The sequence below is a fragment of the Engystomops pustulosus genome, chromosome 1 (genome assembly GCF_040894005.1).
Source record: "Engystomops pustulosus chromosome 1, aEngPut4.maternal, whole genome shotgun sequence".
NCBI classification, from domain to species: Eukaryota; Metazoa; Chordata; class Amphibia; order Anura; family Leptodactylidae; genus Engystomops; species Engystomops pustulosus.
In genome coordinates, this window is record NC_092411.1 from 255698574 (window position 1) to 255835273 (window position 136700).

General features: G+C 41.3%; 1 protein-coding gene across 11 annotated transcripts; it reads left to right on the plus strand.

Annotated features, from left to right (window-relative positions):
• The first annotated feature begins 4811 nt into the window (after positions 1-4811).
• RBM47 (RNA binding motif protein 47) lies at positions 4812-115820 on the plus strand. 11 transcript variants are annotated; one of them, XM_072125293.1, is made up of 7 exons: positions 4812-4995; positions 33181-33372; positions 63932-64133; positions 101196-102361; positions 106108-106314; positions 108471-108667; positions 110180-115820. In XM_072125293.1, exons 4-7 carry the CDS (start codon positions 101227-101229, stop codon positions 110417-110419), a joined length of 1779 nt encoding a protein of 592 aa, XP_071981394.1. In that variant the 5' UTR covers positions 4812-4995; positions 33181-33372; positions 63932-64133; positions 101196-101226; the 3' UTR covers positions 110420-115820. The 11 variants fall into 11 exon arrangements, with proteins under 11 accessions (XP_071981394.1, XP_071981373.1, XP_071981383.1 ...); XM_072125272.1 differs by lacking the exon at positions 4812-4995 and adding an exon at positions 32676-32753; XM_072125282.1 differs by lacking the exon at positions 4812-4995 and adding an exon at positions 32765-32874.
• The last annotated feature ends 20880 nt before the right edge of the window (positions 115821-136700 follow it).

The window sequence follows — 136700 nt, forward strand, 5'->3', positions numbered from 1 at the left end:
AATAGTCAAGCGTTGAGAAGCTTTGCTTACACCTAGGGATGCTTCTCCCAAGAACCCGAGGTGCTGGCTTTTCCCGGACATTGGGGACGGACAGGGCACGTCCCAATTAAGTGCTCTGGGCTGGCGCAATACATACAGAGGTTCTCCAGACATCGTCTGGAACACTCCTGAAGGGAGAATTGGGTTCTGTCAACCTGCCTAGGTTCCTCAGCAGACGATTCAGGCAAAGGCTGGAGCGGCTTTTGGTAGGCAGGTGCCACTCCTTAAACCGTACGTCAATCCGAGTGGCCAGTGTGATGAGACAATTCAGAGTAGACGGCAGGTCCCAAGCAGCCATAGCTTCTTTGACCGAGCAGAGAGACCCTATTTAAAGGTTCAGAGGCTAGAATCCAGAACTGAACTGCATAATCTCCCACAGACAAGTCGCCTTGGCACAGGTTCAGCAACGCAGTCTACGTGGAGGAGGCCGTGCAGGACCAGAATTCCACCAGAAATGCCATGTGAGTAGCTGTGACCAGATCGGCTCTGTCCCACAGGGTGGTAGCCCCGGCCATGGCTTTACCGGTGAGGAGACTGATGATAAATGCCACCGTTGATCGCTCCGTGACATGTGTTAGCATGAGTTCAATGTGCAGGGAGCCTTGGGTTATGAAGCCCCTGCGCAACTTGGGGTCCCCATCATAATTATCAGGCATGGACAGTCGTAGCCTAGGTTCTGCGGTAGGAAGGCAGGCCAGGGTAGCAGGAGACACCACAGGCGCAGTCTCAGGAATCTGATGCTGTGTGGCTAGCAACTGTTGCAGCATGGCGATAATTTGTTCCAGCTGTTCACGTTGCGCGGCAATCCGCCAGGACTGCTGGATCACAATGGTGGCAAGATCAGGCCGAACGGGAAGCGGAACCTCTGCGGGATCCATGGCCGGATCTTACTGTCAGGCTCAGAGGTAGTGGATCCTCTGAACCACTGCGGACAATGACACAAGTCACTACCTGGGACCGGTTTTCACCAGAGCTCGCTGCAAAGCGGGTTGGACTTGCTGCGGCGTGGAGCCACCAGGTCGTTCCACAGGCGTGACTTGTCCGCAGTGGCAGTCAAGGTCGGGGTACAGAAATGGAAGGCAATCTCGTAGTTGGGGACAGGCAGAAGGTCAGGTCAGGCAGCATAGGATCAGAGACGTAGGGCAGGCGGCAAAGAAGCAAAGTCAGAAACAGAACCGGGGTCACAACGGGAAATCACAGAAATAGCTCAAGGCATCAAACACAGCTTTCTCTAAAGCACGAGGCACGAAGATCCGGCAGGGCTTGCAGGAAGAGGCAGACTTAAATAATTTTCCAGGAAATGGGCAGCGGCAATTAACGGTGCGCTGGCCCTTTAAATCTTCTGAAGCCGGCATGTGCCCTAGTAGTTTGGTACGCGCGTGCACGGCCGAGGAGGACGGGAGAGGAGTACGGGTGAGCCTGCGACCCCCTATATGGGTCGTGGGAGCATCCGTGACAGATGCAAATATAAAGTATCTTTTTAAAGTGTCGTGAATCATCACATTGCACAGTCCAGGTTCAGCTAAAATCTTGTTCTTATTTCATTTACATGAGTAAATCGCTGCGGCATGTCAATAACTGGACTAATCCTTTATATACACAATTGCTTACAGAAAAAAACATGTAATTGCAGTGCTATAAAATTACAACAAAGGAACTTACCCTGGCCACTTATTTACAAATCAGACACTAGATGGCGCTGTTGTTGTAACTTTCACCTTCAGGCATAACTTATAATGTGATAAACCAATAACAAGTGTCACTACATTTATAATAAATTGTAGGATTCAGGAAGTATCATGTGAAAATGTTAAAAATAAAACAGAGTCTACAGCAGTATGTTTTCATTTATTTAATATTAACCATTTTTTTTCTTTGTTGTAGAGCAGTCGTCAATGAAAAACACATGAAAGCTGCTACATTTTAATGGCTGCACCCAGGGCCGGATTAAAGGAGGGGCTCCTGGGGCTCTAGCCCCGGGGCCCCCACCACTTTCACTTTTTAAGGGGCCCCCACCAGTGTCCGACAGTCAGCGACTCAACTCAGCTGAGTCGCTGACTGTCTCCGTGTGCGACGCGCAGCGGCCAGTGGCCGCCCGCGTCGCACATAGGGGTCTAGGATGTCAGCTGTGTCAATGAGACACAGCTGACATCGCTGGGAGAGTTCACCGATGCACTGTTTTGGCGGCAGCAGGATGCAGGCGGCGAGTGATGACGTCACACTGTCGGCGTCCGATCACTACATGCTGCTGCTAAAACAGTGCATCGGCGATTTCCCCCTAGCGATGGCAGCTGTGTCTTCAGTGGCCGGCGGCTGTCTGAAGAGCGAGGAGGAGCCTGCAGCATTGTGGGATCACTGGAAGGGAAGGTGAGGTAAGTATGAAATTTATTATTTTGTGGCCATTTTCTACAGGGGGCTGGCAGGCTATATACTACAGGGGGCTGGCAGGCTATATACTACAGGGGGCTGGCAGGCTATATACTACAGGGGGCTGGCAGGCTATATACTACAGGGGGCTGGCAGGCTATATACTTCCAAAAACATTGTTGGAAGGGCCCCCACCAGTTTGCGCCCAGGGGCCCCCACCATCCTTAATCCGGCCCTGGCTGCACCCCATGGCCTGTGGCACCTTATTCTTCAAGTGGAGAGTAATGGAAATGTAAAGCAGAAGATGAACAGAAGGTGTTCAGTTCACCCTCAGTTCCCCATAGACTTCAATGGACTTTTCATTAAGCTTCTGTTAATTATTATGAAAATAGACGTGGTTTGCTGTGCTACTTTATCCGCCATTGATAAGATCTAACAGAACCATAAGGCTGCGTTCACACATTGGGGCACATTTACTAAGGGTCCGAATCGCGTTTTTCCGCCGGGTTTCCTGAATGTTTCTGTTTTGCGCCGAATTCCGCCCGGATTTTGGCACACACAAACAGATTTCGGCGCAATGGCGCAGGCTTTCACGCAACATAAATTGGGGGGTGTGGCCGTCGGAAAACCGGACGGATTCGGAAAAACCACGGAATTAAAAAAACGAATTGTGTCGCAAAATCAATCACTCACATACACCGGGAATAGGTTGGCGAACTCCAGCGGACCTCGGCGCAGCAGCGACACCTGGTGTACATCGGGCGCATGACCTTAGTGAATCGCCGGAAGACCCGAATCCTCGTTGGAGAACGCGCCGCTGGATCGCGACAGGACCGGGTAAGTAAATGACCTCCATTGTGTTTTGTTTGCGTTAAGGCATGCGTTTTCAAACGCATCACAACAGCTGAGAAGAGGAGATTTACATTTCTGTCAACATGGCTTTTTACAAAACACGTGTTTTCGCAATGTTAACAAATCAGTTAATATAGTGTTCACAAACGCATCCGTTAACCCCTTCCCGCACCCTGACGTCATAGGATGTGGTTAGTTCCTGAGCCGTGCGATCTCAGCAGTATGCGGTAGTAAGCAGTATGCGACTATCGCAATCCCGTCTGTTTAACCCTATTGAGGCCCTGGTCATAGTGCATCGCAACGATGATCAGTATGCTCCTTCACTAGCAGCCTGTTCCGATTGTGCTTACAGTAACATTAGTATTGCAGTATATTACAATGAACAAGTGATGAAATAATGACTCATGTCCCACCCTGGGACAAAATAAAACGGTGAAAAAAAGTGCAATTAAAAAAATAATGAAAAAAGAATAAAAGGCCCCTCCCAAGCAATAATCAAAAAAACATAAAAAAGTTAAAATCACCCCAAAAAATCACAACATCACAATGTCCGTAACAACCAGTAAAATAAAATAAAATAGTCGCTGAACCCGTATGGAGAATGCTGTAAAAAAATAAAACGCCAAGAACTGACCTAAAAAAAAACGCATAAAGTGATCAAAAAGTAAGAATTGCCCCGATATGATACCAAGAAAAAGTACAGCTTGTCTCGCAAAAAATAAGCTCCAAAACAGCTCTATAAACAAAAAAATAGAAATTTTCTGGCCACTGTCACATGGCGATGCAAAAACAAGCAAATTTCTCACAATACCAAGGGAAGAATTTTTTTTGTAAACATTTTTTTTTTTTTGCACCATGGAAAGTTTACTGACACCACAAAAAGTGATAGAGGTAACAAAATCGGAGTGAATTGCAGACATTTATTAACAGACTCAAAAGTGGGTGAACTATTTAACCTGAGAATTTTATAATAAATAACTTTTGCTGATTTGGACGTTGCGATGTACAGAGGTAAAGGTCAAAGGATTTAATCTTTTGTAACCGCGGGGGAAGCTTCTTCTTACTAAAAGGTTTAATCTCTCCAAAATGAAATAACGGTCTGAAGAAATGCAATGTAACTCCTTCATAACCAGCAGGATTTAAGCAGAAGAAATACTGGAGGGAGTAACATTTTTTTTATTGATGGTTAAATCTGTTGCCCCATCAAAGTAACTTCCACAGTATATGTGAGAATCATCTGATTGCTGGAGGACGACCTAATGCTATAAAATCCATGATCTAGACAATGGGGGTCCTATTATTTATAAATACAATTATGACAATAATACGATGACAGTATTATTAGGTTTATACTCTATGGGGGAGATTTATCAAAGGTGTCTGTGGTAAAACTGTTCTAGTTGCCCATGGAAACCAATCAGAGCTCAGCTATAGTTTTATAAACAAAGCTGTGGAGAAATGAAAGCTGAGCTCTGATTGGTTGCCATGGGCAACTAGAACTGCTTTGTTCCCATACACTTCTGATAAATCTCTCCCCATAACTCTTTTTTGTGGATCTGGACTACTATGAATTCCCAAGGAAGTTGTCAACTGAACAGACAACAGAGTGTACACAGCTGGGGTTAGTTCTGCGTTATTACAAAAGAGATGAAAAAGCTAAAGAAATCCAAAATCGGAGACTAAAAGAGCCAAAACTAATATCTTCCATCTTGATCAGGAGGTCAAACTTGCCGGCAGGTCAGCTGAAGCGATTTTATGATTTTGCCTGGTTACTCATCGCATGGGTACACAACCAGTGTCACTGCAATAGTATAGTGTAATATTATAGTGGGCAGCAGGTTGGCTCAGTGGTTAGCACTACTTCCTTGCAGTGCTGGGGACCTGGGTTTGAGTCCCAGAGTCAATATCTGCAAAGAGTTTGTATGTTCTCTCCGTGTTTGTGTGGGTTTCCTCCAGGTCCTCCAATTTCCTCCCACACTCCAAAAAATACTGGTAGGTTGATTAGATCGTGATCCTTATTGGGGACAGGGAATGATGTACTCCCCACTGCTCCAGCTTAGCACTCCCCTCTCCCTCTGCCTGATGAAATCTCACTGCAGATGTATTCATGTGTCAGTCTTTAGACCTGTGCCTGATGCTGGATGATGAATCTGGTGCAGTATAAGACTGGTGAGTCGTCCTCTGTACCTCCTATTAGTTGGTCTAGTTTGCTGCACCACAATATTGAATTTTCTCACTGGTCACTCCCATTGTTACCAAGGACACTCCCCTTTTTTGTACAAGTCAGAAAAAAGCCTAAAAAAATTATCTAAAATCCTCAACAAATGTCCAGTTTTCTGGCATAGAAAGATTGAAACATCTCCCCCAGTGGGAGGGTGGGAAGTGCTCCTGCACAGTGTGAGCTACAGCACGGAAGGGCTCTGGTAACTACCCTCCAAAAAGCCCTCTGGCTCTTTTTTAAAAGTTGATTTTAGCAGAAAGAAGGCCATAGATAACATATATAAGAAGATTACCACAGTCACAGTGCCTGGATCTAGGAGTAAGTGTCCCTGGTTTATCAGGATGGATTTTGATGGTTGATTTCCTTAAAATCAATGGGGCTCATTTACTAAGTGTTGCACTGTGCACTTTTGTCGGGCAGTGCACGTTCTTCTAGGCTAAAACAACTTGCACAGGTATTTAAGAAATTTGTGCGCTTGGATTGTGGCGCCCGTGGCCCTTTAATGAATCGCCGCACGCTGCATTATAACTTTAAATTCCTAAAATCCTGTTCATGTAAAATTAGCATCCACATTCACAGAGCCTTGGAAGAGATGGATCTTGACACGTCACATGGGTCTAGTTCCTGGTACTAGACAAACATCCTCTGTTTGCACACTTTAAGGTGCGATCATACGTAGCAGGAGAGAGCACACACCTTCTCATACAAAATGCTCTGCTCACAGACTGTACTGCTATGTAGTGTACAGCGCTCTGGATTGTGTTTGATATATATATTGATATATTATGTTAGTACTGGAGCTAATGCAAAGCATTTTACTACATGCTGTTATTAGAGCTCAGGGAAGGTGGTCGCCTCTATAATCATTGACAGAAAGTGGGAGAACAAAAATTACAATCAGAAAATTAAAACAAATTGGGGCACATTTACTTACCTGTCCGGAGGAGTTCCCCGAAAGTGCATTGTCTGATAATAATGCACTGTGCCGCGATTCACTAAGATTGTCCCCCCGGTATCCTGCATGTGTCGCTTCCCCGCTCCGTTCCGCCGAAGTTCACCTTCTTCTTCCCGGTGCTTGTAATTGCATTGTCTTGCGACACAATGCCCTGTTAAATACTTGTCACAGCTGTGCAATCCCTGAAAATGTTGGATAATCCGACGAAAGTGCGTCCGCAGACCATTAGTAAATAAGCCCCATTCTACCTTCATTCTACAGGAGCAAATCCTGGTTAGCTGATATTTGATGACTGGTGATGGGTCTCAATGCACTGGTCCTGCTGTCCTGAGTGATGGGACCAGAACTAACAGACGGCGGTGAACCAGCCACGAGGCAAGTTGAGCATTTTGCCTCCGGCAGCACAACCTGCAGCAACATGGGGGGGGGGGCAGCATCATTATCTGGTACAAAACAGGACCTGCAACTTAAAAATAGTGTCTCTTCATACCTGATGCCAGCTTTGATGTGAGACGCAGCATGGAGAAATAATAACCTGATACATTACAGCTGGATGCGCCATTTTATAGCTCGCCTCAGGCAGCAGAGAGTTTAGGTTCACCCCTGCTAACAAAAGTAAAAAAGGTATTAGCACTAGGCCCTGCACAGCACCCAGACCACGTAATTATTATCAAATATACAGAACCAGGAGAAACTTTGCGTACGATCATAAAACGGGACTATTAAGTTCTTAATCTATACCTGTGATTGGCCTGGGCTACGTGTACTATACTGCTCTTACCTTGTACTGTATGTACATTACTTCTCTCTACTTATGCTGTATGCACTGTCCTGCTCTCGGCCTGTGCTAAACTCTCTGTATCTGTGCTTTACTGCTATCTATCTCTGTTTCTACGAAAATATACCTGCCTTTGCCTGGGGCGAGGACTAGAGAGCACCACAGGGGGGCGCCAGACAGGGAAAGAAGACGCTGCTAGAGGCGTCTCTGTCCTCCCTCTTGAGCCTGTTCAGTGGGGGAAGGCAGATGTTCTGCTCCCATGTAATGTCTGTGAGGGGCAAACCTTTATAGCACAGGATGCTGCCTGCTTGCTGTGCTACAACCTCTCTCTCCTGCAGCAGTCGGGCGGGGAGGATGGGGAGGGGCTCCCAGTTCTCATCTCTGCCGGGATCCCAGGATAGAGCAAAAACTGTCTGCTTCCTGTGCCTCCTCCTCTCTGCATCTCAACTGCTCTGAAGTCCAGACACCCTTCATTGACCAGAGGAAGGGGGAGCTATACAGAAATCTTCTGCCTCCACTGCCTGGGGTAATTGTATGGAAGTAAATGTGTGCTGTATCAGTGTATGTGTGCACAATATAAGTTATATGTATTGCATTTGTGTGTGTCTGCAGAATTAGTCTATAATGTGTACTGAAAGTATGTGTGTATCTCTGCAGTATTTGTGTAACATGTATTGCATGGATATATTTGTGTATGTATGTAGTATTAGTGTAACATATGTATTGCATGTATGTATGTGTGACATCACTGCAGCTGTCAGACACAGCCTACCGCTTTTGCCTTCACTTTTTTTCACTCCATACTGCTGAAGTAGCGCTATACAGTGAATCCAGTGGCGTAACTAGGAGAGGCAGGGCCCCATAGCAGATTTTTGCATGGGGCCCCCCTTCCCCTTAAAAATATTCACACATACACACATGTTTATACAATCACACACATTTATACACTTAAATACACAACATAACATTCTACACTCACTTTTATATACTCGTCCACACATACATACGTATACACTCATATATACATCTATACACTAATACATACAGTATATACAAACTCACTGTATATACATACAGTATATATACATACATATAGCATACATACATCATATTCTTTTACATACGGTATACACCCAATGTGTATACATATACATGCAGTATAAAGACACCATATACACGCATACTTAATCTATATACAGTATATACACACAGCAAACATACAGTATATACAGCGTTTACACGCAAACATACAGTATATACAGCGTTTACACGCAAACATACAGTATATACAGCGTTTACACGCAAACATACAGTATATACAGCGTTTACACGCAAACATACAGTATATACAGCGTTTACACGCAAACATACAGTATATACAGCGTTTACACGCAAACATACAGTATATACAGCGTTTACACGCATACATACAGTATATACAGCGTTTACACGCATACATACAGTATATACAGCGTTTACACGCATACATACAGTATATGCAGCGTTTACACGCATACATACAGTATATACAGCGTTTACACGCATACATACAGTATATACAGCGTTTACACGCATACATACAGTATATACAGCGTTTACATGCATACATACAGTATATACAGCGTTTACACACACATATATACAGTATATACAGCGTTTACACACACATATATACAGTATATACAGCATATACACACACATATATACAGTATATACAGTATATACAGCATATACACACACATATATACAGTATATACAGTATATACAGCATATACACACACATATACAGTATATACAGCATATACACACATATACAGTATATACAGCATATACACACACATATATACAGTATATACAGCATATACACACACATATATACAGTATATACAGCATTTACACACAGCAAATACACACATATAGCATACATTAATTAACTATACATACATATATAGGGACTTACATTTCTTGCAGTGGGGTGGGTCAGTTAGGTCTCATCCTGCGAGCCCAAGAAGTGTGTCGGCCAGGCGGCCGCAGCAGCTACATGGCGGGTGGCCGTGGGAGCAGTGTGGAGGGCAGACGACCGCTGGACCGAGGTGCCAACCGGGCGGCCGTGGGACCGGGGACCGCGGGAGCAGCGTCGAGGGTGGGCAGCTCCGGGACTAGGGACCAAGGTAACGGCCGGACACCCGTGGGAGCAGTGCTCAGAACAGACGGGCAGCTGCGGGACCAGGATACCGGCCGGGCAGCCTCGGGACCAGTGTGCTGGCCGGGCGGCCTCGGGACCAGTGTGCTGGCCGGGCGGCCTCGGGACCAGTGTGCTGGCCGGGCGGCCTCGGGACCAGGGTGCTGGCCGGGCGGCCTCGGGACCAGGGTGCTGGCCGGGCGGCCTCGGGACCATGGTACCGGCCAAGCAGCCGTGGGGCCAGGAAGTTTGCTTGAAGGCCGTGGGAGTAGCATGCCTGCAGGGCACGCTCCCAAGCAGCGCTGAGTACAGGTGGGCAGTTGCGGGACCAGGATACCGGCCGGGCAGCCGCTGCAACAGAGTGGAGGGCGGGCAGGCAGTTGCGCTACCAGGGTACCTGCCGGGCAGTCACTGTAGCAAAATGGAGAGCCGGCGGGGCGGGCAGCTGTGGAACCAGTGTTCCGGCCGCGGGCACAACATGCTGGCCATGGGGCCGCGAGAGCAGCGGGGCGGGACAGAAACACTGTAGCGGGCTTGACAAAGAGGGGGGTATTTGGTATTGACCTTAATGCGCCGTATAGCAGGGCCCGGGCGGCGGTCTGAATGGGTACAGAAATGCAGCGCTGTCAGCAGACATTGTGATTGTGCCGCCGTCCGGGCCCCTGATGCTCACGGGCCCCGTAGCAACCGCTACGGCTGCTACGGCGGTAGTTACGCCACTGAGTGAATCCAAGAGACAGCCGGGAGACTGCCGAATATGGAGGATTTAATCTGAGCTGCTGGGTCTGATCATCAGCCTCCTCAGGTTGTTTCTACCTGTAACTGCCTAAGTTACAATCAAAAACTACTAAGTGAAAGAAAAAACAAAAAACTATTGAAATGTCCCCCCAGGGTTCTTTTATGACCAAGGGGACAGATAAAGTATAAAAACAAAAAATCATAAATATTTAAAAACAAACATTAATATTTCACAATAAAATGAAAAAAATCCCCTGCTACACTAGAATATTCTCCATAGTCACCCCGTTTGCCCCAGACTAAAAAAATATTTGCCACAATTACCTCGTTTGCCCCAGATTATAAATATTATATATCAAAATAATATTTATTGATTAATCTATAATGGTATAAAGGACATCTACCATTAGATTAGCTGATGGTAGATGATTACAATTCACCTCCCCGTACCCGAGTGCACTGGTCTTCTTTTATTATAAATTGCAATGGCCGCATTTATGAGAAATTTTAGTTAATGTAATATGCAAATGAACAAAATGTGCTCTGCAGAGCACCTCTATGCTCCCCCGCTATATATTTTATTCATGCCCCCAGCCCTACTTGGTCATCCTACATAGTGTACAGAGAGCCGGTGACATCACCATTGCCATAGACGGGGAATCTTCTACACCTAGAGGAGAGGAGGTTCTACCATCACCATAGACAGGGGGCATCCTCTACACCTAGAGGAGAGGAGGTTCTACCATCACCATAGACAGGGGACATCCTCTACACCTAGAGGAGAGGAGGTTCTACCATCACCATAGACAGGGGGCATCCTCTACACCTAGAGGAGAGGAGGTTCTACCATCACCATAGACAGGGGGCATCCTCTACGCCCAGAGGAGAGGAGGTTCTACCATCACCATAGACAGGGGGCATCCTCTACGCCTAGAGGAGAGGAGGTTCTACCATCACCATAGACAGGGGGCATCCTCTACTCCTAGAGGAGAGGTGGTGCTACCGTCACCATAGACAGGGAACATCCTTTACACCCAGAGAAGTGGGGGTGCTACCATCACCATAGACAGGGGGCATCCTCTACACCTAGAGGAGAGGAGGTTCTCCATCACCATAGACAGGGGGCATCCTCTACACCTAGAGGAAAGGAGGTTCTACCATCACCATAGACAGGGGGCATCCTCTACACCTAGAGAAGAGGCAGATCTACCGTCACCATAGACAGGGGGCATCCTCTACACCTAGAGGAGAGGCAGTTCTACCATCACCATAGACAGGAGGCATCCTCTACTCCTAGAGGAGAGGAGGTTCTACCATCACCATAGACAGGGGGCATCCTCTACACCTAGAGGAGAGGAGGTTCTACCATCACCATAGACAGGGGGCATCCTCTACACCTAGACGAGAGGGGGTTCTACCATCTCCATAGACAGGGAGCATCCTCTACGCCTAGAGGAGAGGCAGTGCTACCATCACCATACACAGGGGGCATCCTCTACACCTAGAGGAGAGGCGGTTCTACCATCACCATAGACAGGGGACATCCTCTACACCTAGAGGAAAGGAGGTTCTACCATCACCATAGACAGGGGGCATCCTCTACACCTAGAGGAGAGGCAGATCTACCATCACCATAGACAGGGGGCATCCTCTACACCTAGACGAGAGGGGGTTCTACCATCTCCATAGACAGGGAGCATCCTCTACGCCTAGAGGAGAGGCAGTGCTACCATCACCATAGACAGGGGGCATCCTCTACACCAGTGATTTTCAACCTGTGTGCCGTGGCACACTAGTGTGCCGCGACACATGGTCAGGTGTGCCGCGGGGAAATTTCCCCAAACTATGGTGCCCCCTGTGTTTTGTTTCCCGGCAATGCGCAGCGATGCGCAGTCACGGCTTCTTACAATGTAGGAGACGTGTACAATAACACATGCACAAGCTCTGAACCTCGTGCGACAAAATGACGTCACCAAGGCCGGCGCATCATCCTGAGAGTGGAGAGACTCCCGCATTTGCCCACCGCCAAGGTAATGCCCACCAATAATGCTAACTATATGAGCTTTTGCCTGAGTATATGAACTGTTGGCAGAATACTCAGCATATGAGCTGGTACTTTTTGTACTCCAGCAGTATACTGCATATAACAATGAGAAATGTAAAATGAGAAATACTATAGTCATGAGGCTGGAGTACTACAAGTACCAGCTCATATGCTGAGTATATGATCTGGCACTTGTACTCTGGCCTCATGGCCTTAGTACTTCTCATTGTACCCCTTTATTTTGCAGTATATGAGCCACAAAATAATCAGCACCATATACTAAAAACAGGGAGAAACTGAGAACTGTTGAGGAAGAGCTTTGTGTGTGCCTTTCCACCATTCCTGCCAGGATATCCCTTTTGTGTTTATCGAAACAGGCCCAGGTTTCACAATGAGTGAGTAAAATAAATTTAGAATCTATATTATTAACTATATGTATAATATGACTGTTTTAGTGTCATTTTGTGCTATTTTGGTTGGTGGTGTGCCCCAGGATTTTCTAAGTATAAAAAGTGTGCCGCGGCTCAAAAAAGGTTGAAAATCACTGCTCTACACCTAGAGGAGAGGCAGATCTACCATCACCATAGACAGGGGACATCCTCTACTCATAGAGGAGAGAAGGTTCTATCATTGCCATAGACAGGGGGCATCCTCTACACCTAGAGGAGAGAAGGTTCTACCATCACCATAGACATGGGGCATCCTCTACACCTAGAGGAGAGGCGGTTCTACCATCACCATAGACAGAGGGCATCCTCTACACCTAGAGGAGAGGAGGTTCTACCATCACCATAGACAGGGGGCATCCTCTACACCTAGAGGAGAGGCGGTTCTACCATCACCATAGACAGGGGGCATCCTCTACACCTAGAGGAGAGGAGGTTCTCCATCACCATAGACAGGGGGCATCCTCTACACCTAGAGGAGAGGAGGTTCTCCATCACCATAGACAGGGGGCATCCTCTACTCCTAGAGGAGAGAAGGTTCTATCATTGCCATAGACAGGGGGCACTTCTCTTCCCTGTATATACAAAATTATGTACAGAGCCACAGAACCTTAGGAAGCTGCTTTATCTGGATTAGTTATCTGATAATTTTTGTTTCTCTTCTTTATGTTTGGTTACATTACTTTAATATACTATAATATAAAGTTATTGGTGACAAGGATTCTATCAGCTGGAGAATATCTAATATTGTAAATCTTTTCACTGAATACATTCTCCCCTTTGGAAAATCTAAATTACTTGAAAACTAGTAAATTCTCTTATTAAAGGGCACTTAAAGGGGTTTTGCCTTTTGAGGAAAAGCTCCTGAGCAGACTTCGCTTAGTAGTAGTGGTGTCTGTCCTGCATTTCTTGGCTCATCAGGTCAAAAGTTATAACGCAAGTATATTGTGCATATGATGTCTACCCCAATCACTGGCCTTAGCTGTTCTGTTATATGCACAATGTATGTGACATTTTTACTTCCACTCTGATGGCTGACGAAGCACCACAAGAGCAGCCACAAGAGCTGCAAACTCAGGGGTTAACCATACTAAGGAAAAATCTTTTAAAATTCTTAATTCAGAGAAAATTTTACATTTTTAGCTGAGGAGTGAAGTTGTTTTTGAAATGCATCCAAAGCAGAGCCCAACCTCTGAGACTAAACGGAGGATTCTGTCAGGGTGCAATGTAAGTAAAAACACACAATTATATTGTAATGCAAATTCTTAGAGAAGACAGAAAGACATCTTTGCAATGCAGGTGTGATGGGCTTCTACAGCCTTTCTTTAGTGAAAATTAGATTTAATGAGTTTCATTATTTCTATGTCCGGCCTGCAAACCCAAGTACTGAAGGTGGACATAATAAGTGTAACACAAAATATAAATGTATCTTCTAAGAAGATTTGGTCTAAAGATTCCTTTTATATTTCTATTATATGAAGTAAGTTTTATTAGATAATACAGTATAATTTGACATGGCAAACCTGACACATCTAGGACAATGGTGGCAAACCTATGGCACGGGTGCCAGAGGTGGCACTTGGAGCCCTTTCTGTCGGCACCCAGGTAGTCACCCCAGCATAGAGTTCACTAGACAGTCCAAGGTGGTCCAGGATGTGCGAAGCTCAGTGCTATTTAAAGTGACACATCCTTAGCTACCTGGGACTACAGGAAGAAGAGCGAGAAGGTGTGGATAGGGCTGGATCATCATTGGAGCTCCTGCTCTGGACTCTGCAATTCTACCTGTGTCAGGGACCCTTAGGGACGCTCCAATGACATTCAGAATGTCGTCTTCTTTCTACTATATTGGTGTCCCCAGGATGCTGGTACAATTGAAAGCTGTGACAGCACAGAGAGCAATAAGTTACTCTGTAAATTGCCGTGTGGGCACTTTGTGATAAATAAATGGGTTTTTGTTGTAGTTTGGGCACTCGATCTGTAAAAGGTTCACCATCACTGAACTAGGATATAGATATCCTGGAAATACCCCTACTCTTCTGGCACTGTCCGATGTTAGGGAAGCATATGATAATGCTCATTGCTCACTTGAAGCATCCTCATCTTATTTACCCTAATCAAGAAGATGTTATTCATAAGTATTCACATATTGCCCGACACTGCCAACTACAGCAAATCATGTCCTCATAGTTTGTTTAGTAAAGGTTATGAGTTAAGAAACGGAAAAAAAAACATAATCTCCTGGCTCCACATCAAAACACACCGCAGGGCATGCTGCGTAGATCAGCACAGGAGACGTGTACAAGTGTGATTGCTTACCTTGATGGCTTGTTCTGGTCTATTATATCCAGAGAATGAGTACTGCCTTATACATATCCTGATCTGCCATAACCTAAGGACCACATATGGACCACGCGCGCCTCCTGCTGCGCCACTCATTAGTGAAAACAGGACCCTCATTATCTGGGGGTCCTGTTCTGGTGATCAGTGGAGGTCCCAGCAGTCAGACTGATCAGCTTATTCTGTGGATAGGAGATAACATAAATAGTTAGTACACCTTTTAAAGGGGTTCTCCTACGAACTAAAGTTAGGCCCTATCCACTGGATAGGGCCTAACATGCTGATCAGTTGGGGACACCACAGATCGCGAGAATGAGGAGTGACACAGTTAATTAGAGATTAATGGAGCAGAACAGTCATGCGGGGCCGTTTGCTCCATTAGTCTGACGGACCCCTCATTCACTGATCAGCAAGTTAGGCCCTATCCCGTGGACTTTACTTAGTGGGAAAACCCCTTTAATTTAATTTCCATGAGTCAACAAAAGGACCCATGGCATTGAATACCTATTAAAAATTTATTCCAGGGAGCAGTTTTACTAAATACGTCTTATTCCTTCTACTTGCTCCTTCTTCCTTGCTTATTACTCCTAGATTTTTGAATAAATTACCAAATGGGTGTAACTTTTACCAAGAGGGAAGTGTGCCTACCCAGTCTGACAATGTCCAATGAGCACTAACAATGTCAGACTCTAACGGTGCGACCACACGTTCAGTTTTCCAGATGAAGTTTTTGAAGCCAAAATAAGGCGTGGATAATAATGGGTTGAGACCAATAATTGAAAGGTGCCGCTCCTCCTCCTACTTATACTCCATTACAGGTCTGGGCATCAAAAACTGCATCTAAAAAAATTGAACGTGTGGTTGCACCCTAAGGTCTACATTCTGGTCCCACTTCTTCACCCATGAGAATTCCAGATCACGGGGGTCCAGTTCTTCTGAATGATGGGGGTCCCATTACCAATTACCTTGTTATGTATATTGTGGATAGGGAGTAATTTATAAACTTGGGGCAAAACCTTTGAAACCAGAGCACATGCTTTAGTTTTTTCAATGTCTATTGCAGAAAACTTTTTGGTTGTCTCTCTGCAGTTTATGATTTTACAATGACTGTCAATTTGTATATTTGGTATAGCACTTGCTGGTCTCTTCTGACCTGTTCTTGCTTTGTCTATATTTGCATTTCAGTCACAGCAGTTAAGCAGCTATTTCTTCATTTGATCATATTAGGTGCTGCAGACGGCTCCTTTGTACCACACATCAGCTGGACTTGCTTTGAAATACAAGGTTGGGTAATTGACTTGCTGGCAACTTGAGATGAATGGGTTTAGACAGATTAACATTCTAACAGCAAGAGGCAGTCAGACTCCAAGGCTAAACAAAATCCTCCCGGACTCATTAGTTGGGGTGAAAAGAAAAAAAATTAAGGAAATTTTAAATTCTTTGCAGAAATATTTTTTTATTAAAATTTATAAAGTTATCACAGCAGATATAACCTTGACTTCTACTTGGGACCATCTGTCCTGTATGTGTACACATTTGTCAAATATGTTTACAATGGAAAATCTCGGAAAATGGAAAATTCTGTTTCCTACAGTATGAGGTTTTTAAAATTGTGGTCTCAGTAAGACCTTAATGCCTAAGGGCGCATTCACACCTTCAGTTTTTCAGATTTTGCAGTTTTTTGATGTCCAAATCTGGAGTGGAGTTAAGAAGGAGCAGCTTCACTCAATGATATGTTCTCACCCAATATGATCCAAATCTGCTTTTTGCTTCAAAAACTGCATCTAAAAAACTGAAAGTGTGAACGCACCCTAAGAGAACCCATAGGGCCTTCTTCCACTTCTGTAGTTACTACAAATAGATAATGTAGAGGTCAGTATTTTTTGTGATATTTCTACACAGTGCTAAATTAGAACTTACTATATTTATGAATACATGAGGGTTATTGCCCTCACAGCACCAGGGTCTATACATTTAAAGGGAACCTGTCAGCAGAAATTGACCTCATAAAGCCACCAGTTGGTTGCAAAGCAGCTGAACACCTTCCAGATCATGTCTCTTACATGACCTTGTGTGGTGGCAGTATCTAGAAAATCTACTTTGAAGTGAGATGCAAGTTGGTTGTATAAAGTCAAGGAGGCGAAGATTTTTTTTCTTTGCTATTGATGGTCCTGCATCCAGAGACGTCACTAACCAGATCTCCTGAAGTTTGATGCATGATGTCAATCACAGAGGAGGAGGCGATCACATTTCCCCATCTTGACTTCAGTGTTAAACTCTCCGCCTCTATGACTTTATACAACTAATTTACATCTCACTTCAAAGTAGTTTATTTTCCACAGGGCCATGAAAGAAACAATAACTAGAAGCTGTTACGATGCTTGACAATATGCTGGTAGTGGTTTAATAGCCCAATTGCTGATGGCAGGTTCCCTTTAAGTTGCAACTTTAGAGAGGTTGAACCAACAAAACATGCAGTCAAATAATTGTATTAGTAATATTATAGTTAAAGGTAATTATACACATGCAATAGCTACTGAAAGCTATAAAAATCCAGGCCCACAAGAAAAAGGCTCAAATGCGTTTTTTCACCAATTTCACTGTATTTGGATTTTTTTTCCCGCTTCCCAGTACACGGCATGGAATATTAAATACCATCACTGCAAAGTGCAATTTGTTACGCAGAATACAAGCCATCACACAGCTCTTTACATGGAAAAATAAAAAAGTTTTTCAATGTGGGGAGGGAAAAATTTAAATGCAAAATCTGGCCTGGTCCCTAAGGGGTTAAAAGGAGCAAAAGTATTTGGATCATTGACTCAAATGCTGTTTCATGGGCAGGTGAGGATAATTCCTTTATTATGTCATCTTTACTAAGCAGATAAAAGGCCTGGCAATGATTTGAGGTGAGGTGCTTGCATTTGGAAAATTTTGCTGAGAACAAAACATGTGATAAAAAGCTCTTCATGCAGTTTAAAAAGATAAATAAATATATATATATATATATATAAAATTAAAACTTAGCTTCTCCAGGGCCCCTGTTGTCCTGTGTCACGTCTGTCGGTGACCTGCCACTGTTTCTTTACAGAGGCAGACGTGTTCCGCTCTGACAACTTCCACTCACCTGGCACGCTCACCCGTCCCCCGTCGCCATGCCTGATACAGCATTAGTTCCAATGCATATCCATTGGGCGGAAGTAATTGGAGCGGAGCGGGCCTGCCTCTGTAAACAAAAAGGTGCAGGGCACCAACGAGCAATGGCGTAGAGCAACTGGAGCACCGGAAAAGGTAAGCAGGGCGGTTGCCAAAGTGGTAAAAGATCCGGGGCCACTTTTCCTCCCTGTGAAGTTCACCACACAAACATCTTAGTTAAAACTGCATCATAATCAGTTTTATGCTGGTTTTAGGTGAAGTTTATTGTTTTATCAGGTGAACGACATGAACTGAACAGATGAATTCCATTTATTGAACAGGTTTCCCCTATAAAATTAAAATTCACTTGTTGATTTCATGTCTTTCAGCTGTTACATTAACAAAACTGCACCTAAAACCTCTGACCGCCCCCTGACAGTGTTATCCTGCTTCTACCTTTAATACTCTCCCCAAAATACTGTAAGGCTGCGTTCACACGTTTGCTTTGCATTTAAACAATACAAGACACCAAGTGCTTGTAACACATAAGTTGCATACATTTCACTACAAATTCACATGAGATCAAACCGACGCCCGTCCTACTAGCATGTGTGAACTAGTCAAAAGCATGTCCATACACAGTCCCCAGTAATGTCTTTACACCCTTCCCAGTAATGTCCCCCACACAGCCCCCCCGTAATGAGCCCCACACAGCCCCCCCAGTAATGTGCCCCACACAGCCCCCCAGTAATGTGCCCCACACAGCCCCCCAATAATGTGCCCCACACAGCCCCCCCAGTAATGTGCTCCACACAGTTATCCCCTATGTTTTTCCCCTTCCCTTAGCTCCTATCATGTTTCCCCCTAACCTCACTGTCGCTGCTCTGTGCACTGCTTTCCCCTGTGGTTCATATGACACATCACATCATCACAGTTCCTGCAGTAATATTCTCCCCTAGGTCCTGCAGGGGAAAGCAGTGTCTAGTGTGCACTTTCTCATCATGATCTGTGTCCTGAGGAGTGCGGAGGAATGCCCAGGCCTGGGGAGATCCAAGGCTCCAGCCAAAGCTAAGCACTGTCTTCAAAGCCAGCAATATTTTTTTTTTAACGCCCGGACAACCCTTTTAAGATGTTATAAAAAACATTTCATTTGAGAAATTGCTAGAATATTGGACAAAATCTACATTTTGGTACATCCAACAAAAGAAAGAAAGCGCTGGTGAAGTCATCAATTTAAAACGCCCACGGAAGAAAACAGTGGTGGATGAATGCAAAGAAATTTTAATGGTCAAGCAAAAGTTTCACTGGAGAAAGAGAAGAACATTCTCTAGGATGTAGGCCACGTATCAATATACAAATCTGCCTCAAGAGTAAAAAGACTAGATTGGACTTTGCTAAAAAATCTAAATAAGCAAACAGTTCTGGTAGAACATTCTTTGGAAAGATGAAACCATGAACAACCTCGAATTTTTGTAAGCTGTGATTTAAGGCCCATAACTTTTACATTTACTAAGGGCTTTGTGCCAGTTTTCTGTCGTACTTTGCACGTTCTTTTAGGTGCAAACTGCTTGCACAGGTATTTAAGAAGTGTCCGCACCACAAATGTGTCGCACGAGACCAGTGCTCAGTCGGACCTAAGATGCACCACAAAAAAGTTGGTGAACTCTGTTGGGAAGTGACAGATTAATGATTTTTGGCGCACGATCTTCATGAATCTGGCGCACCCAGCATTATACACAGGCAGAGCACATTTAGTGCAATGTTACTCTTTGTGAATGTGCCCCATTAATTTTATTCTCGGGAAAAACCCCTTTAAATGCAGATTTTACAAATGCGGCTCCAATGCATTAAATATACTGCGTGTAAACCCAACCTGGTACAGCCGAATTTTTCAAGAAACCATTTTTTTCTTTTACTAAATTCCTTGTTCCATTAACAGTAAGAGCTCATTAGTCAATATCATACGGCCGCACAGTAATCATGAACATAATGTCCCAACATTATCATAACAGTCACTTCGTGTAGCAGTGCCAAAGTAACACTACACCACCGGAGGAACAATGACTTTCTTCAGGCTCACACAATGACAGACAGCTTCTTAGGTAAATACATTTGTTATGCCTCTCTTTGTGAGATAAGAAAGTTCATTAACGGAAAAAAATCCCCCATTATGTTCGATATAACTTCCTCTTCCATCATCATACAAAGATTAATATATAAAACAATTATAAACAAATACCAAATTATGAAATACATTTCCAAAATAATCAGCTAACTCAGTGTTGTCTGTAGTTTCTCTCTCATTCCATTATGAAATCAGCCGCAGCCTCATGTATTCTATAAAATAGTCACATAACACGTGTCGTATAGGTGAGTCATTTTTAAAATGCTAAGGATTTTTTAGCACTATGAAAATCATGATTGTTATTAACAAAAGAGTTATAAATGTATCCTCTCAGAAGGTCTTCCTAGATTTCGAGGATCACTAGAACGGGGCCTTTGCACTCTGGAGGCCTATTGGACTGGTGTTTGCCATTTTGTGGTTTGGACATACATGCTTTACTCTGTCCAGTTGGCAAGGTACGGTTAAAAGCAGGTGGGGAGGTTCAAGGTCTTCGTACCACTCGTCTGGATAAACCTGCATCCCATTACCGTGTGGGGCCCCCTTGGTTTCTGGGGCCCAATGCAATTGGGAAGGTCGCAATATGGCTAAATAACGCTTAAGCATATGTCTGTGGGTGTGACAATCTCCCCTCCCAAAATGATTATAGATGCATTAGAAACCATGTGGATAGGAGATAAATAACCCCATGAGATAGTCTCATGGAATATACCATATAATGGGGTACATTTACTTACCCGTCCCGTTGACGCAGCCGATCCAGAATGTCCGACGAGGATTCAGAGCTGCAGTGATTCACTAAGATCAGTCGGGTTGTCCAATGGCCCCATCCCCTGATTTGTGTCGCATGAAATCAGGCGCCAATGCGCCACAATACGATCGCGTGTGCCAAAAACCAGGGGCAATTCAGGACAAGAAGGAAAAATTCAGGGAACCCGACGAAAATGCGTCCGACTGACCCTTAGTAAATCTGCCGTTATGTGTGTATATATTACCATCTGTGAGTATAGGAATTGTTGGGAGGCCATGATCATACCTTGTATTGGAGCTCAGGTCTATTCAAATTAAGCAACACATGTCTGTCAGTTTAACGGGAAAACCATTGATGGGTTGAGACCAGGGTCAGATTAAGGCTACATGCACACGATGTATGCCCGCCGTACCGTAGTACGGCAGGCATACATCGGCACTGCGGAGAGGAGCAGGGGATGAGCGCAGCTCACTCCCGCCCCTCTCCATAGGAATATACAGCGCTCGGTGCCGTATCACGTAGAGAGATAGAACATGTCCTATCTTTTCCCGGGCTACGGAGTGGTGCGGTGCCGAACGTGTGGTGCCGTGAGCCCATAGAAGTGTATGGGGGACGTATATCGGCCGTATACGTCCCCCATACATAAAACTGCCATGGACCCCGGGCTTTATGAATATTATAGCCCCTACTAGTCTGCATTCACTTCCTACATATGGAACCAGAATTAGCTTCTTGTGGAATCTAGGATGTGTCCTTTCTGTCTTCTTTCTATCTGCAATTTAAGGACCTTTGGAGGACCTTCAAAGGCCCTAAAATGGCTCTTGTGTACATGTGTGTTGAGAGCAGGAACAGATTTACAAGGATTTCATGGGTGAAGATGAACACGCCGGACCGCTGTAAGCCGGCGTGCTGAGGATAAGGCGCTGCAGTGTTCGCTAGCTTTATCCAGAGGTTCTGATAAAGCTAGCATTTTAACATTGCTAAAAATGGGGGGTAGCTCTAGGAGCTGCTTATTTTAGTAAGCAGCTCCTAGTGCGTTTTTTTAGGGTGACAGGTATTTTAGACATTTGGTGTTGTGGTAGCATTAAAGATCAATATCCCTTTAGTGCCTATAATTGAAGCTGTTGTGATCAGATTCTGCTGATGCTCCAAGAAAGAACAATCTATCAATGTAAATCTATTTAACTTGCATAGGATAAATATCATACTGATAAAGTGGACCAATTGTACTATTTCTACATGTTGCCGGTCCGGTATCACATGCTCCATGTGATTCTAAACCACATTTAATACACTGACAAAACATTTTGTATCGTTTCATTAAATTTATCACATTATGTTCAAGGTTGAAAGTGACCAGTTCTCTACTCAGCATTTCAATGACCACAACTCCTGCGAATGTTGAAGTCTGGTTTTTGAAATTTCATGTGATTAGGAGACAGATTTACTTCTCACTAACATTATTTACTTAGTTACTTTGTTTTTGTAAGTTGCAATGTCAAATCATGTATATGATTTATAGAAGGGGCTCAAAGCAATCTCTAGCAATGTTGCCTGATGAGGCATTTAGAGGGGCGCACTTGACCTAATAAACGTAATTTTGACAATTTGGCAATCCGACTTTAGAGAACCAAGCCAAAGGACGCTGGTTCAGATCCAGACAGTAAGATTGTAATATTTCCTGCTCCTGTCAAGTTTATTTATTTATGGGACTAAGGCTACATTCACACACATGTATGGGCGACGTACACTCACCGGCCACTTTATTAGGTACACCTGTCCAACTGCTCGTTAACACTTAATTTCTAATCAGCCAATCACATGGCGGCAACTCAGTGCATTTAGGCATGTAGACATGGTCAAGACAATCTCCTGCAGTTCAAATCGAGCATCAGTATGGGGAAGAAAGGTGATTTGAGTGCCTTTGAACGTGGCATGGTTGTTGGTGCCAGAAGGGCTGGTCTGAGTATTTCAGAAACTGCTGATCTACTGGGATTTTCACGCACAACCATCTCTAGGGTTTACAGAGAATGGTCCGAAAAAGAAAAAACATCCAGTGAGCGGCAGTTCTGTGGGCGGAAATGCCTTGTTGATGCCAGAGGTCAGAGGAGAATGGGCAGACTGGTTCGAGCTGATAGAAAGGCAACAGTGACTCAAATCGCCACCCGTTACAACCAAGGTAGGCAGAAGAGCATCTCTGAACGCACAGTACGTCCAACTTTGAGGCAGATGGGCTACAGCAGCAGAAGACCACATCGGGTGCCACTCCTTTCAGCTAAGAACAGGAAACTGAGGCTACAATTTGCACAAGCTCATCGAAATTGGACAGTAGAAGATAGGAAAAACGTTGCCTGGTCTGATGAGTCTCGATTTCTGCTGCGATATTCGGATGGTAGGGTCAGAATTTGGCGTCAACAACATGAAAGCATGGATCCATCCTGCCTTGTATGAACGGTTCAGGCTGGTGGTGGTGGTGTCATGGTGTGGGGAATATTTTCTTGGCACTCTTTGGGCCCCTTGGTACCAATTGAGCATCGTTGCAACGCCACAGCCTACCTGAGTATTGTTGCTGACCATGTCCATCCCTTTATGACCACAATGTACCCAACATCTGATGGCTACTTTCAGCAGGATAATGCGCCATGTCATAAAGCTGGAATCATCTCAGACTGGTTTCTTGAACATGACAATGAGTTCACTGTACTCAAATGGCCTCCACAGTCACCAGATCTCAATCCAATAGAGCATCTTTGGGATGTGGTGGAACGGGAGATTCGCATCATGGATGTGCAGCCGACAAGTGTGCGGCAACTGTGTGATGCCATCATGTCAATATGGACCAAAATCTCTGAGGAATGCTTCCAGCACCTTGTTGAATCTATGCCACGAAGATTTGAGGCAGTTCTGAAGGCAAAAGGGGGTCCAACCCGTTACTAGCATGGTGTACCTAATAAAGTGGCCGGTGAGTGTATATATACGGCCGGCGTATATACGGCCAATATACGTGCCGCATACACTTCTATGGGCTCACGGCACCGTATGGGAGCGGTACAATGCAGCACACGTGCGGCACCGTACCGCTCCATAGCCCGTAGAAAGATAGGACATGTCCTATCTTTCTACGTGATACGGCACCGTGCGCTGTGTATTCCCATGGAGAGGGGCGGGGGTGAGCAGCGCTCAGCCCCTGCTCCTCTCCGCAGCGCCGATGTATGCCCACCGTACTACGGTATAGCGGGCATACTTCGTGTGCATGCAGCCTAACTTTGATGCCAACTTCAGTAACGTATGAGTATGCGGGTTCTATAGGCCCAGCCAACAGTGAGCATATGTGCCACAGGATTCCATATACAACTTGTATTCCTCCATATCTTATCTTGTATTATCTTAACAGTACAGATTAGTCCAATAAACTTTCCCTCAAATATCGCAATCACTTACGTATATCATCATTCCATTTACACATACAAAGTTTCATTCAATTCTGACACCGCCCTTTTGCAATGTGAAGCCCAACGGAGATCTGATTAACATGTTCCAAACTTTATTTGTACAGCAGGTCTGCATTTGTAGTATCAGGTAAAACAATGGCTATGAGTTTCGACAATTTGCTTTTCTCAAATCCTTCTTGTTGTGTTTTTTTTTTTTTGTCAGTGAGTGATGATCTGTAGAAGAGATAAGCACACGACAGATGAATATTCAAGATCTTACAATTTTTGTAAATTAGATAACATTTAATAATAAAGTCACTTCACAGAAAGCAGCAACCAAAGTAGCAGAAACTTAAAATAGACGTTTTCATTTATGTAATTTTTAGATTATTACTTAATTTCAGTGGAAAACTGTTATAGACACGATTTTAGTAGTATTATTTAAAGGGGTCAGCCACTCTTTTACATAAGTTACCCATGTGTCTTTACTGCCTTAATAATAATCCCTGAATGTTTATCAAGTGATTCAGAATTCCTACTACTTACTTTAGTGCTGTCTGCAGACTCTCGTTTTCTTAGTTTACATGTCTGATTAATAGGATGGGATTGCAGCAGGAGATTACGACTCATAAGTAAGACAGACTGTGAGAGGGAGACATGGTGGGAATGGCCAAAAGCATGGGTTGGAGCAGTGAGAAACAGGAATTTGTGTATATATGCAGAGGACAGCATGGTGAGAACCGGGAAAGGCTGAAGCTCTCAAAGGAGGCAAAGTTACAGGTACATATACATGCAGAGACCTGTCTAATGGAAGAGATTCATTTTGGGCAATCCCTTTAAAAGAATACATACATTTTGGACCTAACAACTTTTACATAGTAAAAACTGATCAATGAAAATAATGATTTTGAAATAAATTTAATACAGACAGTCCCCTACATAAGAATACCCAATTTACAGACTACCCTTAGTTACAGATGGTCTCTCTGCCCACTGTGACCTCTGTTGACCTCTCTGGATTTTTTACTATAGCCCCAGGCTGCAATAATGAGCTGTAAACTATGTGTAATGAAACTTTATTGATAATCCTTGTTCCCAGGACAGCAAAAAATTTTGAAAATCCAATTGTCATTGGGACAGAATATTTTTTTCTGGAGCTAAAATGATAAAATATACATGTTCCGATTCACATTTAAATTGAATGAGTAGTTATTATTGCCTTTATTGATTGTCTTGTTGATATTTTCTAACATACTCAAAACAGACAAGGATTGGGTAGAAATAGCATTAATTATGACCTTGTATAGGTTGAAATGTGCCATGTAATGATAAGGTGACATATTATAATACAATTGATGGGAAGTATAATTATTTGGGGAGGGAGGCCTCATTACATTTGTCTACTGTCCTGTCCTGAGACCATGTCTCAGGTCGCGGGCTCACCCGTGGTCTGCCATGTGCCCCAGCCCCTGCGGCGTCCGCTTACTTGTCCCCACTCCTGTCTCCACTGCCGCCCACTTGCGTCCCCGACCCCTAGGGCATGCGCGCACCAGCTTCAGAAGCTTTAAAGGGCCAGTGTGCGTTAATTGGCACCGGCCATTTTCCAGAATACCATTTCAGCCTGCCTCTCGCTGCACCACCTGACGAATCTTTGTGCAATATGCTTCTAAAAACTTGTATTGTTGCCCTGTGCCTGTTTATTGATTTCCGGTTGTGACCGCGGACCTGTTCCCGTTTACGCTCCTCCACTGCCAGCCCTGACCTTCTGCTCTGCCTCTGACATTTATCCAATGCCACCTGCCCTGACCTCCTGCCTGTACCCAACCACAAACCTGCCTTCCATGTTTGTACCTCGCATCGGCTGCCACCGCGGACAAGTCACTCCTGTGGAAGAACCTGGTGGTACCACGCCTCAACAAATCCAACCCGCTTTGCCACGGGCTCTGGTAAAAACCGGGTGCCACTTAGATTCCGGTCCCAGGTGTCGGCTTACGTCATCATCCATGGTGGTCCAGTGGGTTCACTACCCCTAGAGCCTGACACAGTCATTGGTTAAAAATAAACACATGAATAACACATTTACACATGTGTAACTGACTGCAAGGGTTGTGTGATAAGGCTCTAGGAGTCTACTTTTAGGTAGTGTCCCTCTTGGTACTCCCAGACATGCCTCTAAAATGCACTCAAAGGCAAAATAAATGCCGATCCCTATTTATAAAACACATATAACTGGCAAATTGTGGATTCTGCTATAAAGTCCACTATAAATACTGCTCAATCTCATGTCATTTACCAAAACTTTTTCCCTTCCGAATGGAAATATTCTGTACATTGTCCAGTTCTTAACACAAAAAAGCAATAACAATGTTTTTTGTATAATCCCATCCTTTCTGGAATAGTTTTGCACTTTATTTGCTCTGCATTAATCATTTTCACTTCCTAAAATGTCACTCGTGCTAAACCAAACTGTAGACCTCTGTCCAAGCCAGACTCATGACTTCCTCATAATCTTCTTTCTCAATAACATGTGTTTTGCAATGAAGCTGAGATTGCTAATTTGTTAATCTCTGTAAAGATTTTATTGTTTTGTAACAGCTCCCTATTCCAAGTAGCTGGTAAGTATTTGTATTGCTATATTGATATTATTATGTTGGTTATATATATGGGACTGGAGTAAAGTGATTTAAAGGGTCAAATCCAGGGAGGGACGCCCAGGAAAGAAAATATTCTTAGAAAGCTGGTTTGGATCTAGGTAGGTAGGCACAGTCAGCAGCCACACAATAAGCTTCCTCTTCAACTTTATTACACCATTACTCTTCTACTTTACAGAATGCCTGATGGCTTCATCTGCTTAAAGGTTATTTAATGTGTTTCCACAATTTCTTTGACTAGGAGGCCTATAATCTGGTGAGTGCCATCGAGTATACCAGAGTAGATAAATGATCTGCTGGTATGTTATTGGTCCCTCATAGACAGATCCCAATTAGGTATGAGCGGACCCATTCTAGAATGAACACCCCCACCAGTAACACCCGGGATAATAATAATAATTCTTTATTTATACAGCGCACACAGATTATGCAGCGCTGCTCAAAGCATGTCATATTGGTCCCTCACAATCTAAACAACCTACCAGTATGTTTTTGGAGTGTGGGAGGAAACCGGAGGACCCAGAAGAAACTCAAGCAAACACAGAGAGAATATACAAACTCTTTAAAGATGTTGACCTGGGTGGGACTCGAAACCAGTACCCCAAGGCAGAAGTGCTACCCACTCAGCCACCGGGATTGGTGCCTTCACAGATAGTGGGGGGATTACCCTTTGAATGTCATTTTCCTAAGGCTTGTCACTCCCTTTGATGTCAAAGAGTAAATCCTAGAGTAAATGCTACAGGCATTTAAATGCTGCCGCCATGTTGGTCATGGACCCGAACATTACAGTTAGGGTTCACTCCTTACTAATCTCCATTTATCAATATGCCTATGTTCTGTCAATAGTCTGAGATTTGTAGGAATCTTTCTCCAGGAGATAGAGATATTTGGGCTCATTTACTAAGGGTCCGCGGAGCGCTGGACTTCATCTTCGTTGGACCGTCCAAATCGGGGATCGCGGCAGGACCAGGTAAGTAAATTTGCCCTATTGAATATGCAAGTAGCCATTTTACTGTTCGGCTCTGACCTCTGAACTACAGGTGTAGCCATTTCACATTGGACCATTCTTGTGGTTTCATCAAACCAGAATGTACAGCAGGAGATGGGTTTAAAGGATAGACAAGCTATAGCTCATGATCATTTGGCTTAATGGAGGTATGTTAGGAAGCCTCTGTTACACCCTTTATAGCAGAAAAAATAGCAAAGGAACCAGTGTTCTTTTTACTGCTAAAATAATGGAAGCTAACCTTTCATACATGGAACCCTATCGGTATCACCTTCTGTTCACCCTATGTATTTTGCTTGCATTATGCTCTTCTATAATGTGGATCATCAGGAAGCTCATGACACTAATCTGAGACTGCAAATAATGAGCTAAAATTCAGCCCTGTGGTAATCGGTATTTTAAAGGAAACCTAGCACTTCGGGTAGGGCTTATAAGCTGGACATGCCGTGCACCAGCTCAGGGTGAGCTGGTGCCGGCGCTTATCTCTGTTATGTTTTTAAACAGTTTTAAAGTGTTTTAACAGTTTATTAATGTTTATATCCTTACTGGCTTTCCCGCACCAGGGTCCGCGCTCGGCGCACCATGCGCGTGACCGTGCGTGCATCTGAATAGGAAGTGGTAGCGTGCATGGTGCGCCGACCCCAGTGTGGGAAAGCCAGTAAGGATATAAACATTAATAAACTGTTAAAACACTTTAAAACTGTTTAAAAACATAACGGAGATAAGCGCCGACACCAGCTCACCCTGAGCTGGTGCACGGCATGTCCAGCTTATAAGCCCTATCCCAAGTGGTAGGTTTCCTTTAAGGAACTGGTTAAGGACATGATCAGCCAAGATCAGCCATCAAGAAAGATTAACCCATGAAGAAATGTGGCATGTATTCCACAAAACTTCTTAAAGTAAATCTACCATCGGGATCAAGTGTGTGCCCCTTCTGGCAGGAACCGCTCTTCTTTCAGCTTCTTATGCTCTGGTTTTTACTAAAAAAAGGCCTTAAATACTATGCAAAGGAGCCTCAGAGGCTTTGGGCTCCATAGCTGTTCATTGATCGGTAAAGCGCTGCTGAATTTGATGGTGCTATATAAATAAAGATTATTATTATTATCCCATATGAGTTGTACAGTGCTATGGAATATAGATTCCGGATAGAATAAAGATTATTATTATTGAGCCTGGAGCCCCTCAGACTCATTTGCTTATTAAACAAAAAAAAACAAAAGCAAATCACTTCTAGGTTTTTACAATTTATGTATTGGTCAAATTGAGGCCAATGATTGGCTGAAGTGGTGACTTGCCCCCTAACACTACGTCACATGTCTATCGCTGAATCGGAGCTGCTATGAACAGAACTGGGCAGCCACCGGCTTCATCGCGGTGCTGGAAGAATCATATACGTTCATTTTAAATAACTTAGAGCAGTGGTGGCGAACCTATGGCACGGGTGCCAGAGGTGGCACTCAGAGCCCTTTCTATGGGCACTCAGGCCTTCACCCTTGGACAGAGTTCACCAAACATTGAATCTTCCTGCAGTCCTAGGCAAATTAAGAGATGCTGCTCTCAGTGCTATTCGACACTCCGTTGGCTGTTTGGAACTGCAGGAAAAGTGAGAAGGTTTTGACAGAACTGCATTATATTTGGAGGTCATCATGCTGGACCCGACCATTGTTCATTTACAGACAGACCCTGGAGAGAAGCTACAATGATAATCTGAATTTGCCCTCCTTCTTTGAACTGGTGGCCTCAGACCACCAATACAATTGAAAGATGTGAAAGAACAGGTAGCAATAAGTTACTGTTTAATATTTCATGCTGGTATTTCACGGTAAATAAGTGGATTTCGGTTGTAGTTTGGGCACTCAGTCTCGAAAAGGTTCGCCATCACTGACTTAGAGCATTGAACCGCTTTAAGTTTGAGTTGGAAATCCCCTTTGTGTGGTACTAGTCACTTGATAATAAATGGACTTACAGTGTTTTGTGGAAATTAAGCTAAAATAATGCAACTACCTCAAAATGCAGTCATACCGGAACATAATATTTTCCATACAATAATAAATTATTTTTAACTTGTATTTCCTATTTCAATTCACCATACACCATGTATTGTATGATGGAGAATTTGATCGTTAGAAACCAGATGGTTCTTTTCATACAGTCTTCCTTTTTCTTTGTATGAACCCCCGTGAGTCTGAGAACAGTGTCGTAAGAACCTGACAAACTGGTCCGGGCGGCTTAAGGAAAAATGAGAATAATGTTGTTTTTGTAGTTTTGATACTTGAATGGTGCAATAGAGGACTTTCTACTTGTTCAAGCTCAATGGAAAAGCAGCATTTATACAATATGGAGAAGGATGGTAAAATGAAAGTTATATGGTGCACACCATCAGCATTATAAATATTGGAACCATTCAAAATGTAGGTGGATGCTGTCATTTTAACATTTCCACCTGCAATTACATGGTTACTAGAGGTATAACTTTAACCTGATGAATTGGTACCAGGCCCCTTCTTTTATCTAGAGTAAAGAATACTTATCTCATTGTACAGGGAAAAGATACACCTTGGATCTACTCAGGCTTCTGCACCTAGTTGTGACCGTAACCTCCACACCACCTTATGTTTCAAATTAGATTTATTTTTGGTAATTTCAACAGGTTTGGCCAACCATCTGATATGTATGTGTGCTCAGCACTCTTACACTTATGTTTCTCCAAAATATGGAGAGACCCAATATGGCATGTCCGTGAGTCCTGCCAAAATTGGGTTCAGCCAACAAAATCATTGGGCCAATATGACATCCAGAGTATGTCCAGCTTAAAACGTGTGTTTAAAGAATATTTTCAGACCACTTAGTCTCACTTAGCTGTCAATTAAATCACTGACTAACTATGGAAAGAATATCACACAATGGGGGTCATTTACTAAGGGCCCGATTCGCGTTTTCCCGACGTGTTACCCGAATATTTCCGATTTGCGCAGATTTTCCCGGTATTGCCGCGGGATTTTGGCGCGCGCGATCGGATTGTGGCGCTTCGGCGCTGGCATGCACGCGATGGAAATCGGGGGGCGTGGCCGAACGAAAAACGGAAAATGTGTCGCTTGGGACGCGCTTACCTTCACTTGGTCCGGGTCGGTGAATTTCAGGGCATCCGGATGCTTTTCAGCGCAACAGGTGGACGGCGGAGGAACTACCTTGATGAATCCCGGCCGGACCCGAATCCACCGCAGAGAACGCGCCGCTGGATCGCGAACGGACCGGGTAAGTAAATCTGCCCCAATTTCTGTAATCAATAGACAAAGAGGTCAACTACAGTGCTGAAAGCTTTCATAGCCTAGATATTGTGCAGCAAAATAAATTATATTTCATTATTTGCCAAACACCATATGGATGACTCGGCTTTTAGGGACATATAAGTAAAAAGTTTCAAACTAAACACCACAAAATGCGTAAAATGGCAACTTTATTCTAGAACAATGTTTATCTGCAGCAAAAAAGATGCGATAATGGAAGATGACCTCATTCTGAAGTCAGATTGACATTTTCACCCTTTGTCTATCAAGAAAAAGGAGAACGTTGCTGCAGAGTTCAGACCAAGACAGAATTCGATCAATTGTCCTGTTTATGGCATGGTGGTCCAAAACAAAAATGTTCACAGACCAACTATGTAGGACAATTCATTTAGAAAGTGAAGGATATGACCATCTTTGGTGTCAAAGAGTCCAAAAATAGTCTGTTCTAACATGCTTCCATATGAGACCTTTATATCCTTGTGTGTGAATAAGTTATGTTTCTTATCAAGGAAACAGATTTGTCTATCCACCATGCCCAACTAACAAACAGGTCCAGTCCAGCACACTGACATCTATTCACATTCCGTTAATTGAATAGACACATATTTTATCCAGAATGCCTCAAAACTTCATGACGACTTTCACTGAGAACAGTTCCGGCCTTTATTTATTTATTTATTTTTTACAGCATTTTACAAGTGATGTATCTACGTGCTGGAATTTCATTGTCTTTAAGGCCGTATTTTATATTATGAGTATCCTTTTATTATGTCTATATTGTCCACGTTTATCATTCAGTGAATTAAAAACATAGACGGCGCAGTTATCTGCGGCTCAGACATACTGTGTAATCACAAATTTGTTCTGGAAGGGAGTGTAAATTTTGTATGTTCTTATCTGTCCCCTTACTGTTAACTGACTATGTTTACTATAAACTGCGTCTGTGTGTTTTAGCTCAGCATGCAACCAAATTTGTCACTTGCTTAACCCTTGAAAGTTACCGTCATGCCCTTATTGTTTTAGGGGGAAGTAAAAACAGTGTTTCACTCGGGAGATCTGGGCATGGTTAAAAGTAGGCTTGGCAGTGGTAGAACTGGTTTTTCGCTCCCTTGTTTCCATTTTGTATGTGATCCATAAATGATACCGCTGCTATAACTGAGTGGTAGTTGCCATCATCCACATAGTTTTGTGTTAGTATTTTGCAAACTTCCACATGGTTGAAGCCAGAATAACTAAGAAAGGAGAAATGAAACAGGTGCCTGAAAGGAAAAAAAAAAGTAAAACTAAACAAAACTGATTCGTAGGAAGCGTAGACATGCCTTCTCCCTGTGCAATGTGGAACTCCCTCTGTGTGTCAGTCGCTAAGACGAACCCAAAAGAACACACTATGAGCAGCTTCTCCTTTGTAGTAAAGGTATCTGGAGAGGAATGTTGTACTGGCCCATGGCCAGTAAGGGCTCACTGAGCAGGATAAAATTTCAGTTTGGATGTGCGGGAAGTTGCTTGTGTTTAGTTGGGAGTTAGATTCTGGTTTGGTGAGTTTAAGGGCAGGGAGTATACCAGCGAGAGACAGGCTTTTCACAGAGTGAAACTGATAAGACTGCCCCAGTGCTTGACTCTGAATCCTACTTTACCTAAAGCAGAGGGGGCATGCGGTACGCCTTATGAGGGATCACATACTTCTAATGATTTCCTTCTAGTCAGGCATTTTCTCCTTTATTAAAACTTCCTTCTGAGACCCTTTTCTTTAAATTATTGGAATGTGCAGCAGGATTTGAGATTAGTGGCGACCTCCTAATTGAGATTTTTTTTTTTTTTGCTGTGCATTTTTTTTTCTCCAGTTCTCAAAGAGGAACAAAAATATTAAGCGAGGGTGAAGACTGATCTGAGTTTGGTTGCTATCAACGACAGGAGGTGCTCAGAGATCCTACTAACTCCTGCCAGAGTAAAGGGAGATGCAGTAGTTTTTGAGTCATACAGAGACGTCTCCAGAGTGCAGGGAAGCAGGACTGCAGAAAAACACATAAAACCTGGTAAGTGTTAAACTTTTTATTACGATTCGTCAGTCACTATAACCTCTAAGGTGGCAGGCAGCGCTCGCCCCGGCACTCTCTGCTCACAAAGTTAAATATTACTTTTTGTCAATTGGTCTGTGATTGATGAAAAAGAAGGGGTTTATAATAACCATTAGAAATATTTTATTACTTTGGTAAACTCTTCCCTATATCTTCTACCAGTATATACTAGTAGTTACCATATGTTTAAATGAATGCTAGCAACAAATTATCTTTTCCTATCCTGATCATTAACATTAGTGTAACTTGTTCTCTATATTATATTCTGGAAACGACAAATTCTTATAAGACTTGATTAAGTAACCCTTTAAATAGATTTGACTGTGCATAAGTTCTCATCCTGAGCAAGAGTTTTTAGGTGGAAAAAGATGAATATGTATAATTTACAGTTATATAGAGAAATGTGAGTAAATATTAGGCTTTTTCGTGGTGCACATATTTTGTTCTATTTTGCTGTTGGCTTACAGACAAATTTTACCCATGTGTATTTATTGTACTAAATACATAATATCAGTGTCATGCAACCAATGTGGCCCATTTTGTGACAGCCATTGTATCAATTATTGTTATATCCCATATATGTTCTCCGTTGATCTTTTTACTTTGCTATTGGTGGCTCTTTGTTGCACCCTATTGACATACCCTTTAATAGTTTGTTTTTTGTATGTCTTTATTTCTTTTCATAGTTTTGACACAAACAGACAATCAAACAATACAACATACATGTGGGTACACAGACCAATAATCGTACATTAATACGGGTGCCTCTGGAAATCAAGAATAACAAAACTAGATGAGTGTGAAACTTTTAGTCCGACCATCTAACCCCAGGGTTTCCCGAGGGACCCGACTGTGATGGCAAGAGTGTGGCAGCTATCCCATATATGATCTCCGTCTATCTTTTTACTTTGCTATGGGTGGCTATTAGTTGCACCCTATTGCCCTATCTCATCAGGGCAGGCAGATTGGACCTAGGGTGCATAATTTATTATTATATGATACTGTTGACAAAAAGTCAGTCTAAAAAATAATTCCACTCAATTCACCTGCTACCATGGATGTGCTATGAATCAGCCTTTCAGCAGGTGCAACAGAGTTAAAGGGATGTTTCTGTCTCTTTCTTCAGCCCTCTATTATCCATACTTCCTCAAGTGTGAATGTAAATGTAAATATCTTGCCACATCATCATCTTATTGTACCCACTGAGAGGGAAAGTATTCAATGTGCTGCTATGGCACCTGTACTGCTCCACACATAACACCTACTTGTAGGTTTATGTAGGTTATGTGTAGGTTCGTAAGGCGAAATGTTAGATGAAACTCATATACATATATATAAAGATGTATATACACACACACACACATGTCAAACTATATATTGTGCAGCAGTAAATTATATTTAAACAATAAGTCATTGTTTAACATCCCATGATCAGGCACTTCAAGCTGTCAGGTGCATCACATGGCACATAAAGAATGTGTGAATAAGGCCTAAGACAACACTCTTAAGAAAAAAAAAACATGGATCTAATATTGAAAACTGTTAAAGGGATTTTGTGTTTCCGAGAAAAATCACTGAAGTCCTGCAACGTACTTAAAAAGAATAGTAAAAAGTGAGGACTCATTGGGGCACATTTACTTACCCCTCTGAAGGAGTTCACCCAAAGTGCATTGTCCAAGATAATGCACATCTGCCGCGATTCACTAAGATCGTGCGCCCAATATCCTGCATGTGTCTCTTCGACGCTCAGATCCGAAGTTCACCTTCTTCTTCCTGGTGCATCCTGCGCTCAGTCCAAAACAATCGGATCATCCGACTGCACGCCCCCTGATTTTTGTTGCATGAAAGTCAGAGCAGCTGCGCCAAAATCTGTTTTCGTGCGACACAATCCCCTGTAAAATACCTGTCGCAGCCGAGCAAAACCTGAAAACGTCAGAAAGTCAGACAAAAGTAAGTCCGCGGACCCTTAGTAAATAAGTACATAATTACTACAAAATATGCATGTAACATACATGTGATGTATATATGCTGTATCAGTAATGTGTGTATGTTGTATGTGTATACAGTGTGTCGTGTGTGTATATGTGCTGTACGTTTGTATATGGCACTGTATGTGTGTGTATACTGTATATGCTCTATATGTGTGCGCATGAGTGAATAAATATGTGATTGTAACTCGCATGTGGGAAGGGGGGCCCCATTCAGAAGCCTGCTATCGGGCCCTGCCTCTCCTAGTTACACCCCCAGTGCTTCCGGTCCGTCATACCGTGATGATGTCACATACATTGTGTGATATCTGAGCCAATCCATAACCTCAGACGAACCTACTGAAGCCTAGGATTGTGCATGGGATGTCTCAGTGTGTTTATCACCATCATTTCCAGTCTGATGGGATTAGATGTATTGGAGGATGGTGAACCATGGATGCTATGCGGAGAGGTATGTATAGTATATGATTTATTTTGCACCAAATAAATATTGCCCAGTAGTGCACTCCTTCACTCCACTAGGACTACAGTGTTCCCTTAAATCTCGCATAAGGTTGCAGTGTTGGACAATGCTCGATCGGCGCATAGTGAGTGGACAGTGGGGCTTGCGGCTTAGTACGTAATTGCATGGAACCACTTACTTATTGCCTATTGTGGTGATGGGGGGGGAGGGATTGAAAAGTATCATTTTGGTATCGAGAAACGTAATATCAAATAGCCAAATTCTGATAAGGTGACAAAGCAGTAGCCCATTGACATCAGTTGCCTAATAGTATCCAAAACTAATAGGCTCACCTTAGACTACTATCAGGATTCTTTTGTATGTCAGATTTATAGAGGCTTAGACAGCTTCATAAATGTGTTACTTTTTGCATTGGATTTGAGACATTTTTGTGAATTGTCATAAAAGCAACACGGTTTTCCTGTGCCAAGAGGAGACTGGGGAAAATTAAGCCCATATCAGTGGCTGAAGGGATGTGATGATATCTTTTGCACAGTGATTATGATGCTAGGAGCATACGTACAGTATTGACTGCATGGCTCCCACCATCCACTGGAAGGCAGCAGGAAATGGGGCGTCACAGTGAGTCCCGAATCCTGCTGCCAGCAGGTCATGTGACCTGCCTCTCCTGCCAGCTACAGACAAACCTTACTGTGGTAAGTAAAAAATGGGAGACCTTATTATAGTCTTGTACTTAGCCTGTTAAAGTTTATTATTAGAGGCCAACCCCTTTAAGAAATCAGCGTCAGTTTCAATACAATGGTCCTGTCTATAATTATTCATGTATATGTTGTATCAATTGGAATGTGTTCTGAGGACAGATTGGTTAAGTCTTAACTCAGGCAGATTCCAAGCCTCAGAGTTAGAACTAATGGCTGTAGAGGTTCCATGTATAGTCCTTTGTGGCTACTTATAGAGGTAATTTATCTACCTTTGTAATATACAAGTGGATGCCCATGTGTAAAATCCCAACCTTATTCGTGTTCCACTAAAGCCACACCCCATTGACAAGAGGATTGACAACACCCAGTTGTCAAGTTATTAATGTTCTATGAAAAATAGCAACATATGAATTCCCACACTCCAAAACATACTGGTAGGTTGATTAGATTGGACTGATTTGGCAATCCCTCTGTGTGCGCTATATAAATAAAGAAATTATTATTATTATTAATTACATAATACATTGATAGTAGTAATGTATTTATAGCCAATGATCCGTATGAGATTTTGGTTATAAAGTGTTCCAGTATATTAACCCAAATATGTACGGCTTCATGTAAACATTATTTCCTTGGATATTCTTCATTACTTTAGGTTATATTATGTTTGTGTAACTTGTTGTTCTTTAGCTGTTGTGGTGCAATAAGTCCCAACATACCCACGGCCGTCAGGGCATGTTCCAACATGTAGTTCTACAGCAGAAGTAGGGTCAGAGTTTATTACATTTGGGTAAATATTATTTCCTGCTGGAAATAATACTAATTATTACTAATAGCCAGTAAAACTTGCCCATAGCCCTCACAGTCAGCATTTCTAGCTCTCTCAGACATGAGCCATCCATGTCTTTAATGGACAGACATTAGCCTGAATGTTGAGGATGTTCTACACTGGATTTTTACGCCAAATTTCTCTAGTAGAAGTTCTTGATTGATGACTTCCCAAGCTGGACCCTCTGCCACCATTAAGTAGCTTTGAAAACTTCAGTTAAAGGAAATCAACCACTCCAAAAACACACAAAAAATCTACAAATACTTACCTCAGCTCCTCTTCATCTTAATCCCGGCCCTGTCCAATGCTAGTCTTGACAAGCCGTGATCACCAAGAAAAGAAACTTATAATTAGCAGTACAGAGCATAGGGGCAAGGTGTCCATGCTGGGAGAGGGAGGTGACTTCACGTATCTTGTGTGACGTCACCTCCGTCTCCCAGCAGGGCGAGGGGGGCGCATAATTAGCAGCCCGGAGCACCGGACAACTTTTCCCCGTTTTCTTTTCTTAAGAAGGGATGGACAGTGGCAGGATCAAAGTAAAGAGTAGAGGAGTAGTGATGAGCGAGTATACTCGTCCGAGCTTGATGCTCGGTCGAGTATTAGCATACTCGGACCGGCTCGTTGCTCGGACGAGTATTTGCCCTGCTCGATAACGAGCATTTAATTTAAAAAAAAAAAGTAAAGAACAGTAAAAAAATACAATAAAAACATTTAATTTAATCATTTAATTGAAGAACACAGTGAAAGAACACTGTGCAGAATAGATTGCAGATGTTCGCGAACATCTGCGATCTGCTCCGGAGACACGCGTGCAGAACGGTGTTCTCCGCAATAGTATTCGAAGAACAATAAGTGTAGAGAAAAACTTGCAGATGTTGTCAAACATCTGCAAGTTGTTCTTCACACATATTGTTCTTCGCGTGTCTCCGGAGCAAATCGCAGATGTTCCGGAGACACGCTTGCACGGTGCAATAGTATTTGAAGAACAATATGTGTGAAGAACAACTTGCAGATGTTTCCAAACATCTGCAAGTTGTTCTTCACACATATTGTTCTTCAAATACTATTGCAGAGAACATCGTTCTGCACGCGTGTCTCCGGAACAGATCGCAGATGTTTGCGAACATCTGCAATCTGTTCTGCAGTGTTCTTTCACTCTGTTCTTTTAGTGAAAACATCTGCACTGAACAGTGCTCGTTCAGTTTTTAATTTTACTAAAAAATGCTCGGGTCTCCCATTGATTTCAATGGGGCTCGTTACTCGAAACGAGCACTCGAGCATCAGGAAATGTTCGGCTCGAGTAACGAGTACCCGAGCATTTTAATGCTCGCTCATCTCTATAGAGGAGTTGAGTATTTCTAGGTTTTTTTGTGTTTTGAAGTGATTGATTGATATTGTATGAAATCACCCCTTTGACTTGGGGTGTGGACACCACAAGGTCAATATTTAACTGATCACAGAAGTGTAAGAAATTTCCATTAGAAAAAGATTTGTCCTTCTATCTGTTTATATCCCTTTTATTCACAGTAGACATTTTTTTAATCAAAACCAATGAAACTTTGTTCACTGAAGGTCACCGGTGCCATGTATCTCCATGGTAACAGACTAAAAACAAAGTCGGAAGCTTCATGCACATGCCTCATGCTTTGGCTGTGAGTGAGCCGTACAAACTGTACTAAGCGTACGGCCCCATTGTCTATTGACTATTGGGCATGTTCATGGTGTGGTATTGTGAGGCAACGTAGACTAATGTAAAAGATAGACCAGGTCAATTTCTTGTCCATCTTTGCGGTAGAGGCAGTCACTTCCTATGGACATCGGTAGGGTGAGTGGTGTGCGAGGTCAGATGGGTTCGCAAGCAGCGACACACGTCCCATTGTTTACGCCATTCATGTGCATGAGATCTTATCCTGCAGCTGCTGGCCTATTTACTATTACCAGGAATAAGAATGATACTGAAAAATAATATTCTGTATAACTTCCTCTTCAACCATTGGATATAATATGTAAATATTTTAAATCCTCAAAAAAAGAGAAATTCGTAGGAAGTTGTTGCTACAGTAGTATCATGCACGGCCTGGTATTAGAGGGAAAATAGTAGAAAGTGTGCTGCGGAGACATGACAAATAAGGTCTTGTTGTGGATGACGTCCAAAAATTAAGGAAAAACATTGGTGAGATGTTTTCTCTTACCACAAAAGTCAAGCAATGTGTGTACAATGTAGACTCCTTCTCTATGAAAGGCAGAGGAGCAGCATTGTATTGGTTTACTTTACTTTCACATTTACATTAATTAGTCAATATTAACAAAGGCTCTTAAAGGGCTTTTCTAGGACCTTATTATTTGCAATAGTAATGAACATTGATGGACAGCTGGATGAATTGCTAAAGTCCTCAATATGCAGGACTATGCTTAGGTATGCAACAAAGGAGACATTGTAGACCCTTCAATCATCTGATCAACAGGGGAGCTGAGTTACTTTGGAACTACAAGAGATATTGCAAATCTGATTCCACCAATTGGGAGACAATTCTGGGCTTCTTTGATATGTTACATGACCATCTTCCTATTGAAATAAAATTGCCCAACTTGATCCAATATGGCAGCTTTCATGATGGTGGTCATGTTCTAGACATGGCTTAATGGATAGGCCCCTCAACCATAGGCTGTTGGTGTATTTGTCATTTTCCTTTTCATATATAAGGGTGTCCTGGGACTTTTGTCAGTTGTTGCCATTGTTTTAGGTGAATCTGAGCAAATAGATAGAAGCCTTCAATATTCTCGTCCCTAGAAAACTGAAACAAAACTAAGACAAAAGGTGCACAGCAGCATTACATTGTGAAAAAATGTTCTGGAGGTGCGGCTGCCCTCATGCTGTGGGATTTCCATGCTATTTTTATATATGTTCTTGTCATGTACAGTATGCAGAATGCCCGGAAGTCATAGAAAATCTAAACATTCATCAAAGGTCAGGACATAACTTCAATCTGTATGTAGTTCTGTTCACGCAGATTTCATGTGTCTTCTTTACATTTCTCATAGATCATTCATCCTCTGTTGATATTGAAGACATTTCTTATGTGTGATGCTAAGTGTAATGACATTTTTTGAGGTTTTGTTTCTTTTCTATACTCATGTCGTTTATCATACACTGAGAAAGACCAAAGGCTCTGCTGTGCCAAGATTTACAGCATTTAACGTGAACCATATCTCTAAGCTACTACATGTGTTTAGCATTATAAGTATCAGGGAGCGATATATGGAACCACTATACCATAGACAAAATAAATTTTAGATGAATGAGATAAGCCTAATGGCACATTGGTTGGAAAGAAGGATATGGCAGCCATGGTACAAAAGCAACGTCATTTGATTTTCAAAGAAATTGTGCATCATCAATGTATTTGGTAGACCCTTCTACCCCTGCCCGTATTAGCTAAACAGGCAAACTCTTAGTTTCGGGTGAATTATGCTGATAGAATATCTGTCAACTACATGGGTTGCTGATGTCTATGGTCCCAATTAAAAGGCATGAAGATAAAAGCAGTGTTTGCAGGAACACATGATATATGCAATGGATAACTAGGAAAAGTCTATATGGTCTGTGGCAGGGCCGGCACTGGGCAAAGCTGTGCAAGTGCTGGGGCCCACGGCTGCTGTGGGGCCAACATAAGTGCTGTATATAAGGAATCCATAGAGGGTGAGGAGGGCTTTATATAAAATACCCATTAGGGGGCTGTTTGGGATGAAAAACTGGGGAATATTTTAGGAAACAGGAGACTGTTTTAGTTTCTTAATTTTAATGCCACCACGTGAGTTCACTGCAAAGGGGTCCACAGAGGCTCTGTCACCTAGGGGCTTACAGGAACCTGGAGCCGACCCTGGTCTGTGGGGTCCTATTATATTTTACTTTTATGGCAAAGTTGCTGAATGAACAACAAGAAAAACTGAAATTCCATTGGTGTTGGTTCCCTGGCACAGTGGATGAGATTTAGGCAAGGGACATAGAATTTCTGTTGCATTTATTTTTTTTTTTAGCCAGAGTCAGGAGTGGGTTGAAAAATACTAAGGAAGGACTATTTCTTCCTGTTGGATCCACTTCCGGCTCAGACTTAAAATTGTCTCAGAAATCGGCTTAAAGAAAGCAGGAAAATCCCAATCAGGGAAGAATGTGATAGAGTATGGCAAGAGAGGACAGGGAAAAAAGCGGTAATAGTGTCGCACCTTTAGAGATAGATTTGGAGTTGGGGTGAATATTAGGCTCACCGCGTGGGGTTGTGCTAAGATAGGCACAACACTACGAAGTATTACAAGTTGAGTAACCGATGGTCTGGTGCCGCCTCCTGGTGGAAAATCTCCTGTGTGGTGTGGCCGCACTACTCAGGATTTTAGGAAGTGGTATTATATTTGTGATCCAGTCAAGTGGCGCACTCAGAATGGAATTAACAAATAGATTTATTACAAGTCTAAAAACACAATGCGTTTTGGGGGTAGAAAAACCCCTTTATCAAGTGAACGCGTTGTATTGTTATTCTTGTAATGAATCTATTTGTTAATTCCACTCTGAGTGCGCCACTTGACTGGATCACAAATATAATACCAATCAGGGAAGAAGGGACTCCTCATATCATATATAACGATGAAACATCCTCTGCACTGTTGTCGGTCCATAAAAAATTTGTCCTTCATTCAGGGAATAATCACATGTGATGCTGGTCTTAGTGTTCCTCTTTTTAGAGTCCTTCAGTGTCCTCAATAATTCATCTATACAAAGATATATATAGATATACCATATATACTCGAGTATAAGCCTAGTTTTTCAGCACAAAAAAATGTGCTGAAAACTCAAACTCATACTCGAGTAAAAAAATATATCAAAACCTTTCTGGCTTTCCCCGCTGCTTGCTATATACTGGGGCAGGGGGCTGGCTATATACTGGGGCAGGGTCCGGCAGGCTATATACTGGGGAGGCTGTGATCAATGCATTACCCACCCTCGGCTTATACTCGAGTTAATAGGTTTTCCCAGGTTTCTGTGGTAAAATTAGGGGCCTCGGCTTATACTAGGGTCGGCTTATACTCAAGTATATACGGATATGTATACATATATATATATATATATATATATATATATATATATATATACACATATTTCTGACACACTTACTGATGCCCAGACAATAATTACTGTATATCGCCACAACATGACCTGTGTGGGGGAAGATATTTGAGATCTTGATTGAGGAAACATGGATCTTTTAGACAAACCACATTAATTTTCACCCTGGACAAGAGCTTATATGTCAGTAGAGGAGCTGTTATCTCTTCTTAGGGTTTGTCTTATTTTTGCAAATATTTTTATTAGTAAAATAATAATTGTGGAACATCTTTTCTTATAACTTTATATTGTTACTTTGTGATCCTGCCTAAAAAAAATTAGGAATAAATCGACAATGCGTTTCTTTCTTGGTTGGCGGCAGAGGAGTTGAGGCCTCTGTGTCAAGGTCACCTTGTAAAGAACAATGCTGCTGGCAGTGCAGTTTGTTATATTTAGTTTTGCAACATTTGTCCTCCGTCCCACTTTATTTTACTTACAAAAAATGTATGTGTCATAAATATACACTGTGACTGCTTTTTGGGGTCAGAGGTAGCATGTTCATGTAATGTTAACTGAAATTGGACAAAAACTCATTCATGGAAAATACTATTAATCAAAGAGTTGCCTTGCACTCTATGCACCATTACTTAAATAGAGAATGTACAAGGAGGTTAAAGTGATCCGGTCCTCATCTAATGTAGACAAACCACCGGTAAGTAGTTTGGCCAAAAAAGATCAATTAGCTCAGCCCTTTTAGTAGACACTGTGCACAGCTACTTCTGCTGCCTGCAGGTTTAACTCTATGTTCATTCTGCTCAGCTCCTTCTGCTCTATAACATGCTGCCTGCAGGTAGAACACTGTGTACAATCTGTTCAGATCCTCCTGCTCTATAACATGCTGCCTGCAGATAGGACACTATGTACAATCTGCTCAGCTCATCCTGCTCTATAACATGCTGCCTGCAGATAGGACACTATGTACATTCTGCTCAGCTCCTTCTGCTCTATAGCATGCTGCCTGCAGGTAGAACACTGTGTACAATCTGTTCAGATCCTCCTGCTCTATAACATGCTGCCTGTAGATAGGATACTATGTACAATCTGCTCAGCTCATCCTGCTCTATAACATGCTGCCTGCAGATTGGACAGTATGTACAATCTGCTCAGCTCCTCCATCTCTATAACTTGCTGCCTGCAGATAGGACGCTATGTACAATCTGCTCAGCTCCTGCTGCTCCAAAACATGCTGCTGGTAGCATGGGCTTAACTAAGAGAGGCAGGGCCCTTTAGCAGATTTCTGTATACATATATGTATCATAAAATATACATATTTGTATACTCACACATTTTTTACAATTACACACATTTATATACACATACGGTTCTTCACTCATACACATACATTTATGCACTGATATAGATTTATACACTTATTCATACAGTAGATAACCTTCTAACACACACCTACAATATATATACAAATACACACATTTATAGTATAGATACATCATATTATCATACATACTGTATGTACACATGTATACATTATATACACACCATATATACAAAGACATACAGTTCAATGTGCTACATAACATGTATATAATGTTGCACATTCTCCATTCTTTAGTGTGGCAGGTCGGGTGAGACTGTGGGCCCCATAGCAGCTGCTATGGCTGCTACCGCTGTAGTTATGCCCCTGGCCTACAGGTTGGACACTATGTTCACTGCTTATCTTTAGATTATTTCATCAATGCATTATGACAGTTCTATGTCTGTCTTCGGAGCTCCGCTGCACTCAGACTCGGTTGTTTCTGACAGCTGGATAAAAAGTCACAAAATACTATCAAAATTCATAGAACATAGACCAGGGTGGGGACTGAAGTTAATTTGCGCCACAACTTGCAATCCATGAGGTTTGCATTGTCCTATATTCATTTGGTGCAATGGAAAGTCGCAAAACGGCAATTCCACCACAACTGCGCCAAAACAACGTTAAACATAGATAACAAAAACAAAGATACATGACCCCCATTGCCTTTTAGGGGTCTGTCACAAATTAAATAAGAAATCCATCTAGAATTGACCTTCTGACGTCTCATAGTGTCATACGTGACAGAAGACAGTATCCATTATTTTGGACCGCTCAGAAATCTTTGACATAACATTCTGCCAGGATGCTTAAAAAATAGAGCCGCTATAAATTTATAGAAGCTATGAATTGCAGATGATACAATCTATGCATAACTCTATCACGTTGCAATGATCTTTCTGTGCATACATACGTCAAACTACCACCAAAAAACAACTGAGAGCTTCGTCTGAACATACGCATGACCTACAACTTTGATTTTATCTGTGTTTGAGACATAACAAAGACACATGATAAAAATATGCAGCAGGCGTTGAGCATCACGTTTGTTTCTTTTTGCTGACTTTGAGTCTATGAAATTAAACAAACCCTTATTTTGCAAGAAGGTGGGAAAAATGAAGGGGGCACTTTAATCCCTTTAGTACAGGGCACAACAAGTTAATTTGAGGTGGTCAGACTGTTGGGAACCCAATGATCACAATAATCAGGAGAACTAGTTTTCTCTACTGGGTGGAGCAGCTGGAGGCATGCTCATCCTGCTGCTCCACCCAGTAGTAAGGACGGGATTCCAGTTCTTCTGATTGCTGGGGGTTGCGTTCTCATGATCGTGTGGGTCCCAGCTGTTTATTCAATTGTACGGTAGTGTTGGAAATGGTGGGGCTCACTGCTTGGCCATCTCTGGCATTCTCAAAGATAGTAAATGGCAGTGCCAGAGATAGCTGAGCACCGTGCTTGGCTGCTGCCGACACTACCAAAAACAGAATGGAGCACTGAGGCGCATATTCGAACTGCAACTCCACCCATTATTGAGAACAGGACCCTCATTCTTTGCAATGCTCAGGGTCCTGTTCTTGTGGTTGTTGGGTTCACAGCAGTCGAACCCTCACCAATCAAATTATTCTGTAGATAGAAGATAACTTAAAGGACATTACCACCAGGATGAAAGACTTTATGCAAATAAGTTTGAGAGGCTTCAGGCTCCATTAACACCCCTCAAGCTCATTTGCATACAGTCCTTCATCCTGGTGGTAGATGCCCTTTAAATTGTTGGTGTAATCCCTTTAATCTAATTTACATTAATCAAAACCAGGGCTTCTGTCATTGGATGCCTATTAACCTATGTTTTACTTAATACAAAGAGGTGTTACTTTTACCAAGTGGGAAGTGATGACAATGTCCAATCAGTGCTGACAATGTCCAATCAGTGCTGACAATGTCAGTCTCTAGAGACACACCCCATAGACGCTTGTCATGAATAATTTATGTATTGACTAAAACATGGACATCAGAGGTAATGAGGGGTCCTCTTGGACAAGGATCATAGTCAAAAAGTAATTCAAGAGCATTGTTAGGAAATGAGGCTCACTCAAAACTTGAGAATCTTGTATCGTTTGTGCCGCCTGTAAGTCAAATCTAATCTATGTGGCATAATGTCCTTTTAAATGAGAAAGAGACTAGTAATGGACTCTGCAGAAGTGAAATGTTTGCTGTGGGAAAGCCCACTTGACAATCATCAGGTGGCATGAATATCTTTTTTGTTTTGGTATTTCTTTAATAGCTAGGTTCTGAGTGCACCTAGACCTTGCCAAGATCAGGGGCATCTTCTCAGTATCCTACTCCACACAATGTGAGCTTTGTGTTCTTAAGACAGGAGGGTTCAGTGACACAGAGAAGTCAATGGAGCACTAAGATCTCCTCTTTAACCCTACAGTGTTCAGGCTGATGTTTGTATAATTTCCGAGAAGCAGGCCAATGTCTTTCATTCTTCATCTCATACTAGATGACCCTATTTAGACTGAGTCTAAGGAATGCCGAGTGAGAAATCATTCATGAACTTTAAGGACCTCTCTCTAAAGTTTCAACATTGAGATATTTCATTATGAAACTAATGCAACAATGGACTATTGGTTAGTAACAATTGTGAGATAAAGTAATGGGAGCAATTAAAAATATCCAAATAATGGTTGTAAATGAACATGGTATTTTGCTGGTGATATACACATATTGATTTGCCATATGGAGCACCTAATGGTAGCTCCATGCAATGTTGGACTGGCCCACCAGAGTACCGGAAGAGCTAATTATATTTTTCTGGTGGGCCCAAGAAACCACAGTCCAACAATGGCCCACACATATTGTAATGACAGCCCTGCCTGCCTATGTTGTATAGTGTAGGATACTGCCTAATGTCTTTCGGGGGCTCCCAAGTCTCCATGCCAGAAGTAATTGAATTGGGCATGTTGAAATTCTATGCCAGATCATTTTGCTATTGGTGAAACTAAGTGTCTGGTGTCTGTCTGCCATATATTTCCCTGCCCCATTGAAAACTTGCTTGGCCTTTGTGTTGGAGGTGGATCAGGAGGAGTTATGGTCTTCCTAAAAGGTGTTCATACTATTGCTTACTGCTCCTTTTTATAGTAGTAAAATATATGATGCAATAGTGATCTTGCTATTAATACTTATCAAAGGGCAAAATGCAAAATTAACATATTGGGGCTCATTTACTAAGGGTCTACAGACCGCATTTTCATCAGTTTTCTCAGCGGTTTCCGATTTGCACCGCATTGAACAGGGGTTTTTGTCGCACGCGATTGGATTTTGCCGCAATCGGGCCGACTTTCATGCGACGCGGGCGTGGTCGTCGGACAACCCGGCGGATTGGGACTACACACGGGATTTAACATTTAAATTGTGTCACAAGCCCAAGCACTGGGAAGAAGAAGGTGAACTCCGGCGGACTTCAGCGGTGAAGCAACAGATGCAGGAAATCGGGCGCACGAGCTACATGAACTGCGCCGGACTTCATCTTCGTTGGACCGTCCTGATCGGGGATCGCGACAGGACCGGGTAAGTAAATTTGCCCCATTGGGGCACATTTACTTACAAGTCCGAGTCGCGATCCCAGATTCATACTCTCCGACGATGATGCACTGTGCCGCAAAACACCATTTGCTCACCACAGCGTCACCAGGAACCATACAAGTCTATGTTGGCCTTGATCTAGTTGCAAATAATGCAAATCACAGCCCCCATAGTGGCCCTCTGAATGAGCCCTAAGGCCTATTGAACTGAAGCTTAAAGTACAGGTACATCTACCATCAGATTCCCCATGTGTTGCAAGCTTTATTTCTTATAATTTCACAGCCTGCATTTCTGTGAAAAATTAGTTTATTACTTATGAAAATGCAGGGCACCACCAGGCTCCACCGTAATATATTCACACCTTGGGGCCTTCTGAGAGCTCTCTTTTCAAATCTCACACTGGGCAGCAGATGTTATCCTCTTACATGCCTCCCCAAGTGCAGAGCACCCCAGGCTCATTTGCATATGCAGTAAACTTATTTTTCAAAGAAATGCAGCCATTCAGAGTTATGAGAAATAAAGCTTAGTACACACAGGGACAGGATGGGGAGGTAAGTAATAATATCAGGTAAGCTGATGGTAGATACCCTTTAAACAGGATAAAAATAGTATAGTACTTAGCACAAGGATTCTGTTTCCCTGTGTGCAGAAGTGTGGAAATACTTATATAATGCACATTACGTTTTGAAGTCCAACTTTACCTTTTCATTTTAACCAGAGTAAAAGTTAAGTCTTAACGGGAAAAAAAATCACAATACAGCTGTTTCCATTGAAGTGGAGAACTAAAACCCAATGCTCAGGTGGTCCTTACAATCTCCAGTCAATATTTAGGTACCAACAACCTCTTCTTTCCAGGTAGGACTTTCCTTATGGTTTACATGGAAACAGGTATTGACTAGTCTACATTCTTATAAAATAATAGGGCTTACCCACCCTATTACCCATAGTAAGTAATAAGCAATCTGGAAAATATACAGTAGAACAGATAGCATTTTCACATATTCTGGACAACTTGGCCTTAGTCTTCTATCGACACACTGCATAATATTACATATATGAGGAACCTATGCCCCAACATCTGCCTCGATCCTTATAATACCTGAGCCAATACTCATTAGAGGGTCCACTGTTCGTGCCAAAACTGCTGCATTGGCCCAATGTTTAGCTGATGAGTATGGTCACCATTAGGATTGGCAATAATTTCATGAACCTGTGAAAATAACTAGTTTCCAGTATAAGACGTGTAATTTTTGAAACAGAAGTTACAGTGTAAGTGCAACCCCGAGGCACCATGTACCAGAACTTGTGATTTACAACTTTCCATTGTTCCAACTTCATTTGCTGGTTTCATACTTCTCCAGCAGAAAGGCTTCTACCCCACACAAAATAACACCTAAAATTGACACTTCTAATCCCTCTTAGTCTGGATTACCTGAAACTACATTGCCAAAGAAACCAAATTCCAGGGTAGATTCTCTTTAAAGAATCTGCGGCTTGATGTCACACTTTGTGATGAGCGCACACCCATCCTTCAGAGCGTTCACAGTTTTTCTCTCCAGAACGTGTAAAATATAGGTGTTTCCCTTCATTGTCCCCATTGTCAAAACTGAAATGTATATGTTAATGCCCCGTGAGAAAATAAACATGAAAAAGAGAAGGATAATTTTCTGCTTCTCTATCACTTTACAGTCCCTCCTACCGTACAATAAGGATTCCGGCACAAAAGTTAATCTTATGCTACTTTTGTGCAAACGTATTAAAGATCACAATGGATTTTAATATTTTTCCAGATCCTTTTATACAAATGCCAGACACCAATGATGTGAAAGAACACTTGATCCTCCTCCATCACCGCATCACCACTCCCTTCTACTCCTTTCTCTGTATAAAGTTGGTCCTTACATAGATCACTAATGACTTAAACTAATTTGCCATGTTCTTCTATATGAAGATAATTTGGTCATCAGTGATTCCTCTCAACTTCCCCCATCCACAGTCACACTTGGTAAGGTTGAGTGTGCGTGTGTTCTGAATGGAGGTTTTTTTTTAACCTAAACCCCAGTTACTGACAGACTCCACTTAAAGAAAAAAAAATGAGAATATTGCAATCCAACAGCTTAATCCTTCTTTTATGGAAATATTAGGAGACTCTCTGCCTTCATAATGTGTATGGACCTTAAAGGGGTTTGCCACTAATAACAAACTTTACAAGTAGAATAGCATGGTCACCCATACTGTACTTACCTTGATAAGCTCTTCAGCCATTGGGACTTACTGGTCACATGATCCAACGGCAGCAGGACTTTTAACTTCTTCAGAATTCAGACTGAGAACTTTATCCGCTGCCGTAAGTACAATATGAGAGACTCTATAAGGGTCTTGTACTTACCCTTGGAAAGTTTGTCTGTAGCCACTGGGACCCACTGGTCTCGTGATCTAATGGCAGCAGGACTCAGAACTTTATCTGCTGCTGTAAGTACAATATGAGAGACTCTATAAGGGTCTTGTACTTACCCTGGCAAAGTTTGAAATTAGTAGCCAACCCCTTTAAGGCATGATAAACATGGCTTCTATGCTTTCAAGTCCTAGGTGCCCAATTTGCCATCATACCCTGGCTTTATATTGCACCTTATTATATACAAGATACATTACAATGAAACTGTTATTTTATATGACTATACTATTGATTTATTGTAGCAGCGGGACCCCTGGTACAGAAAGTGAAAACTCTTAGGAAAAGATTGACAAAGGGAGTTAAATGAAATAAATTTTTAATCTTTTGATCCTTGTCACACCACCCTAGTGCTATGCAGTAATACACTAAGGAATTTTCAGCAAGTAATGTTTAGGGACTTAACTTCTTCACTGCCTGGGTGGTCTGAAGCTATGAGCTTGTCTTGACTATATTCATGATGTGGCTGATTGATTAAGTTATCCTGGTTAAGTGGATCAATCATGGTGCGGTTATAGACAGGTTGATGCCACACAACACACTATGAGATGTCAGCTGGTTGTCAGACTAATGTAGCCTTGAACTACATCCTACTATTCCAAGAAGAAAGATTGTATATATTACACATTACTCTATTCCTTTATTTTTTTATATGGCGCGCACAGATTTTTCATTGCTACACAGGGATTGCTAAATCAGTCCCTGCCCTTATGGCACTCAGAATCTAGTCAACCTACCAGTATGGAGTGTGGGAGGAAACCGGAGGACCTGGAGGAAACCCGTACAAACACAGAGAGGACATACAAACTCTTTGCAGATGTTGACCTGGATGGGACTTAAAACCAGGACCCCAGCGTTGCAAGGCTGTAGTGATAACCACTGAGCCACTGTGTTGCTCACATTTGTCGTTTTTATTGCTTCCAGTCATCTGAAATAAGGAGCCCAATTGTTCATCATCACATCTTGCCATATATGTTGTGTCTGCCCATATTGTATTTTCTATCAATAGCCACATCTCTGTGGCTGAGTCTCCCGTTAAAAGTGCATGGGATATGTTACTGTAGTTATAGCTTCTGACCACAACAGGGACTGATCAATCTGAACATATCACAGGAATAGCTGTAGTATAAAAACAGAAGCCTTTTACAGTAGTGACTCAGAGCAGAGGGGCGGTGCTGTGTTCAGTAAAGAGATCTCATGCACCTCTGCACCCGAGTGCTCCGAGTCCAGCTACATTCTTGGAATATGATCCATAATTAGAGTCTTGCTCCTACTAATAACAAAGTCTAGGGTTACGCAGATCTCCAGGGACAATACCTAACACTGTCTGTAGCTCTGTTTGGGCAAAACTGATGACAGATTCCCTTTAAAATTCCTCAAGACTTTGAGTAAAGCATAAGCCGAAAAAGCTGCTTCGTCGGTTGCCGTGTATGAATTTGTTCTTGAGCTGAACCCTATTCTATATAAAGTCGTAAAATTAAGCTTCATCAAAGATCCTGTCGTCCATGCTGGATTTTCCATCAGTATTGATGACTAGAAAAGGATGTTACAAGCAGAAACTTTGCAAAAGGGAAGTAAAGCTGTGGCCCATGCAGTATAACCTGGTTACAGCCCGCTAAGCTTCATACAGGTGGTTTTGGCTGACTTGGAGTTCAAGGAGAACCAGACTGACAGATATACATAGACTGGAATTTTTTGTTACGTTGAACTTGATGCAATCAATCTCACCCATATTCACGAGCATGGAGGCAATTTCCATGACTTATTGCTTAAAGTCACCAAGAGTAATTAAAGGGATTATTCTGCTAATCTGCAGAATGTCTCATCATTTTCAGCATGCTCTCTGCTTATTTGGGGTTGAAGAACCCCGTTGTACCTGGACTGCCATGGCTATGGTGACTACCGGGCACCTTACTATGGAGGTGCTTCATTAGATTCCTGTGTAGTGCATGATGTATAGTGCAAACATTAATAGTACTATATATATAGATAACTAATGCAGAAATATAGCTTTGACCAAGGTGTTGTGATCAATTTTGGATAAACTGTAATCCAAAATGATCAGTTGGTATGGAATATGGAAGAAGGAAATTGTCCGTACATCATTATTAAGGAAAAATAGGATTCTGGGTTTATGGTCCATACGAAAGAGTTTTGGGTGGAGAACATATTTCTATCAGCCATAAAATGATACAACTTTACCTGTGACTAAACTTTACGGCACTTGTAAATACAGGTTACTACTGTCATTGGTCAGGATCTTACCAACAAGTTCATTGTGTCAGGAATAGCACATTGTAAAGCAAGTATTGTACATAACGTCATTATTTGAACAAGTCTTTATAGACACGCACTTAGGCCTGGCAAGGAAACCTTTACAACTAACAAGCACAACAACATACTAATGCAAATACAACACAAAATGGGAAAACTAATATGAAAGATACTCAGGGTAGACTAGTATGTCATCTTTTTGTCATGGGTTGTGGATTCTTTCTGAAATACAGACAGTCCTCGACTGCACCCAACTTACAGATAACTCCTAGTTAAGTCATGCTTATGACTGTTATTGTGGCCGTGATCTGTCCACACCAGATCACAGCCACAATGGAGGTCTATGGCACCAGATCACACACTATGAACACACTATTTCTTACTGCACTGTGAGCTGGCCAACCATGTCGCAAAAGATAGCACATGTCCTATCTTTTGCCGGATTGTGACCATGGCTGCTTAGCTTTTAATGTAGAGGGGGAGGTGAGGAGCATTTCCCCCTTCCCCTCTTCTGCAAGCAGCTGCATTCTCACCCAGGATCTGGCCCAGTTGAGCACACCAGGGTCGGATTAAGACTGCCATGGGCCCTGGGCTGCATTAATATTATAGCCCCTACAAGTCTGGAATCACTTTGTACATATGGTTCAGAATCAACCTTCAATCTGCGGTTTCAGGACCTTTCGAGGACCTTCAAAAGTCCTGAAATGGCTCTTGTGTACATGTGTATTGAGAGCAGGAACAGATGTACAAGAATTTCATGGGTGAAGATCCTTCTCAGTATAAAATTTGGTGGATGGTTTAAGTGGCCATTGCTCCCATAGAAGACCTGGGCCCCGGGCTACTGCCCAAACCGCCTACATTATAATCCACTGCAGGTCATGTGCATGTAGCCTTATAGACAGACATCTTTGCCCACTGTGATCTCTGATCTAGATGCCAGTAATTTACTGAACTTTAGCACCGGGCTGCAATGGTCAACATAAGAGTTATCAAAAGTGTCTGAAATGCAACTTTGTTGGTTATTCTGGTTCTTATCACAACTCAAAATATAGAGGTCCAAAAAAAACCTTGTATGAAGTTACACAAAATATACCAGTTCTGACTTAAGAACAATCCTACAGAACGTATCTTGTTCATTACTACGTTTTGGAAACTTAAAGGGGTCCTCTTTTATCCTTAGAATGTTACTACAGCTGTATTCAGGAAGGTCATTGAGGTCATTGAAGGTCACACATTATAATGAAGAAAAATATTCTAAATGAAACCTTTTTTGTATTAACCAGATTTAACCTTTGTTTCAAACCAGGAGTGTCTGATTAAAACATAAAAAGCGTAGGGTTCTTTGATACATTTATGGAAGCATGTATTTTCCTGTATATTCTTAATATAAGGACAGTATCTGCTTGATCTCCCAGATTTTGTCCAAGAATTCAGATTTCCTATGTAACACAATACAAGTAGTATTATGAACTGAAGATGGGTTCTGTAGGTTTGTTCTTAAGTTGAATTTGTATGTAAGTTGGAACAGGTATAGTTTGCAAGTGTAACTCCAGCCAAATCATGTCTCTTAAAATTGGATTTTAAAAGTTTTGAGTTGACAATGGAACAAGGATTAGCAATAAAACTTCATAGCAGACACCTTGAGACTAAAGTACAATAAATTACTTGTGTTCAGAGAGGTCCCTTTGTGACTAGGGGTCATCTGTAAGTCGGGCTTCCTTAAGTCTGGGACTGTCTGTCATATATTTACACCAAGATTTTATTCAAAAGTGTTACATCCTTCATTTCCAAGAATTATGAGAACAATGGTATATTGAAAATTGCTGATCACTTTACACAATATAATTGTCTCATTTCACCGGTAATCTTTGCCGACTGTTCCAGGAGTTTTCCAGGAACGATACAACTATTGCCTCTATATCTTCCTGGTATTTCAGCTCAACCTTATTGACGTCAATGAGGTTATATTTGCAATATAAGCCAAAACCCATAGACATGAGTGCCACTATTTTTGTTTATGACTGTATTTTATCGAGTTTATAAGTTTACAAATAGGTAGAAATAAAGAAGTATGAAGAATGTTGCTGTTTTGGAATTAAAGGGCAATTCTTGATTTTGATTGTAGACAATTGGTATAACCCTCCCAACCTGATAGGATTAATACAGTGGCCAAAAATGGCAGCTTATACTAATTTGATGTTTGTTTTACCTAGTAACTTGCTTTCCCCTTGTGATTGTCTAATTGTGGTTCAGTGTTATTTTTGTGAGCTAGATTTACATTGCAGGTGGGACTTATGTTGTGTTCGGTCTTTGTCACTTTCTGTTAGGAGAATGCAGTAAAAATAGCTTGAACCAGTACAAAGTTGAAGCCCTTGTATAAAGCAAGAAGGAGGGAGTGTTTTGTCAGTGGAAATTAATACATGCTTACAAAAGAAACAGGTTTTACAGAATGCTAGTGAGACTTATGTGTGTGCCAAGTGTATTATACATTGCACAATATCTATGCACTCATTAGGACACGTTGCATTGGAACAGCTTGCTTTTTTTTTGTTCACTGCTAATGTATAAATACAAAAACGAAAAATCATATAATGCCAGTATAAATGAAACGTCCCACTAATGTAAAATAATATATATAATGGCGCTCTGTTTTTTGAAACCCCCTGAAGCTGTCAATAAATCATAATAGTAAGATAGTAAACTAGTGCCGAATAGCATAAAAGAATAAAATAAGCGATCCTTCTCCATTCTTGCTCCACTGCTTCCTGAGTTCACTTATCCAATCACTCCTCAGGACAGCTGAGGCGGGTCTAAGGGGTGGCCAACGATTGGCTGAGTGGTCATTTTCCCTGTGTTCAAAAGGGCAAAAAGTAGAGACTGGTGATGGACCTAGGAAGCGTTGCAAATGGAGAGGGATGAGCCATGACTTGTTCATTTATTTTAGGTTACGACCCGACAACAAATGATCATACATGTCAAAAATGAACATGCCCAATCCTTTCTTTATCCATCGGATGACAAACAAAGATATTTGCCAGAATTACAGGGGAATTCACATTTCAAAAAAATAAATGTTATTGTTATGTGAGCAGGGCCCACACTCCTATTGTTCCATATGACTTTTTGTACTCTGTAATGTGATATTATATTTGTATATGTCCCCTATGATTTGTAAATTGTTCATTATACAAACAGTAATATGTATTGACAAAAATGGGAGAACCCCTTTAGGTTTTACAGATTTTAAGTATCTGTGATCAGTTATAATCCAATTGGGTAGTAGTTTTACTTTGTGGATGGCACATGTGAATTTTGACTTCATTTCATAGGTTCTCCCTTATTTGAAGAACTTATTATTAGAATATTTCTCCCATGTCATTCTCCATAAATGGCAACCAGTTCTGATGAGTTTTTCCACTATTGAACCGTGTAATAAAGGAATTACATATATCATGACCTAAATATAATAAAGTAACACACTGTCATTTCTGACATTCCTTGCTGTCAAACTACAAATGTCTTGCCTGCCAATAAAAGATGGATAGTGAATTAATCATTGATTATACATTTGCATATGACTTTAATTAAGTTCTTTAGCCTTTTCTAACGCTACGTTCTATTCGGCAAACTTTTAATTTTAGCACATGCATCACAAAAGGTGTGTTTTATTTCAAAGTATGTACTAATCCAGAGTCACAGATCATAAAAAGGTACTGTATCTTCCTTTATAATACACGCCATCATTATTACAAATTCTGTTATCATATCCGGTTGACCTCCATTCATCACATTGCAGAAATTAATAGATCACAATAGAATTCTTTTAAATATACTTTATTCAGTAAGGCAGATTCCCTGTGCCTTTTTCTGCTTCTTTCTCCTGCAGTGAGCAGTGTATTTAAAAGCTTTCTGACATCCACCCACTTCAGAGAGATGAGAAGGCTAATGAGTAACTCTTTTCAAACCTTCTTTCCTTTTAAAGGAATAAAGGTAGAGGAAAAAGGACAAAGGAACATATTTTCTTAATAAAGTTAAGTTTACTGTTATCATTTGCACTATTAATTACTGCGTTTTAGGAAATTTTTTGTAACAATCTGAAGGTGTTTTTCGAAATCTAGATACCCAAATTGGTTGCTTTTGCTAAAAAATTTTTTTTTAAAAAAGAGAGACTCACCTCACCTCAGGGCTCCACCCCATGATTAAATTAGTAGTTCTCCATTCCCTTTTGCTTCCAGTCCATTCACGGTGGAAGTGATGAAGCTTTCTACACTGTAAATGTGACAGCTAAGCCAAATAAATGACAGGTGACTGCCAAGGCCAGAGATTTACTTCACTATTATTTGCAGAGTATATATGACAGCATCACTTTTGGACCAATGCCACCAGAAGCAGCAAAGTTTTGAAAGGGGAATTCCCACAAAGACAACATTATTAAATATACTTAGGCTAACAAAATAACAAATTCTCTTATTCAATGTTATTAACAAAAATACAGCATTTCACAGATAAAATTCTAATACTGCGAAGTAGCAGAGCTGAGTGTGCCATTGTGTCTTACATCAATTTCATGTCTCATCTCTTTCTATGTGTCTGATACTAGCATAATGTTCAGAAGCTAAATCAAAGTGTAGATAAACCCTGTACTCTTATAATTTAAGCACATAGTTATCACACAGTATCTCATAGCATAGAGGAATCATGACCTGTCTGCTCAGCTAGTGCCCGTCCATACTGCTGAATTTTACAGTGACCATCACTGAATGATAATAACAAAAACAGCAATTAAAATGTTCTTTATTGTGTAGACAACACTAGGGGGTTAAAATTTGAGAACTGGGCAAAAGTATTGTGCAGGATCGGTAATTGATGTGGCTGTAAGGTAGAACTCCAGTATGTTTTATGTGGTCCATCTGTGGTACTTAGTTTAAAGTTGTCCCTTCATTAAGAGTGCATGCTTACACAGTACAGTACTCCCATTTTTGATGATGCTCATTTTTGAGGCGAACACATGAGATTAATCTTAGGCAGAACTTCCCATTTTTGGCAGGACTATCTGAACATCTAATGTGTATGGGGTTGTAGTGAGTTTAAAGTGAAGAAGGGTCAGTCCTTTTTAATTTTAACATTTCTTAACCTTTTTAAAAGTTTTCCAACTTTTATTTTTCCATATGTTCTCACTAGGAGCTGAAAGGTTATGCAAGCTGTGATTTGTAATCCTCTTACTTTTCTGCTTTTACAAACAATGGTTTGTTTGGGGAAGAACTTAATACAGTCACATGCAAGACTTCAAAAATCTTACTTAACCATATTATGGCACATTCTGCTCATGTTCACAATAGCGTTTAGCACCGTTTTGCTTGGAATAAGAGGAACTTCTTGGGGCGTAAACAACCTGAAAAGAATTCAAGCATGGACTATGTGTCAATCTCTATATCTACATTCCTCTTTAGATATACCTCTTTGTTTCACATGTAGGGGATCTCATAGGTAGCATTCTTGGTTTGGGATAACAGCCAATATGATGTATAGCAGACCTCAGTGACCTAGTGACTTCACTTAAAAAGTCAGGTGGTTTTTGGACAATGTAACCTTACCCAGTTGAAAAGATAAAGGATAGAGTGTCAATGTAATATCCTGAAAACACATTATAAAGTGTCCCCCTAGGCTCCCTCTTACCAATGTCCCTTCCTCACAAACAATCTTGCCGTATGAGTGCTCTCCCTGTCTACATTTGTATATACATAATAGAGTACATCTAGATCCAATTGATCTTAGGTGCCAATTTGACCCATTTTCATGCAAATGTCAGAATTTTTTTATGCTCTTGAATGCTATTGCATTGATCTAGGGCCCCATTCTAATGTCAATAAATACACCCTTACACCAGATATGCCAAGAATTGAAACCTGATGACTAACAAAAATGAAACCTGATCTCATAAATGTTGATATTTTTTATTAATATGATATCCTGCTATTAGTAGCACAGATCGGGTACTGCTAATGCGCAGAATCAGGCTCTTAATACTTTTATGCAACAGAGGGCAATGTTGTTCTGCATGATCCAGCTTTAGGCTGTGTTCACACAGTGGCTTTGGCCTGTTCAATAAAACTCAGAGCAGGAACTGTAAAAAATATTTTCACTTTAAGGACAACTTCTATCAGAATCACTGATGGTAGATGATTAGTAATCACCGCCCCATCCTGTCCCCATGTACTAGAATCTTAGTTTGTTCTGGAATGGCCACATTTTAAAGATTTTTTTTTATAATATTCAAATTGACCCAAGAGGCTAATATTTTTATTCATGTCCCGGTCCTGTATTGTCCTTTCTGGCCTACACAGTTTTCATAGAACCGGTGACGACTTTCTGCAAATATTGCGAATGCGTGATTATTCCATTCCGTGCGCGGATGGCAGTGCAGCTGGACAAGGAATGTAATCATTGCATATGTCTGAGATTTGCAGAGAAACAGTGACGTTACCGTCTCTCTGCACGCTCAGTAGGCGGTGCCAGACAGGACAGCGGATGACCAGGGGTGGGGGATGGTGCATAAAATAAGTCCTTATGTATTTTGAGCATCATCAAAAATGGAAGTACTGTGTAGGATTACACTATCAATGAGGATGAATGAGGGGACAACTATAAGCTAAGAACCACTGAAACATGCAGGCGTAAACACAGTTCTACCTTGTAATCGTGTCAATAACAGCTCCTGTACAATACTTACAAAATTTTATGTTTCTGGTGGCATTGATCCAGAAGTCCTGTTGGTCCAGTAGCTCTGCACAGCCCCTCAGCCTTACTTGAATATTAGAACTAAGATTCTAGCAAAGGAAGGAAGGCCAGAACGGGAGGTGAGTACTCTTTATAAAAAGGAAACATTTACAATAAGAAAGCTACCCACAGGTCCTCATAGACTTGGGATTCAGTGTCCCAAATATCCCTATACGAGTACAAAACAACTTCACCAAACAACTGTGCCTGCACTTGGAGTAGAGAACTACGTTGGGTACAAGCGGTTATTTTGTATTGCAGCCCCAACATAGATGATATACAGTGATGTGGGAAACTAGCAGGACCTGTGGGTATTTTAGCATCCCAAGTTGCCCTGACAAGTTAAAGCTGGTCATACACTAGTTTGCTGTTGGATAAAGGATTGTGTAACCAACAGCCTATTCCCCCTGACTTCATAAGACACATGCATCCTTAGCCCAGCCCAATGTGCATATATGCAGAGAAGGGAGCACCACAGGATAAGGGATAACAATCTAATAAAGGTCTGACTGCTGGAACCCCCACTGATCATAAGAATAGACCCCCACCGATTTGGAGAAAGGACTCCTGCAGTTTACGAGTACAGACACCTGCAGTTCACAAGGTCCTATTCTCAGTAATTGAATGAAGTGACAGGTCGTGCCTGTGTCCTGCTACTCCATTGAATTATTTGTGAGCTGTCACAAATTGACTTGTACTGTGCCTTGGTTTCTCCAAGAAATCCCATAGACAATGAATGGGACTGCCAGACATATCTAAGTGCTGTGCTCGGCTGTTTCTTATACTCCGCTACTATTGAACGGAACAGTAGCACACCATGCTTGACCTTCCACTTCATCAGTTACTGAGAAGGGGAATAAGAATAATACATGGTACAACCCCTTAAACTTCAAAAGGACTAGGCTTGTCAAAATCCAACAGCTGATCCTTGATTTTTTCTACATCTGTTGTTAGGGGTCTAAAGGTGGGAGCCCCACATACACAATAAATTTGTATGATAGCCTCATAAAGACACTACTAGTCACTGGAATAGTAGAGTTACAGTACGTCTTGCTTTATTTTCGAAACGTTGACCATTACCTTTAATATGTCATCTGTCACCAATTCTGAGAACACTGAATCTGATGACAAGAGAATCGGATTAATCTAAAAATCTGATTAAATTGCATTCTTAAGAAATATTGAAGAATGCTGGAACCCTTACACATACCTAGAACATCCACTTAGAAGAACGGAATGAATGACTTGTCCTTCTAGAGACTCCTCCTCAGCTCCGTGGCCTGTTTATGTAAGCCAGGTGTAGTCTGTACTCACTTACTTTGCTCAAAAGATTTATATTTGTGCAAATTCTCAATTTGATATTTTTATGGTTAGAAATGTAAGGATTGCATTGTATAGTACCGTAATTATAAGCTTCATCTCTCTGCTATAAGGTAGCCCTCTGGGTAAATGTCTTGTTTAACAACCCGGTGAAAGTCCTTGTCTTGAAGTCACCCAACCTTGTTCTTACTAGACGGGAATGTCAGATAAACTACCAGACTAACTTCTTATCAGGATGGTAAGGTGTGATAGGGTTTTATAGTTTTTTTTTTTTTTGCTAGGTTCATAGCGGGGCTTGGCACTGGACCCTAGAAATAAAAACTCAGACGTTTAAAAAAACATTGCACAATTCTCGATTTTTAACCTTCATTTCCCTTATGCTTAGGGCCAATATATGTTTGTGTTATGCTTCCCCATTGACATGGAATACTTTATATACCCCAGCCTTTATGTAGAGATTAAATACTTTCAGGGACAAATTAGAACTGCTTTGAACCTTGAGCTGTATGAAAATTTTGGGCCCTTTTATAATGGTTTGACATTTACTGCCTATGTATGATGCCAGAACCAAGCTTCTTGGGACAATAATCCCTACTGCAGGTTTTTAGTTCTGCAGTTGAAAGACTTTCGAATGGGGGCTGACATCTTTGAATCCCACCGATCGAGATACCAGATCAAGAGAGCCAATTAACAGGCCAAAAACCTCTGTTATACCAGTCACTACTAATACAAATGACACATAATGGGAGGCCGTGTCCGAAATCTTGCATTTGGCCCAAAAATTTAAGTTGGGCCACTGGATCATCCTAGGTTTAGTGGACTTCAGTGGGGAGAAGGGATTAATCTGTTGTATCTGGTATCAGTTTACAACAACATCCCAGACGCTTTTTACTTATGATTAGAGATGAATGGACCCGAACTTTAAGTCCAGGTCTGGGTTTCGGGTGCATCCCAGACGACCTGGACATATGTCAATAGATTGCCAGCTGCGCAGCCAATCTGGTTTATTGGCCCCCCTACCTACTAACAATGGCTGTAACACAACCAAACCCCTTGTCACGGCTGCTCACCCGTGCCCCGACTTACCTGTCTGCGTTCCTGCTTCAGCTGCGTCGGTCAGGTGTGCACGTCCCCACCTCCTAGGGTGCGTGTGCACCAGCTCCCAAAGTCGCACCTGTGAACCGACCTGGTGGTACCACGGCGCAGCAAGTCCAACCCACTTTGCGGTGGGCTCTGGTGAAAACCGGGTACTACTGAGACTTCGCTCCCAGGTGTCGGCTTACAACATCTTCCACGGGGGTCCAGTTGGTCCATTACCCCTGGTGCCTGACACCCCTGACCCCAACTTAAAAAGTAATCTCGCTCATCTCTCATAAACTTACTCTTGTGAATATGCCTGGAAATTAAGCAATACGTTACTGAAAAAACATCACACTTGTTATTCCTCAGACTTTAGAAAATGTAATCAACAAAAGGAAAGCGCACGACCCTTTACAGATAAAAGTCAGGAAAACAAAGTGAAGAATCAGCACACACATTATCAAAAAGCTATTTTTACTAGAGAAAAAAAAAACTCAGCTGACTCATATCCATGAGTTTTTCATAGCGGCACACAATGTGACATAGAAATATTAACATTAAATGTTTCCTAAATGGAGACAACAAGGACATCAGAAAAACCATGGGAGAGTCTGCAGAGGTCTGAGCGACGCTGAACGTTATTATGTCACTGTCAGGAGTGTTCAAGGAAACATGGGTATGAAATGAATGGGATTTGATGACTAACCATCTTGTCCCAATTATTATTCTTTTATCCCAGCATTGCTCATACTATGATGATACTCAATAGGGCAGACTTATATCATGCTCGTGCTAGGTACTAGAACAGGAGCAGGCTATGGCTATTGAGTATGTGCGGGCAGGTACCCCCCCCCCACGCCAGCCCACTCAGCTGCTGGGTGCACCATCACACCCCTACAAACCAAGTGGGCATGGAGGGAGGAATAGGACAATTCCTTGTTGTTCTCTTTTCATTAAAATGAAAGGTATTGCCTATATTTTTAAGATGGAGGCAATTAAAGGGGTTGAGCCATGAACACCTTTATCACTTTTCCAATGTCTGAAAGTTGGGGGTCTGACTGCTGGATCCTGCACACAATTCACTTCTGCAACCTGTCCCTAAAAGTCTCATTCTTCTAATCCCAAGGACTTCCAATGCCAAGGACTTCCAATGCAGAGGACTTCTAATGCCAAGTTTTGTCAATAAGAGATCCCCAATCATTTAAATATTTTAATTGTCAACAATATAAACAATGTTATTTATAATGAAAGATGTGGACAACTTACGTGGCTTTATCTGATCATTATTACTTGAGAACACAGTATCAGCCTAAAAGCCTCAATAGCAATGTTCTATAGTGATCCTAGGGATTCTAATAACAGGTCAGTATGTGAAGTATGTGACTGACCCTGACATTTTGCTGCCCAAATAATCAGGTCTTGAGTTCAAATCCCATTCCATGTTTAAAACATGCTGAAAGGTGACTGACTTTCAACGAATAAGGGAGGGGGAAATTTTTCTGTCTGTGTTGAAGAAGCATCAGAAAACTGTGGCAAAAATGTGAAAAATGTAATGACATTAAAGTAGAAAATAGATTGAATGGCAAACATCTAAAACTTGCAAATATAAGATGCTGAAAAATTGTAAAAGATAGTAGTTAAAAAAAAAGAAAAAATATGTAAAAGAAGCAAAGTATAGCAGACAGATTTAAGGGTGCCTCTTAACAAATGTTGCACATTTCATTCTGGTTACCCCTTGACCTATGACCTAGCATTTGCACGTGTCCTATAACTGTGCACTGAAAAGCATGTGCTGGTTGTATGCACTTTTACTCTTGCTTCAGGCTCTTGTCTCTGTGACACATTTTCTTCCCCAGACGCTTCATCCATTTTTCTCAGCAGGTGCCAGGTGACAGGTGCACATAGTGATAGCTGAGCTCCTCCCCGATTGGAAACATAACTAATAAGGGGTTAATACAACATTTTACATCTCATGCCAAAGGGCCCTGGGGCAAACTGAGGAAACTGGCCCATCGTATATAGAAGCACCTGTAAGATTTTGACTAGCATAACTTAATGATGTCAAGGGCAGTTCCAAATGGGCATGAATATAGAACCAAACATAGCAGCTAGTTGTGGACTCTAGAAATAAGTAGACTCCTTCTACTGTGATGTTAGTTGCAGTTACTAATGACCGTCAACAATGGAAGAGAATACAGAAACTGAATTGACCCATCATATGGAGTCTCTTTGCTAATTTTGTCATATGAAACGGCCCTTCTAGGCATTAATTATTCATAATTTCTAAAGTGGGCCATCACAAAATATCCACATGAATGCATGTTTTCCGTTCCATAGATACTTAAATTTGTCTGTTTTCTATTATGTAAGATAACTATCCTTTTATCGTGACGTCACTGTGTGCTTTATACCTCATTTCTAATATCACTAAGCGTATGATTCCTATACATTAAAGAAACCGACATGATCATATACTTTACATTTTGCTGTATGATAATGTGGGGTCTTCTCTTGTGTTGTAGGACCCGGTGGTTACTTCTTACTTTTCTTCTAAGGTTTTTTATTTTCTTTTATGTTCTAGGTATCACAGATGAACAGGCAGTACAAAGGTCTGTCAGGTAGAGCGGTGTGGTAAGAGCACCTCCTCGACTAGTATTAAGTAAACACTGGAGTCCTCTGATGCCCTTGAGCTGTGTGAGCACTGAAACTCAGTAGACTTGAGAAAACCATTCAGAAGGCACACAATCCCATCGCAGCCCTCTCCCGTCTCCACCAGTAAACAGGTATGCCAAACACGCAGAAACCTTTCTATAATTTGGCACATTGGACCTCTGAACTTTGCTTTCTTTTATCACTCATGAACTGGCTCCTTAGTAGACGGATTAACAATTTACTAACCTTACAAGTTACCTCGTCTGAGGAGCAGATCATTTCTTAGGTTTTTTTAGAAGATTATCTAATGTGTGTCTAAAAGTAAAGTGGAATGGCTTAACCTTTACATGTCGCTGGTGTGGTTTTTAGGTAATCGGAGGTACATTCTGTTCATTTCATCCTGGATTGTGTCTCTGAACTTTAATAGGTTTAGTTAAGGGTTTGGAGAAGGATGGACAATTCTTAGCCCTATTTAACTACTTGTGGCAAGTCCTTGTGTAGTTGTATGAACTTTACTAGGTGTAGATACTTTGCCTTTGACAGAGTAAAATGCAGTATTACTTCATGAGCCAGTCTTTAGTTTTCTTTACTGCCAGACACACCTTTTCTTATCACCGTACAACAAAACCAAAGGTTAATGTGACTACACTGTTTCTAAAAATCCCTCTGTATTTTTACTGTGGTGGAGATACAAAGAATAAACACGAGGACACCACACCTAAAGCATAGACTGAACCATTAAGAAAGGCCGTAGTATTCATCATTTATAACCAACATTTCCACTTTAATATGTTTTAGTATTTTAAAAGGAATGTCTATTAATGAGGTTAACTTAGTACATGTCATTGACTAGAGGTTGGTGAGGTTCATACCCAGATCCTGTAATGATCAGCAGATATTACCCCCAACATCGCCAGTGAATGAATAGGTGGGAAATGTCAGCTTAAACCCCTTTTACCCAAAGTATAGGTCCAGGTTCTGCATTTGGGCAAGTTCCTCCTAACCCAGACATATTGCCGGTAAGTTAATGTCTATATCAATGTGCCAGGGCTATGATTGGCTAGGGGGACAACCGGCAGCCAATCCTGCAATATGTCGGGGCCGGGAGGAACACGCATGAACAAGGAACCCAGACCTGAACCTCGGTTCTGCTCATCTCTAGACAGTGATTAAAGCAGTTGTCAACGTTCCTCAAATGTCCTTAGAGAAATTAAATAAATATAACCCTAGTTTGCTTATATCCAGCACTAAAGCTCATTCTGTTCTATGTAATAGGCCTTTAGGCAAATGACTGCTTCAACCAAGCAGTGACATTTTGTAGTTATGGGTATGAATGCTACCTTTATGATTGGAACCGCCAGGATGAAGCATCACCATGTTCCATAATCACAGGCCTGTTGGTTCCAATCATAGAGATAATCATTCATAGCCATAACTACCAATCATCACTGAATGGCTGTAGTCGTCATATGCTACTAGGCCAAATAAATGACTGGGAGAAACATAGGTGATGCAGCACCGAACAAAATAGGAACTTAACACAATAGCAAACAATAGGACTCGATAACACATATAATATTCAGATATGCAGCCGCATAGTTCTTATTTTCAGTTGTGATCAATGGTAAAAGAGGAATTCCACCAGAAAGGAGAAGTAATAGGCCAACATTCCCAGTGATGGAATATCTGACACATACCTTCATTGACTGGTTTATAAAACACCATAGTACTTCCAATTTGGAAATCAGTGGGGGACCAAACTTACTGACCTTCCCCTCACCCAGTAGCCTTTTTTGACTTGTCACTGTGACATGGAAGCTTTTAAGGTGTATTTCCCCTTTAATGTGTATTAGGAGCAAGAATTAGAGCGAGGAGCACCAAGCAGACCTATGTCCAGGTCTGCCACAATATCAGTGTAAGGCTGCATGCCTACGAGCGCATACAGTCAGTGAAAAATGCTCCGTGCACTGAAAGGACCTCCCAACCTGAACCTCTTATCATTGGACTGAACTCAGAATATCAGTTCAGTCCAGTGATACCAGGTTTGAGACAGCTGATCTCTTAAGCGCATGGAGCATTTTTCTCTGACTGCACTCGCTCGTAGGCAAGTGGCCTAAGCCAGAGAGCTCTGAAACGCAACCCAGGGTCTCATCAGTGAGGCCCAATCAAAGGTCTTATGGAAGAAGTTTTCATCATGTAAATATCCTCCACCCTCCAGATGCATTAAATCAAAGTTGAGGATAGGAGATTTCTGCTAGAAATACAGGTCCTAATCGCACTTAAACTTGACGGTAAATACATGTTATGAGGATTCAAAGCAGACGACCCCTCCCCCTTATGATATTCCTAATACTTTTTCTAAACTGTGCAACCCTAAATATACATACATGTATCTTCTACAGTTGGGAGCCCATTCCTTCTGGACTAGATATACTGATTTAATGTGGCTTAATCCCACATCATGTTTTTAGACTTCTTGTAGGTCATACTTGGTGTTAAGGGGGGTGCCTTTTAAGATAGCAAAAGGAGCAATTGTTTCCCATTTAGCACCTTAAAACATGTATTTGCATACTTCCCAGAATTCCCTAGTAGAGCATCTATGGCTTTAAGGTGGCCTTAATTGGCAATCTCTCCATAAGGAGAACCGTTTGACCCTCTTCTATATACCGTAATATACTACATTTTAGTAAACATTAAAACTATTGGTAACATTTAAAAAAAAATCGCCCTGTGAAACTGATCTGATACCAATAACACAACAAGTGTCCTGAACGTTCTCACAGGCTGAATCTTTACCACCTTCAAAGTTCTGTGTGACTGTTCCTGAATATTATTTTTCATCCTTCATACAATGTTTGCACTGAGGGTGGAACACAGGGGTTGTTTAGTGTCTAGTGAAACATTTACTAGAAGCAATCGACCGTGAGTTTGAAGGGCATTCCATTACCAGCCTCGTTCTCTGAAGTAACAGGGTGAGAGGGACAAGCTTGTTAAAAATATAGACTAAAAAAAAAGGAGAAAAAAAACTTCGAAGGACACGTAGCTAGTACAACATGTCTCATTACCGTATTTTCCGGACTATAAGGCGCAATTAAAAGCATTGGATTTCCGTGGAAATCCAAAGTGCGCCTTATAGTCCGGTGCGCCCTATGTATGGCGCTGGGCACAGGGCAGCGGACCATACTTACATAGGTCCCCGCTACCGGAGACCGGAGACAGCAGATCTCCAGCGGGAGATCTGCTGTCTCCGGTAGCGGGGACCTATGTAAGTATGGTCCGCTGCCCTCCTCCACCTCCCCCTCACCTTCCCCGCTCACCTTCCCCGCGTTCCCTGTCGCGTCTCGGCGTCGCGTCCCGTCGTCCCGTCGCCGCGTCCCGTCGGGTCTCCGCCACGCCCCCGGACCTCCGCCACGCCCCTGGACCCCGCGCCTTATAGTCCGATGCGCCTTATATATGTAATTATTACATATATAAGGCGCATCGGACTAATGAGCCTTATAGTCCGGTGCGCCCTATAGGGCAAAAAATACGGTACATTATTGAGTGGATGTTCTAGTGATATTTTGTTTGTGTGAGTCTTAACTTACACTGACATGATAGAATGATATCATGACACACGTCATAATAGTATATTCCAAATGGTATATCATGATATAGCTCCAATACACAAATATGACAATTCATCAATATCTCTATAATTAGTTGATATATTCTTACTCTAAAAAGCAGAGCCACCTACAAATATTCCCTGCACTATACATCACCAAATCCTTTATCTACAAGGACTACAGGGAGACATTAAACCATATCTCTAGATGTCAAAATATACTATATCCCCCGATGGGTCTGAATCTTTCTGGCTGATCAGAATTTAGAATATAATAGGAGCCCATTTACTAAGGGTCCGTTGGACGCATTTCCGTTGGGTTTCACGCCTTTTTCCGATTTGCCCTGAATTGCCCCGGGTTTTTGGTGCACGTGATCGGATTGTAGTGCATCGGTGCCGGCTTGCATGTGACACAAATTGGGGGGTGTGGACGTTGGACAACCCGACTGATTCGGAAAAACTGCGGAATTTAAAAACCAAATTGTGTCGCAAGATCAGCACTCACATACACGGGGAAGAAGAAGGTGAACTTCGGCGGACCTCAGCGGGGGAAGCGACACATGCAGGAAATTGGACGCACGATCTTAGTGAATCGCGGCAGATCCGAATCCTCGGCGGACATTCTGGATCGGCTGCGTCAACGGGACGGGTAAGTAAATGTGCCCCAATACCTTAATAACATGATATAATGTGACTTCAGTGATGATTAGTTAAATTAGACCCTAGATAATGGTTGTCAAGATCAAACAACAGATCAAAATCTTATAGTCTAACTTCAAATGGCCAATGGTACCTGCAAGTCAATAAAGATGTAGCATTCATTTCTTAACCAAACCCCCCCCCACCACCACCACCACCACCACCACCACCACCACCACCACCACCACCACCAATGAAAATCCCCCATAGCGGTTGTAGAGCTGCATGTAAAAGCTGAATCAGGTTTTCCCATGCTGCCCACCTCATGGCCCGTACACCTTGTTTTTGTCATGGGTGCTCTAGACGATAACAGCTAAAATAGTAAAACAATAAAACAATAAATATCCACCTTTTGCTTTAGCCTGCATACTATTTCCAATAGAGAAAGGGGACTATGTTGTTGTTGGAAACCCCAAGCAGATACATATCTACGAAGGGATCAAAAGTTCATATATGTTGAAAATCAACATGCCTGATCTCTTCTCACCCAATGACATATTAGCAGATTCTACTTTTGGGCACTCCTTCCAAATTGGTGGGGTTTACTGACCTTTTATAATGCACAGACTAGTTTTTGTCTATTAAACTGTATTCTGTATACTATGGGGGGTATTTAACATACTCTGGTGCACCAACTGCCCCTTCCCCAGGGTAGCATAAACATCAGGAAGCTTAGACCTGTTTGTGGGCTTTAGAGAGGAACGCCGTGCACCAACCAACTCGACCGCCGACTGTGACCTTTCATGCCCACTTGGCGTAGGGGGGACATGAAATAATCCCAATTACTGGGCGTTTGCAAGTTATTGTGATAATAATCAACTTTTTGATAACTCTCCACCTATAGGTTTATGTCATTTACCAACTGTCCAGTTATGATGCACTTGATGTTGTGCATTGTTATAACCCCTAATGTGGTAACTGAAATATATGGTCATCTTTACACCTTGTACTTCTGGACCATGTATTAGACCTTTCCAGGAGGCTAAATGTTCCATCAGAATTTAATTAATTTACATTTTTTTACCCCTGAAATCACTAAATATGTTAATCTATATCTCCTGGCCCTGCAATGGTTCCTTATGTAGGTTTCTAGGTATACTGATCTTATCTTCACTGTTCTCATTTGTGTGACTACTTAAAGAGGACCGGTCACCCTGAAATAGCCCCCCACCAAATGTGTCCCCCATAACCCTCTCTCTAGCCTCTAGCCCCCAGCAATTCTTTTTAAAATCTATGGTCGGAAAGCTGGTTTAAACAGATCCGACCTCTTACAAAATAAGAGGTCAGATCCTCATATCTGGTGGGCTGCAGTTGGCGTTATTCATAAGGGGGCCGGCCGACACTCCCCCAGCATACCCCCTGTCAGCTAGGACCTATAGGAGAAGCCGTCAGCATGTATTGCGTAATCGATGCGTCGGAGCCGCCGCTGTTTCCGCCGCCAGTTTTCTGTCAGCCTTTGCATGTTCTTTTCAGTTCAAACTGCTTGCACAGGTATTCAAGAAGTGTCCACACCACATTCGACACCACATTCATGAAACACAAATTTCATCACTGAAATGAGCGTTCTTGTGCTCCGTCGAACCGTGCACCACATTTAACCTACAAAGTCAGACATAAGTGTGTAGCACGCCCCATGTAAAGATGCACCAAAAAAAAGTTGTGCACTCTGTCGGGCAGTGCAGGAGGCGCCAGATTCATGAAGTATGCACTATACACAAGCGAACTGCACACAGCGCAGATTGCACTATATTTAGTAAATGTGGGCCAATGCAGGTGTAATGTCCTGGAGTTGGGTCATTACTAAATCTACTTGGTGTTCATGCTAAGTGGACCAGGTTGGGACTGGCCATCCCACTGGTCCCAGCAACTCAGGTATTAATTCTACTGGCCACACTCTCCAGCCTCTAAAGTAAAGCTGCACTGCCAATTTATTCCTATCCCATTCTATTATATGCCATTGCTGAGCCCCACTTGCGATGTGACAACCCCACCAAGTGGCAGAAACCTGTAGGGTGCATTGTGTATGCATGAGTACAATCTTGTATTCTGTAAAGGTTAAACTACTTTGTGTTGACAATAAGTCTGCAAAACTTGTTACATTCACAGAACTATTGACTGGTTTCCCCCAGAATGTATCCACCCACCAAGGGTATATAAGTTAAAGCAAACCTGTCATCAGATAAAAATGACATTTCTGGTAACAGGATCACTGTAAGCCCTGTCTGTAATGCTGGGTCTTTCTGATAGTTTGGTTAGTAGCTGTAAGCGTTCAACTATTTCAGGAGAGTTTGCTTTCAAGCCTCTCTCACCCCCTGTCAGAAGTCAGGTTGGGGGTCCATCTTATTGTTATCCCCGACACCCACAAGCTTGCACCAAATTTAGCTGCCCATGCAGCAGAGACCTATCCAGCTCCTCTACAAAAACAATACAGATTCCAGCCACGCAGAGCCACCCAATATCTTCAGCCCAGGACCAGTTATTTTACAAACCCTCTTTTTTTCTTTGCGTCACCCTGTTGGCCCTAGCGTGGATGAGGCCTACCCTAGGAAATAGTGCTACCATGACACAAGCTTTAGGCCACAGCCAAGCTAGCCAGTCCCTTCCTAGCCCACAAGCTGCCCTCCACCAACATCCCCAGCTAAATAAAGGCACACGCCTATTGAGGAAGCAGCTAGCGAAACATGCGTTGGGGCGAGGTGACAGTGGCAGCTGATTGCAGAGGTAATGATTGTTGTGCCAGCAATATATATTCAGCGTTAAACTTATACATAATATGACTTTATTGGCAATATGTTTCCTTATGACCCTATGCATAATGAGATGGAATTTTCCAAGAAAGCCTGTAGAGACCTGTAGAGTCAGGAAATCTATTACCAAGGAAATCTATTATTTAGCGCCCACTTGCAACAGTTTTGTTCATCCCTCAAAAATTTGGGACCATTTTTATTGAGTATGTCAATGTAATAAAAAAAAATGAAATAAATATTTCTAACTTTTAAAAAAGAAAAGTGGTTATGTTCCTTATATTGTGGTGAAGTGTAAATAAATGTTCCTGTCACCTAAGTGTCGTTATTGCACAGGCAGCATGTTATAGAGCAGGTAGGGGCTAGCAAGATTGTACATAGTGTCCTGTCTGCGTGTAGCATGTTATAGAACAGGGAAAATTGTATATAGTGTCCTATCCACAGAAATCCTGCTTAAAACTGAAACCTATTTTTAGGAGCAAACAAAATTCACAATAGTACACATGCTCCATAGTGTCCTATCTGCAGGTGTCATGATATAGAGCAGCATGGGATGAGCAGATTATACATAATGCCCTATCTGCTGACAGAGTGTTATGGAGGAGGAGGAGCTGACAAGATTGTAGATAGCGACCTATCTGCAGGCTGCATGTTATAGAGCAGGAGGGACTGACCAGATTGTACATACTGTCCTATCTGCAGAAATCTGGCTTAAACCCACATAAACCTATATATCGCAGAGCTCAGCTTCTCTTCCTGTATTATATCCTGCTTTCAGGATATAATACAGACACCTCCTTACCTGATCACTTTAGTTGTCAAAGAAATCTTCTTCTATGCCGCAGGCCTCTGCTGATACAGTATGTGCAGCCTGCCCACATGCAGATGTCCTGGTTATCATCACAATGAAACCATCCATCAGTTATTTGCTGACTTTTTCCTGCATTCCTGTTATTGTACATTCTGTCAATGCAAAGAGTTAAAAAAATATGACGTTGAGAACAGAGGATACTTTTTTTGTCTGTATCTCCCACTGAGTAAAATCTTCTCTTCAAGGCCATGTACAAAACATACTTGCCCTATTGGCCTCGGGGCTAGTTTCAATTCAACAATTCCTGATTTTGGAAACAATGCAGAGAGCCCTGACTGCTTCCCCTTTCTCCAACTGCAGACACATTGTCCTCTTGTTTGCATGAGAACAATATAAATGAAGACCTGAGCGCAGAGCAGACCCAGGTAAGTTCAGTACAATCCTCTGTAGGGTTAGGATACAACCCCCTGATCTTATCTGGAGCTGATTACTTTCATTTGGAATATGTAAGGTCATTTTGGGAGGCAAAGAATTTTCGTTGGTGGAAGTTTTTCTCACTTGTTTCATGGTGAATGATCCCCTGGTTGTATATAGAAGGATGGAGCTTCATATCCTCTATACACGAGTGTAAGAAGGCAGAAGACATGGACTACAGTGTGGTGTAAGTAGCTAGAATGTGGGCTGGAGTATTCTAGGCTATAGATCTGTTTAGCTTTATATTTGGGAACATATGGCACTCTACTTGTATGATATTGTAAAAGACCATACTTTGACACCCCTATGATGTCTTTATTCTAATGTCAGTATTATCTCTCATCCGTGTTTCTCTGTAAACCAGGAAATAAACACATGCACAGACACACACGTACATACAAACACATACACGCTGCAAATAATAAGGAAATAAACACACGCACACACACACACATACATATGCACACACACATACATATACACACTGCTAGTCACCAGGAAATACACACACACACACACACATACATACACATATACAGCCAGGAAATAAATACACATACACATATACACACGGTCAATCGCCAGGAAATACACGCACACACATACATATATACACACTGCTAATCACCAGGAAATACATACACATATACACACTGCTAATAACCAGGAAATGCATACACATATACACACTGCTAATCATCAGGAAATACATAGACATATACACACTGCTCATCACCACGAAATACACAAACACACACACACACACACACACACACACACACATATACACACTGCTAATCACCAGGAAATACACACACACACACACACACACACATATACACTGCTAATCACCAGGAAATACACACACACACACATATACACACTGCTAATCACCAGGAAATACACACACACACACACATATGCACACTGCTAATCACCAGGAAATACACACACACACACACATATGCATAGCTCCCAACCGTCCCGATTTTGACGGGACTTTCCCGTTTTTCGTACCTCTGCCCCGCGTCACAGGCAGCTATGAGATTGTCACGGATTTTCCCCCCAGGTCCCGCTGTGTCCCGGCGCTGTGTCCGCATAGTAAATACTTTGAAAGCCAGAACTCACAGTACAGAATGGCTTCTACAGACATCGGGAGGGAATCCTTTTCAGAGAAGTGTCGGCTTAGCGGAGAGAGCAGGGACCACGTCATCAGCTTCAGATCAGCATCTGTCCATATATGGTCACTGCATCTCCTAGGGTTCACCAGAGCAGACATCGGGCAGGGAATCCTTTTCAGAGAAGTGTCGGGTAGCAGAGAGAGCAGGGACCACGTCATCAGGTGAGATCAGCATCTGTCCATATATGGTCTCCAGGGCTTCCCCAGACACAAGCTATTTATATAATTAAATTACATAAAGTTTTGGCCAGGCTGAGATTCGAACCTGGGACCCTCTGCACCATAGACAGGAGCTTAACTAACTGAGCTATAAGCCCAGTGATACAGAGCTGAGGATTTCTGGTAACTAAGAAGTGTTATCTGCCAGTGTTACACTGTGACACAGACTAATGCACTGATATATAGAGAGGGATCTTCTCAGAGATTATTATTGTAATTATTGAGACTATTATTATTATTATTATAAATTTTATTATTTTTATTATTATGGAGATGATTATTAATAATGGTAAAAATAATAATAATCATCTCAATAATAATAATAATAATAATAATCTCCATAATAATAATAATAGTCGCAATAATTACAATAATCTGAGAAGATCCCTCCCTATATACCAAGGCAGTATATAGTCATAGTTCTTAGTTACCAAAATTCTCCACCTTGTTAATCACTGAGATTATAGCTCAGTTGGTTGAGGCGCTGTGTTATTATTGTACATGGACACTGCAGGTTCTGGGTTCAAATCCCAATGAGGATAATTTTTTTTTTTTTTATTGAGATGATTTTTATTATTTTAATATGGCTAAAATTTGGGGCGTGGCCAGGGAGTGATTGGGGGTATGGCTTAGGGGGATCGCCTTGTCACTCTTTCCTTTCCACAAATGTTGGGAGGTATGCATATGCACACTGCTAATCACCAGGAAATACATACACATATACACACTGCTAATCGCCAGGAAATACACACACATACACATATACATACTGCTAATCACCAGGAAATATACACACGCACATACCCATACACATATACATACTGCTAGACACCAGGAAATTCAAACACACACACATACACATATACACACTGCAAACCATCAGGAAATAAACACATATACAGACACACACATACATACACATGCACACACTGCAGATCATCAGGAAATATGGATACACAACCAAGAAAATAAACACATGCATACACACACACACTGCGTGGCCGTTAGGAGCACTCCCCCCCTGCTTCTGAGATTATAGGTGGTGCAGAGCCGAGGTTGAGACTGAGACAGAAGTGAGCTGGATCATTAGGCTTCGCTCACTGAAAGGAGCTCTTCTGGCTTCTGAACTGCTCTCTATCATATATAATGTAGGGAGGCGTCATTCAGGGGCGGAGTCTACCATTAATGGGTGGGGTTATTGGCTCTCTGACCGGAGCCGACTAGTGTAGGAGGATTTTTATTAGAAATAGAGACATGAACTGAGAGAAGTTAGAGAAGGTGGAGGAGAGACCCCCCCCCCCATTAACACCCGGGATAATAATAATAATAATTCTTTATATAGTGCACACAGATTATACAGCGCTGCACAGAGTGTGTGAGATTGGTCCCTGTCCCCACGGGGCTCACAATCTAAACAACCTACCACTATGTTTTGGAGTGTGGGAGGAAACCGGAGAACCCGGAGGAAACTCACACAAACACGGAGAGAACATACAAACTCTTTGCATATGTTGACCTGGGTGGGATTAGAACCCAGGACCCCAGCGATGCAAGGCAGAAGTGCTACCCACTTATCCACCGTGCCACCCCAACAAACATCACATGTCCTGTCCTCCTGCGTGGCCCAACGCTTTTTACTGCAATTTGATGGAAACCTCTCAGCGGATCAGCTCTCTGGTGGGAGCCGGCTCCCATCGTTTACTGTAAAGAGTTGGCACAAACAACCCATAACTATTAATAATTTTTTAACATGTGATAGTGACAGGTCAGAAGTTTGAATTGCTGGGGTCAGACTTTAAGGAAGTGGGGTACAGTCAGCAGTAGAGCTTCTGCCCTTGCCTCAGTTTCTTAACCTCCGTTTTTGAGAGCTATGGGGGCTAGAGTTTATTCCAAAGAGGAAGATGTATGAAACTGCTTGTTTTTATATAGAAGAGGCTCTCAAATATGAGGAAGTCAGTTCCTATATCTGTGTTAGTAATGCGAGGCCATTGTCCTTACTGAAAGGGACTGAGTGTGTAAGATAATCTGAGTAAGACCAGTGTAAGCATTATGAATAAAAGGATTTTAATATTTAAATCCTTGATTTTTTACTTTACCTTATGTAATATTCAGAATCCTTCTGGAGTCTCCAGCTTTTATTTCTCCATTCCAACCATATGGCATTGCCATAGAAGTGATGGGAGCAGTGGTCAGGCGTGTGCACTACTGCTCCATTCATTTGGGAAACTTCAGGACTCCTCTACTCTTGTTTCCTGGGGATTTGACCACTAGATGATGTTTATCTTCTATTCATATATGTCTTTAGTGGGGAAACCCCCTTCATTTGAAACTCCCTATAACAGTACTCTTAACCACTTAAAGACCTGACTGTTTTTAATTTTTGGGTTTCTGTTTTCCACTTTCCAAAATGGGTTGTTAAAGGATATTTTAAAAAATTAGTAAAAAGTTAATGCTCTATTGTTACAATACTACAACTATAACTACTGCATATACAGTCGGTCCCCTTCTTAAGAACACCCAACTTACAGATGACCCCTAGTTACAAACGGACCTCTGGTAATTGGTAATTTACTCTGCTTTAGTGCAGTGGCGTAACTAGGAGAGAAAGGGCCCCTTAGCAGGCTACTGCATGGGGCCCCCCTACCCACTTAAAAGATATACATATTAGTATACTCACACATGCGAGTCACAATCACATAGAAATACACTCATGTGCATATACACACACATACAGTGCCATATGCAACATACTCACATACAGTGTATACAAACACCATATACACATCACAGATACTGCATATATACATCACAGTATATGTTACATACATATTATGCTGGAAAATGTGCAGTACAATATAGATATAATGATGCACATCCTCCATTTTTTATTGTGTCAGGTCAGATGATTGGGCCCCCTGACACTGCAGGCCCCATAGCGGCTGCTATGGCTGCTACCGCTGTAGTTACGCCCCTGCTTTAGTCCTAGGCTACTGTAAACAGCTATAACAGTTACCAAAAGTGTCTGCAAATAAGCTTTATTGTTAATAGTGGTTCTAAAGAAAATCCAACATTTTTAAAATCCAATTGTCACAGAGACCAAAAAAAATTTGGATGGGGTTACAATTATAAAATATACAGTTCCAACTTACATTCAAATTCAACTTAAAAACAAACCTACAGAACCTAACCCGGGGACTGCCTGTACTAGATAACACATTTTAACTGCATAAATTCTTGCTTTTATACCATTCTGAATGTGAAGGTCATATGAGGTCAGCTCTAAATGTTACCCTACCTCCAAGAAATTCATAATGTAGTATAAATATTCATTAGTGCTAAATCCAAGCATCTAATACACGTGTACCATTTTTTTTAAAAAGGAACCTACCTATTTTATCTCTGATTTGTAGACCTTTAACTTGTGTCCATTATCAAGGGGGTAACTAAAAATGACTAGACCCCATGGCAAAGCTTAAGTCACGGGCACCCCCATTCCAGTTACTGTTCGCTCCAGTTACTGTTCGCTGGGATATGCAAATATGGCAGCCTCCACGACGTACACTTACCCCTTACCCCTTTGTTAAAATGTATTTAGAGTCTGAAACCCCCCTGCTACTAAACCTACAAAGTGTAATGCCCATTTTAGTTCCTCCCAGATGGAATAATGTCTCCTTCTCTTTTGTGAACAATTATAACGTCCCCCCTATCAGTAGCCTCCCACATACATACTGTCAACTCTCTCTTGTCCTCCCACCTAAAATGTTCCCCTTTCTGTAACCTCCTACCCCATGCCTCACTTTCTGTAGCCCCCCACTTAATGCTTCCCTTGCAGTAGCCCCACCTATTGACTCCCTTACTGTGACGGGTCACCTTTCTTCAACCTTTCTGTGGCCTCCCAGCTAATGCCCCTCTGTAGCCCCATTTTTGTAGCTGATTCCCACACCTTATGCCCCCCTTTTAGAAGTTACCACATTTCATGTAGCCCTATCCCGTCATAGCCCCTCGTGCAGTCAAATTGTCAAAATGTGTGTGTGTTTTTTTCCTTTTTAGCTATTGATGGAACTATCCTGATTTGCAATCTCATTCCAAAACCAATTGCCCTGACAATTTTCCCCTTCACTGATCACAGGTTATATAAGTTGATGGGGTGAGCATTAGATGATGTAGGATCTTACTCCAGCAAAAACATCGTCATGGGGGCGGGTTGCTCAAAAAGCCATAAATCACCTACACAACATAACAGTAGAAGGAGGAGTCAGGTTTCCTTCACATAACTTTTTTGTGATTTTTTTTTGACTAAATTTTCATTTTTTTTATCCTGGTATTTTGTTTTCTTCTCTAGAACCCTGTGGGGAATACAAGAACCATACACTAAAGTAAATGCTGAAACTTCCATAGTTATAACCCTGCATTCTCATTAAAGGGCTTATCTGGAACATCTAGAAGAAAGTCCATTGTAGATTTCTAAGCTTTGCTCTAGCCGCCAGTCATGTAATGCAAGAGTGCACATCAGCTCTCCTGACAGCCACAAATGACAGTGTTCTCCACAAGTGGCTTTCGAGGTCATGAGAAGAAGTTCTGGGTTCTGTGTTGTAATTATTTGTCAGCTGATCGGCCACCTGACACATAGTACATTTCCTGTAATGCAGAACTCCAGCCAACAGTTCCCGTGATGTGTTTCTCTAAAGAGAGCCAAAACCGTGTACATCTCATATACAGCTTACCCTGCATGTATATACAAGGACGGCACTCGGTCAGGACAGTGTTGTACAGTATATTGTAGAACTTCATAGTGAATATTGTGCAGCATCTATCTATATAGTTTAGTACAATAGTGTATCTAAAATGTATACATCGGACCAAGTTCTAGAAATAGGGGTTATGGGCACAAATCCCTCAGAATTATTATCCGCATGGAAGGGGTCTTAAGAATTTTTTTTCAAGTAACACCTAATAATATGTTGTTGTTTCTATCTACTGTAAGTTAAGCAGTCTTTATATTCGGTAGAAATATTAACAAGGCCAGAGTAAAAGTGTTACCTGCAAGTCTCCTAAACTGCAGAGGCCTTAAAGGAAATCTACCATCGAAATCAAGCATGATAAACCAGGGACAGTTACTCCTAGATCCAGGCTCTGTGACTGTGGTGATCTTCTTATATTTGTTATCCATGGCCTCTTTTCTTCTTACATCAACTTTGAAAAAACTTTTAGCAAATTATGCTAATAAAGAGCTCTGAGGGTGTTACCAAAGCCCCTCCATGCTGTAGCTTCACAAGCTGTTACACTGCCCCCCTCCCTCAGCACTCCCCCTCCTCTGTCTGATGTAATCTCACACAGTGGGAGGAGAGAATTGCTCTTGCACAGTGAAACATGTTTGATTTTGATGGTAGATTTCCTTTAAGGATTTACACCATTGGACACTACTTAGGGGATGGGACTCCATGCATTGTGGTTATGTATGATCCTACGAGTCCCAGCATAATTAAGTGTGCCATACTAAAAACATAACTACAGTGAGGTCCTGTTGTCCCGCGGAGGAGCAGGGACTCTTTGCATCATTGGTAACTTGGATTTAGGTTCATGTATGGAGTCACTTCCCTAGGGGAGGTTTTGGTCCATGAAATGTGGTCATGGTGAACACACAGTCATATGGTTTCCACATAGGTCTTTTATATATCTATATATATATATATATATATCATTCTGATGCTATGTCAAAGTTTTTTTAGCGTTTTTATTTGATTTATGGAGATCCATGTGGACCCCCATTGTGGACCTATAAAGGTGATCTTCAACATTTTTTGCCTTCCAAACAAGTTCTTAGACGATTTTCTGGTGTAGCCTTTTTCACATCTGATTTCAAGAGGGAATATGAAACCTACAGGGGCAATTCTTTCTAGAGGCAGCAATCATAGTTAGGCTACATTTGCATCACTTCGTAGCCCTCAGATGTAAAGATATATTGAGTGTATTCCCAATATACCTTTGCAATGGAGGGCTAGAACATATCCCACTGTATGTTCATATACAAAGGAAATACATTGCCCTGTTCCTCCCCCCTGAATGCAGGAGGAGCAGTTAGCATTGGCTGCAACCAGTGATTATCTGCTGACAATTTTTAGTGATGTAACTGTGTCCTTATATGGAGGCCGTCCAAAGTGTATGCTCAGCTGAGGCTGGGAGTGGATGCAATACACTGCATCCGTCCTCCATAAGATCAATTGGTCTCTGCTGAGTATATACGTTGCTCAGCAACAGGGAGCAGAATGCAAAGTTGTAGCTCTCTGCATCTTTCTATTTTATGTTTCCTGCTGGATGTGATATATACAGAGCAGACAGAGGCAAAAAAGGATGCCTCCATCTGTCAGTATATGTGTATGGATATTCTCATCATATATGCTAGGAGCCAGGTGAATTTAGTCTAAGAAGGACACATATTTATCAGTAGACACAACCACCTCCAGTGCACTGACAAGCTCATTTGCAGCATAAAGATAAAAATGTAAAAATGTTTTTTTTTCTAATTTATTCATTGCAATAAATAGAATCAACACTGATTTAAATATTGGAAATTGTTTTCAGAGAAAGCTGTAAATTATACAATTACCTGTACTACCTATCAAACGCCACAACCCCACCCCTGAAACTGCTTATTTGCTCAGCATCAAATAGTTCTTTTAATGATTTAGATTGTGCAATGACTTCAAAATAGATCCTTAATAAATCAAGTTGCCTTATTTTGCAACATATCCCCTGAACTAAGGTTAATGGTAAACTAATTATAAGTCTACATGGTTCTTTTTTTAGTTTTAAAAAAAAGCTATACATTTAAAGGGGTTGTTCACTTTCAGCAAACAATTGATATTGCTTGTGCAATGAATAGTTGTACAATTTTCTAATATACTTTCTGAATCAATTCCTTAAAGTTTTCTAGATCTCTGCTTGCTGTCATTCTATAGAAAGCTTCTGTGTTTACTTCCTGGACAGAAACCTGTCACGGTCATGTGATGTCACACAGATGCATGGGCCGTTATAACAAACAGCTCTGATTACTCTCTATGATACTAATGAGGTGTGAACCTGCGTGGTCACATGACCATGCCTCCGTGACTGTATACAACTAGTTTGCATCTCACTTTAAAACGTATTCTCTGGATGATGCTACCACATGGGGCTATGAAAGAAACGATAACTAGAAGGTGATTTGCTGATGACAGGTTCCCTTTAAGTTGCAACTTTAGAATTGAACCAACAAAACATGCAGTCAAATGATCTGGGAGGTGTTAATCTGCTTCACAACATACTGTAAATTGTTTTTTGGGTCAATTTCTGCTGACAGGTTCCCTTTAAGCTATGCTGTGTTATAAACACTGGCTGTTTTTCTAATTGACATTTACAGTATTGTTATTGTGCGGCTTATGATTCTCTCGTCCCATTCATGTTCCTGTTTTTCCAGTGCCCTGGCTTCTTCTCCCCCACCCCCAGCGCTGACGTCCTGCTTGTCACCTGGCACTTTCCAGAGCACTGATTCTCTGTTTGTCCAGGCAGCAGGTACACAGAATGGGCCCATTGTGATTCATGATTTGTGCATACAGCCTAAGTGGTGTAATATAAACAGATGCAATGATCTACAACATTTTCTGTTTCCAGACTGCACTGAAATGGAAAGACGTCTTCACAAAAAGTCGGCGGTTAATAACTGGGACCGGTAGATTTCAGTTTTGTCCTTCTCGGAACAGGTGCACTTGGAAGGCTCTGGAGCCTAATGTGCTTTCCATATTCCTTGCTAAAAGACTATGTGCACGTTTTATAGCTGAACTACATGACATATAAAAATGGAGCTTGTTTGCAGATATTCCATTTTATGTGTACGGATCATATTTTTTTGTTTCGCTTAAAATTCCCTCCAGACTTTCATGGGGTAAAATCGTGTCCCCAAATCCGCTATAAACTTAGGCTAGAGGTGAAGACCGGCCCGGTGCCTTCGTTTTATTGAGAGGTCGCAATAAATGCAGTATCTATTAATGTATCAGTGCCCACGGCGGTTACTTTAATGGATCGTTAAGTAGTAGGACATGTCCAAGTCAGAACTTCTCAGGGGTTTCGGAGGCGCAGTAAAAAAAAATGAATGTCAGGCTGAAGCAAATTAACAGTGAAAAAGAGAAGTTAACATCTCTGTGAGATTTCGGCCACGTTCGTGTACAGATAGCCTCTGGCTAGGCCGTCTAAAGATGCACCAGAATTAGAATCCAGGTTTAGTATGACGGAACCCATTCTCATGATCCCTGAGGATCCCATCACTGAGACCCTCACCGATCAGAAAGGTAACCTCTATCATGTCAGTAGGGGCTTACTTGTTTTCACAGAACAACCCCTTTGATCTGGTGGATATTCCGATTGTCCAGTACCCTCCAAATGAATGTGTACATTACCCTCCCTACTAATCCTTATGTCCCAGATAGTTGACATCAGGAGATTCCTGATTTTTGGGGGCCTTTAGAGAAAGGCCTTTGCTAGAGGTATCAGGTTTTGGCTGAGCTGAGCATGCATGTGAATGAGAGATCTGAGGACATGTGTGCAATGTAGTAATACGTCAATGAATCAGCCAATGTTTTTGAATAACATTTCTATGTCTTATAAACTAGCACACACAGCCAGGAGTGACTGATACAATGAATTATTAATCTGGACCGGTACTTTAATGTTCATCTTTTGTGACAGTGAGCTGTCATCTTCTGACCTGGATTTCCCAGGTGACTAATAATAATCTTGGAAACGTCTCTACATGTCAAATGAGGATAACTATTTACCTTCTATGATGTGATATTATAACTTACAGCACACTCTCAGCAAAGACGGATATGTAGAAAAATTGCCATTTACATGCAAATTCAACTTAAGAACAAACCTAAAGAACCTATCTTGTACGTAACCCGGGGTAATTCAGAATTAGCAAAACTTTTCTACTTTTTTTTCTAGAAACAGCTCCACATCTGTCCACAGTTTGTACATAGAATTGCAGCACAATTTTAACAGCATTAAAACACACATATTACTCCATATAAATCTCTGCGTTACAGTAAATCACATTGTAATAAGGGTTAATGGTCACGCTGAGGAAGCAAATTTTTATTTAAGTCGCTTCCTTCCCTTTGTCCTGATGTGTTAGTGTTTGTCTAGTAATGGTCATGTGCATAGTCATATCACTCTGAATAGTAGTGTATACACAGGGATAAACCTAACCTCTCTGTTGCCTAAGGTGAGCTATATAGAATTGCACCCCCCTTCTAGATCCAGAAAGAATATATCAAGTTATTTTTTTAGTAAGTGGGCTCTATGCAGTGTCTCAAACCCAAAGTCAACATGAGACACACTATTTTTAGGTGTCAGGTTCTGCTTTGTAGCTGATGACTGCATCCCTGATGCTGCCCCCCACTTTAACTATAGTTGGTGCTACCTGAGGCAAGAGACTCAACTCACCTCATGGATGGTGCACCCTTATGTATACAGCTATGAACGACAACACTAAGCATGTATTTCACTAGCTTTGTACCATCTACACTTTCACTGCTTTCCGTCTTGTAGAAAAGTTTTGTTGTATAATACGTTTTACAATAATCCCAACATGAAATACTCTTGTAATACAAGCTGCCATCCTTGGGGTGTATACCAGTCTTGCCCATTTAGCCTACAGCATCAGAGGTGCCTTCAAATTCCAAAATGAGATAGCAATATGCTAATGATCGATATACAGCAGCATACTCCCCTCTCATCATTAAGGACACACGCATGCTCAGCCAAGCCAAGTTCATTTTGAATATCTTTTGAATATGTATGGACACCTTTAATGATTTTAAAAATGATTTTCGGCATTATGTCAATTTATATAATATATAATATATAATATAATACTAGCTCGTGCTGCCCGCAAGTGTATGAAATGAAATGAAATGACTTAGTAAAGTATGAGAAGAAGCCATTGTACTGCCAAATATTGTTTAACATTGGTTCCCCAATTCCTTGTTGAGATTTATATGCCTTTAAAAAGGATCATGATAAAGGATCATGATCTATGACCTGTTTATTACATTATTTCTCATATACTTTTTCTCTTTATCTTTAAGTACACCAGCAGATACAGACTAAACATGTATAGTATCCATTCATTGTTGGACTGGGGTACCTTGGGACCACCAAATAAAATTATTTTTGGGCCCCACCCTCTATCAACTCTTAGGAGATACATCGTAGTAGCTTCCAAATTTGGTTGTATTCTGTGAGCCTTCTAAGGTCTAGTATTAAGTTGCCGGCTGGGCCACCCGGAGGATCCTCTGGTGGGCCAGCCGGAGGATCCTCTGGTGGGCCAGTCCCAAACTACACATATTTGGGTTTCATTTACATATGTTGAAAACATTTCTACCATTAAAATAAAATGAATACATTCAGGGTCTCAAGGGGCCATCCCCATTAAAATGTGAATGATTCTGGAGGCTCAAATGCTAGGAAAGACCACTAGGAACTCTAGCGGGCCACTTCTATCCTGTTTAACAGTAAAATGCATTCCAAAGGGCACCCTTAGAGGCGTATCTTTAGCATATCTTTATTGCCCAGCCATGTAAACCATATTCTATGCATAATTCATAAATGTAAATGACAGAGGTCAGGAGGCCTTAATAAATATTAATTATTGTTTTATTTTATTGCAATGTTCAATTATTATGATTAAGTAGACGGATGCTAATGTGTTTTACCTTCTGGACTGAAATAGCATGCACGTGTGGCTCCCATTGTATAAATTCCTATACCTTCCCCACCCTTGTACAAGAATCAGGAAGTTACAAAGATTTTATAAATATGGTACATAAAATCTTTGGCTTTCGATTCATTTAAAGGCGACATGTCACTTCCAGAAACCCTTTAAAACTACCAAAAGTACCTTATCTGGCATCATTATTGTGCTTGAAAAGGTGTTTTTATAACTGGACAATGCTGTAGCATGCCTGTAACAAGAACTTGTATTCCTCGCTATCACCCAGTCAAGGAGGTGAAAAGCTTGGCCAAGAAGTCACGCTGGCCCGCCTCCCGAAGGCCGTTTTGTAGCCTTTTGCAGCGCTTTGCCTCCTATTTCATCATGTGACTCTCCGACTTGTCGTAGTTCTCCCCCATGCACAGAGTGCTCTCTGTGCTCCGACCCTGTGTATACCCAGCTAGAGTCACAGGCACAAGGACTCCGAAACACATCAATGATGCCACTTGTGGATTTACAGGATTGTAGATTGTTTGTTATATATTTTTTTTTGGATTTTCTTGCTTTAGTGATTAGTAATATACTTTACAGCAGCCTCCTAGGTAGCAATGGTCTGCAGATGACTCATTTAGGTCTGTGGAGAGTTTTTTTAGACATGATCTTTGCAGGTAGGTAGTAAAAATAAACAGTGACATCATTTGTTGTCATTAGTGGAGGCGATCATAGTGTTTTTTCTATAAAGGTATTATCTTCTATTGTAATCATCCAGAAACAATCTGCACCAGGTCAGGCCCATTTAGACCAGGAGACCAGAGATTTTAGGCATAGTTTTCTGGTGGAGACTATAACGGAGAAGGCATTGGGGCACATTTACTTACCCGGTCCGGAGGAGTTCCCAAAAGTGCAATGTCTGACGACAATGCACTTTGCCGCAATTCACTAAGATCATGCGCCCGATTTCCGGAATCTGTCGCTTCCCCGATCAGGGCCGCCGGAGTTCACCATCTTCCTCCCGGTGCATGTAAGTGCATGTCTTGCGACACAATTTTTAAGTTAAATCACGCAGTTTGTCCGTATCCGTCAGATCGTCAGACAGCTCGCCCACCGATTTGTGACGCATGAAACCCGGCGCCGCTGGAACACAATGCCCTGCTAAATACCTGTCTCAGCGGCCCGATCCCCGAAAACTTTGGAAAACCTGACGGAAATGAGATCCGTGGACCCTTAGTAAATAAGCCCCCTTGTGTATCTGCCCCTATGTGTTTATTTTTCCTCTATGTAGGAAATCTGTAAGTAGGCTTAGTCATGCAAAACTACAGAGAAAGTTAACCAAGTTAAGTACAATATGTTTGACCCTATGTACCCTGGTCAACTTTTTAATTAGTCGTCAAAACCTTTAAGTTTTACAAGATAACAAAGATGGAATTATGAAAACCTTGAATATAAACAGCCAGCAATTAGACTACAATTTTCTACTATTTTTATAAATTAATTGAAGGAAAAATTAAAATGTTATGGATTTGATTACTTGTACACTTTTGTATCTGTACAATTGATTTAATGACGTATTCAAGGATATAAAGAGTTTTCCGATTTCAGTTTAAACTCTGGCTGGGACAAGTTTTGTTAAAAAAATTAACCACCGAGAAGAGTCCCCCACAGCTCCAGCATCTGCTCCTGGTCTCAGGTGCTTCCCTACCCATTGGTCCATAAGATATCACTTTCCCATATGAGAAGATTAGTACTATAAACCATACATTACAGTCGGGGCCTGGCACAGACTTTGCACTGGGGCCCATCAGCTTCAAATTACGCCACTGGCTGGATCCCTCGCAATCAGCAGGGCAGGACTTCACTGTACTATAAGCCGTCATGTAAGACCCCTTGAAGTGGATGAAGCCATATTAGGCACCCCTATTAATTAGCATTGTAACACAGCCATGTCATCTGTATAAAAATCTCATGCAACAACCGTCAGTTTATATTGCATGTAAGCAAATATTTTCATCCACAGGTCTGCTACACGACATGTAACAAACAAGTGAAAAACTCAATAGTAAAACTACAAGCAGTCCTTCCTATCAGGATTATCTGCTGCCCCCATGTTTATTTGTGTGTGCTCTCAGCAGGTCTCCCGTCTATTATTCTTAATGCAGATCACACTCCCATCCCTGTCTCCCGCTAGTTGGTTGCTGTGCCCGCTGAAGTGACAAATTGTAGGTTCATGGGGAGAGTTTCAGTTGGAGTCCCTTTATGTCGTTTTTCTATTAGTTGTGTGTAGGTGTGCTGTTTGCTTTGCCTAAGTGCGTCCATAGACCACATGGTTGTTATGTACTAATTATCTTTTACTATGGAGGAACCTTTACAACAAGAGTAGTGATCTAGTTATGTCTAATATCTACAAACAATGGATTAGGGCTTACTAGTGTATGTATACAGCATATACATGTAGGAAAGAAGATTCCGAAGATTCTTTTTTGAGATGAGGTTTTATGAATGAGTTCTTATGGTCTATGCACAAGCTTATAGTGCAGCTGCAAGGTCAATAAAATCCCAATGTGTACGATAGAATTTATTTTCTGTAAATTTGCACACTTGAATATGATATCCATGACTTAGGCCCCTTCCACACTAGCGAGTGTGATGCGATGAACTCGCATCACACTCGCAACGCAAGCTGCCGGGAACGCACGGCCCGAACGCTGCACCGCGGGAGTGAACTGACATGCTGAGTTCACTCCCGCGGTGCAGCGTTCGGGCCGTGCGTTCCCGGCAGCTTGCGTTGCGAGTGTGATGCGAGTTCATCGCATCACACTCGCTAGTGTGGAAGGGGCCTTACCCTCTCCCGATTCTTCCCTGTACCCTGTTTTACTAATTAAACGAAAATTAAAAATCCAAACGACTTTAATATTAGTTACCCGTACATATGAGATGTGTATTGGTTGACTCCAAACCAACCCCAACATCAATTTTGAGAGGACAAGCAAACCATTTAATATTTATGGAAGCCTCCAGGGGCGTAACTTGAGGGGGTGCATGGGGTGCGGTCTCAACCGGGCCCAAGAGGCTTTACTCTCCATTACTGGGAGATAAGTATGAGGAGTCTGGGGACTCAACTGCCTAGTTGTGTTTTTTTTGGTGAGATAAGTCACTGCCAGACTTGTCTACCTTTGCTCTTCTCATTTGGGACACAAGTACCACTTGGCCAGGCCGATCATACACGTAAATATCAGAATAAAGCAACAAGATCAGCATTGATCATTTGGTCAGTATGGTATGAGTGTATAGGCAACTGTAGGAAGCCATTGGGGCACATTTACTAAGGGCTTTGCATCACATTTTTGTCGGACTGTGCATGTTCTTCTAGGCTAAAACGCTTGTACAGGTATTTAAGAAATGTCTGCGCTGGGATTGTGTCCCACGCAACCCTTTTGTGGCACAGCTGCGCTGCCTTCCATGCAACACAAATTACGGGGCATGTTGTCGGTCGATCTGACTGATTCGGACTGAGCGCCGAATTTAACTTGCAAATCGTGTCGTACGCCATATGTTAAAGAAGCAACGCAAACAAGATGCAGAACTCTGTCGAGATTAATGATTTCTGGCGCACAATCTTAGTGAATCATGGAATTATAACGGCATTATACATGGAAATAGCAGTTTTAGTGCATTTTCCGGCTTTCTAAGTAAATGTGCCCCATTATGTGTAGTTCAAATTGAGATAAGACTTATTAGTTCTCTAGACCAAGATTACATTGGTAGAAGGAAGCTTACCATACACACAAGTGACAAACTTTTTTTTGCATTGGTTACTAACGCATCGCCATCAACCCGACAGACTACATATAGACATCAACGCTGACCAGTCACGTGTATTGTAACCCAACAAAGGATTAGAAAGTTTGGCAGATCGCATTTTTGGCAGACAGCAGTCTACTGGCAAATAACCAAGTACATATTTCATATTATATTACCACATGGAGAGCTTTGAGACCAGTGGCGTAACTAAAAGCTGATGGGCCCCAGTGCAAATTCTATGCCAGGCCCCCGACAATAATGTATGGTTTATAGTAATAGTCTTCTCATATGAGAAAGTGACACCATAAGGGCCCCCTAAACCTCTTGGGCCCGGGTGCGACCGCAACCTCTGCACCCCCTATAGTTACGCCCCTGTTTGAGACGCTATGAGATGCCACACAATAATATAACATTGGTGTCCATACCTCAAGCAATATGGGTTAATAATGTATGTAAAGTTAATAGATGACATCTAATACACCCGGTTATTTTTTATATAAAAATTCTCTTTATTTTTTAAACATTAATAAAATACCTTTTTTAACAGTTATTGAAATTTAAAATGATCCCAAATAAGTTGAGGTTCAAGCAGCCCAGATATCGCAAGTCAGAGATTCCTGATGTTATATTACATTACAGTCTCATACATTAGTATTCCTACCATTTAAATAAGCTTTTCTTTGTATTGAACAGGGTTCGTTTTGATTACCTTGCTGCTGAGCTGCCTTGCGCCCCTCGCCCCGACGCGCGTTTAGCCTATTGCTTCCTCACGCCTCCTGAGGAAGCAATAGGCTAAACGCGCGTCGGGGCGAGGGGCGCAAGGCAGCTCAGCAGCAAGGTAATCAAAACGAACCCTGTTCAATACAAAGAAAAGCTTATTTAAATGGTAGGAATACTAATGTATGAGACTGTAATGTAATATAACATCAGGAATCTCTGACTTGCGATATCTGGGCTGCTTGAACCTCAACTTATTTGGGATCATTTTAAATTTCAATAACTGTTAAAAAAGGTATTTTATAAATGTTTAAAAAATAAAGAGAATTTTTATATAAAAAAATTTGTAATTTGTAAGTTCCTCTACTTCTTTAGGGTGTTATAAGTTTGATTGGGGGGAAACTACCTGTACTCCTCCATAGGACATAATTGATTGGGTTAACCCGGTTATTTTTGCCTGGAGCACACAAGCAGGTTTATGGGGAACAAAGTGGTTACGAAGTGAAGAGTTATTATTTTGCAAATGCCTCCATATTCCTGAACCCAATAACCTCCCATGTGAAATCCTCCTAGTGTTACTATACATCCCTAATGCATGATGATGATTTCTTCTATTTTTAGATATGAATATACTTTGGAATTAAATACTTGATGAAACTTGAGCATAAAGTATCACTTTAGGGTTCCTCCACCGAGGACGGTATTTTTCCCGATAAGTATGATCCATATGTTTTCACTGTCCATCATATTAATTCACTGCTGGGTTTCTTTCCTCTATATTAAATCTGCTCTTACAGTATCTTTTCACTCACTGGACGCTTTATCTAATCTGCTAGGTAACACTGTTTGCACAACGCCTTGTGCTAGGGTGAAGTTGTTTGTACTTAAATCACTTCCCTGCTGACAGTCATTCTACCTTGAAAGGGTATATTTATACTAAATTCCAGGCTCTTTGGGAAATTTTATGGTTCTATCTAGGTTTCTTGTTATGGCAAAAATAGCAAACAGAATCAGTGTGAGCTGCACATTGATTGTACAGGTCCTTCCAATGTGTCCAGCATCTGGGGAGATGGAAGCTACGCCTTCCCGTAGTCAGCCACACCTACCTCAACTCAATTCAGGTGCCTTTAGCAAATACCTTCCAAGGAATGTAAATGGCCCTTTGCTTCTGACCAATAAACATATGCATGAGCTCAAAATCCTGTGACTGAGAGTGACTCCTCTAAGCAGAGGCGTATTGTGCTGGTGACCTGTCAGCAAGGCTTGAGAGGTATGGAAAAGCTTGTAGGCTGTAAGTTGTGTTATTTTCCTTTTTGACTACAACCTAAATTTTGTGTTGTATGGAATGGGAATTTTATTATTTAGGTTTATTACTAAATAATTATTTGATATAGCTCTCTATTATATAACATATTCTATTCTTTATGTTGATGACTAGAGATTTAATTGTGTTTTATGTCAAGTGGGCAGATTTTTCTATCGAGATTTGTAGGATTATGGAACGTGCCAAGAACGCGTAGTCCTACGACTGCTTTCTATCTAATCCTATGACCTTGGTGGTAGTAATGAGAATGGTTTTTTAGTATTGTATTAATGCGTCATACCTCTATGGGATATGCATAAATATTACTATGGAAGTGGATTTTTAAACCTTTCCCATATTTTTGGATGACCTTAAACGCCTTTGAAAATATCATAACTCCCTCCAATGAATGGTATTACGTTGGTCATTTATTAGGGCCTTTGTAGTGGAATATACATATGGCAGTTGCGTGACTTGCTTGGCAGGTAAGATGTTAATGTGATAGGGAACAAAGAAAGGCGGATTTGGAATTCCCGGAATATGAATGGGTTATTTTCTCTTGAATTATATGTTTGCGAATTCTTAGAGAATGAGATTTTTCTTTCTGTTGCTTAAATTGTGGTCACGTTGATCTTCGTCTGGGGGGATATATGTGGTTATAGTTTTGTATGGGCCAAAATTTGGTTTCTACTATATAAATATTATAATTAAACTAAGATGAGAAAAATTGTGTAACAAATTTGGTTAATTTATGTTTAATTCATAGTTGGGTGCAGTTTTCGACACCTCTATGACCGCCATTACTGTAAGCAGCCGAACATAAGGACTATTCTTAGAAATGTATTAGATGGAGATGTCTTAAACATATGGTTCTTGTAGAAAATTATACTAAAATAAGTTGAAAATTCTCAGGAAATGATGGTCATGTGGTCTGTACATGGCTGCCCACACAAATGGGGAAACGCCTGGTTATATTCACACTCCGGCCATCGCTGCTGTACAATGGCTTTAGTCACATACGGTAGATATGAAATTATAAAACAGTTTAATAGAAGATGTTGATCTCCTGGGGAGTGACTGGTACATGAAATCCGCAAGACGTGTTTGTCTATGGCGTTGTTTTTACATGGTGTAGCACTTAACAACAGATAAGATAATGTAACCGATAGGAGGTTAGACTAATCTAAGGTGGAGTAAACTTTCTAATCTAGTAATTAGTTTCAATTCTGCTTTAATTTAGCTAAATCCATTCAGTGGTAAATAGTTTGGGTTTTCTTTTCAGTTGAATGAATTAGTCGGATGAACAATGGCTTGTGCTGCAGTGAGTTTCCTTACCTGTCTTTTCATTGAAGGGGTTAAGAGGGACAATGTATGCATTGTTCCTGGGTCTAATCCCATTATATGGCTCCCCTGACTCTGACATGTCAGGCTGCTAGTTGTTTGTTGTCTGTCTCACTTGCTTTGAGCCTCACAGCTGGTTGTAGGCACTTGTTCACATGACTGCTCTACGCTGACACAGTAGTAATACAAGGACTATATTATGACTATGTATATACAGACGGTCCTCTACTTAAGGACACTCGACTTACAGACGACCCCTAGTTACAGACGGACCCCTCTGCCCACTGTGACCTCTGGTAAAGCTCTCTGAATGCTTTACTATAGTCCCAGACTGTAATGATCAGCTGTAAGGTGTCTGTAATGAAGCTTTATTGATAATCCTTGGTCCCATGACTGCAAATAATTTTCAAACTCCAATTGTCACTGGGGCAAAACATTTTTTTGTCCGGATCTACAATTATAAAACATAGAGTTGCGACTTACATACAAATTCAACTTAAGAACAAACCTTGTACGTAACCCGGGGACAGTCTGTTTATTAATATATGATTAAGACAGCCATAGACCCTGGAATGTAGGAACATTGTGGGCCCCCACAACTCTTATTATTATTTTTAATGGTTTGACATTTACTGCTTAAATGGTACCAGAACCAAGTTTTTTGGGAATGGAGGGAAACCTTCTGCTAGCCTTTAGCTCTTCTGTTTACTGACCTTTGGAGGACCTTCAAAGGTCCTGTGCAGGCCATAACCCCCTCTAAAGCCCTGGACCAGTGCCCAAACCGCCCCATATTATAATTCGCTACTGCAATTGGGTGTTGCCATCACAGTCCGATACTGGCAGTGGGGATTGAGCCGTGTTGGACACAACAACAACAACAACTGCTACAATCCAGCTGTCAATTGAATCAAATATTGTAGAATGGATAATATAGAGTTATCACAATGAAGAAATCCAAGAAAAAGATGTCCCAGAATAAGAGAATGGAAAATAGAGTTATTTATAATGACATGTCTTGCTAGGATTTCTTTGACCTTCACTAGAATTTTTTTTAGTTTAAAAAATATTGAAACACAGTGGAGGTAGTTTCCCCTACAGTCAGCCCCCGGGTTACATACAAGATAGGTTCCATAGGTTTGTACTTAAGTTGAATTTGTATTCAAATCTGTATGTTTTATAATTTTAGTTGTAGACAAATTTTTTTTTTGTCCCGGTCACAATTGAAGTTTCAAAATGTTTTGTTGTAATGGGACCAAGGATTAGCATTAAAGCTTCACCTTACGGCTGATCATTGCAGTCTGGGTCCATAGTAAAGCATTTAGCGAGCATCACCAAAGGTGACAGTGGGCAGAAGGGTCTCCTTAAAGAGGGGAATGCCTGTATTATGGGATGCTGTAAAATAAACAAGAAATAACTATTCATGGCTCTAGTTACCATCAGATTTTGCAGCAGTGACGTCACATCAGCATCACATGATCGCTGCAGCCTATCACTAGACTCAGACCACCTGTGAGGCCAGTGATTTCCTGCAAGTGGTCAGGTGCAGCCTCAGTATACGGGCAAGAGACAGAAGCTGGAGAGCTGTAAAGAAGGAAGGAGAGAAGTGAGTATGTGCTCATTTTTATTTTACACCCTCCCATTCTAGTAGTTACAAATTAGTGGACGGCCCCTTTAATAATGGAATGGCTAGGGTTTCACAGAGCAATACTATATATTATTTCAAATATCCGTATCATGGACATCATCACACCATAATGGACATCATCACACCATAAATCCAGGCAGTTCTACAAAACCAAAGTTAGATTATCAGAGAACCTATCAGAAGCTAAGTTTAGTCGAAGTGCTTGACTTTCTTCGAGGAAGTCGTTTGCAGAATTGTTCAACAGGAAATTAAATGGTTAAACGTTTGTCTGTTTTTGCTGATGTCTCGAAGAAATCTTATTGCTGTCATCTTAGCTATTATTGTACTATTTAGACATGTACGATTGCATGTTATAAATTTACCCAAATCACTCAAGGTGCAAAGATCTCTTGGCTTCACCTGAAACCCTAGTTAACCATTTGAATATTTTTATGACATTAACCCTGTGCAGAAGTCGGTGACGGTTCATGTAATCCTCAACAATCGCTGTAAAGCTTTATTTCACAATTTCTATAAAAGGGTTATACAAACATTTCGGATCAGAGGTCACTTTCAAATTGCTGCACTTTGCAGCTTCATTCTGACGATCTAACAGAAATACAGATATGAAGATTGGGCCTCTCCCCACCCCCTACCCTGAAATCAGCAGCCGGTGAAATGCTTGATTTGCACAAGTCAGTCATTGGTACCTGGGATTAATAAGTAACTTCAAACGCGTCCGAGCTTTCTGCAGAGCAATACATACGTGGAAAGGTCAGATCTGAGAACATTTACTGCTAGGGACAAGATTGCACATAGAAAACAGACTTAATAACCCCCCCCCCCCCCCTCCTCCTTAGATGACATTAATAATAATAAAAATCTATCTTTTTAGAATCTATTTCTGTAGCGCCACCATATTCTGTAGCGCTTTACAAATCATAGGGTACATATACACATATAATATTACATTACAGAGTACAAACAGTCACATGGAACAATAGGAGTGAGGGCCCTGATCACAAGAGCTTCCAATCTATGAGGATGAGGGGGGGGGGGGGACACAAGAGCTTCCAATCTATGAGGATGAGGGGGGGGGGGGAGACACAAGAGCTTACAGGCTATGAGGATGAGGGGGTGACACAAGAGCTTACAGTCTATGAGGATGAGGGTTGACACAAGAGCTTACAGTCTATGAGGATGAGGAGGTGACACAAGAGCTTACAGTCTATGAGGATGAGGGGTGAATCAAGAGCTTACAGTCTATGAGGATGATGGGGTGACACAAGAGCTTACAGTCTATGAGGATGAAGGGATGACACACGAGCTTGCAGTCTATGAGGATGAGGGGGTGACACAAGAGCTTACAGTCTATGAGGATGAGGGGTGAATCAAGAGCTTACAGTCTGAGGATGAGGGGGTGACACAAGAGCTTACAGTCTATGAGGATAAGGGGGTGACACAAGAGCTTACAGTCTATGAGGATGAGGGGGTGACACAAGAGCTTACAGTCTGTGAGGATGAACGGGGTGACACAAGAGCTTACAGTCTATGAGGATGAAGGGGGTGACACAAGAGCTTACAGTCTATGAGGATGAGGAGCTGACACAAGAGCTTACAGTCTATGAGGATGAAGGGGGTGACACAAGAGCTTACAGTCTATGAGGGTGAGGAGGTGACACAAGAGCTTATAGTCTATGAGGATGAAGGGGGTGACACAAGAGCTTACACTCTATGAGAATGAGGAGGTGACACAAGAGCTTACAGTCTATGAAGATGAGGGGGTTACACAAGAGCTTACAGTCTATGAGGTTGAGGGGGTGACACAGGAGCTTACAGTCTATGAGGATGAAGGGGGTGACACAAGAGCTTACAGTCTATGAGGATGAGGGGGTGACACAAATGCATACAGTCTATACCGTACAATCTTTTTAACTTCTGCTCTATATCATGATGCCTGCAGATTGTACATAGTGGCATCTACTTAACTTATCTTTCTCTATAACCAGCTGCCTGCAGATAGGACACAGTGTACAATCTGCTCAGTTTCTCCTGCTCTATAACATGCTGCCTGCAGATAGGACACGGTGTACAATCTGCTCAGGTTCTCCTGCTCTATAACATGCCTTCTTCATGTAAACATCTATATTCAGAAATGTATGTATTTATGTTATTTGACTTTCTGGGTTATTAGATACTGTGTTTCAGTGATTATATTTGCATCTAATTTGCCATTGTAGTAAAACAGTTCTTTTAATGGGAAAATCTAAAGCAGTGCCCTCTAATTAGAAAATATGCATTACCATGAGAAAGTACCCTAGTGCTAGATTTCAATCAGGGTAAATTAGGAAAATCCAGTCTGACCTGGTACATTTTGCCTCCGGGGGGAAGAGGTTGAGATATTTGCCTCTTAATAGTGAACGTGATTGTGAGCTTCTGGTTCTAAAAGAAATGAGGTCATTTTATGGGTAAGAAAACAAGAGCAAGAGCTGTAAATGGATTACCCCTATGGATAATGGAGTGTACATATGCAACAGGACTGTTTCTGGCAACAAAAGATACTGTATACATTATGTCCTCTTTGGAAAGTAATGGTTATATATATAAGGGTTTTTCTGCTTAGGGTTTATAGGTTGGACTTGATGAACCTGTGTGACCCTACATGGGTCATTGGTTTGAGCACAAATATCAGGCTCTGAGTAGCATCTGCACACATGGTAATTGTTTAGTTGGGGATTCCCATCTAATACTAAATCTATGTACCGTACATGTTTTTATATCAGAGTTTCCTCATTTACATATAATATCGTAAAAATTCTCTTATGTTGGACATAGGTTATTAGATTTGTCTAAGATTGGAAGTTGGCATCCACATAAGGTTACCCATATACTTATATGCTTCCCTTCTAACTAAGGTGTTGGGAGATCCCATGGGGGAGACTAGAAGTAAATGGGAGAATGACCTGAGGAATTGGGGGAATTGACGGCTTCTCCTGAAGAGATTCCAGTTATTTTTGTTAGATATAGCATATCATATGTCTCTGGTGCTTGGACAAATGGAGTTCAGAGAGGATGTGAGGTGCCCATAAATCCTAATGGAGGGAGAGAATGGCCTACACATGTTTTGGACATGTAATGAGTTGAGATGAGTTGGGATGAGGTTGCTGAATTGATACTTAGAGTACGTTGTAATATTAGGGTGACTGGAGACACGACGGATGGGTTGGAGTGAACAAAGAATGCAAAATGAGCAACATCAAAGATTCTGTAGCATGTATGGAAATGTATAGCTGGTTGGATGCAGAATATGGGTGAAGGTCTGTCAAACACCCCAGATTTGGCAGGTGCTGACCATGTAATATGTATTGGATGTTCAGCCTATGTTGAGAAAGGGTCAGACAGAGAATTACAAGTGACGTATGGAGGGTCGGAAAGATTAACATTCGGATGTGCAAACTTTTGGCCAACTGATATTGAATGTGTTTTACCATCTAAAGGTTACTATAGACTAGAATTTGGGTTGTCATTTATCATGGTGAGGTCTTTTTTCTGGTGCTTATTTAGCATTTGGATTTTTGTGCCATGTTAAATATGCTCAATCTCATGTTTGGTTTCGTTTTAAGTTGGCAAGTCCTCTGATCAAAAAGTCTCAATTTGTGCCTTTTTTTTCTCCTTCTATGAAACAATTTTTCTTACGTTAAAGTTCTTCTGGCACAGCTGTGCACCTATTTTGGTGCAATTCAGCCGATTCGCTTAAAAAAGGGCAAATGTAACAAGCAAAACAACTTATCCAATTACGGTGATAGGAATAGGCGCAAAAATGCACAAAAAAAGTATGAGCAAAAAAATAAATAAATAAATAAAAACTAAGATAAATGACCCCCAGTGAATCCTACAAAAGATGGAATCAGCAGTGAGCCAGACTAAGTTCTCGAATGATGGTTAACCTAAGTGGTGAAAATTGTCTAAATTTTATCTTTTTGTCTATGGCTTCCTTAACATGGAGAGACATAGAATTTATGAAATACGTCCATACTATTGTACTAAGGGTCAGTTTATTTTTGACAACTGGGCCCGGGTGTAATCCATTATTAGTAAGTTACTGGTAAAGTTTATTACAGTTGAGACTGTGACGCCATAAAGAATGTGCTGTAACTCATTATGATGTGGCCCTCACCAAGACAACGTCATTCGAATAAACAAATTAAAGGATAATTGTGTCCTCCAGCTTGTAGAACCAGTATGTCAACCAACTGTACCAGATCAGCTACATGCATTTCTATAGGTATCTAGATCAAAGAGATTACAGAAATTTCCCAAGAATAGAAAATTCCTGGGATGAAAAACCATAGCACTAAAAGAAAAATCTCACATATGTAAAGGTTTTCTGCTGACCTCCTCCTTTCATAAAGGCTGAATGCAGAGTTTGCCATTCAATTATTTGGGAGCACAATAAACAATAAGCATATAAATTGATATTTTCTGCACTATAATAGTCCTGAATGGAGAATGGCCGCTCATGTGTGGCAAGGTCTCCGTTCATGGTCTCCATTCAACTGGCCTCGGGAAGGAGGTCAGAAGAAACCAGATAGGTGTAAGTCCTAGAGATGGGACTTACATCTATCATATTTTATGTCATATCCTGTGGAGATGTCAAACATATTAAACATGAGGATACCCCTTAAACTGTGTAACAAACTTTTTTGGTAAGTTCTCATCCAATGGGATTAACCCTTTGAAGGTGAGCTACTAAACTAGGCAATACTTTCCCCACCGTAGTTAACCCATATTCTATAAACTGTAGACTATCATTTATTTTACTCTCAGTAGATTAGTATTGTCACATGAGTAGGGGATAGTCATGCCATTTACACTGAGCATAGCTTCCCAGACTCACCTACTTTACCTAACACTTAACCCTTGTTATAAAGAAAATGGTAAATTACATAGATGGTAATTGGTAATGACCAATTATTACGGATATATAAAGTACAGATTCTCCATCCTGTTGTATCATCCCTATTAATCCCAGTTACACTCATGGCATACCATTTACAAAGTACATTGAAGAAGAGATATCTGGTGGGCACTATCTTCACCCCGGCGGTATCCTTTCCACCATGTAATAAGACCATGGACCGGGACCAGTACACACAGTACAGGACTATATGGCGGTGCTCAGTCGGCATAAATGAAAAATGACAATTCTTAAAGTAGAGCAAAGTAACGACACTCACCAACACCATAGAGTGCTGTTACTGTGCTCTACTTTAAGACTTGCCGTTTACAAAGAGTATGCAATATGGAGCATTTCTGTCACCAGATTTTAACCGAAATAAACTAATACCACCCTCCATTAGGTTATGAAATATACTATCTAGAATATACTTTCTAGAATATACTTTCTAGAAAACATCACTTGTTTACATATATTAATTAGCAGAGAAGAGTCATATTTTGCCTGAGATGAGTCAAGTTTTTATACTATCTAAAAATATAGTGTCCTATTAAAGATAACAATGATCTATCAGATTGAATCAAATTCCAGCCAATTTATAACAGTCTGTACTTCCGGTTCTGTAACTCACATAAGCACACGTCCGTAGATTTGTCCATATGTCCACAGCATTGAGCTATAAGAATAGATAATCTAAAATTAGATAATGGGAATGCTTTAATTTACTAAAGCAGACATGTCATGAAAGGAGACAAGTCTACCTTACGAATATAAATTAGTAGGACATTATTATTCTGGCTTAGGAAGCTCTAAGTGTGTATGTGTATTCACGCCTATAGGTCATAGGGTGACATGTTACTGGAAGCTTCTACACAATTTTAGAACTTTCCTTCCTTGTATGAGGTAACATGCAAATCTCACTGCTTTACCATAATATTACCATGAACTACATTACAAACAACCATCAGTAATATAATATATATGCACCAGTGTATATATCAGATGTATAGTCCAGATGCACATACCTGAATGCTATACAGGTTCCTAAATCTTCCACTGCAAAAAAAGGACTGATATGACAATATCCAGTCTGCTTTTTAATGGGATGTCACTGTATTGGTGTAATCAGTAAAGATTTCCCATATAATTGAAAGAAGGCTAGGGGCGGAACTACAAGGGAAGCAGCCATAACAGCTGCAATGGGGCCCACAGTGCCATCTGGGGTATTGCATATGAATGTGCTGTATGTGTTTATATGTGATGTGTATATGCTGTATGTCTGTTTATATGGCACTGTATGTATGTGTATATGATCTATGTATGTATATATGGTGTGCATATACTGTATGTATATTTTTAAGGGTTAAGTGGGGTTCCATTGAGTTCGTTATGGGGCCCTGCCTCTCTTAGTTACGCCACTGAAGAAGGGTATCCTGATTTACGACAAAATAACAGGATGGCTTATAATGAATTTGTTGGGTTATTTTTGGGGGTCACGCATCTGAAAACTATTCATGTAATGTGTAATAGAGACTCCTCAAAGAGTAGATGTGAACAAACATAAGATACAAAATAACATTTTGATAGAACAAGTCCTCCATATCAGATTAGTAAGAGCCCAAAACCAAGAACCCTGCAGATCAGCTGATAAACAGAACAGATAGCTCCCTTCTCTGTGTAGTGGTCAGATCAAGTTACTGCGGATGAGGTCCCATTTATTTTCACTATAGATAAACTGCAATGGGGGTAATTTACTTACCCGGTCCTGTCGCGATCCAGCAAGGATTCGGGTTTTCCGGCGATTCACTAAGGTTGTGCACCCGATGTCCACCAGGTGTCGCTGCTGCGCCGAGGTCCACCGGAGTTCACCAACCTATTCCTGGTGTATGTGAGTGATTTTGCGACACAATTAGTTTTTTAAACTCTGCGGTTTTTCCGAATCCGTCGGGCTTTCCAACGGCCACGCCCCCCAATTCCTGTCTCATGAAAGCCGGCGCGATTGCTCCGAAATCTCGGCGGAATTCGGCGCAAAGCGGAAAAAGCCAGGAAACCCGACGAAAGTGCGGCCGCGTAGCCCTTAGTAAATGAGCCCCAATGTCTCTCTTTAGCCAGTACAAAGAGAAAGTAGCTGTTTGCTTCCTTTTCCATTCTGTGTTTAACAGATGCTGTGGGGTGCTGGGTGTTGGACCCCCTCTGATTTCATATTGATGCCCCATGCTTAGGGTAGGTTATCAAGGATTTAGGTCTGGAAAAAAATCCTTTTATAAAGTAGCACTATATTAAAGGAACACTCCAGTCAAAACTAATTCATGGTGCAGGACCTGATGGGAGGAGCAGGACTCATTTTCATTGTATTCCTAGAACTTGGAGTCCTGCTCCTCCCTCCAGGTCCTGCACAAGGTATAATTTAATGAATCAGCTGTTCCTTCAACATCACAAATCTGGTTTTCTCACTCTCTATAAAATAATGTGTATGAACTAATTTGAAGTATTTTTTTAATAGTTTTGTCCAATTACACTCCACCACACTAACTTTGTCTGTATTTTTAAGACACATTCTGATATTTCAGCGTTTATTTGATCTTCTTCTGAATATGTCTTGATGGCATCTCCTGATAAATTGTATATTTATTATTGTACAATTTATAATACAGATTTAGAATATTTTTAATAGTCTTCGCCATTCAGAACTTTGTATCCGAAAGAATGAATTGTGCTGTATATTTCCTTCCTAACTGTTGGGTGAGGGGTTGTACTGGTTGTGTTGTGCAAGTCACTGCTTGATAAGGAGTGTCTCTCACTACCAGAGTTGTATTTCTTCATATATTTGTGGTTCTGTTGTAGCCAAGTTTTGCTCTGGGAAGCAGTTTTAGACAAAGGGAGAGAGAAGATTTATCTTAAATGCAATTATTTTGTTTACGTCCTATCAGCGGTGCATCTATTAATTCTTTGCCATTCTTCTTCTTCAATAGGTTTCAGCAAGTACTGCATGACTTTGGCATAATGACAGCAGAGGATTCGATTGCCATGATGAGTAACGATTCTACTAATATGTCAACATCAAAGATCACAGAGGGAGTTGTCGGTGCCCCCAACGAAGCCGCTCTTATTGCACTCATGGAACGGACCGGGTATACAATGGTTCAAGAGAATGGACAGAGGAAATATGGAGGTCCACCACCAGGCTGGGAAGGTCTCCATCCCCCACGTGGATGTGAAGTGTTTGTGGGAAAAATACCCCGTGATGTGTATGAGGATGAACTTGTTCCAGTCTTTGAAAGCGTAGGTAGAATATATGAAATGCGTCTCATGATGGACTTTGATGGGAAGAACAGAGGATATGCCTTTGTCATGTATACCCAAAAGCATGAGGCCAAGAGAGCAGTCAGAGAACTTAACAACTATGAAATTAGGCCTGGAAGACTTTTAGGTGTTTGCTGTAGTGTAGATAACTGTCGACTTTTTATTGGTGGCATTCCGAAGATGAAGAAGAGGGAGGAGATTTTGGAAGAAATATCTAAAGTCACAGAAGGGGTCTTAGATGTCATCGTCTATGCTAGTGCTGCTGATAAGATGAAAAATCGAGGCTTCGCCTTTGTAGAATATGAAAGTCACAGAGCCGCTGCTATGGCACGAAGGAAACTCATGCCTGGAAGAATCCAGCTTTGGGGCCACCAGATCGCTGTTGACTGGGCAGAACCAGAGATTGATGTTGACGAAGATGTGATGGAGACAGTAAAAATTCTTTACGTAAGGAACCTGATGATTGAGACATCCGAGGAGGCAATTAAAAAGATTTTTGGCCAGTACAATCCAGGTTGTGTTGAGCGCGTCAAGAAAATTCGTGATTATGCATTTGTGCATTTCACCAGTCGAGATGATGCAGTCCAGGCCATGAGAAACCTCAATGGGACAGAACTGGAAGGCTCTTGTATAGAGGTTACTTTGGCCAAACCTGTTGATAAGGAACAGTACACACGTTACCAGAAAGCTGCTAAAGGAGGAGCACCGGCCACAACTACCACCACTGAAGTCACTCAGCCTAATTATGTTTACTCTTGTGACCCCTACACACTAGCTTATTACGGATACCCATATAATGCTTTAATTGGTCCAAACCGTGACTACTTTGTGAAAGGTTGGTAACTGTTACTTATACATTTTTGTGTTTATCTGAATAGAAGTTCAGCTACGATTATTTCAGTCTCAGACAAGTTCGTTCAGTACTGAATTTTTCTGGAGCAGATTTGGGGATTCTTCATCCTCCAAATCTACATCAATTATCTACTCTATCCATATTTGGAAAAAAGTTCTGTCCTACCGATGAAGCTTCCATGGCAGAATCACCACAGAAACCGTGGCAGGTCAAGGTTGAGGCATATCTGTGTCCAAACCTGCTTTATGCTATGGATTCTTCATTGTATTAAACAAATTTAGATGCAGAAGAAAACCCCAAAATCTGATCCAAAACAACTCTGTATAAATGTATTCTGGAAGCTATAGTCTATAGTGGTATCAATTTTACAAAAAAATTGACCATCTTTTCAATTGCTTTTACTAACAAGGACAATATAGTCTATAAAACTATATAAGTCTATATAATCACCCATAGGCTATAATGGAACGAAATGTCATCACCCTTTGGTTTGACATATAAAAATGTTTTCATAAAATCTAGAAATTTTTTAAATGGATGGAAGAATATTCTTTTATTCTCCATTAGGGAATGGGATTGATATAGATGGTAAATGTCAATATGAATAGGCTCTAATAGGGACATGCATGGAAAATAGGAAACAAAGTAAATGATTGTTGTCCAGTAACCAATAATATACCATAAAGCACATGTTGCATAGTTTACTACTTGGATTTTTTTATTTTACAAATTATTATTATTATTTTTTAATACGGAGTAAGTTCAGGCCTGTTTTTACTTTCCTCATTAAGGAAATCTAGATGTTGTATCTTTGATCTAACAAATCCTTCTGTCTTTCTTTCTGCAAATTTGCAAAAGATCATCTGAAATTTTTATGAAAAGCAAAATCCTGCAAAATGTTTGTATAGTCTTGAACTTCTGTAGCAAGCATATTATCATGTGACGTGATTTGTCATTGTTCTGCCATTTCCATGATTGCTGACTAGTTATGTGGTGCATTGTGACCCAGTGGAAGGGAAAGCAAACCAAAAGTGATGGATATGGGTGCAATGAGGCCTGTAAGTGTCCTGGTTGCATGGTAATTAATACAAAAAAATCCCTTTAGGGCTAATTCACACAGATGATTTTGGCATGGATTCTCCGTCACCCATTGAAAGTGAAGGGTGATATATATTGTGAGCATACTCCAGATAGGTGCTGCTTGGAATATATGATATATTAGTCAAAACCTATGTCAAAAAAGTTACCAGTGAATTGTGAACTAGACACAAATAGTTTCACAGTGTTATCATATCCTTAACTTTGGCCAAACTTTGTCTATTTCATTAAAAAAAAGATAACTATGTAATGTGGCTTAGGTTTAGTTGCCGATATTTCGGGCAATCTAGGTTAATTAATGTTGTCTGTGCTTGGCTACAATAATGGTTTTGGGGACGGAGTTGGTTGATGAGTATACCCATAGTGGTCTAAGTTGACTACTTAATATTTACACTAAATAGATACTAAATTACATTCAATCTAAAAATAAAGACAACATTTTAGTTTAAGGGGAACCTGTCAACACAAAGCGACCTAATAAACCACCACCAGTATGTTGCCAAGGAGCTGAACACCTCCATGTTTCTTTCATGACCCAGTGTGGTGGAATCATCCAGAAAATCAACTTTGATGTGAGTTGTAAATTGGTTGTATAAAGTCAAGGAGGAGGAGATTTTAACATTGAAGTCAAGCTCTCTTCCTCAGAAAACCTCCTTCACTGTTATTGATGGCCCTGTGTCCAGAGACATTACTGACCAGATCTCCTGAAGTCTGATGCGTGATTTCAATAACAGAGGAGGAGGCGTTAGGAGCTCCCACCTTGACTTTAGTGTTAAATTCTCCCCCTTCTTGACTTTATAAAACCAATTTACATCTGACTTCAAAGTTGATTTTCTGGATGAAGCCATCACACTGGGCCATAAAAGAAACAAAAACTAGAAGGTGTTCTGCTGCTTCACAATATTCTGGAAGTGGTTTGTTAGGCCAATTGCTGATGAAAGTTTCTCTTTAATATTGTAAAATCAGAGAAAATTTTTATTCTGAGAATGAGCTTTGATGACATAATAGATGTTATATGAAAATGTGGTTTTGTAGATGTATCCAAGTGTATGGGATGCCACCATGTACAAATGCATCTCTATATGTTCGGATCTATCTACTCTACCACCCGTAAAGCAGTGTCACTGACTAAATTCACTTTACATCTGGCCTTGTAACAGTTTTTTAAAGTCATCTTTTCCTAAAAAAAGATATGTAAATCATATGCTAATGACTGTAAGTGTTCTAGGGGAAGGGGAGCATGTTAATAGATCCAGGAGGAGCTCTGGTGACACCCCTAGAGCACTTGCAGCTCATTAGGATATTGAAGCACTTCTTTATAAGGTACAAATCAGGCAGTAGATTTTCTTTAATATTGAGAAAAAGATGGCCTCATCTTATCACATAAAGTATAACATACTATGATACAAAAAAGGTATCCACAATTAATCTACATCCAAATACCTGTACATTCCCCCTACTCTGTAGATTGAACTGTAAGACGTCAGACGTGGAGGCACATAGAAATGTCCTCTGCCCTTGTAATGTATGTGACGGCTGATAAGAGAACATTACCAAGGTCATCTGACCACTTTATTTCTCTCTGGTCACAGTGCACCTCATTTCTCGGTTATCAGTAATTCCTTGTTTGTCACCTGATTTCCTGGTGGTTCTACCTTTGACATGTCATTATGTAACCATTTGTTTTCCTATGCCTGGCATGTATTTTACATCCCACTTTCATACTAAAGCTGTGTACTCTTTCTAAGCTAAAATACAAGATTTCCATTTGCCTAAATTGCAAATTTGGCACATGCTAGATAACAATACTCCTAGACAGGATGCAAAATACATGAAATATCCGAATTTGACCATTTGCCTTCACCAAAATTATACCAACACTAGCTATACCCATCAATATTAGGAGAACTGTCCAACTTTTTAATGTACATCCAGGCTTCCAAACTCTTCCATGATGGAGGGATCAAGAGTATAAACTGTTCATCTTCAGTCCTTTAGTTCATAGGGAAGATGAGCCACCACCAAAGTATTTGGCAGCTGCTTTGCCCATCTACCCATCAGAACACACCAAGCTTGCACGTATATGCAGAGGTTGAGAGTATTTTGATGCTATCCCAGTATAGAATATCTCGGAATATAAAATCAAGTATTTTGCATTCTGTCAAGAGTTGACATCATTGTGCGTCAATGTCTAAGTCTACTTGTATCTTAGCTTCTATTTCCACAAAACTAAATTTCGATTAGCTGTGTTTCCATTTGGAAAATGACATTGCACCAAGATCTCTACAATCTTGGGAGGAGAAGTTTAGACAGTAGAGAGGATAAAGTTTTCCAAAAACATTCTTAACTTAGTGGTGGAGATATAACTTGTATCTGCTGAGCAGACTCTACATATGAAGACCCTCTGAGGCTTTCAGGCCTGGGTTCAACCATAGGTTATGTCCTTGCACATTGGCTTGGTTGACTGTAGGGTGAATGGAGAACGTGTAGAGAGGGTATGTGAATTTTTTTTTCCTCATTGCGTGTCATTGCCCAAAATAGAAACACCAATCTATTGCCCATCATATGCTCATGGAGGCTTTCGTTGTGATCTCCTGTGATTTCTGATTGTGTTATGTTGGTATTACAAGCAGGCAGCATAAGAGGCAGAGGGCGAGGTGCAGCTGGCAACAGAGCCCCTGGTCCCAGGGGCACCTACCTGGGGGGATATTCGGCTGGCCGTGGCATTTATAGCAGATATCATGAAGGGAAGGGTAAACAGCAAGAAAAAGGCTTTGAACTTGTACCCAACCTGGAGTTACCAGCGGTCAATCCAGTTGCTCTTAAACCCGGTACAGGTTAGTCTAACATTTTACACTGATCCCTAATAATTTAATTCATTCCTTTAGTGGAGAAAATGGAAGGTGTCTACGGAAGCTTATATTAAAAAGTGGAGTTAAAATTTAAAAAAAAACTAATAGAGGATGTAAAGAGTCCCTGGACCTACACTTAACAGGATTACTAACAGGAGGTCCAGGAAAATCCCTGCCCCATGATCACTACTTTATCATGTATAGCTTCATCTGTTCTATTCTTAACTTTGTACTCTAGGTTTAGTGCTACTTTAAAGGAACAGCCCGAAATAAGAAAAACATTGTTGCTTTCACCCTGAAACAGTGCCACTGTAGTATAGAGGCTGTCTGCAGTATTACAGTTGCTTCCTAGTGGAACTCCATCATAAATGGAGGTCAGTGGGAATGTCAGACAAAGCCCGTACCAAGGGTGGCGTTGTTTCCCAATTTAAGCAACAATGTTTTTCAAATCTCATACACCCCCGTAACATGGTCCATAACATAATCTAGAAAGGCCAATCCCATTCCCCTATATAAAGAGTACAGAAGGGCTCAACTACTAGTAGATGTACTTGTAACAAATTACTCCACAATCCATACTTCCTAACTAATGTATTGCTAATGAATCAGTCTTGACTGTACAGGGATCTATTCCTCTTATCTGAAATTGATCAATCATTTTGTGTTCCTTGATCATTATTTCCCAAATCACTCATTTGCGCCTTCTTATCTGCTAGACTAACATGCTGTATCTATGGTATATAGCTCCGTACAATGTGCCGAGGATAGTCATTCATATATGGAAATATCTTCATCTACCTATAAAAAGATAAACATCTATGGTTATTATTACTTATTATAATTACTAGATAGTGGTTTGTACCTGTTACTTATTATACATAGTAGAGGAATGCAATAGATCATAGAACATTCAGGATAACGGAGTGCCTTGGATTAAAAGGGTACCTAAGGGTGTGGTCGTCCCCCAAAAGTCTTTTGATAGTTATGACTTCACCTTAGAATAGGCCATCATTGGTTTTCAGACCCCCTCTAATATTTGTAGTTGGCCTACCCTAAGTATAGGGTATATCAAAATCCTCAAATCCTCAATAAATCCCTTTTAATGGAAATCTACCATGAAAATACAGCATGATAAACTAGGGGCACATACTCATAGATCCAGTCACTGTGACTCTGGGAATCTTCTTGTATTTGTTATTCGTTGTCTCCTCCCTATTAAAATTAACTTCAGGCAAGTGCCAAAAAGGGGAAGGGTGAGATGTTCTCCAGCACAGTGTAACAGCCTGTGAGGCTACAGCATCGGGGGACTCTGGTAATGTCCCTCATTGCAATTGGGGCACATTATGGCTCCTTCTAAAATAAACTTTTAAAATTATGCTTATGAACAAGAAAGACTACCCAAGCCCCTCTGTGTTGTAGCTACACAGGCTGTTAGTGGGAAGGAGCACTTCTCCCCAGCCCACTGTGCACTCACTGCTGATACGCCCTGCTGCACAGTGTAACAACAGTTTGTGAAGCCAGAGCACAGAGGGGCTAGGGTAGCCCTTCTTGCTCATTAGCATAATTGTAGAAGTTGATTTTAGAAGAAAGGAGGCCACGGATAAAGAATAAAATATTACCACAGTCACAGTGCCTGGATCTATGAGTAAGTGTCCCTGGTTTATCATGATGGATTTTGATGATAGATTTCCTTTCAGCTGCATTCCGAAAATTGTACGTTTTATTCTGACACTTCTATTCAGAACTCTTATGTTTCTGCTGAATACTTACAAAATTAAAGGATCTTGTCCTGAACTAAATCTGGCTTAGAAGAATGATAAAAAATTAGGTTCCAACTTTACTGTTATGAGATTTGTAGCTTACGTGACTACCTTGTAGATACAATAGATACATCTGCTGAATATAGACTGCTATAAACAGCAGCCTGTAATTTGCTGATGTCTATTAGGCAAGGACGGAGCTAAATACAGCACTTCCAATTATAGCATTCTCCCTGTTGACATATTGTCATTGCCTAATATGTCATATAAGGAATTTTTTTTTTACTAGCAAAATTACAAATATCTTAAGGTTATTCTACTGAACAATAAAAATTCAGCTTACATTGCTGCCTCCACTTATCTAATTTGTATATGTTTTAGTGGCCATTCCAACCATCGGCACCCAGTACTCCGTATTCCAGGCTGCATCGGCTGCCAAGCTTATGGAAGAAGGAAAAATCCATGGGATGGAGCACATGATCAACCCAATCACAGTACAAGCCGATCCCGCCAGTGCTGCGGCTGCTGCAGCTGCTGCTGCGGTTCTTCCATCCGTGTCCACTCCTCCACCATTTCAGGTTGGTATATGTAAGATATGGTCATGTGTGTTTAGTAATGATGTATAGGTATCAATTCATATTCCAATATCATATTCCTTGTTTTGTTCTATCAGTAATTTGTAGCAATGGTAATACGTTTTTTGCTTTCCTGTACATACATTTCGATTTTCTCTGATGTAATCACCATACAATGTTATTTCAGTCACTACTTCTGTCTCTTTTTTATCGTTCTCCCAAACCTGCTAGAACTTGAATTGTTATTGCACATTGCCATGGTATTTTATTGGATTGCAAAATCAAATGTTCCCCGCTGACTAGATAGGCGCAGCTTTATACATGTATTGTGCAAGTTTCACTTATTTGAATATATACAGTATGTCAAGTGTCAGTGATCTAAAGTGAATCAGAATTGCCACTCACTGACATTGAAGACTTGGTGCTCTATACTCCCAATAGTCCTATCTATTCCATAGCATATGACATACAAACCCCTTGGGGTGATAATAATGACATAATGGGGCAGATTTACTTACACGGTCCAGTCGCGATCCCATGGTGCGTTGTCCGACAAGGATTCGGGTCTTGCGCGATTCACTAACATCGTGCGTCCGAGTTCCTTCCTGTGTCGCTGCTGCGCCGAGTTCCGCCGGAGTTCACCTTCTTCTTCCTAGTGCATGTGAGTGCTTGATCTTGCGACACAAATCCTTTTTTAAATTCCGCAGTTTGTCCGAATCCGTCGGATTGTCCGTCGGCCACGCCCCCCGATTGCTGTCGCATGCAAGCCAGCGCCGATGCGCCAAAATCCGATCACATGCGCCAAAATCCCAGGGCAATTCGGCACAAAACGCATAATAAATATGCTGGAAATCCGTCGAAAATGCGGAGTTCGGACCCTTAGTAAATAAGCCCCATTGTGAATCAGCCTTTAATAGTTTAGGGAAGTTTTCCATGATGACAAATTCCCTGTTCACAAATAGTGCAATAAAAGTGACAAGAGATAAGAGTCACTTATCACACGTAAGGGAGTAAAGGAATAACTAAGAACTGAAGGGCAAAGTTAAAAGATAATGGGAAGTGTAGAAGAGGGAGATCATGTTTCCAGCGGCTGTAGATATAGATTAGTCGTCATCTATTACAATGTCTGATTTTATCCAATAGATCAGGGAGAGATGAAAAGTCGCTTTCCTATGGAGAAAGAATGGAATTGAACATGGAGAAATTTTTCCTCTTATATAAGAAATATTAAATCTTAATTTATTTATCACTTTAAAACTAACCATAATCTTTACTTCCAGTTCAGCAAGACTCCGTCCATCACTGGCGGCCTCTGTTGGTAGAGAGAGGCACTGCACTGACACCCCTTGGGGCTGTATCCGGTGTTAGGCTGTAGCGGTTGTCATGTAAATATGACATCATTACCAACAGAGGCGGGCAGTAATGGGAGGCACCATGCTGGATCGGAGCTAACATCGGAGGTATCCGTTAACTTCTGTATGAATGTGTAAATCATTAGCATTTTCTGTATTTCAGGGCCGTCCAATAACTCCAGTGTATACCATGGCTCCAAACGTTCAAAGGATTCCTGCCGCAGGCATTTATGGTGCAAGCTATGTCCCCATTGCAGCTCCGACCACAGCCACGTTAGCCACACTACAGAAGAACGCTGCCGCCGCCGCAGCAGTCTACGGAGGATATGCTGGTTATATACCTCAAGCTTTTCCTGCTGCAGCCATCCAAGTTCCATTACATGACATCTACCAAACCTACTAAAACTGTCATCTCAAGGAAGGGGGGCAGGGGACTGAAGGAACTCTAAAATATTTATGAAGAAGAAAAAAAAACCGAAAAAATATATCCTTAGAAGAATATTTTATATATGTGAATTTTATGTTCTTTTTTTGTTTTTAAGATGCATTTGTTCATACATTTCTCTTTTTTTTTTTGTGTTTTTATGCTTTAACCATATAGTTTTATATTATGTGGTTCGGTTGCTTAGGTTTTTAACAGTATATACATAGGCAACATATCTGGTATGAAGGTTTGTGTTTGTTTTTTTTTTATAGCTATATAATTATAGTACACTGTGCACTAGAGATATAAATATATAAATATATCTGTATCATGTAGTACATTAAATAATATTGCAACTTAAGTGTATATGTCTGTAAAAGTACATGAGCAGCTATAGAATACAGAGTAAATATTCCATATTTAAGAAGTATATATAGAGAGAATATATAGATATTTGGAAGGTACTTAATTTATAAGGATGAACTGGAGGATCATGGGAATAACTAGGAATATATATGGCGTCCGCCATGATGTGTAAACTAGTCATCTCTTTGGAAGGAGGAGAAGAGCAGGCATGTACTATTGTAAATGTTTGTGCCAATGAATCCGATGCCACTGGAATTTAAAGACACCAATATTTTGGATATATTATTGTATAGGGTAGACCAACCATCGGGCATTACGGCAGTGTCTCAGGGCTCCTGGCCAGAGGGAACCCACAGACCCTTAGTTATAACTTTCCTTTAAAGTGCAAAAAAACTAAAGCAGTGGGTAATGGGCACCTCCATGTCTCAGTGTGTGCCCCTGCTTATCATCCGCTCCTGTATTATCCACATCGGATGCTTCACTTCTTTCAGCAAAGTGATGTGAGTGTTACAATCCAGTGCAAAATGATGTACAAGTCACCAATAATCTTTGGTTAAATATTCAATTAAAAAGAAAAACGTCAAAGACTGCCACAGGTAGACACGACACATGATAGACAAAGCCACATTCATGTTCTCCTACTACAATCCTGCAACATCCATCACTTTATCAGTTTTTACACTGTGGTCAAGGCTCATACAATCCTAGTTAATAAAAATCTACATTTTAAAAGTCAGCTCTTTCAAATTTAGATTTCAGTAAATATCAACGCTTCACAACACCTTTTCAACTGCTCCAAGCCATCTACTTACAACTGAATCAAACCAGTTTGCAACCACCACTAGAGGGAGCTCAGGAGCTTACAGAATACAGTAAAGCACTATGCTGTAAGTTCATTAGCTCCCTCTAGTGGTGGCGGCAGCAGGATTAAATTTTTCTAATTTAACTATCTCTCCTGACAGGCCTGTTTTAGTTAATCCTTTATATTCCCTATGATATAACAATTCTGGACAAAATCTCTTTTCTTTCTGAAATTTTGCTGTCCCTCATTCATTCTGTCTAGAAAGAAAATTTAGAACTTATAGTAGCCAACAGTCCCAAATTTTCTAAACACAATCTTGCTCCCTGCTTTAAAAAGAGCAGGATTTGTATCCCAAATTAAAAAATGGGCATTAAATGTCATGGCTGCATTCACACTACCGCAAAGGGGACGTATATTCACGGCCAACGTATATACGGCCGATATACGTCCCCCATAGACGGCAATGGGCGCGCGGCACCGTACTGCTCCGTGCCCCGTGAAAAAATAGGACATGTCCTATTTTTTTAAGGGCATACGGCGCCGTGCGCCATATATACCTACGGAGAGGGGCGGGGGTGAGCAGCGCTCTCCCCCTCCTCCTCTCCCCACGCGCTGCCGTGTGCCCGCCGTGCTACGGTACCGGTCGTGTGAATCCACCCTTAGTCAGTATGATAACAAAGTGTTAGCTAGTTTTCAAAAAGGTCTAATTGGACAATGTAAGGGACACCCCTCTCATTGGTGAAACCCAATACATTCATTAATTTCTTAGAGGAATGGCACAATGTGTAATTCTATTAAGAAATATTTGTTGTAATATAGGTGTCAAAAGCGCCATCCTTACAACTTGATCTATTTGGAGGAGCTGAAGCTGCGTTGTACCCCTAAGTAATATCTTGAGGTACAATGATATAGGCAGAAATTCACTTTTTAACACTGAATTTGGAAGTGCAGTAAAAAATGAGGTTGTGCGGTTATTGCAATTTTCATTTGTTCCATTGCCAAGACCCCGGCAAGGCCTGGTATCTACTGGCATAGTACCTGACACTGAATGATGGTATCTTTGATATTGGGGATGAAGCCACTTTGTGCCATTTGTACATTTTGCCTATAAAATGACTTTCCAAGTGCCTGGACTTTAGTACTTAGTTGCATTTACTATTAAGCATACAACTCAGGAATTGCTGCCCTTAGTAGATATACAACTTACCCAACTGCAATGTATAGGTGTAGCATCCATTCATTCATTTTATATTTCAACCTCTAGCTGCTGTGCTGCCGGCAGTCACGTCCTGGGAACTCGAAAAACTGGATTATTTACTCACCTTTTATATTGTGTTTGTTATTTGCATGCTTGTTTTGGGTATACTATTGGTGTCTTCTAGTATAAACCTGTTGTCTACCATAAGAGGTGGCATCGGCCCCTGACTGCTGAGCATTAGGGTTGCTGTTTTCCTTCACGGTGGATACTTGATAGTGTGTATTTCAGATAGCATGATGTGTATTTTTTTCTTTTGTATTTTTTTGCAGTTTTTTGGAGGTAGAACCATTTATTTCATATATGTGCTTAAACAAGTCCTTTTCTGTTAGTGAATATATTGTTGCAGTGTTTAGTTTTTTTTTTTTTGCTTTATTTTTTTTTACAGCCTGTTTAAAGGCTTTAGAACAATATTTAAGATTTAAATGCAGCATTTTCTTGTGTTTTAGGTGTTTCATATTAGTAACACGTTCTATTGTGCCATAATGCTGCGTTGGATTTGAAAAATAGAATATTGTTTATATCCTTTTTATGTTTATTTATTTGCTCTCCACAATATGCTCTTTGCTGAATGTTTGTGCAACTGGAGCACATGGCCGTATATGTCACATGGTTAAATCATTTGCCCCAATTTGCTATGTAGCCACTGCAATTCACAGCAATGTAATATGGAGATCAGCGCAGTAGCTTCCCCATGACACTTACCATGAATAAGAACCATGCAGTTCAAAACGTGTAGGTCTAGTCCAAAGTGACCATGACGTCTGTACAGCTTTTTAATCTGCTATGAAAATAAAGTTTTAATATTTTATGGAAGTGCTGCGACATTTTTTCCATACCATGACACTTTATGGTTGGGTTTAGATCAACTAAACCTAGAATCAACTTTCGGGACTGAAATCGGTTCTCAGGTGCCCCTGACTCCCTTGTCATGGCTACAATAAATTGAGAAGTCTTGCATACAAGTTTTGCACAGTTTTCTCACAAATTGATTTTGCTAATATAACAGCAGTGATGTCGCCAACACTGGATAAAATTCAGATTATAATGCAGATATATCAGGTGTTCTATTACTGTTAATAATGGATCAACGAAACGCACACCTTGTCCCGGCTGTAGTAGAATTTCTATCACACATTTTAGGTATTTGGGTATTACAAGGACGTCTTTGCTCTTAGTTACTGCAGCACCATGTAATACAGAAGTGTTGGAAAAGATAGAATCATCCTCAGGGTGTAGCTAGGCGAGGAATGCACCCTAAGTCGTGTTGGATGCCAAAGAGGAACCCCCTATTCAGTCTATAGTGTTCTAAGTAGAACCAGGACAGCAATAACAAGGCTCATCCAACAAGCATCAATGTATGAATTGTGTCCAAGATAGGGTTAGTATGTTTTGTCCCTAAAGTTGGCCAAACACATTACATTAACCTCTGTTTGGAGGGATCCAACAACCATTTAATACATAGAGCGGTGTTTCCAATGGAAAGGAGATGATTGGGCTATTCAATTTCAGTATGTCTGATCATAATAATAATAATTATTTGTTTATATAGCACACACAGACCAGTATTTTTTTGGAATGTGGGAGGAAACCGGAGGAAACCCACACAAACACGGAGAGAACATACAAACTCTTTGCAGATGTTGACCCTGGCACTTGAACCGAGGTCTCCAGCACTGCAAGGCTTTAATGCTAACCACTAAGTCACCGTGCCACCCTCAATATTTTCATTCTATTTAAGCCTCCATGAATAGCAGATTTCTCCTACCTCTCTTATTTATAACACATGCATCCTTAGCCTAGCCAAGTGTGAATGTGTATGGAGGAGTTGAGAGGAACATCTTTTGGCTAATAGACATCTGAAGTGTATGGTAATTTTAATAGTAAATTATACTGGAAATATTCTGGATGCTGAAAAGTAACTGTCCATCTGATAAATGTATTGTTATGTAGTATACAGAGTATTGAGTAGTGGGAACCACAGTCGGACCATATGCAGTCATAAAGGTTACAAATGTTGTAATACTAGTACAGGACACGGATCTGAGGAGCCTGTAGGCACAGTTAGACTGTGGCCTTAGAGTTAATGCGCATCAAGTCATGTACTGCTGAATTTACACTCTCATGTGTAAGTGACCTAGGAACCGATATAATCTGACCCAGTATTGCACCTCATAAACTGTTGTATGTAGATGCCCCTTGTGTTTGGAAAACTATCTCTGGGCTGAATGTTCTACCATCCGGAGGTGGCACTCGGAGCCCTTTCTGTGGGCACTCAGGCCATCACCAGAGACGACTCCAGGTATCTTCCTGCAGTCCCAGACAGCCCAGGACTTGCTGTGCACAGACTACTGGAGGAGTGGGAAGCTGAGGACAGATCTGGATTATCATTGTAGCTCCTGCTCCGGGACTGACAATTCTTCCTGTTTATGGGACCCTGGAAGGAAGCTACAACGATCATCCAAATTTCTTCTATTTTATGCTTTATTGGTGTCCTCAGGGGGCTGATATGAATGACAGCTGTGACTGAGCAGTGAGTATAAATCACAAATAAAATTTCTGTGTTGGCACTTTGCGATAAATAAGTGGGTCTTGGTTGTAGTTTGGGCACTCAGTCTCTAAAAGGTTCACTGCATTAGAAGATCCTGCTACCTAAAGGATTTGGTTAAATGTTTTTTTTATACCATTTCCCTAACACTACTGATAACAATTTTATTTTTATATTTAAACTTGAAATGTGAGTTTATGTCTTAAGAACAAAATGCACACAAGAAATGGGGAAATATGATAAGCCTTATTATTCTTCTCAAAGTGTTGACTGTGTGGAGTCTTATCTCACTCCCTTGCAGATACTGGTATTTGTGTTTCTAAAAGCCCTTATGTTCAATGTGAGTTTGTTTCTATATTTGCTTTGTATTTTTTAGAGTGTAGAAAATAAAGCATCTCTTAAAACCACATTGACTCATGGTTCTTTACCTCTAACAGAACAATCTACAGCTGTGCCCACATGTATTAGACAACAGTTATTTGTGGTATGTAGCTTTCAAAATAATTTATTTTGAATTCAGTCATCGAATTTTAAAGGGGATTTATAGAAATTCTGGGAAATTCCTTTGAGGGCAGTGCAGAGGTAACAAACAAAATTCAATTGGTTTTGACCAAGTCATGGTGTCCTTGGTCCATGGAAAACCATTTCCTCTAATGACACAAGTGTCATCTGGTGGCCCGCGGATGCAATGTATTGTCCAGTCTGGGTCCGTTTATTAGGAGATTTATTAGATGTGTCTAAGAGTAGAACTGTTCTAGTTGCTCACTGGAACCAATCAGAGCTCAGCTTTCATTACATAAATAGCAGTGGGAAAATGAAAGCTGAGAGCTGATTGTTCTGGTGTAAGACACTTATGAGTAGTTTTGACTCTAACTACTGGTGCAACACGGTAAACAAAGTAGAGAAAGTATTCTTTGGGGGTCATTTATCTAAAACAGAAGGGCAGTTTTATTTGTTATTTTTTGTAGCAGTTGCGCCAAAATTAGTGACTTTTTTAAATGACATCATCTGGATTCCAAAGATCAATCAGGCAAAACACTGGAAAACTCATTCGCGGCAACCATAAAAAAGCTTTGCTGGGTGGCTGGAAAAAGTCACAAAAATAGGAGCAAATCCACTAGAATAGTCGCAAAAAGAAGCGCAAAGAAAGTAAAAATAAGGTGACAAACACCATTGTTTTTTTGTTAAAATTTTGTTTTAAAAAAAAATGCACCTCTTGTCTCAATACACCCAGAGTGAATGTCCGTGCTGTGGTTAGGTTTGGCCAAGCTCGACTGAGAAGTCACTGTCTATTTGTAGCTATAGAGAGACAGCATAGCCAGAAGGAGAGAACCTGCCCTGCAGATACTTCTTCATAGGAACTATTGTATTCAGGGAGAAGTCACTGTTTTGTGCTGTGCGTCGTTAGAGCTGTATGAAACTGATGACAAGTTCCCTTTAAATCTAGTCCACTTTGAAGTAATTGATAGAGAAAACTGTGAAACTAACTAGTTCAGCTCATTTTTATTGAGCTTTAAAAAAAAAGGTCTGTTTAAAGGTCTGGTAATTTTCCAGTACTTTGAAGGGGAAAGAAATCTGTATTATAGACTCTGTGCCAGTGTGTGTGACAAGCTAAAAGATTTACACCACAGCATGACAAATACTCCAGTAATAGAGAGACTATAAGACTTGTGTGGGAAAACAAAGCCATCCGTAGATAACATTAAACTAAGGTGGGAAGAAAAACATAGCCAATCCCAAAATGTATAGGGGGTCACGGAGCAGTGGGTCATATAGATGGTAATGATGGTGGACACTAGAGTATACTGACAAATATGAAAATACATTTTAAAGGATGGGATAAGAAAAGCATTGGCTACATTGTAAGGCAGCCCCTTTGAAATCAAGCATGACTTTTAGGAAGCCTAATGACATGATGCAGGATAAAAGCCAAACCAACATATCTATACCAAATGGAACAGACTCCCAATTGTTGATGGCACTGTTTCGATATCCATGCATCTCATCAGAACTGGATTACAAGGCAGTCAAGAGATAATGTTTTCCTTGTTCAATCCTGGAAAAAGTATTTGCATATTTTTCTAGAATCTTCCAGAGAAGCATCAATGGCTAAAAGACTTCCCACACCTGTAGAGATGAGCTTAAATGGCCTTGAATCACACCATCTCCATATGACCACACCCCCTTTCTCCAAAACCATGCCTCCTTTGGCGGATACGTCAGAAAACTGCCAAAAATGGTTTAAAAGTCTTCATAAATGTGTTGGAAGGCATTTTAGACAATTTTTGTTTGGAAATCCGTCATTTTACCGCGCAGGAGCAATACTGAATTCCCCCCATTATCTTAGCCCTCATGTTATTTTTCTTGTCCGTATTATATCTATTGATTAAACGGAAATTCATTACTTCCGGATCATACACGCGGCTGTGGTCTTCACTCATCCGTGTGTGACCTCAAAATTCAGAGCAGGTCGCATTCATGCCCATGAAGTCTACTCACACACCTATGACCAATAAAAGGGGACAGTAGTACGAGAGACATGGTTGGCAGTATGGTACATGTTGGCTAGCAGTATGATAGATGTTGGTTGGCAGTATGGTACATGTTGGTTGGCAGTATGGTACATGTTGACTAGCAGTATGGTAGATGTTGGTTGGCAGTATGGTACATGTTTGCTAGCTGTATGGTACATGTTGGTTGGGAGTATGGTAGATGTTGGTTGGCAGTATAGTACATGTTGGTTGGCAGTATGGTACATGTTGGCTAGCAGTATGGTACATGTTGGTTGGCAGTATGATAGATGTTGGTTGGCTAGCAGTATGTTACATGTTGGTTGGCAGTAGGGTACATGTTGGTTGGCAGTATGGTACATGTTGGCTAGCAGTATGGTACATGTTGGTTGGCAGTATGGTACATGTTGGTTGGCAGTATGGTACATGTTGGTTGGCAGTATGGTACATGTTGGCTAGCAGTATGGTATATGTTTGTTGGCAGTATGGTACATGTTGGTTGGCAGTATGGTACATGTTGGCTAGCAGTATGGTACATGTTTGTTGGCAGTATGGTACATGTTGGTTGGCAGTATGGTACATGTTGGCTAGCAGTATGGTACATGTTGGTTGGAAGTATGGTACATGTTGGTTGGCAGTATGGTACATGTTTGTTGGCAGTATGGTACATGTTGGTTGGAAGTATGGTACATGTTGGTTGGCAGTATGGTACATGTTGGTTAGCAGTATGGTACATGTTTGCTAGCAGTGTAATACATGTTTGTGGGCAGTATGGTAGATGTCCATAAGGACCTTCACCAACAACCCCCTCTATCAACGTCCTCAGTCCACAGAGAAGTTCAGGCCTGCCACAAGGGTGCCACCCCCTCCCTGACACTTGGAAGAGTACAAATCTTGGTGTTTTCGCAGATTTAGGTATTTGTACTGGTTCAAGGACCTGAGATGACATTGTTATCCAGGTCCTTAAACCTAGGGACAAAAAAGCAAGGCAATTAAGGCTTTAAGAAGGCATGGACCACTTTTCAGAGATCAACAGCAGTGTTTACTGATACAGTATGTACATATGTGCTTTGTATATAAGTAAATTCACAAACGTTTCCCATAAAATACTTTGCGGTGCACATCGCCACTGAGTACGTGGTGCCATATGAATAAATGAGCCATAAAGAATCATAACAACAGAGAGTTACTGAATGAGTACCACTGATAACTTTCAATGAACTATCTATTATTTCATGCTGACAATTCACTACATTTGTTGTGTTGACATAACAGATGAAGCGGAACTTGGCAACACAGACAGGAACCATTATAAGATGTGGGATTGACATGTGAATACTAGAATTCCCATCTGCTGCCAGTGGCTTTTTAAAGGAGATTACAAATAAGCAAATGTCTCTATAAATAATCCAGCATACTGCATTAGATAGTGCTATAATTTGACATATAATGCTTGTTTCAGGTCCCAAACTATTTTGGTCCCGTATTATTATTGACCTATGCATAGGAAAGGTTATTAATGGATTATAATTTATTTATAGTAATGAGCGGACTGAAATCACAAATTTCGGGTTTGTACTGACTTTTGTGGGTACAGGACCTGACCCTGAACTTCATCAGAAACCCAAATCCACACCCCCAGCATTTGGGGCACTGAAAATAGCCAAAGCCAATAGCTCATTCCTGAGCGCTGTGACCAAGCCCCTAAGAGTGGTACCGATGTTACTGCCCTGATGGTGGCCCCTATGTTACTGTCCTGATGGTGGCCCCTATGTTACTGTCCTGATGGTGGCCCCTATGTTACTGCCCTGATGGTGGCCCCGATGTTACTGCCCTGATGGTGGCCCCTGTGTTACTGTCCTGATGGTGGCCCCTATGTTACTGTCCTGATGGCGGCCCCTATGTTACTGTCTTTATGGTGGCCCCTATGTTTCTGCCCTGATGGTGGCCCCTATGTTACTGTCCTGATGGTGGCCTCTATGTTTCTGCCCTGATGGTGGCCCCTATGTTTCTGCCCTGATGGTGGCCCCTATGTTACTGTCCTGATGATGGCTCCTATGTTACTGTCCTGATGGTGGCCCCTATCTTTTTGCCCTGATGGTGGCCCCTATGTTTCTGTCCTGATGGTGGCCCCTATGTTTCTGCCCTGATGGTGGCCCCTATGTTTCTTCCCTGATGATGGCCCCTATGTTTCTGCCCTGATGGTGGCCCCTATGTTTCTGCCCTGATGGTGGCCCCTATGTTTCTGTTCTGATGGTGGCCCCTATGTTTCTGCCCTGATGGTGGCCCCTATGTTTCTGCCCTGATGGTGGCCCCTATTACTAATGGAATACCATACAATAAAACTGCCCTAGTCTATATAATGTGAAGTGTCTCATTTCTCATTAAGCAATTTTATTCAAGATACTATCAGTTGCTGTTGCTGTAATAAAAAGGTTTATTACTTGGATTTTTATTGCCCTAGGGCAAAGTGACAGCCAAAGATCATTCGTGAGAGTATTTATTGTGCTGTTGATATTTGTTTGTTTTGTTTTCAACTCAGATTTATTAGGAAAAGGCAAAAGAAATTCACATTACAGAACAAACGCCTCCCATCCGGAGATGTATTTTGACAAGTATTATCCTTAACACAGGCAATGCTATATGAAAAAGTTAACAAATGAATAACATGCGATGTACATGGTGCAGATAACAGTATCAGTGTGAGGATTCCAGGAAGTCATATGGAAGGACAAATCAATTTATAAGACCATCTCACTGAGTGAATAAATTTGCTTCATCCGTTCCTGCAATTGAGTCAAGATAGACAGAAAGGTAGACCATAATTGATAGTGGACCACCAAAAAAAAGGGTGGGAGTGTGAAATAGGGTAGTGGGGGAGGGGAGGGGGATTGGTGAGCTGACCAGCTCTCCTCGACCCACCCTCTTCATTCCTGGACTCCTTAATTCCAAGGGAAGGGCAGTTATCCCATATAGGTTATCATCTGCGATTGCCAGGTATTCAAAATTTTGTCAAACTTGTTGACCGTAATGGCCAATAAATGACAATAAATAAGTTGGTCATTAATCATAATCCATGTCAATTTAGATGTCACAAATGCAAATGGGATAGTGGGGGACTACCATGCTCTGGCAATAGTTATTTTTGCTGCTATTTTTGTGGCTTTCGGTAGGTGTGCAAGCTCACCCTTAAGTAATGCTATGATAGGGGATTTTTCTGTGGTGAAACCAGTTAAGAAATGCATGTGATCCCAAACTTCTCCCCCGGAATTTATCTACTATCTGGCACTCCCACCAAACATTGAGAAAAGAGCCCACATAGCCACAAGAATGAAAACAGGAAGGGTCTCCTGAACCTGTGATTAATGCTAACCTAGTCCTGGCCAAGTACCACCTTAAAAGTACTTTATATCCTGCCTCTACCATTTTTGATGTAACCTGTATATTTCTGAGAAAGGTAAGCAGTGGGATTCTTGGAAAAATTGAAGTGAGTGAAGTCACCCACCCTGATTCTGTAAAATACCTTATTCAGCCACCACTGAAAGTCCTTGATCTGCATACCTGGGATGAAATCCGGATTACGGCATATTGTAGCTAAGGGTCTATGTGGTGATACTAGATTATGTCTCTTCAACAGATCGTCCCACAGAGCCAGAATCTGGGAAACTACCGGAACCATTATAGTAGGTCTGGAGGAGGGCCTCAACCATAAAACTGTTTCAATCAAGATCGGGTGACAGGCTAGTGCCTCAATATGGACCCACTGGGGATAGTATGGTCTCGATTATATGGACGTCATGTCGGCCAATCTAGCCGAATTGTAGAAATGTAGTAGATTGGGCAAGCCCAATCCCCCACCCTGACCTTGGAGCAAAAAGGTGCGTCTAGGTACTCGTGGGTGTCTCCCTCTCCTGACGAATTTCATCAATTTAGTCTGGAACTGTCTAATATCACTGTAAATGAATTGTATCGGTAGGGTGCGGAATGAGTCTAGAATTTTGGGTAATAGGGTCATTTTGACCACAGAATTCAGCCAAACCATGTTGAGTGATGAGGCCAACTTTTTGAAACTAGCTCCAATGTACAAAGAATAGCTGGATAATTGGCTTTGTATAAAGAGGTGATCAAGGAGGTCAAATTGATGCCTAGATACGGAAGATTGTGAGTCGCCCACTTAAAGCCAAAGTTTCATTTAAGCAATTTTTACCATGTCAGGGGCCAAAGTTTAAGGCTACAGATTTACGTCTATTTGCTGTTAGGCCTGAGAGGCCTGCAAAATTTTCTAATATGTTAAAGGGGTCGTCCACTTTCAGCAAATAATTGATATTGTTTGTGTAATGAAAAGTTATACAATTTTCCAATACACTTTCTGTATCACAGTTTTCTAGATCTCTGCTTGCTATCCTGCTATAGAAGGCTTCTCTGTTTACTTTCACTGGATAGAAATCTGTCCATGATCATGTGATGTCACACAGGCGCACAGCTCGTTAGTATCACAGAGCTGCGTGATATAACAAGCCACACCAATGTGACCATTTCTATCCACTGGAAGTAAACATAAAAGCTTCCTATAGCATTACAGCAAGCAGAGATCCAGAAAACCACAAGGAATTGATACAGAAAGTATATTGGAAAATTGTATAACTTTTCCTTTCACAAACCATATCAATTATTTTCTGAAAGTGGACGACCCCTATAAATGAATTTGGTACGGATGTCAGGGGGGCTCAAAAGAAACAGTAATATATCATCAGCAAACATTACATTTAGGAGGTGCAATGTAGTGACAATATTGTTTCTGCAGCTTTGAACCACCTACATCAGATCCTAGAGGAGAACTACTGCAAATGTCCATGCAGGAGTATTATAGAGGGAACAACAGTGTGGGGGCCACAAAATGAGGCAGGGGGGTGTATACAATGTTGGGGCCAAAAGAACCTACCTAAGTTGGGAACACAACAAAGACTATATGTAACATTGCTGGGCTCTTTACATTATCTGGAAGCTGGGAGCTATGGCACACTACCTATAGGCACACCGACCATCCAGCAAAATGCATACGACTGAAGGGTAGATGCACATGGTCAGAATATACAGAATATTACATGTGGAAAATGGTGTGGCCACTTCCAGTAAGTAACACTTCCTTCTATCTTTTAGATTGTATGTATGTGCCTGAGCTAATGAATTTCATGGCTTACAAGTACTTACAGATTGTTATAGAGTCGTAAAGATGGTTCTCTATGATAAGGGCCCGTATACTGTCCCAGAATCCTCTACTGTATGTGCCAACATTCGGAGACACAATACACAATGATCTATTTCCGCTGGGCTACAATAACAAAACAAACTCAAGGTTTTAGTAATATTTTGATCAAATTGTATAAACCAACTGACCACTTCACGGTGACCTTGTTTTTGTGGGTCCTTATGCGGCTGGGAGCGGCATCACATGCTGTTCACAACTTCTGCAACACAGAACCAGCAAGAACCAAGACCCAGCTGCCCCCCAGTACCCATACTGGTAGACTAAGCCCCCATGGCTCTGGGCCCCGGGTCCCCACTACAGAAGCAGCAGACACCATGTAGCATCGCACCATGCGAACAGGTCTTGAATCCCCCCCCCCTTCCTTGTGGTGGAACTGACTGAGAGCAAGGAGGCGGCCGCTATATGCAGTGTACTCCTCCACTGTCTGTGTTGGCCACTAGCTGTGGATTATACAGAGTTACAATATTTGTGCTGCAGAAATTATCCACATAGAGATTGACATGATATTTCGATTTTATAATCTGTCCTGCTCAGATCTCTCCTCTCTCAATGGCAGAGGAATAATATGGAAAAGGAGTCGCAATATCCAGGCCGAGTTTACTAGGGGGGTGCGGAGGCTGCAGAGGCAGTGGGATAATAGTCGCTGCTGAACCAGAGATTAAACAGGTGCAGTATTTAACAATTTCATGTGTAAGACGTGCAAACACAGGTGTGGCGTATTTCCTCAAACACCCTATCACTTCTGACAACACCACAATTTCAAAATATAATAGATCATAAGAAAACGCAGTAACCAGTGTATGACCCCAATCCTGATCAAAATTTTTTTTTTTAAATTATGATTTATGTTAGAAAAACATTAGGAAAAAATATAGAGTAAAAAGAGAACAACCAGAGACAATTTAGTCCCTGACCTCATGATATACATTCAAAATAGGACGGATACGTTTAATATCCTAGTTACGTGTAGCACAATCTTTGTTATATTGTACAAACCAACTTCTTTGCGTAAAAAATTGCCCCGGGAACTGGCCTGTGCACTAGCAAAAGTTTTGGGCAAATATAAAACTGCTGGTAAGGGGCTCAATGACTGCAATGAGTATCTATCTTTTTTTCATCTCAGATTTGTGCTTATTCATTACGGTAGTTAAAATATCTTTAGAATGGTCAGAGTTCCATTTTTCTGAATCAGAACCCCATATCCATGCACAGAAGGGATAACAAGGGGCCTTCATTCTCACAAACAGTGCCTAATGGACCTACTGGTCCCACAGTGGCAGCTGTCACCTTCAGTGTAGTCTGGCCTGTACCGGCTACCACTAAGGGAGAGCATTGGTGCTCTATGTACTGTGATATTATATTAGTATTATGGTTGCGTTTAATGGGGCTTATTTACAAAGAATCCCACGGATCGTACTTTTGTTGGCTTTTAGGGATTTGCACCGCTGACAGCTATTTAGAAGGGGATTGTGTCGCACGCGATCGGATTATGGCGCAATTTATATTTATATGAGGGAGATGGGCCGTCGGATCATCCAACAGATTCGAAATTAGCGCGGGTATGCACTTACATACACCGGGAACAAGAAGGTGAACTCTGGCGGACCTGTGCGGGGAAGCGACACATGCAGGATATCAGGTGCAAAATCTTAGTGAACCGCGGCAGAGTGCATTCTCGTTGGATAACGCACAGCAGGGATCGCGCAGGTCCAGGTAAGTAAATGTGCCCCATTGTATAATCCAGTAATGTAGTGTTGTACCTCCTAAACAAAAAATGCATACCTCCAAAAGAAGAAAACGAACGAATCCTCATACACCAATGAAAAAAAGAGAGAATGGCTACGGCTGGACATGGGGGCTCCCAACATATTATTGTATGTTATTATAAAGACATTTATTGGTTCAGAGACTCCTTTTCTTGATAAGGTCATCATGACCATAGACATAATCTTATAGGTACAACAAATCCTATAAGTTGTTTTCCTGCAATTAAAATTACAATTTCTAACATTTATGCCAAATTCAGTATAATATTATACATGTTTCCACTTGTGTAACAACTAGGTCAGTGAGAGTATGGCCATATGTTCTGGTAACCTCATGCACGTTGGCGTATCTACCACTGTTGAAGCATAGTGGCTTCTATGGAGCCCAAGACATCAGGGGGCCGGCAGTTCACTCTAGTCAGCACACAATAGTGATCAGTAGAGGATGTACAGAATTACACACTGTGCTTGTACACCCTTACATGGCAGATGTGTAACAATGTGCATTTCTGTCATGCTTATGTGGAAGGGTCCTGATCACAATTTTGCTCAATGTATTTGACCTGGTTTTTACGGTATCACCCCCAAATAAGTGGCCAACTCCTCATCATTTCTGGCAAACTTGTTCTGTGATCGGCTAGCACAAGTTGCACAAAATTTCCATAATAGATGTCCGTATCCATCAAAAGAGGGGTTTGTTGTGGAATATTCTCTTATCTACATTCTAACTTGTCCACTATTAATGGGGCCACATGTAACTTCATTATCAGCCTTCACTCTTAGGGAATGGCCACACAGTATGGCATCTGCCAGAGGCGTAACAATCATGGTCACATGGGGTTCAACCACAACTGGGCCTGGAGAAGGAGGCACCAGCCATCACTTTAAATATCCCACTGTATTTATTCAGGGAACATAGTAGATAATATAATATATTGAAGGATCAATGTGTATCATTTGGTATACATGCGGACCAAAAGATGGTCAGTTGTGGAGAGTATGTATTATTTAGAACCACAGTGTGGGACATGGTTGTTATCCAGAAGACAATGTACTGTAAGTGACTTTAGTATTTTAGGGGAGCAGTGTGGGGCGGTGCTGCACGGAGATGAACACATCTGGTAGTGGATTTTGTCCCATGATGATCCAAATCCGATGTCACCTGTGAAAAGACCACATATATTGCATATACACACCCAATACCTCATATGCCGGGTCCCCTCCCACTGCGGGCCCCATAGTGATTGCTATGGCTGCCACTCCTGTAGTTACGTTAGGATTCTTAGATGTTCCAAGAGAGTTGGCAGGTATTATTTATAATAAGGACATATGTCATTGTTTGAGGAGTGAAGTTTATTTACAGTATTACACATCTTAATTGCTAATATTATTACTAATGCTAAACACAAAATGATTGAATGCAAAAGTATTCAACCCCATTACTACGACACACCCGATGTTTAACTCCAAGAGGTGTAACATTAATTGTTACAGGGGGTTCAACACAAGCCACCTATTAAAATAATGAATTGCATTTATCTAGGGAATCTAGAATATACTATAATATATCAAGAGGGTCACAGTGTATTATTTGGTATATGTGGTGGGGGAGCAAAGCATGGTCAGTGGTGAAATGCATATATTATTTAGGAGCACCGTGTGGGACATAGTTATGCAGGGGACACTTTATTGTAAGTAATTGTATTTTTTAGGGAAGCAGAAAATTACCAGTCTCTGTCTACTGTTCCTGAATGTCAGGAGGTCTACAACTTTTGTGGGAGACACATACATTCCTGCATAATTAGCATGTTTTATTTATAATGATGACATATGTCATTGTTTGAGGAGTTGAAGTTTATTTATTACACATCTTTATAGCTCATATTATTACAAATGCTAAACTCAAAGTGATTGTATGCAAAACTATTCAACACACACCCAAAATTATTGCTGGAGCATCCGGTCAGGATTATCACGTACTGATCACCTGTTTGTACCTCAGTTATAATAAGTAATTGTATTAGACATACAGTAGATCTACATATTTAGGCTGTTAACATAAGAAAATTAGGAACCGCTGTCATAGATCCCATTAAAAACATCAGATAAAAAAAGTGCGGCCTTACTTTGTCCAATTGAAAAATGGCCTTCAAAAGATCCGACCAGCCATACCTCCCCATGTGCGCCAATAAGATATAGGGGGTCATTTACTAAGGGCCCAATCCGCGATTGGATTCTGGCGCATAGGCGCCGGCATGCACGCAACGGAAATCGGGGGGCGAACGAAAACCCGATGGATTCGGAAAAACCGCCGCATTTAAAAAATAAAATGTGTCGTGAAAATTGCACTTACCTTCACTCAGCCCGGCTCAGTGTATTCCAGTGTGTTCCGATGCTCTTCAGCGCAGCAGCGCCACCTGCTGGACGTCGGAGGAACTACCTTAATAAATCCCGACCGGACCCGAATCCAACGCAGAGAACGCGCCGCTGGATCGCGAATGGACCGGGTAAGTAAATCTGCCCCATAGTCATTAAAGACATTGGGGCAGATTTACTTACCCGGTCCATTTGCGATCCAGCGGCGCGTTCTCTGCGCTGGATTCAGGTCACATTTTCGCAACACATTTTCGCGACACATTTTATTTTTTAAATGCGGCGGTTTTTCCGAATCCGTTGGGTTTTCGTTCGGCCACGCCCCCGATTTCCGTCGCGTGCATGCCGGCGCTGATGCGCCACAATCCAATCGCGTGTGCCAAAATCCCGGGGCAATTCAGGGGAAATTGGCGCAAATCGGAAAGATTCGGGTAACACGTCGGGAAAACGCGAATCGGGCCCTTAGTAAATGACCCCCACTGTTCCGGGTTCATTGGTTGACAAAAAAACCTGCATTTTAGGAATACCACATAAGGCTTTACATTTTGAAGATCCAGTTGTTTAACCATCATTGAGAAAAGTTCCTGCTAAGCCTCACCCCTTTTCCTACCAGTTATAAGTGTTTAAAATCATTTATTCTGCTTTTCGCTTAGTTAATTTCCTCCATTAGTGCTAAGAACTGCTTATTTTCTGCCAAATAAATTCTGCCCCATGACTGATGCCGTTGTCACAAGATAATCTTTATTATTCACTTCTTCTGTTGGCTGCGAGGCTCAGAGGTAGGTCACAGCCACATCTCAGACCCCCATAATGGATTAACCAACAGTTGTCTACATTTTATATAGTGGAATCCTTATTGTTAAAGTGGTTTTCCATGACCCTGTGTCGCTCTGGTTCTTCCGGTTTTCGACACTGCTCCCAGCCAGAAGGTCCAGGGTGTTAAAGGAATCATTTTAGGAATCTCTTTGGACCTGGGATCTACAAAGGAAGTTACACCATGGCATCCCATGGTCAGTGAATAACACGCATTGGCCTAAGTAAGGCACCAGGTGACGACTACTGGTGGCCACTGGTAATCACGTACTTACTGCAAAATATGAATGGGTTTTCAGGAACAGCATCAAACTCTTTGTTGTATAAAGGTACATACAAGTATTTAACATTGACTTCATGCCACTCGCTCAACCTGCTCAACAGACTTGTCGAGATTGGTGACATATATTTCCAGAGTGACAGATACTTACGGTAAATAACTTCCAGTTACACCTGTATGTACAAGCTGCGAACGTGTGATAGGCATCTATTTACCTGTCATAGACAGTCTCAGGGGGACCAATAAACCAAATATATAACATAATAAAAAAAAAGAAAAAAATGTAGTCAGCTCACCTGGACGTATGAAAACATGCGACAACAACGTGACAATTCGTAAGCACGGTAAAATATTTTTTAGACTTACGTGGACATCGTTTGAAACTGGATTTGTTTGTTATCAAATATATAACATGTCCTATTCTGGTTGAAGGACTGATGTACAGTATATAGAAAGAAATAACACTGAGTTGATGTTGAAGGAGCATCTTCCTAATAATAATAATAATAATAATAATCTATATATAGCGCCATCAAATTCTGTAGCGCTTTACAGATTTTGGCGAACATATGATAAAATGAAAATAAAATAAGACATTACAGAGTAATAACAGTCATATGAAACAATAGGAATGAGGTCCCTGCTCATAAGAACTTACAGTCTATGAGACCTTATAAAGTGGTGTTAAATAGCTGTCGGACTGTTTTTCGGTACCTAGTGGTGCAATGTTCTTTTACGTATAAAATATACATTTCCATAGGTCAGATTATACAGTATGTGCATAAGTCTCTATACACACAAATTGCAGCCCGATCACAACCCCCATAGAGGTCTATTACACCCAGTCATGGTGTGTTTAGCACAACGTGACAGGTCCTATCTTTGAATCTGTGGTGCGGCTGCTCGGCTCCCTATGGAGAGAGTTATTGGATAGAAAGTAAAAAAGGAACACAGCGCATCAGAGTATCAGAAGAAATATACGGTATAGATCGAAATGACGAATGGTAGGTTGACTGAGACTTAGCTGCGGGGTCCTGTTTCCCGATCTGGTAGGGTCGGGAATGGGAATGTACAATCGTAGGAGAAAAAACAGGGCCAATAGCCGCGCTTCTCAGAGTAGAAAAGGCTTTTATTTAATTGCATGCGAGGACGACGCGTTTCGGGAGCGTACCGTTCCCTTCTTCAGGTCCGTATGATTTTTACACAATGTTCTATTATACAAAAATATATATATATATATGAGATAAATCATAAAAAATGTACATCAGAAATACATGGAGTAAAATTAATACATAAAGATAATTAAGACATGGATGTGTAATCACGAAGAAAATTCATAAATAAAAGGTGCATTCATAAAATAGATAAAATAAGTAAAATAGTTCCCAACGTTTTGTTCAATGTGGAGAATATCATTCATTGTACACCATTGTACACAAATATAGGTACATAAGTAAAAGTACACAAGTATGGTATATGTGTGCATGACATATAGAGAAGTATGGTGCAGTAGTAGAAAATTTGGTAGGTAGTAGTACATAGTGATAGGATAAGAGGGACACCACCTATTATCAATTTAAAAAAGGAATAGAGTAAACAGGAAATGAAATACTAACCTATGACTTTGATCTATCCTATCCCGATGGTAAAGGATAGAGGTTCTAACCTGGGATGATGTTAATTCTAAAGTTGGGGGAAATGAACATGGTGATGTAGTGCATTTTATAAGAAATAATTGGGGAGAAAAGAGAGGTAGCTTACCCTAACGGCGTTAGTACAAATATATGACGCTGTGTTAGTTCTGTAAAGAGGATGATCGTGGTCCGTCCCTATACGGTATAAGGTGTTAGAAGGTATGATACAATGGCGTGTGGTCTATTGTAAAGGGGACTTACTTAGCCGGGGTCCGGTTAGCTGAGGAGCGTTGTGTTTGGTGTCTCCTCTGCCTGGGTAGGGAGCGCTGTATGGTGCATTCCTTATTTTGACAGCTCTTAAATGCGCGCGTGCGCGCATGCGCCCATGAGGGTAGGGGAGGGGGCGCTCATCCCCCCCTCCCCTACCCTCATGGGCGCATGCGCGCACGCGCGCATTTAAGAGCTGTCAAAATAAGGAATGCACCATACAGCGCTCCCTACCCAGGCAGAGGAGACACCAAACACAACGCTCCTCAGCTAACCGGACCCCGGCTAAGTAAGTCCCCTTTACAATAGACCACACGCCATTGTATCATACCTTCTAACACCTTATACCGTATAGGGACGGACCACGATCATCCTCTTTACAGAACTAACACAGCGTCATATATTTGTACTAACGCCGTTAGGGTAAGCTACCTCTCTTTTCTCCCCAATTATTTCTTATAAAATGCACTACATCACCATGTTCATTTCCCCCAACTTTAGAATTAACATCATCCCAGGTTAGAACCTCTATCCTTTACCATCGGGATAGGATAGATCAAAGTCATAGGTTAGTATTTCATTTCCTGTTTACTCTATTCCTTTTTTAAATTGATAATAGGTGGTGTCCCTCTTATCCTATCACTATGTACTACTACCTACCAAATTTTCTACTACTGCACCATACTTCTCTATATGTCATGCACACATATACCATACTTGTGTACTTTTACTTATGTACCTATATTTGTGTACAATGGTGTACAATGAATGATATTCTCCACATTGAACAAAACGTTGGGAACTATTTTACTTATTTTATCTATTTTATGAATGCACCTTTTATTTATGAATTTTCTTCGTGATTACACATCCATGTCTTAATTATCTTTATGTATTAATTTTACTCCATGTATTTCTGATGTACATTTTTTATGATTTATCTCATATATATATATATATTTTTGTATAATAGAACATTGTGTAAAAATCATACGGACCTGAAGAAGGGAACGGTACGCTCCCGAAACGCGTCGTCCTCGCATGCAATTAAATAAAAGCCTTTTCTACTCTGAGAAGCGCGGCTATTGGCCCTGTTTTTTCCCCTATGGAGAGAGGAGGGGTGAGGAATGCTTCCCCTCCCTTCTCCAGCCGGTCAGGTGCTTCAGCCTGGCTTATGGCCCAGTGAAACACACAATGGAGTGCATGGCACTTTAGAAAACATAAGCAGCATTATTAGTGTATGTATACGCTGGCCTCTTATAGTCACCCTAACGCATAGCTGTGTAAGCAGCTTTTCACCTGACACGAGGAAGAATTTGTCTCAATTCAGGAGAATTGCAGCTGTCTCCTCCTCGCACCGCCTAGGGGCCTGCTATCTTAATAAGTGGAACAGGTAGAAGTCACATCCACCAAAAGCATTATGAGATTTTACTATGGTTAACATATATTCATTGGATGACTCAATAATAAAAACCTCCTATCATTCTTATGTATTTATCTATATCTTTTCCTCATTTACTATATTTTCTCTCTTTTTTTTGCTCTCTTACATTCCATTATTATTATTTTTTTCAAAAAATGCAATTATTCCATCTACAGAACTATTCGAGGGCTTGTATTCTGCAGGACAAACTGTACTTTCTAGTAGCTCCATACAAACAAAAAAATTACAAAAGCAGTAAAAAAAAAGGCAATTTTTAATGAAGAAGATACCAGGCGCACTATTATTTGTCTTTACTTTGGGGATAGGATTAATCCCAGCTTAAGTTTTAGGGCTCATTAACATGGCAGTACTGGGGGGCTGTGATCTGGTTTTATGATCCAGATCAAGGCCCCCATAGACCGCACACCTAGGTAAAGGACTTGTTCTATATTTTGGCAGATATGCATCGCATCTGCTTGTCTGCCTATGGAAGGAGAAGGGGTTAAAAAGAGCTCACCCCACCACCTCCTCCTTCCGGTCCCGTGCTCGCCGGGATCCAGTCGGCCATGGTAATATAGCCTGTTGAAGTCTCGACCTTAATACATTTTGGTGGCGCTCTATCTCTGATATGCACCGTACCTACATACTTGATGAAAAATAGTAAAAAAAGGGAAAGGGTATACATACAGTGGGATCACACATCCAAGCCAAGAAGAAGAGCGTTCATAGTACGAAACAAATCGTCCCTGAGGTGTGATCCCACTGTATACCCTCTCCCCTGTGTTGTGTCGCATGTTTTTTAAAAGGATGAAACAAAAAGAAAATCACACAGTAAAAAAGGCATTTTCTCCATTTACGTAGAATCTTTGTGGACTGTGCGGTGGACTGTGCGGTGGACTGTGCGGTGGACTGTGCGGTTGACTGTGCAGTCCAAATGACAGATCACTTATAGTTTAGGCCAGTACAATGACAGAGATACCAAATTTATATAGTTTTGATATGTTTTAAAGGAAACCTAGGAGCAGGATTCTACCTATTGAGGTACATCCGATGGAAGGTTTCTACTAAAATGCTTAGCCCTAAATTATCTTTCACTAATTCTATAACACTTTCTAACCTGGTCTACACTTTATATAACTAATATCCTAATATTTGGCAGAGGCTACTAGGGCGTGGAATAGCATCTACGGGCTGTGGGAGCAAAGGCTACTCCACGCCCCAGAAGTCTCTGCCATATCTCCTACCTGCACATCCTTGACCCTCTCCTTCTCATTGGTGGCCTATTTAAGCTCTGCACATGCGCAGCAGCTCCTTGCTCAGAGCTGCTGGCAGGGCGCACACATATCGCGGTGATAAGGAGCTCGCTAACAAACAGCAGGGGTGCTCAGGCAGGAGGGATGTCAGAGGTTACTGTCCCTGTATTAATGTGTGCACAGACAATGGTCACTTTTTTTGAGTATTGAGTTATCAGTCTCTTGGTGCCTCTCCTTGGAGTCCTGTAAGCATTTACTCCTGTTCCACCTTAGACATTCTGTGACACCGGTTAAGGCTTTGTCCCATTAAGTTTAGGCTAACCTTTGGCAGCCCTCGCTGACTGATGATATACCTTTACATGCATTGGTGACATGTTTACGGCTCCTGTTTATGGTCTCTGCTGTGGTATTTTTATGGGCTCTTCACTGACATTGATGAAATATACAGAAGTGATTTTTATGATTCCACAATGTGCTGTTTATGAGGCAGATCTAGTTTTGCGCATGTGTTTTACTATCTGTACAAAGTCTCATCTGGGTGATTTTGTTCTAGTTCTGCTCTTCGATTGATTGAATCGCTGGTCATCTGATAGCATTTCATTTGTCTCGAGTCGACTCTTTGGTTTAAGATGGAGATACATTACAAAGTACTGAAAGGAAAAGAAATCTATAGAGACAGTGACTGTAGCAGCCCTGGTTAGATGCTGTGTTCTCTGTTCTCCTGCCATGAGGCCCTGTTACAGTATAGATCATGTATGAGGGGCCCAGTATCTACCCAAAGCTTTTTAACCCTTTACCATTTGACATCTTGGACCATAAGCATTTTTATTAGTTTATAATCGTCACTTTTCAAAAGACATAGGGGCAGATTTACTTACCCGGTCCATTCGGGATCCAGCGGCGCGTTCTCTGCGGTGGATTCGGGTCTTCCGGTGATTCACTAAGGCAGTTCCTCCGTAGCCCACCACGTGTCCCTGCTGCGCTGAAGTCCGCTAAGCTCCGCCGGAGTTCACGATCCTATTCCTGGTAAAGGTAAGTGCGTGTACAGCAACACTTTTTTTTTTTTAAATGCGGTGTTTTTTCCGAATCCGCCGGGTTTTCGTTCAGCCACGCCCCACGATTTCCGTCGTGTACACGCCGGCACCGATGCGCCACAATCCGTTCCCGTGCGCCAAAAACCCGGGGCAATTCAGGAAAAATTGGTGCAAATATTCAGGTAACGCATTGGGAAAACACGAATCTGGCCTGACGATTTCTAATTTGCGCTGAATTTTCCCAGGATTTCGGCGCATGTGATCGGATTTTGGGGCATCGGCGCCGCCTTTCACGCGACAGAAATCGAGGGGCGGGATTGGCCATCGGACAACCCAACGGATTCAGACATACTGCGGAATTTAAAAAAGAATTTGTGTCGCAAGATCAGCACTCACATGCACCAGGAAGAAGCAGGTGAACTCTGGCGGACCTCAGCGCAGCAGCGACACCTGGTGGATATCGGCCGCACGGACCTTAGTGAATCCCGGCAGTACACGAATCCTCGTCAGATAACACGCCGCTGGATCGCGACTGGACGGGGTAAGTAAATGTGCCCCATAACTTCTTTATGCTAATGCAGGCATGTGACTACTTGTTTTTTGCAGCATGAGTTATATTTTTCAATGGCAATATGTTTTCTATCAAAAAACAAGTTTTAAGGGGGCCGTATTACCTGTGTTGTAGGATACGACTGTGGTGTTTCTGACACTGTAATAGATTATTGTGGCACAGATGTAATTTATTTAGCAAACGGCAGTACTATATGTGTGGCAAAAAAATGTTTATTATTATTATTTTTGGAACACAGCAATAAAAAATGAGGCAGAAGGACCAGATAGTAAGTAGTTATGTCAGAATTTTAACATGAAGAAGTTTAAGGGACATCTACCACCAAGATGAACGTTTGTAAACCAAGCACACTGATATACTTGTTTGTGCCACCTCTGGCAGGATCTGCTCTACTTTAAGCTTCCTATGCCCTTGTCTTTAAGAAAAAAAAAATAATTATGCAAATGAGCCGGAAGGGCTCCTGGCTCCATTAACACCTACCGTATATACTCGTGTATAAGCCGAGTTTTTCAGCACAAAAAATGTGCTGAAAAACCTCACCTCGGCTTATACACGAGTCAAGTAAAAATAAAAAAACTTAGTACTCACCCTCCGGTGTCCGGATCGATGGCGCGGGTCCCGATCTTCAGCGCGCGGGTCCCGATCTTCAGCGCGCGGTACCAGGTGGCGGTGGCTCCTCTTCTTTCTTCTATGGCCGGCAGATCGCATCCATGCGATCTGCTGGCGGGCGCACAATAAGATGCAGCGGTGTCGCGGCTGATGGTAGTAAAATGAGGGGTCTCGGCTTATACTCGGGTCGGCTTATACTCGAGTATATACGGTATTTATTTTCTTGTTAAAACTTTTTCATCACTCACCATACAGTATAAATAAAATGCTAAAATTATCATGTGGATCAGTACAGTTATATCAAATATGTATACGCTTTTTTTTTACTTTGCAAGAAAAAAGAAAAAAATAGAAAAAAAGCACATTTGCTGTTGTGCCATATTTTGAGAGTGACAAAGTCAGTATTTTTCCATCAGATGTATTGGGGCTTAATTTTTTGGGATAAGTTGAAGTTTTGATTGGTATTATTTTAGAGTACACTGATTTCTTTTTTATTATTGTTTTTGGAAGCAGGATGCACAAAAAAATTTATTGAAATTATAATACAGAATAATTTTCTATACAAGCAGTCTCTGAGTGTTTGTACTTAAGTTGAATTTGTATGTAAATTGGTTCTGGTATATTTTATAATTATAACCTCAGAATTGGGACCTGTGACAATTGGAGTTTCAAAATTTTTTGCTGTAATGGGACCAAGGGTTATCAATAAAACTTCATCACAGACACTTTACAGCTGACCATTGCAGCCTGGGACAGAATGACATTGAAGCAGACACTGCATGTAAATGCGCCACCTAGTGGCTACTTATTGGAATGATGAAACTGTCAAGAAAAGTTTGAAAAAATATAGTATAGTAGGGCTTTTGCGCCACACTTTATTCTTCAGTTTTATTAGCCACTGGAGGAGAAAAACTATGAAAAATATGCTGTAATTCTGTGGTAAAGACTGGTACCACAGCTCACAGAACCCCAGCCATAATGAATTCTCCATCAATACACCAGAACCAGAACTATAGCCATTAAAGAGCCTAAGATAGGGACACTTGAAATGATGCGGCCTCTAAAAGTGAAAAGTGAATAATTTCTCAGCTCATTTACATATATGCGTTTAGAGGTGTTTTTTTTTCTAAGCACATGCATAATTTTTAACATAAAAGAGTGAATTCTAGAAAGGACATTTTAGTTTAGTGGTGTAAAACCTGGGTACCGAGTCCCCTTAGACTTTAATTCATCATTTTATTATTTTGAATGATAACAAGCCATACAAAACTAATATAGGTGTAGATGTGTAGCAGTATGACCAGGGTCGGCTCCAGGTGTCAGTAGGCCCCTGGGCGACAGAGCCTCAGTGGGCTCCTTTGCAGTAAACTAAAAATTCAGAAATGAAAACAGTCTCCTGTTCCCTAGTTTATCATAACAAATAGCCTCCTCATGGTTATTTTATATAAAGCCCCCCTCATCCCCTATGGAATCATAAGATACAGCCC

Bases quoted from the DNA above. Each gene is read 5' to 3' on its own strand.
- RBM47 (XM_072125247.1), top strand. The intron at 102,362-106,107 runs GTTGGTAACTGT...TGGTATTACAAG, and splicing joins CCGTGACTACTTTGTGAAAG to CAGGCAGCATAAGAGGCAGA. The intron at 108,668-110,179 runs GTTGGTATATGT...TCTGTATTTCAG, and splicing joins CCACTCCTCCACCATTTCAG to GGCCGTCCAATAACTCCAGT.